This window comes from Anomalospiza imberbis, chromosome 4 (assembly GCF_031753505.1).
Source record: "Anomalospiza imberbis isolate Cuckoo-Finch-1a 21T00152 chromosome 4, ASM3175350v1, whole genome shotgun sequence".
NCBI classification, from domain to species: domain Eukaryota; kingdom Metazoa; phylum Chordata; class Aves; order Passeriformes; family Viduidae; genus Anomalospiza; species Anomalospiza imberbis.
In genome coordinates, this window is record NC_089684.1 from 47,303,997 (window position 1) to 47,438,914 (window position 134,918).

Genomic DNA, 134,918 nt, shown 5'->3' on the forward strand with positions numbered 1-134,918 from the left:
AGTACAGTGATGATACTGATTATGAACAACAGTTTAATATAGGAGAGTTTGTTACAGAAACCTACTAAAAGAGAAGGGCAAAAGGCTATTAATTACCAGATTTTGATACTGTTCTACTTTCCTGAAGGAGTGGGGCAAATGGTACTTGACTGCAGACTAAAAAGTGACAATACCTTTTAGAAGTAGCAGGTCTGAAGCCAGTTCTCCATAAATAAGTCAGTTAACTAGGGGGAAACATTTTAACCTACTGGCTTAATTACAAAATAGGGGACTATGCTGGGATAAATGATTGATTAGAAGTTTTACAGCCTACATTTTGTTAAATTTAATATTAAGTGGCTACCAAATAGAATTAAACCTGCCCTTATTAATACCAAGATAAGACACAGATGGTATTGACATTACTATTGAATCCATTACTTTATATGTGATGCAGATTACAGAAAAATACCAAGTTCAAAACTACTTGCTTGTATGTGAGCCAAAGATGGAGGCATTCATGTAGAAGGTAGATAAAATGTGTACTTATCAGTTCCAAGAGGGCTTAGTAGGTACACTTTTACATGGCTCAATTTTCTGCATAAATTCCAGAATTATTTTGTTTCATGTGGTGGTCTGAAGTGAGTATAAATTCTGAAAAATGGAAAGGCAGGCTTGCATACTTAAAACTGCCCTATACTTCAATCACTCTGGATGAAAATTCAGAATACAGTTTTTCATATAAGTCTGAACTGTGCAGGGTCCTTCCAGAGCAGAGGCACAAGTCCAGCTCTGTCTGTCAATGAAATCACAGATTTCACCCAAATACAGTGTTGTACTCAGTTCATGAATTACAGTGGGCAGAAACCAATACTGGTAACCTCTAGACAAGGGAATACAGCTCCTGCAAAACAACCCAACCAACCAGACAAAAAAAAACCATAAAATAATATCCTCTAAATTTCTAAAAGGTTTTAAAAACACTTTGTAAAAATAAGGATCCAGGAAGTATTTTGTGGTAAGAATATTTTATATATATATTTTTTACACTTTTAACACTTACAAAAACATTCAAACACAAAAAAAATTAAATAACTTTGGGAGCAGAATAAATCCTTCTGCCTACACACATACATCAATTTCAAGCTGTTGGCACAAAAAGTAATCCACATTCAGAAAACCCTTACTACTATATCAAACATAAGTTAAGTAAATCATAGGCACTATTTTATCAAATCCATATTTCCACAATTCTGCATTAAATCTCTAAACACAGAGCCCCATGATTTCCTGATATCAATGAACTGGTAATGCACAAAGACTTTCTAGCAAACAGTCTGTCTTCTCAGGAAGTCATTTGCTGTATTTTGGGGAGAACAGCAGAGAAAAAAATCCCTATAAAACTCAAGCTGAATTTACCCAAGCGATGAATTACTTAACTTAATGAAACGTACACAAGTTTGATGCAGCCATGGTAAAACCCCTAATATTGTTGCCTAAAATGACTTTCAAAATTTGTAGGTCAAGTGAAGTTTGATAAAATCCATCCATTTAAATTCCCCTTTCTTCAGTGAAGACTTCAGCATTGATTTGTACAATGCTGAAATATTAAAATTCAGGCTTTACTGAGAATATGCACATTTGATCTAGTCCTGTTTTCTTCTGAACAGTGCTGTGAGATACATCCATTCCCTGTACCTGCAGGTGACTCAAGGCTAGATTAGTGGTATGTACTGCTCTGTACTGGTGAAAGGTGGCTTCTGCTGAAATCTGACACTTACAGTGTATTTGACACCCCAACTTTGAAGTCTTAGCACAGATCTTGGTCTGGTGTGTGAAGTCACCCATCAATCCAGAGCTTGCTTGAGTAGTTTAAGTTGCAAGTTAGTCTCCACTCCTTCCTATTTGGTTTCTTACAAGTCAAGTAGTATTGCATGGCTTTTCATCCAGGAATATGTTAATGTTGGCCTAAAATTCAAGTACTAGAATTTCAGGATTAGTTATCCTCTTAGTGGTGGGAGCAAAATACACCAGCAGTCCCAAACTCAGTTACTAATGGGGTTGAAGGCTACCTACCATCCAATCCGACTTGTAGTGTTTGTCAGTCATTGCACAAAGGATATACCATTCACATTCTCTTACTTCATCAACTGTACATCCAAAATACTGAAAAACCTTCAAACAAAATCCCCTCCACTTAACTAGTCCCACTCAATACAACTTTAGCTACAGATTTTTGCATGATGTCTTCCAAAACAGAAAACAATGGTTCAATTAAATATATCAGTTGTTCTGAGCAAAATGCGTTATTGTAAGTCAGAGCCACCAGAGGAGTTTAATAGCTTGTAAACAGACATAGCAGGTTTCATACTCTGTTACCAGTAATGTAAGATACACATATGTAAGGCAAAGTACATATTTAAACACACTTACATGGGCAATATCTTCTGTAAAAATATTTACAATTTAAAATAAACCAATTTAAGAAATGGATGAAAGTAAAAAAATAGGATACAGAAAACTCCCTCATACCATGGAACATCACCTAAATGAATATCATTTGGCATCAAGAGTAACTAATTTCCTTAAAATTTGTATGTTACAAGTGCATAGTTGTGTTTCCTTCTCCTCAACTATCAGCATTTACAGTTGCTGCAGGCTGCATGTATCATGGTATGGTATTAGAACATATCAAAATTATCACTTGCTCTTTCTTTTGCAAGGAAACCTGCTATAAAATTTTTTTTCCCAAATAGCAAGCCAATGTGTTAAAAATGTGGCTACAATAGTGAAGGCCATATTTCCTGAGCCAGGAATTTAAAGTTAGAAAGACTGTACAACTAATACTAAGCCCTTCTGGCAATCAAACATAAGAGTAGGTAAAGCCAATAAATCAACATAGGAAAGATGCAATCTATACTATTGCATTGTGTGTGTCTGCTACATTCAAACCTTTTAATGCGACAGAAGTCATGGCTACAACTCCCTGTTCCGCCTAATCCTCCAGGGTAACTGCTGATTCTTCCTGCAGTACTGAAGGACGGATCCAGTCCCAGCTGGGATCTCATACAATTGTTAAAAGCAACATTTCCCTAGCACTGTAGCAGTCTACAATCAGAACATGAGCTCTGATTCATGTAGCCTGGTTTCAATAGTACATATTCACCAATCTTTCTGCTGAGTTAAAACAGGCTGAAAATGAAGATTTGGATAATGTATGTTGGTAGTTATCCTTGCTGTTTTTCAAGATGGGCATTTCTTTGGCATTCATTCATTTTTGCCCCGACATTGGCCACTCTCATAAATGCTCATATTGATAACATTTTTAGCAAGCAATAAAAAAGCCCCCAGAACTGATAGCAATTTAATGTAGAAGTGATTGTATGATCACCAAACATCTGATGTTAGATGTCATTAAAGTGCTGCTTTATAATAATCTCTGCCAGTTTGTGCTAATTAGAGACAGAGAGGTTTGGAATTTTTACAAATTCCAAGAGTCATATCTGAACAGTTTGTTTAATCAAGCTGTCTTTTCGCCTGGTGAGGAAGTATCCATGAGCACTGGAACTCTGCACTGAGCTGTGCAGATCAGTAGCAGCCATCTTTCCAACTCTCATCTTTCACGTTGCCATATGTCTTGGGAGTGGGTAATGATCTAAAATGAAATGAGATGTTTTTCAGTTTCATAAATAACTGTTGAAGTCTCTATCTACAATACATAAGAATTTAAACATTTTATAAATAACTGAAATATACACTTCATTCATTTACTTCTCTGCAAGATAAACTTTTAGTTCTCTTTAAGATAAACCCTAGAGTATTTTCAGTTTTAGGCTTCATGTGTTGTATCTTGGCAACTACCACACCAGGAAAAAGCTTAAATAAATAAATAGACAGAAAACTTATTGCTATTATACTCTGTAAAAATGCAAATTTAATTTGCTTCCACCTAAAATGGGCCATTTTTTTCAGTGATGTATATAAACAGACAAGTCCTCTTTTAGAGTATTGCATTTTGCTTACATCAAAATCTGACATTCACAGAAACTTGATTATTGCACTGCGTACAGAGTCCACATTATAGAACCATGGAATTGTTTAGGCTGGAAAAGACCTGTAAGAACATCAAGTCAACCCATTAACTCAGCACTGCAAAGGCCACCACAAGACCATGTCTCAAAATGCCACATCTACACATCTTTTAGATATGTCCAGGGATGATGACTCCACCACTTCCCTGGCCAGCCTGTTCCAATGTTTGACGAACCTTTTGGTGAAGAGATCTCACCTGTTACCTAATCTAAACCTCCTCTGGTGCAAGCTGGGGCTGTTTCCCTTTGCCCTATACATGCAAACTTAAAAAAAAAAAGAAAAATTAAGTCAGTTTAAAAAAAAGTTTAGTAAGTGAAACACTTTTCTTTAAGACAAGCTGTGATCTGGACAACCACACTTCACTACTATTAGCAAAGTCCTGGCAAAACAACTGCTTTTTATTACACAGAGTTCTGTACTGCTGACCAGTGCAGGCTTTAATCACAAAAGTCAGTGCTGTGACAGTTGCTTATCATTCCCCTGCCTAGCACTCACTTCAGAACAGAACTTTTCCACTGTGCTGTTTACCACCATTTCATCTTTTTTACAGTACTAGAGACTAATTGTTTTTCCCTTCCGTTTAAGGAGATTCTTAATATTTCTCATGGATGACTGCTTCCTTATGTCAGCTTCCACTTAACATCTTCAGTGAAATCTGACATTCACAGTTAATACTCAGTCTCTCTTGCAGTAGTTTTCGAAAAGACACTGACATCAAGCAACTTCTATAGTTGGGTGCTAGCACAGTTATGTTTAAGCTAAAAATTCTGTTTCATCCTGTGGGTTAACTGGAGTGATTTTTACATTAAGTTTAGCAAATGCTACAGATGTCTTGGTGCATCTTCTTTCTAGAATTTTCCAGCTGCCCAAAGAGAGAATCTACTCTTACCATGGTACTGTTGCTTGAGTTATGGAGGCAAGCCGTTCTGACTTCGGAATGTGTCACTCACACAAGTGAATTTTCTCTTGCCAGCTATATTTTGGTAACTTTTTACCACAAACAGACAAATTTTTGCTGTCTTCTCAGCCCAGACTAAGATTTTATTTACTTAGTTCAGTATCTTCCATTACTGATTTCACTTTCACTCATTCACCTTCACTCTCTCATTAAAGAACCTTTATCTCTCACTTTGGATTCAAAACTATTTTGGAAATACTTCACATGGTCTTCACATGGTCTCCACTTCTGTTCTGAAAACCTCAGGATCAAAATAACAATTGCAAGAAGAAGCAGCACAAATACACAGTGAACAAAATTAATTTTGAAACTTCAACCTAAGACTAACTGTCAGAGTCTCACCTGCGAACAGGTTGTGCAAGTTTGCTACGAGGCACTGGGATGCCCCCCGTGGAAGGGGCACTGGGTCTGGGCAAACCACTCCTCATCCCTGCTGGTCTGGTAAGAGTAGTACTGTTAATACTGCTGGCAGGGCTCAGCAAGCCTGAGCTCTGGGCTGCAAGAGGCCCTGGTGAAGAACTACTGTGCGTCAGCTGTGCGGCTTCTGGAGAGGCGACCGAGCCCGGCCCATGGGCACTGAACGCTTTCACTGGCTGTCGGAGAGCTAAGGGAGACGGTGCCACAGGCGAGCGGAATTTACTCGAAGAAGGTACTGGAAAATACAGAAATCACTTTCAGTTTACGTTGCAATATTACTGAAATTAAAATCTGGAAATTACTTTATGTGATTATACAAACAATATGGAATGTATAATGGAATACAGCCAATCAAGCAGCAATGAGAAACAGGAATTCAGATGTCCTCTTTGTCATGTGTTTTTGATATCATAACTCTAATGCCCTCTTTGCTGACTACAAATATTTATCTGGATTTATAAGTAATCCTAATCAGGCTATAACTGTTCTATCAGTTAAGTCAAAACAAACAGAGAAGAGGGCTTAAGAAGAAATTTAACTACTTCGGAAACATGTGACCTTAATTCTGATCCGTGAAAGAACATGTTGAAGAATACAGTATTCTAGTGTGACACAGGCTTTAAACAAATTCAAAGTCTGTGTTAGTCTTCAATGATGAAATTTTGAGCGCAGAGCATCCTGGTGTTTCTTTTATGCTGTTCTTTTTAACCACTGAATTAGAATTCATCTAAAGTTATAGTTACATCCCACATTTTCTGGCAGATGAAAAAAAAAAAAAGATGGGGTTAGCTCTCCTGATTTCAGCTGGGATACTTAATTTTCTTCCTAGTAACTGGTATATTGCTGTAGTTTGGATTAAGGATGACATCAGCCAATGCCCATCACCAAAGAGTTTGAGGTGCTGCTATGAAACTTAAACCAGACAACTCTTAACATTTTGTAGCCTTCCTCTTCTTACAAACATTACCTAAATTATCAGTAAAACGAATACCTGTTTTCTAGTACTTTGTACCTGAGTTAGTATGCAAGGTTTTGTTATCAAGTCCTTTTTGGGATAGGTTAGTAAGACAGAATATTCAATAGTTCTTTGATTATGCCAAACCTTAAGCATAATTCTTCACAACTATGAGGAATATTTATAAATTATGCATAATTTATCACTGAACAGAATAGTTAAACTAATCCATAATCTTAGTAATGGAATGAAATTTCACCAGCTTTTCAAACTTATTAGGGTGCGACAGTAGGAGTCAACACAGGATGATCAAATCAATCACGTAACGAAAACATGCTTACATTTAGTAAATTTGCATTAACTATTCTTTCCTCTACTAAATAAATGTTTTATACTGAGACCAACGTTGCATAGTTTTTGACAGATGTTGTGCATAAAGAAGCTGGTCCTTAACACAGCTTTTATTATCATTTTCAAGGTAGATCCAGTAAGAACACGAGGAGTGAGAAAGGAGACGGGTAATGAAGGAATGTAGCATCCTAAATGGGGTACTGAGGAACTGGTAATTTTGAGATTGTATTCTGAAGCTGTTTCTTATAGGGGATGTCTAGGAAGATTAATATGTACCTCATTACAGATGTGAATTGGATTTGATTCCTTTCTGGATTACCCAAGGGGGCCTTTCCCCTGACAGCAATATCAAACACAGCATGAAGCCACTCATGGGAAAAGCTGACAAGAAAAGGTGACAGAGAGGTCAAAAACACATGACAGTTGCTAAGTGGCAGGGAGATTAAGTAAAAAACCTTAAAATAAAAGCTGGCATCAAGCCAGAGTATGGATTAAGGAAAGCATTACCAACAGAATGACTGGACAAGAAAAGCATCCAAGTGTTCCTAGGACTAAGATAGATTATATAGATTATATATAAGTTTTTAAAACGTGACCTCGCCTGTTAACATCGATGCAATCAAATCTGCAGAACTTCCAAGTGACTCTACAGTGTAAATACTGGGAGCCTTTATCACTGAACTCCTCATTACAGTGCTTGGAACACAAACACAGCACCATGTTAACAGCTACCAACAGAGCAATGCCAGTGTATAAAAACTGAATACAGTTTTGGGCTTCTTACAGGCACAACAGGGAAAAGGTTTTTAGGTACAGAACATAAGCAACAAAAAGTTGCAACAGAAGAAATCTTCTCGCAATTCCCAGCAGAAGTAAGGATCCAGTAAATCAGTGTTCTCCATCCTCTTTAACCTTCTGCTGGCCATATTTTACCATGCTGCAAACTTGAGCTGTCAATTGATAAAACATTTCCTGTCAGCACAGCATTGCAGACATTGCTGAGAGCTACATTCATTCTTGTGCATAAAGGAATGAATTGTCTTCCAGAGCAGCCCACATGATGCAGTCTGGCAAACTGCCTAATAGTTCTGTTCTACAGATAAAGAATTTGGTCTCAGAGCAGTTTTGGATATTCACTGTAGTCAGTTTGGCCTATCTGTAAGACAGGATCACAAAGACTGAGGTACTGCCTCACAGACTATTTGGTAACTATGGTGTAACCACATATAGTATTTAGCTGATCCATGTTTAACAAAAACATGTAAACATGTAAGGGCAGTGCTTAATAGATTTACACAGCTCAATCGCCTTATAAAGTAAACTAGAAACAGCTACAATTAAAACATCTGGCAGCCAAAAAAAAAAAAAAAAAGAAAAAAGGAAAATTAAAAGGCATGGTGCAGTTATGACATTTAGATGTCCTACCCTCTCTCGATTCTGTCCTGGATTGTGGGCACGGAGCACGAGATCTCCATGTGGCAAAGTAGGGTGCTGTGAAGCTGCAAACTTATTTGGCTTGCACTCCAAGGCCAGCTGCTGCACACCAACTTGAAAACAGATTAAATTCTAATGCAGTTGTTAAATCACAACCATTATGATGAGATGAATCAGCCCAACATGAAAGAACAGATGAGGTTTAACTATCAGAATCAATCAACTGATCTGTCATCTGAGTACAGGAAAGATGTGGACCTGTTGGAGCAGGTACAGAGCATGGATGAGTATGTCTCCTCTATCTGGAAAGAGGTGGAGGTCTTCAGCCTGGAGAAGAGAAGGTGCTGGGGAGATGTTACCACAAAGTGGTAAAAAAAAGCCAACACGTGTGTGAAAGGTGTCAAGCTATGTAATGAACAGTATTTTAAGAAGGCAAAATCAATTGTTGCTCAGTTGTTCATTTCTCTGAAAGGAAAGTCTTGCTTCATTACTGTTAAATACCTCTATACTCATGAGGATCTCAGATCAGGAGAAAGAAAACCAACACATTAAGGACTATAAAATAGCAAATAACTGAAAAAGACAAAGCAAGTAAGTGAAAGGATCCTCATTTGCAGTAAGGAATGACAACAGCCATAAACTGGAATATGCAACTGGCAGTGCAATGTGCTCTGTTCCTCATTCTCTAAGGTTTAATAAATTTTTACAAATAATATAAACTCAAAGAAAAACTAATTTTCTGTACATTCCTACAGGTTCAGCCATTGACCTAATAAGTGTTCCAGACATCCTGAGGAGGGCATGGACAACTGGAAAGAAAGCAAAGAAAGCTCAGCAGAGACATAGTGATGGTGGGTGGTCTTATGCAAAGCAGAACATTGTGAGAACTCTATCTGGTATGAAGTATGAAAACTGTTAAGAGACTTCCTCTTAAGACATGTGAATCTGTTTCACAGGCATCATACTTCGCTAAAACTTTCTGCATGGCATGAAGATGACTCTAAGGAGTTGGCATTGTTAAAGCCCCAAGAGAAACACGTACTTTCTGTCAGCCCCTCATGTCTGCACCCATGACTCTCACAACGCTTAAAGGATTCTAGCATCTACAAGCTTATGAATTAGTCTCAAGTGTAACATGATCTTTAAAATGAGATCTTCTTGATTGTAATATACAACAGACCAACTATGCTTAAAACCAGAATCATTGTTTACCTTAACTGTGAAACTGAGGCAGTGTCACATACAAGGCTGCCAGAGCTGATTAAAAATCAGATAAAATTGTCTAATTGTATTAGAGACTCAATATTTCATGGTATTTAAAAAAAAAGTCAAGTTCAGCCATTAGCAAACTGGAATATTATATACAGGAGTCTCTAATTCCTTGAGTCAAAAAACCTTAATTCATCTATGTTGGGATTAACCTTCTGGTTTTGTGAGGAAAAGAGAAAGCCCAAGTACATGCAAAATAAGTTGATAGTCTACAATCATCTTTTCAAGGATAAATTTGTTAGCTTTTGTTCCCAGCACAAAGGATTGTATGAGTATTTTTACAACTTCTTTAACAACTGTATTTTGCTATTTTAAAAATTCCTATACAAATATAGCCCTAGTGAATATGTATTTATGAGTCTACATTTCTAATCCGTATTTCCTGATTAATGTTAGAAAGTCACCATTCCTTGGATTTTTTTATCTCAAAATTCAATCTCCTATATAACACAGAGTTTATTTTCAATATTTAGACCAAGAAGATAACTTTCATACATCAAGGACCACTTGGTTAATTTCTACAGTAATTGCAAGAGCAAGTTTATTAATCTAGAACATGTGAGACTTAATGCAGGTGAACCATTATCTGAGATTTGCTGGAGCTTGATAAGAGGTTGTAAGTTAATTACCTCCTTTTGTAGATGGAGTTTGAAGGAACTGTTTGGTTTTGAAGGCAGCACGAGGCAAATTTTTCTGCCTTTGCAGAGCTGTTGAAAGACAAGAAGTGTTATATTTGTCTAAGAAGATAAGAAAACTAAATTTACTGGGAATTTCAGAATTGTATCCACTTGTGAAGCATCAAGGAACAGTGTGAGTAAAACACTCAAAAGTTGTTATGACTCTGGAAGTGATGGAGTTTTGTAAATGGTGCTTGCTCTTAATGGCAGAGTTGCACAGGAGTGTGTCAGAAATTTTGCAGTGCAAAATGCGCAGATTTGGTAAGAGTAAAGCTTCTTGCAGGGCAAAAAGCCCAGAAATGCAAAACAAAATTAAAACACCAAAGGGAGAACAAGCCACCTAGCAAACATGCTACAGCAATATGAGAGCAAGATTAGACACAGATGAAAATTAAACTGTTGTATTTGAACTAGCAAGACTAAATTTTTCATTTTAAAAGTGTTTTCAAAAAAAATTCTAATACTATACAAAAGCATAAATCTTTGCCTAATATGATCATCATATAAACAAAATGCATTCTTCAGCTATGGAGAATTAAGCCTTCTTGAGAGATGTCTTTTTTCTCCCCGCTTCAAAAGGTATGCAAGAGGACTTAAGCTTAAAATGAAGACTTAACACTAAGATTTATCAACTGCCAGCATGTCCCCAGCATGATGGAAGTTGGTTTTTATTGCTCCTTTTTCTCCCTTGTCCTGCCTTTTGTCTAGTAACATTCAAGGGCTGGTACTGCCTTGAAATGACCTCACTACCTACCAGTTACCAAGAGAGAAGCCAATGTTCCGAGAGCTGCAGAATCTTGGCATGGAGAGAATTACTTACTGCCAGAAGGAATGCATTGACTCAGCCTATTTCCATTGCAGCACATTTAAGGGGGAGAAGGAGGAAAGTAGTCAATGAAATAAAGCTTTGACTACACAGAGACTTCATAAAATGATAATGTATGAATAAACATCTCTGCTTATCTCAATGTATGAAGTTTTATACCAGCATAAAACTGATTGCACTAACAAGGCTTATTTCCATAGTGAGAAGGAAGAAAGATGGGGGAACAGCTGTGCAAAAAGATCCTGACCCTGAGTAAGGAATGATCCCATCACCAATTATTGAATATTGCTATAAAGAAGGTGTGGGGGGGAACAATTTGAATCCTAATATTAGTTAATCCTTTTGTTTGATAGCATATAATGATTACCATCACCTTTCCTATGCTTCAGTCAGTGCAAAATACACAGTATTTTATGAACTATAAAAAATTCATCATGTGTTTTAACATCATGCTGAAATTATGACTAGGCAGTCTATTCAATTTAGTCCTAATAACTAACTATAACTGTTATGTTCAACAAACAGGAAAAAGGAATTAGATTGTTCATAAACACAGTAAAATTCTGCCTGTGCCTACTACTAATAGAAACTTAATTCCTTCTACCAACTAGAATCTAATGCAAAATAGTCTGTGGCAATATGTAATTCTTACTCAACTGGCACATGGTCTTCCTAGAAACTTTTTTAAAAGCATACATATGAACAGCCAATTAAGCAGAGTAAGGTCTCTAAATATGAGTACAATTCCTAGAAATTTACTGAGGCACACCACTGGCCAGACTGCTTCAGTCCTCAAGTATTCCACTTTATTATTTTCTACTGAATCACTGTTTTTGTTATACCACACAAAATGAAGAAAAGCTTCTTCCTTCATATTTTGAATTTGTTCTGTCCTAATCCACTCAGATTTCAATATGCTACTGCGCATGGGACTTTCATCCCCCATCATTATTCACACTTCTTGCAAGTCAGAGAGATGGGATGATATGGAAAAGATTTTAAATATGCATCTATCAAATTCCTTCCTTCTCAATGGAGACTCCAGGAAATAAACACTCAATAGCAAAACATTTCTGTGCACTGAAACACTGAACAGAGCTTAGGCAGTACAATTTGAGCAATGCTGAGCAAACATGCATTTTGAGATAAGTGGCCAGTGCATGTTTATCCACAGTACTTGCTGCTCTTGAAGTGCTCTGTGTGCTGTGACATTCCCTGTCACAACTGCCGCCTGCTGCACACATGTAGTTACATTTACTTCTGATCAACAGAACTGGACTACTTGGTTTCTTAAAAACTTACTCTTCCTCCTTTTACTCTGAACAGGCCAAGCAGTTGGATCTTGGCAAGCAGACCAGTCACTTTACTGACAGTTTGAAGAATCTACAGCTCTTCAAGAAAGTTTTGTATTTAGCTCTTCTTAAAAGCATCCATGTGCTCATAGTGCCACTAAGTACAAAAGCATCACACAGAATCCAAAAGCAGGTAGCTCCTACATGGAAGTCACCCTACAATTTTTAGAGCTTTGTACAATCTATGTGGTATAGGACCCAAACACGGAGATTTCCCATCACTAACACTTTAGACAATACCTGTTCCTTGGGGAACACACACAGTACCATATGTTCTAGTGTTTTAAGGTGAAATATTTACTAGCTTTCATATTTAAAAAAAAGTACTTTCTGCAGAATGGCATGGAGAATCAGATGTAAATTAAGATTCAAATTGTTACAATTGCTTTTTAATTCAATGTCTCTTCAAAACCAATTTAGATTGTTCACCACATTGCAGCTAAAAGTTAAAATGCCAATGTTTTCATGTTTACAGTTGTACCTCTAAACACATTATGTGTGTCTTCCCTCTCTTCTGTAAGCAAGCAAATACAATTTGGCTATAAAACTGTAAGAGGAATTGTCATTTCAGAAACTTACTGGATTCCTAGCTCATTTTTGAATGCCAGCAACCATAGCAAGTTCAGTACTGCAGCCACAGCAAATGTGCAAGTAAATTATGAACTGCAAATCTTTGACAAGGAGCAAAGTAGTGATCTCGGGTGGCAAGCCAGCATCCTCGCAGAGGTAAGCTCATGCAAAACTAGCAGGTGTATGAGGAAGCTTCAAATCCCAAGACCCAGAAATCATTGCCAAGGGAAAACAAAAATTTGCTGCGATTTAACAGTGCTTTGTGCAAAGTGACAAAATATAAAACCAATAAAACAAAAAGTATACAATAAAAAGGACACAATTCTGGAAATCTTTATACAATGTACAGTTTTGCAGAAAATTTTTTAATCCAGACTAAACAAAGATACTTACTCATTGACTTCACACACAAACCGTTTTACGATTGTCAATAGCAAGACTCTGACAAACATCTGTAAGAGCAGGGAAACTGTAAAAGCTAGAAATCTGGCCTTTATTAATGATATTTAACTTACATTTAAATGTAAGTTGGTCTAGAGTGGTTCACATTTGGGGAAACTGTCTATGAAAGAAAAGCAAATTTACCTAGTAATTCTTAGTGCATCCACAAATTGAAAAAAAGAAATATAAACAAAATCAGACCACTTTGGCTCCTTCAATGAAATAATTGACTAAATATTGAATACTGAGACTTCTGTTGTCTCATCCTTCCAGAAAATTTAACCATGAATATATTCTTAATTCTAGAAATAGCCTTCTAGCTAAGTTGCTCTCTATGCTCTTCCCGTCCCAGTTCACTCAATTCTAACCAAATAAATTCTATTCTCACCAAATAAAATCTGTAGATATTTTTACTAAAAATATTTTTTCATTAATTTTCTTTCAGCTCATTTTGGTAATTCTTCCTATCACTGAAATAGCACAGCTGTAGACCAGCTGTCCAACTGCTTTGAGTGCTCTATACTTTGATAAGGCTGTTTAACAGGTAACAGTCGTGCATTTGAACTACACAAACATCCTTTCAGCTGGAAATCCCACCTTCTGAGTGTCTGCAAAAGGTGGAAGAAGAGGGCCAAGGTGCAAGGATGCTGGAGTAACTTACATGAACAATGGTAATGTCACACTAACTTCTATCTACTACAGTATCACACACCTGGAACTGACTGTCCACACAGTCCTTACATCTGCTCTGAGTCTGTACAAAGACAGAAATCTTGGGAGTCTTTGGCTTGATCACTATTCCTTATTCTGTATTTAACTATACTTGGTAGCTTTAACACATTATTTTGAAAGTTTTAATATAACCAACTAGTTATGTCACTATGCCTTCACTGTTCTGTAGGTAAAATACTCCTAAGTTAAATTCACAAGCATTATTTTTACATTTCCTGTCAAATATTTAGATTACTGATGAACCTTTATCACAGAATTTTTACAGTTCAAAGCTCTACACAAAAATATTCATCATGTGTTCTTCCCTTGAAAATGTCGCAAAAGTTTATTAAATTCAGAAACTTGCTTTAAAAGAAATGGTCAGGAAATATTTAAACAACAGGAACTGGCAATACTGACATAGAAAGAAACACTGAAAACACTGAATATTTAATTTTGATTTGCTTTGGCTTCTTTAAGGTCACCATTTTCAAGAGATTTTTGAGAATAGCAGCATTTTCATATCAGCAGTTAACTTTTGGAGAAACTAGGAAAGCAGGAGTCCAGCAATGGGCTAATATGTTTTATGAGACACAGGTTCATCCAAACCTTTTTTAGGAAGTAACTGACACTTAAAGTAAATAAGATTGCCAACTGGATAGATAACCCATGCGCCAGAAAAAAAAAAAAATAAAAAAGGAAAGAAACTGCAGAACTGCAGACATGGGTTAACTTAAAGGGTTGAACTGAAATAAACACTTTCAGGTCATGTTTTACTACTTAAAAAAAAAAAAGTAATAAACATAATCTAGGTGTTTTTTCAGAGCCTATAAAGAAAACAGTTTCAGACATGCCCAAATACTGTATTTATAATTCTTCATATTACTTCTACATATACTTTTAGGAAACTATGAATGATACCTTAATAAGAAACCAGACTTTTTGAGTATTTTGTATACCATAAAAACAGAGTCACAAAAGTCTATTTAAAAATGAAGATTAGCATCTCCAGTGTGGCATGCAATGTTTTGCTTTGCCCTGAGACTTCGGAAGACAGCCGAATACCATTGCTTAATTCTGAAATTTACACTGAAGTAGTACTAAAGGTACTTACTGGCTGAGGCTTGAGGTTGAATGCGAGGTATTCCTCCATTTGGCACTTGGAAGTTTGAGTCACTTCTGCTGTTTTTCACAGACTCAGCTTGGATGTTAGATGTCCTGGACAAGTTTGGAAGACTACGCCTTAGTTTTTCTGTATGAAATAATACAAAGATACCACAACGTGTAGTCTGATGCTGGACAAAGGTCAGGTTGCGAACCCGTAGCTGAACCCCAAATGTAAGTGACACAAAATGTTAGCCATATAAAACTACATTGCAATTTAAAAGTGTATTTTGTTACATTACTTCTTCTCAGATCTATCACATAAAAAATATTTATGTATCGAAAAAAGTAAGAATGTACATTTTTCACTTATGGTGAAAAAAGTCAAGCATATTGTGTTTTGAAATTGAAACATATCTGGATTGTGATTCTCTGGGTTTTATTGTACTATTATCAAAGCTGAACAGACAAACCTAATTTGCAGTTTTGTACAGTTTTCAAATTATTTACCTAGAAAGTTATTTGTAACAAAATGCTTGCCTGAAGTGTAAAACCAACATAGACGTTTGAGTAAATTTTTGAGACTGCCTTGTCCCATATCAGTCCATTATACAACAAATAACAGACACCCACTTGGAAAGGACCTCTTCATACACAGCATTCAAAATTATTGAAGTGTCCAGTTATGCTTCATCTTTCACATATGACTTGACTTATCTACTCAGCTAATGCTGATATTTCGGGGGCTTTCTCATATTTGTACCACTGTTCACAGAATAGGAAAAGATGTCATTAAGTACTTCTCAAGTCTAATGACATTCTGTGTATCTCCAACCCATGCAGAGCTGGGTTGATGACATACTTTGGATAGAAGACTGAAGATGTCTTGACAGGATGAGTGGCCAACCTGATTCTGCAAAGGGATGCAGGGAAAAAGTAGGTTTACCATGCACAAGCACTAAAGTTGAAAACAAAACTAAGTCTTCATTGGCTGAATATTCCAACAAGTGTACTTTTCTTCACTTAGCAGTTTGCATTCCTTTGCACTGCACTTGGTACATTGTTGAACCCTGTCAACCAAATTTCCCTCCAACCATTCTAGACAAATAATATTAAAAAAAAAAAAAAAAAGAGAAAACCTGAATAACTTTTTTTTGGCTGCTGCTGTATTAACTCTGAATATCCAAGCAACACTCAACTGCACAAAAACTACTGCAGGATAACTCCTTGGAAGTATTTCAGAAACACATGCTCACACACTCTATTTTGATCCCTCTGGTATGTGGGATACTAGCTTTTGCTACCATACCTCTCTTAGGATATTTTTATGGCAGCTCATCTAGCACGGATTAAGACTTTCATTTTAAGAAATCAATGGTAAAGGAATTCTCAGTTAAGTTACAATATAATTGATTAGCTTTGTGTTGCACATTTTCCTAGATACCTAAAATTTCCCCAAGCCACTATTACTAGTAAAGGGAAATCTTAATATCTAAATGGATATTCTTTCTAAATTTAAAATCTTACTTGGTGGATAAAAACCACGTTTGTTGAAATGGGGATATGCTTACAAAATTCCATCCCAGTAAAAGAAGTTTCTGCTAGATTGCTACTAGGAAAAAGTACATTCAAGAAGAAAAGTAGTATCAGGATTATATTATTTTGTTCTATGCCAATATAGTATAACTGCATTGAATTTACTCCAAATTTTATTTATTACGCAGCAGTTTTCACAGATTTGAGATATCTAAAATATCCAACAAATGCATGAGTTAAGTACCAATATTTAAGACTATGCTCACGACTGAAAATATTCAGAGTCCTGCGCAACCAGAAGAAAGCATTCAGCTGCCTCACAGGCTATAGGCATGCATAAATCGCCATGTTACTCTAATCTGACCAGAGTTACTTTCCTCTGCATTTTGTTCTGTCATCTGTAAGGCCTAACTCTACTAGTAAATGAGTTTCCCTGCTTTATTTTAGTGCATTTGCCTGCCAAATATAGACCTTGGTCACTATGAAACTCAATTATACTCATTGACTGGATAACATCTAAAATAAATATAAGCCTATCAACTCATCTGACTGTAAGGGTGCCCCAGCAGAACTTCAGCTTTGCTTGCTCTGTGTTTTCTTCAGCAATTCAGAGATTAAACCACAATGTTACACAGGCACACAGTTTTAGGACTACACACTGACAAAACTCCTTTACAGAAACTACACAATTGCTCATGTAATGAATTTCAAACAGTTTTTTACCTTCACTTTTGACATTACTAGTTTGCAAGTCTGTAGGATGGCCTTGAAGCGAAAGACGAGGTTGCTGTAAACGGCTAATCATAGGCTGTGGTGACACTCTACTGTACTCTATGCTTCGAGCCGGTGATCGGGAGCGAGGTGAATTTCTTGGAGATTGTTTTGGTGAAGGCCAGGGAGAACTGCGAGGTGATGGTGAGAACCTGCTAACAGCAGGGTGCACTGTGTGATGTGTACCATCTTCCTCATCTTCTAAGCTCTGTGCATCAAGCTCCTGGTCACTGAACGTGCCTCGCCGAGTGGAATTGCAAGAGGAGCCAGAACTACGCCGAGAAGCTGTGGCTGCGTACTCTTGCCGCAGGCCTGGCAACAAGAATAACGTTGTTTACTTGCTTCCAGCCCACAAATGGTTCAAACTAGAGACAGTGCACACAGATATCCGCACAGCTCTCAAATTTGGCTCACCTTAACTCCTGTTATTGGAGGCATTAAATTAATTCTGATTAGTAACAAAAAGTTATCTACGAGCTAATAATTACTTCAATTAGTTGAGCTCATTCCTTTTCCTAGTAAAGCAATCATCAGTGTAGGTCTGCTGTGGATGTATCTGTTCATCTCCTTTCCCAGGCTGCAACTAGCAACACAGGCTACCTCAAAATTTTGGTATCAAGTAACATCCTATAACAATTATAGCAGCCACAGTGAAATGCTCTTGCAATGTGTTAGTGAATCTAACCAAAAAAGCAACACAATAAGCAACTCCTAGAGAAACTGGAGGTGTTAGATCAGTGGTCTCTGAAGTGTGGTGCCCATACCCCGGGGATAAGGAAACCAATCCACCAGCATACAGCAAGAAAATTCTGAATAACTAGTGTCTTAAAACCAGCATTTATCGTGTCTTTATCTCATGTATTTTGAATTATAATTTTGTGATTATTTGTGTATTTTTGTGTATGTTATATATAAGAGTAATATATGTCTATAATTTATTAAAAAGTACATATATTGGGCATTTGGTTTTGGTTTTTTTCACTGATAAGGATACACAATAAAATAGTCTGGAGACCACCTAGTTAGACAACCAAAATTATTATCACTTTCTGCAAATTCAGAGGGACAAAAAGTCTCAACTAAAGCTATAATTAAAGACAGACATCTATATAGGCACTTTTCTTAACAATTCTTTGCCATATTGACTTTACATTTCTCTGATTTAAATTATGGTTTAATTATTGATGTGAACAAGACGGGATTACATCAGTAAGGCACCAATCTCCTGAGAAGAATGGTGGCAGGTAGTAGTCCATTCTAACAATCATCCTTTTAGCAAGTACTGTACTTACAAATTCATACTCTCCAGCATTGTCTTGTCCATTGTTCCTAAAGAAAACTTCTGCACAGCAAATTCCTTTCCTTAGCTTGGAGGCTGAAGTCCTTAACCAGCTTTCTTGGGCAAATTACATTTGTACATCCACAGTAGAAATCATACTGCTTTCCCATGCTTACTAAACAAGTGCTACTGCAGTTATTTAAAAAAACCCAACGCAACAGCTCTACTTTGATTTCAGGAAAAAAACCCACTTACTTTCCTCCTGCATTCGTGCTAAAATTTGCACATCTGTGACATCATTTAACTTGTAATTAGACCCAATAGAGTCTTCATCCATCTCCGATGCACTTAATTCACTGTCCAGAGAAGACTGTGGACTTAGTGGAGGATTTCTGTCTCCTGAAATTTTAAGATGACCTATGGAAAGAAAATAAAGTAACAGGAATTGTTGTTACTAAAAAAAAAAAAAAATGTAAGCTGCATTTCCTTTCCTAATAAAAACCACCAGTCTGAAGAAATTGCTACTGAGACACTGATCTGACAAACCACTTGAAACATTTGATTATTTTATTGCAAACCTAGGTTGAAAATGTAACTTACAAAAGCAGATGTCAGCATTACCTTCTAAAAATGGGCAACTCTATAAAATCATTGCAATAGTCTCAAAACAAACTAATGGCAAATAATTTGGTCTATCATAGCACGTTCCAATTGCTATGAAGTTTGGACAGCTCTACAAAAAGAGCAAGTGCATACCTGGTTCCATCTGTGCTTTCATTCTCACCTCTTTATAGTACCTTGTAAGAAATAAGTTTGACTGGACCTTTCTTAACAATAATGTTTTGCTGATGCAATGACTATTGATTCAGTTTGGAATGCTTAAAATATACTTTATCTGAAGATACTACCTGTTGCACATACACATCTTTGCTAAACTATAACATGGAAACCGTAACAAGGAAAAACTCTCCCTGTTCGCTGCCTTCTGCCCTCCCATTGCCTGTTACATCTCTGTCCCCCACAGGCAGACATGTCATTGTAGCACCGAACTACCGAGATTTAATCAAAAACTGGATAATGGCTCTCATGTAGTGCAGGCTTCTGTAAAAGTCCACAGTGAACTAGTGATAGCTGGATTGTCAATGCAATGTTTTTTCACCTTTCCTGTAAGCTAACTTAAATGATATGCAATAAGCCAACAGTCTGACTTCAGAGTAGAGATTCGTTCCAGGCATCAATTTTTTTCATGCAAAGACAAGTTTCTACAGTGCAGAATAAAAGCAGAAAACATAACCAGAAGTTAATGTTTACACTGATGGCTACAAAGTCTCATGGAATGCTTAACTGGAATGCATGTTTCTTCCTTCTATTATATTGTTCACATTGCATACCAAATGTTTCAGTTGGTAAACAATAGGATAGTTGAAAAGACTTCACAACTACCAACCCCTAATCTTTGAACACCTACAATGGAACTTACACCCCTGTCAATTACAGGGTCAGCTCCAGAAGCCATTTGGAACTCCACAGAATGAACTCTGCTGTTTTGGTCTAACTGCTAATCACATACATCAGTAATTTTTGGGACACAGACACCCGAAGAAAACATTTTACATGTTTCTCATACCAGAAAGTATGTAAAAAAAGCCCTTCCTAAAAGGCTTAAAACTGTATGATGCACACATCCTACAAAACACTGGAAAGTTCTTGAGTCTTTCTTACTCTAGTTCAATACAAATGTTCTCTGTCTGAGCATATTTGTGAAGGAAGAGGAGGAAGAAAGGAAACGACCAGGAACACAGTGACTTACCTGAGGTACCAGGAGGTATGAGCTGTTTCACTAAAGCAGATTTCACTGGTGTTGAGGAGGGAGAATTGAAGCCACTGCTGTAGGGGCTACCAGTATTTGGACTGTAGGAGCTCGCGTAACTGACTGCACTGAAAGGGCTGCTGTACAAATTCTGTCTCTTGAGAGCTGCAGGAAACAGGGGAAAAGTAATGAATTATACTGAATGAATCGAGGAAAAACAAATACAATACTATATTGTGTCTTCAGTGTGATTTAATTACTATGCAATTCAAGTAGAAAACTTCAGTCACCAGAAAGTTTTTCCACTGCTTTCTTCACTCCTAGATATAACCATAATGTGAAAAGAGTGGGAGAAGAGGACAAGACAAGACAGTGACAAGTTATAGTTTCCTTTTAGATTGTCAGCTGATGTCTTTGAGATGTCCAGTGTAGGTGATGGGAAGCAGGAAGGCAGCAGCAGCTCCGTTACACTAACATACACCCTATACATAACTACATACAAACCAGAGCACGGCATGAAGTCACGTTCTCAGAACTATCAGACCTGTCTGAATCACACAATACTTCAGCAGTAACCTCAAGACAGCACCACACAACTAAGCAGTATCACCTACAAAATTCCCCTAAGCATATGCTAAAATGAAAAAACATTAAGTAAGGCAAATGCCTCTGTATAGATCTGTGGGTACCGTGAACTTACCAGAATAAAGAAAATTGATTATTTCCTACTGTTAACTTTCTGTTCTAATGACTTGGGATTTTTGACCATAGGCTTCAACCTCATACACAATATAAGATCTAAATTGGGTACTTTACTCTGCCATTTATTGTAAATGTTTCAGTGTTGAAGTATTTTCAGATGAATTTTAAACACTGGTGTATATTAACAGTAGTGAACAGTATGATACTGAAATTCTGCTGGTTGTTTGGTATATTATTTGTTTCACTACTTGACTATTTTGTTCAAAAGTTTACATTTAAAATATAACAGAAAATGAAATTTCAGCTACAGGGGTAGTGGGATCCAAAAGATATTTAAGACGCTTTTGCTACAAATCAGTTCCTTCACTGCTGGAAGTATATTAATACAGAAATGTATATAAGGACGAATTACATTGCAAAATGTTAAGATAAAAAAGCTAGAAATGCCAACTTGATGTTATGTAAATCCAGATGAGATTTAGTTGCAGCTCACCCAGCTGCTGAAACTAAGCTTTTAAAAATATTGTGTGACATTTCTCTCAGTGAAAAGGGGCTTCAATGAGTGCAGTAAGAATTAGGCTACTGACAGCAGTAGATAAAAAAAGAAAGGAAATGAACCCATATTTCCTTACTAAAAATCATTGTTGCTTTGACATTAGAAGCCAAAACAGACTACAGATGCATGAAATGCTGCTTTCAGCCTAGCAAAGCTTCAGCTTCTCCCCTTTGCTCTTGGTCACTACATCTTCAGTTGTCCAGTGTAAACATTGGTAGGGCTGCACTATTATCTGACCTACTAAAGTAGATTTAAGTTAAAAAATATCAGGAGAATTTTAACTGACTGCCTCACTTAATCAATTTTTAAGAGTGCCCCAAAAAAAAGTAACATCCAACCTAGCCAATGGCAGAATACAGCACAGAGGCAAAAGCAGCAAAAATTAAAGCTGACTTTGCAGCAAATTCCTAAAATTGCATCTTGTGTAAAGATCCTTTCTAAACCAGTTAATATTACCAGTGTTTTAGTTAGAATGAAATGACAGTTATAGATGAAGGGTGAAAGGTTTATATTCCAGCTTTCACTGCAAGTCTTAAACAATATGCGTTAATTTCAGCAAGTTGTGAATTCACTAAATACTAGCAAGTATTCATGAGGTATCTTCAGTTTACTTTAAGTGTCAGAAGAGAAAACCTCCATTTGATTACAAAGCTCAGTAAACATAACCAGTAATTACAAGTCATTCTGTTCTGGGTGACTATGATGAAGCCTTTGATATCAACTTCTAGCATTCACAAAGGAACCCCAAAGCATCTATTCCAACTGAACCTTTGTTCTCACACACACACACACAAAAAATTATTTTTCATCCCTTGCCAAAAAAGGTCATTAAAAATCCCTAAATTGTAAGTCTGCACAACACTTCTTTTTTTTGTATTTATTACACAGACAAGTATTTAAAAATACTGACCACAAATTAGAAAACAATTCTACTACTATATGGTCTTCAAAACAGGCTCTTTGTCAACATCCATAATGATACAATGTATTTGATCATACACAGATTTTTAAAATGAAACTTAGCATGACTTTGCTACATGTAAAAAGTTTGCTCCCATATGTGGTGAGACTTGACACACACAGTACTTTTCATCCTAGCTAATATGAACCTTCATCAGCACAGTACATTTTCCCAGACAAAAAAAATCTGGATTCAAACCCATTTTCTGGACCAGAATTCCTGAAGGTTTTCCAACAGGGATTTCTGTAACTCAGGAAGACACTGCTATTTTTACACATAGAGATATGGTCTTTATTAGGAGTGCAAGACAAAATTAGCAAGACAGATAATCATTTTAGCATTAAAATGATCCTAATATTAAACACTAACTTACAAAAGATTACGCATTAGCTTTCAAAACAGCAGAAGGGAGGGTCGATAATCAACAAGTTTAGTTTAACGTAAATTTTCTTTTATAACATTCAAAAACCATATGCAGCATTTAAGTCCTTTTAGTTATGATATTGCTGAAATGGTAATGAATGTCTCTTTTGTTGTAGAAAATAGGAAAATTTGAGTGCAGAATACACCTAAAGTCCCCTCTAGTCTGAACACACTTCCAACACTGAGCATGACTCGCTCTGCAATTGTAAACCTGACTGCTGACAAGGCATTGTGCATCAGTAACTGCTAACAGTAGCACGGAGCTAAGAGCTCTTCTTCCCTCCTTTATTGTCATGCAATGAAAAATACAACGAAGAAGAGAATGTCAAATACAAGAGAGCATTTGAGAATGAAAAAGAGGAAAAATATTAAGATTAGAAAGATGTAACAATAGGAACTAACAATGTAAAAAGAGTCAATGCAAAAGAAGCATCAGCAAGGATTCAGAAAAAAGTTATAGAAGTGTGAAAAGACTTATCCATGGAGACTGGAACCAGAATCTATGAACTAAACCCGTAGCTAGTAACAGGTTAAGTGATGGGTCCATGAGGTACAAGTGCTATGCAAAATCCAAGTTACACGATACTCCTGAAGTGCAGAATAGGAAAAACACACAAAGTTACAAGAAACACTTCTTGTCTTCTCCAGTGGAGCTCCCTGCTACCCTTATTCTGTAAAGGAGGCTGGTTGCTCTAAAAGACAATTTTGTGTTTTGTTGAAAATTCATGTTTACATGAATCTGCTCCAACCAGCATGTGCCCATCTTTCTACCGTTAGTATTTCCACCAATTAATACTATAAATGAATTGTGGTATTCTTTCAAGTATCACTGCCAGAAGCAGATTCGCGGGTCTAGGGGAAAACTAAAAAAGAGGTGAAGTTACGTAAACGCATCGTTACAATGTTAAAACTTCCAAATATATTCATTTCATAGAGAAGTTTGCTGCCATTCTGCTTCAGCTATGAATTTCTAAAGATACCCTGTGGGTAACAGAATTAGTGGTACTTCTGGAAGACTTCTACTCAGTTCTGAAAGTAGTTAAACCACAAACAGAATTATGTCAATCAACTGCTATCCATTCATAAATACTCAGCAGTATTCAGATTCCCAAACATGTATCATCATTCATAAATCTCTGTGATGTGAGTGCTTTTTGTTGTTCAGAATCTGTCTTTGCCTGTATGTAGTCATATATCATGTTAACTGTTCAGGTGAATTTTTAATAGACATTTGTCCAGGCAGCATAAAAAAGCACCAGAAAAAGGGAAAGATTGAGGGTGACTCGCACTGAAGGCACTTCCACCACTCTGCTCACAATTTCTATAAGAATAAATAATGGATTTAAATTTTACTAAGAACAGATTCAGTACAAACCAGAATAAAGACTAAATTGCTCCAGGAAACAATACAAGGACAGGAAAGAAGTTACAGTCAAATAAACTCAGCGCAAAGTTTACATATAACTATAGAAAGGAGGTGGCTGTTGGAACTCCTGGAACTGTGTGTTCATACACTCTTAGCTCAAGTCCAACTATTCTGCTAATTCCTGAAGATAACAGTTTAACATGTAGCAGTAGCAGACTACAGAAAGATGGAACAGGAGGAGAATAGCTACTAATAGCAAGAAAAGTAAGTTGTCTCACAACAATTAAAAAAATAGGCTCCAACAAAGAAACAAAACAAAGCAAGAAACCAGAGGGACAGGGAATTCTAATCAGACCTTCAACATTTTGCTGCTGGTTTGACATAAAAAAGTCTGGTAATAGAAGGATGGAGAATGCAGGCTTTAATTTTCACAAGGTCAAACACTCTTCAGTTTTAAATATATCCAACTAATTAGTATTAAGGAAGAATCATAAACTGGGGTTTTTTAAAATCTGACTGTAACTAGATTTTAAGTTATGGGGATAAGGGGAAAAGAAATCATTATCATCTCCCCAAAGTATTGAAAAACTTAAGCCTCCATTTCTTTAGATGAAGTAAAATAGGTAATCTAGCAGAAAATCAAGCTTCATGCTAACATACTGACAAGCATCTAACAATTACGATACCTTAATACAGGCTTCTATTAAAAAAAAGATTGGAAAACTTTCGTGTTAAAAACATTGTTTTTTCCTGAAAACATCAGACCAAACTATGCAGGTATTATAAAACTCTGAAATCATGACTCATGATCTAATGCCTTCTTTCATTTCATTCATATGATCCAGAAAATGAGTAGAATTAATGACTTAGTAAACCATAATGAAAGCTTTAGACACAAGTAATTTATAGATGTTTTATCTCACAACCATTAGCTAATTTTGATGCTGTTTCAGAATAAATATATACAACCCAGTGGTTTCAGTGTGCAGAAACTCACCTGACATTGTTTGTTCCAGCTTGTGGATCAGTGACTTCTTAGCACATTCAACATCAGGACTTGGGTAATCCAGTACCTGTCTGCACCAAACTAATGGACTGACACTTTTTTGCACTGGATTCAGTTTCTTCTTTGGAGATGTATATAACCTGGAAAAGAGAGAGAAAAAATAATTTATGAGGACAGACAAAATGAGCATAAGATCAGACATGCAACAGAATACCACAGTATGCTATTTCTGCTTTTATACTCTATCTTCACTATAGTACAATCCCAAAAGATAAAGAAAGCACAGATTTGACCCTAAAATTAACTATTTTGGAAAAAACATAACAGTGATAACATATGGCTACCAAGGACTTCAGACACATTATGTCTACGGACAATTTCACTGTCACATAAACGTACAAATGAGGATTAATCTTTTCATATTCACCTGAAAGAAATGAAACACTAAGCAATAGAGAACTCTTGTTTTCCTAAGCAAAGGGAGCAATAAACATCTTAATAGCCAAGGACCAGTGCTAAATACACAAAACACAACTACTGTTTCAGTAGACTTGAACAATAAATAATTTATTTTTATTTATTATTTCTATCCTAGCTCCAGATATTTTCATTCTCTCTGAACACAGAACAAAGGAACTATCTCTGCCCTAAGGAGGTATACAAGCGTTAGCAACAAGGAAAAAGAAATAACACACACAGGAGAGTAGAGAGAAACAATGAGATCATATTGTTTTGCCAGATATACTTAAGCCTTTGTCTGTCAGCATTTCCATTCATTTTTTTTTAACATCAACATTCCATGACTGAAGAAAGTAGTAATCCAGTTTAATAACTCTAGAAATTTAGCTGAAAACTTCTCCTCCCTCAACAGACAGATCAAAGAAAAAGTCATAACCAATCACACACTCAAAATAGGGAACTTTAAGCCTTACTTTGGACTAGAACCAAACTTGGAAATGTGGTTCAGCAAAAGACAAAAGTGAATTGCAACACATAACTCTTAACTAGAGATTATGCATGTGTAGAATCAGCTAAACAAACATTTCTTCTAGAGTAATGACAGACTTCATATCCCAAGTGAATGACTGTATGCCACACAGCATCACGTAGGAACATCTGACAGTCTAATCAGGCATGCTTCTGTACAAAACACAGAGCAAAAGGTCTTCTCTTTATGCTAATGACATTAGCAATACAGAAGTTATTTCCCACAACTTTCTCTCTACAAGATTATCTCATCTCTCCTCTGTAATTCTAGAACTTGAACTGTTTGTGTTATAATAGCTTTTAGAGATTTTTTTGTAATTACTACCATTAAATTCACTTCTTACAAAAGCTTATGTTTATAAAACCACCACTCACCCAAAACACTGATCTTTATTCAGGGTGAGCTCCACAATACTCTTCACTCTAACAGTGAAATTAGCAAGCTATGCTTGCAGATCCAGGCAAGAAAATATTTTAGCTGCCAGGTTTTAAAATAAAAATGAAGCTTTTTGTAACAATCCAAATAGTCACTGCCACTTACTGTAGTTCAAGGGGTTTATGCTTTGGCCAATATCATGCTGTCGTCATAAATAGTTTTGTAGAAATGCCTACAATTGGGCACTCAGCCCAAAAGAGAAGCTAAAAGCCCTTCATGTATTTATAGCCCTGAAGATCCTTGAAAAGCATAAGAGTCACTCAATTTTCACAGTTGTGTAAACAATGACACCACTTTCTGTAATTTTTATGACATCTCCATACTGTTAAAAGTAAAATTTAACATTTACTATCTCTCTTAACATTTTGAATTTACTGTCTTTTTAGTACTCGCCTGTACTCCTTTCTGTCCTAAGGTATGTTTATATAATACAAAGAAGCATCAAAGGCAACAAAGGCCAGCTTTTGCCCAGGACAGGCCAGACTCACTCCTGGTTCTCTGGATAGCTGACATGCCTCGCTGTGTTTGAGAAGTTCCATGCACGTTCAGTTTACATTAGCAGCCAGTATAAAAGACAAGAAATTAAAGTGCATGTCCTCTTTGAGAAAGACACAAAAGGGTTACCTTCAACAAACCTCCAAGATTGTTCTAATCAAAACTCTACCTGATATTTTAAGCTTTGACACATTCTTTTCAGGAATTCCCAATTGTTCCGTTTGTTTCACAAGTAGTTTATTTACTGAAGCAATCCAGGCTCATACAGCTCCCTCCCTCTTTTCCACCTCCCTTTCTAACCAAATAAATATTGCATATTCCCCCCACCTCTGCCCAGTCAACCGTTTTCCTTTATCAACCTTTGTTTCATAACTTAACTTCAAGGAAAGACACAACTTGACAACATACATATTTCATGCAACTCCACTACAACACACACATGTACACTGATGCAGTGACTAAACAGCTCTTTCAGGACAGTTTCTTGCACATCATGCAATTATATAAAGTCTCGCTATAAAGCAGTGATCTTAATATTCCACCTGACAAAGAACAGCCAATCTCAAGTCTTGAGACTGACTTAATTTTACCTGCTTTGCCTAATGTGGATTTTACAAAAACCAAAAGGACCAGGGGCAAGGCTAAGAATCAGAGTGATGCCTCTATTACCTCTTCCCTATTTCCCAACATCAGAAAAAGAACAGACACATGAAGCACATACAAGTAACTTCACACAGCTAAGTGGTGTTCTTTGTCAAACTGTTTGACCCAAATGATATAGGTCCTCTTTAGCTGAAGAACCTTCCAGAAGAGATCCCATTTGTACGTGTCAATGCATTCTGCAGCAACACAACAGCAGTGACTGGCAGTACAGCAACTTCAAGAAAGAAGATTACCAGAATAACTTCATACATCTTTAACCACTGAAAATCAACTCCCTCAAAACAGGAAGTTAAAAACTATTGAGGAAGCTGACAACTTACAGTTGCCACCCATACTACAAATGTTAACACAGAAACATATACTCCAATCTCTTCACAACAGAGTAAAGACTTTACAACTCAGTAACATAAGGTAAAGCAGAACAAAACAATATATTAAAAGGTGCTTTGATCTACTTTGAAACAACACTAAGGAGACCAGACACTATGACTCTGCTGCAGCCATTAATATTTCCTTCCTTTGGCTCTTACTAGTCAACCACACCACAGCAGCACCAACCTGAGGCTGAAAGCAGCCAGGGGCTCTACTGATTAGTTCCAGGAAGAGGCAGCACAGAAAAGGGCAGAGCTTCTGCAGGAAGACCGCTGAAACTACAAGCATATATGGTGTCAGCCAAATGGGGCGAGCTGCAGCATGTTGCACTGGGACACAGATGAGTCAGGAAAGGCTTTGAAGAAAGAGGACACACCACTGCAGTAGGAGTGGAATATCTGTGTACAGATTACCTCACCTGAGGAACACCTCCCAGTGCATTAAAATACAAGAGGCTGGTTGCCACAGGCATGAAACAAGAAGCCAAAACTCTAACTGGGAAAAAAAGGAAGTGTCTTTTTGCATCAAAATCCTTCCACTGTTCAGTATAACAAGTGAGGGAAAACATACAGATGAACATGAAGTCACAAATCTGAATCAGAAAGAAGATGGCAAGTGGAAGGAATCTGAAGTTAGAGCTCATTTATTTTAGCTACATTAGCTTTAAGCAAAAACTGGAAGGTACAATAAAGGAAATTAAATGGGAGCACAGAAAATGCATGCAAAAGCAAGATTAAAAACCTGAAGACATGATGAGGAGAAAAAGCTGAAATACAAGGACAAATCAATAAGAAATGCCCCTAAAATACAAGAAGGAAATTTCACAGCGAAAAGCTACTGAAAATATATAAATCAGGAGACGATAATACTGGACCAGTATTGGAAACAGATAATTTAGAACACAACAGTGTCAATCTAAGCTATTTTAAGACAATTTAAAAGTTTCAGGAAACCCTATCTGAAGTGGCTTAAGCATGTTAAAATTTAAGAGGATTTTCAATGGACAGGTAAAGATCTGAAAAGCATCTCTGGTTGAAAGACAAATCAATCAAAAAATTAAGTGACATCCCTGCACTTTTGTGGCACACGGATTTCCCTTCCTTCTCCCCACCCCACACAGTTCCTATGCTACAGCAGTGGCTGACTGAGATATACATTGCTTAGCCTGCAATTATTAGTTTTCAGCTCTACTTCACAGAATATTTCTAGTTCCGAGAGACTGCACAAACTACAGCAAACTCCAGTCTATGAATATAGACTCTAGGATATGAATACTAGAAAAAAGCTTTGACAGTCTCATTAACCTTCATGTTACAGTGGCACATCTCAGTTACATAATGCGATTTTTAAGTCGAATTAAGAATATCCAGGAGGTTGCAAAGTGCAATTTGGAACACAACTGTCTTTCTGTGCCCAACAATTAAAGAATGTTAGCTAGCTGTGCTAGCTGCTGGAAATTATTGCCATTGCTCATTTCCTCATCCAAAAGAACATGTTCGTGTCAGAAAATGGAGAATGGGAAATGGGCCATCAAAACCACCATCGTGTAGCTTCCCTAGAACTATCACACAAATTGTACAACTGTCCACTATTTGAGAAGCTTTTCATAAGAAATTTGTTAGTGCATATGTACTCAAACACAGCATTGTTGATATTTACATTGAAGAGAGAAAAGTTGAGAAGTTCTGTGTCCTAATAAATGTGTTCCAAAATAAAATTCTGTTAATGACTATGCTTGAGAGCTCTACCCACAACTACAAGTAGCAGAAGAGTGAATCATGCCTAAACAAGACATGATTATGTACTAAATTTCAGGAATATCATTAGGACAGTAAAGGAAACCTATATCAAAAACTTTCATTATATCTAAATATCAAGCATGTTTAAAAGCAATAATTATCACAAAAAAGGTCAGAAATGGAAACAGTTCTTCCTCAGGATTCTTCCTCCAGTCCTCAAATATCTGTTTCACAACAAACATGGATATCTCAAGGACAATTATCAAACTGAGTATTATTTAATGTTACCAGTTGTTTTTCATTATAAAACTGGCAACTTCCATAACCCTTGCTTTTTTTACATGCTAATTTTCATATTGTCTTCCTAGCTTGTGAAGACGTTATCTGAATTTGGTTAAACACCAAAAACTTTAAATCAAATTGACTTTTTATCTGCCACAAAATGAAAAGCAGCAATTTCTCTTCTACTTACACCACAAACCAGAAATTGATCAGAATCTGTCTGGGTTCCAAGGAGCCTAAACCACATTAATACAACAATATTTAACAGTTGAACAGGAAATACTGCAATGTAATTTCAGCAATGGGATTTCATTCAGGTGGAGCTCTTTCCTAAAATAGTCACTGTATACTTTACCAGCTCACTATGGCAAACCAGGATTCCAAACCAATGCTAGTTCTCAAGGGACACCAAGCAACACGAAACGGAAGACAGTCATTACAGATGGCAATCATGTACCTCAAACAGGCCCTTGGCCAACTAACAGTAATGGATGGCTAGAATGGAAACTGACACTATTATAAACAGGTGCAAATTAGAAATAGCTGCTGAATGAGAGTGGGTATAATAGTAAAAGTATGTGCCTTCCATTTTAACTAGTCAGGATACACAACCAATCTGAGGTCTTAAAAGCCACTGAAACTATTACTTTTAGCTATTTGGTTAGTAAAAAACCCCCAATAATTTAAATACACAATAACTGCCTTTTGTTTGTAAATGAGGTCAGTCAAATGTCAGCTATTTTAACCCTACCAAGGAGACTTTATGCTGATATGAAAACATGGGTGCTAGGCTAGTTTTTATAGCACTGTCATTTAAAGAGGACACAACTGTTCTGAAGTCTGCTGAGCAATTACATGTACAAAATAGACACACAGCAAGCTCTATACTCCTTTATGCACATGTTGCAAGTAAATTTTGAAGAAAAGCACTGCATACTTTGCTCACATTTGAAACAAAACTTCTCAGAAAGCTTAGCTTGAGTGACCGTGTATAACAAGTTACCATAAAGGAAATTACAGTGGGTTCACAGCACAGTAACTAATCTACAGTAATTGCCCACGTGTGCACACTTATCCTGCAATAAACTCAAGACCCAATAAACTCTTTTTAAAAGCAGTATGGCAAGCCACCCTGCACACTGTTATCCAGATGTCTCCAACGTGCTGCACATCCACACCCAACCTTACCCAGCAAGTCAGGCAAGTTGGTGCACACCACTTCTCTGAAGATTTCTCCACTCCAGTCACCCCTTCTGCCCTACTGCCTTTTCAATTAATTAGTAAGAAAAAACTCATTCAGATTGAACTTGAAAAAAATTAAATTTGATGCAATCTGGTTCAAGAACAGCTAAATAGGAACAGCCACAGAGTAGATTATGGAAGTCACTGATAACTAGAGAAAATAATCAGCAGGCCTAAAGCAAAGTCTCCATGAATCTGTGCAGAGCTCAGCGCAGTGTGCAAATACAGATGTGCCCATCTGCAACCTTCAGGACCTTATCAGGAAGAAAGTTTCAGCACATTAAACATTATTCAGAAGCATATGGACAAAGAAACTCAATCTAAATTCACTGAAATATTTTTAATAATTTACCACATCATTTGAAGATTGTCTCATGCAAAAATGTTTAAAACTTGAAGTGAATCTGGATTTAACTGATCACAGAGAAGAACAACAACCAAGCAAGAATAGAAACAATCCCAAAATTCACTAATACTGTATGGATGTTTTAATAGCTAATGCTGCTACTAAAACAGCAGTGTCAAAGTTCCTTTGCTTGTTTGACAGCTGCACCTTCTCCTTACTTTTTCACTTTACACTTCTCTTCTGTGCACTTATCTAAATGCATTTTAAAAGCTAAAAATAAGTTGATCAACTCTACAATGTCGATCAACAACACTGAAAGAATGTTAAAGAAACATGTCACATTCTAGTATCAATTTCAATCACAGTATCAAGTCTTCTGTCTTAAATTCACAGCCACTAATCTCATGTGAGCATTAAATGTAAAACAATGTAATTTTAACAGTTAAGAAAAATATTTACTCTGCCATGACAAAACTGCAATTTCATAATAGGGTATGAAAATATCTGTATTACACAAAACAGAAAAGAACAGCAATAACCAGCACCCTTTACCACCTATTATTGCCCACAGCAAGATCCTTTTGAAATCAAAAGTAAAGACAAATCTTAACTTCTATGTGTAGACAAGCAAAACAGACAAGATGAATCAATTTTTTATGAACAAACAATGATTTAAATTTAGTTTGGCTCCACAAGAGGTGTCCTAAGCTGCTAAAAGAAATTTGATTTTGACAGTGTATAATCCCATATTTTAAACAGGATTTTGGGTTAAGCAGTAGTGATCCAATCAATTTGAACCTCAAAGAGTTTATATGAGACTTAAATTTCATTGAATACATTCACTCTCTCAGTTGATTAAATTACTTTATGAGTGACCTTGCATAACCAAGGCCTTAGGAGCAGGATCTTTAGGAAACAGTTTAAGGGAAATCCACTTATTCACACCAACCCCTCCTATCTTCACAGGCTTGTTTCTTTTAAATTGCTCCATCAGCCCTCTAAAAATTTCAAACTTCATTAAGAGCAATAACCTCCATTAATCAAATGCATAAATACAAAGGCATCTTACCTTCATAGGAAAATAAAAGGTGTTGGACTATTTACTTTCTCAACAGTTGAATTAGAAGGTGTTTAGAAATTCCAAGAGCTTAATTTCCACTTTTATTAAGCACTTAGGAACAAAAACTCATCAATCTAGCCAAACTATTTTTATCATTAATTGCATATTGAACTACAGCAGGAAAACACTTTTTTTTATTAACTACATATCCATATTTTGTGATATGTATGGCAATTAGCAAATTTTTACAATTGCTTTTTTTTGTTTTATGCATTTGTGTCTCAGTCAGTGTCCCATACCTGAAATTGAATATTAGGTGCTAAACACTTCAGCATTATAGTTTCCAAAATATTAGTAAAGGAATGAAGATGTGCTAAAGACAGCCTGTAAGTTTTGCTGGTTTTTGAGTACTAGAACTTACACAGAAACATGACAGTGCCACAATACCTGGCAGCCAAACACCTGACACCAGCAAGGGCAGTGCTCAGCAAACCATGCAGCTGCCCCGTGAGTGCCCAGAACTGTGTCAACAAAAACATATGCCACTGTCACCTCACACTCCGTCGGGACATTCACTTCCACCTAAGAGACTCATTATGCTACCCATGATTTAGAATGAATGTATAAAACAGTAAGATCTATTGTCACTAGAATTCGTGACATTTACAAATTTGGCCATCCCACTCCAAACTTGCTGTGCAAATTTACCAGATTCTATTTCCATCAAGGGCTGTAGGCCCTTGTAGATTACAAGGCATAAAGTGAGAAATAAAGAGTCGCTGCCTTGCACAGACTCATCTTCTGGGAGATGATGCCTTGTGTTAATTTAGTGTTGGATGAGAATAAACTTATGTTCTCATACTTCTCCAGTGGATCAGGCTGAATGTCAGGCAAATGACTTTGCCAAGGAAGTGCACACACTGTCTCCTCCCTGAGCAACTAAAACATTGCTCATGCATGGAATCATTCCAGCATTTTTAAAGGCGTTTCTAACTCTGAAAGACATTTTTGCTTGTTTTGTAACTTTGTCTCCATGTTTGCTCCCAGAGACCTTTGTAGATGGACCAACAATCAGTTCTGCTGCAAGACAAGTTTGCTTTTTGTCCTTGTACACTGTTCCCTTGCACTCCTCTGTTGACATGGTGTTGACACAGTGCTCCTCCCCACTATTTTTCCTGCACCTCTGAGGTTGCCCCTCAACAACTGTCACAGGAAACTTCAAAACGACAGCTGGAGACAGTGTGATGTTTGGAGAGAGCAAGTCTTCTTGATTCTCAATGGAAGCTCATTCAAGTGAAATAATGACAAGGCAAACAGCCACCTGCAGCTGTTTCTGCTGGAGCAGCAGGGTAAGCAGTCCATTAATATCGAGGAACCACCTAAGGGAAACCGTGATCCTACAACATCATTAGCAATAAATTAGAACACCTAAGGGCAACATGTTTATGAGATGAAAAAGTGTTACCTTTGCCGTCTTTACAGCTGAAAGAAATCGAGGCATAAAAGATGCCTGATGCATGTCTGAAGTCTAACAGTACCTGTGGGCTAATTCTGAACCACCCTATAAATTTCCCACAAGTTTCTCAACGCCTCCCCAGCGCCTGCACTCCCGAAAACACTGATGGCTGGTTCTGCGGCAGCACTGGAGCCCGCTCGGTGTCCGAGTGCCCCGAAGAAACGCTCCCACCGCGGCCGAGCGGCAGCGCAGAGCCGCGACCTCCAGGGAGCTCCAATGCCGTGTGCAGAAAGCGAAACACCCTTCCCCGGCAGGCTTCGGTACGTCTCGCATAGCTCATTAAGCCCTTCACCCAGTCGCGAGGGCGAGTCTGCCTCCGTACACAAAGCCCCGAGACCCCCTCGACATCAGGCACCAGCCTGGAAAGAGCCCCTTCCCCCTAGGCACGGCGAGGGCAGGGGAACGCGGAGCCCTGCCCGCCTCCTCACCAACCCGCCCCCGCCCCATCCCCACCCCGGCCGCCTCCTCACCAGCCGGTCTCGTCCTCATCGCAGCCGGCCAGCCGCTCCAGCTCCTCCGGCCTGAGCACCGCCGCGTCGTCCAGGAGGCCATTGCCGCCGCTGCCCCCATCGCCACCGCCGGGCTCCTCGAGGAGCGAGCGCCGGGCGACGGCCCTGGGGCTGAGAAAGCGGCCGTCGGGCGACGGGGAGGCGGCGGGGGGCGGCGAGGAGGGCCCGGCGCCCGGCAGGCGCTTGGGGCTGGCGGGGGCGGCGGGTAAGGCGCCGTGGCGGCTGCGAAGCTGTTCATTCTGCTTCTCTAGCTTCTTCACCAGCTCCTGAAGCTTCCGCACCTCCGCGTCCGCGTTCACGCCCGAGCCCACATCCTCCATGGCGGCCGCCGGCACAGCGGCGGCTGCGCGGGGAGAGGCGGCCGTGCCGCCCCGTCTACGCGGCCGGGCGGCCGGCGGCGGGGCAGGGCCGGGGCGGGGCGCAGGACGCACATCCGCCGCCGCCATGTCACCGCCTCCCGGCTGTGCCGCCGGAACCGCCGGCCCTCGCGCCGCCTTGTCGCTGGGCGGCACTGCGCGGTACGGAGTGACACGGCACGGCGACACGGCACGGCGGCACGGCACGGCGACACGGCACGGCGGCACGGCACGGCGACACGGCACGGCGTGCCATGGCCGAGCATGGCGGCGGCTCGCGGCCCCGGCAGCGGGAGGCTGTGACTCAGCCCCGCTTGGGGCCGTCCAAGGGGCTCTTGCGGTAGGCTCGCTCCTGAGGGAGCGGTGCGGCCTGGCCTGGCCTGGCCTGGCCTTGCCTTGCCTTGCCTTCCGTGGGCATCACAGGTCCCGGACAGGAGTTGTACGGGATGGCCCGGAATACGTTCCAAAACCGTTCAAAACCTCTAAAGAATACAAGGCGTGCCCATGGTCCAAGGCCTAGGTGATAGTGTTGGGCCTACTATGTATGACGGACGTTTGAACTGAGCATACTTTGAGTCTACATTTTGTATAAATACATGCATATTCATTTAAAGGTTGTGGTGATTTTGCCTTCCATAGCAAAACTTACACCTTTAGGTGTAAGGAATTAGTGGGGCTTGGGGATTTGTCACAGAATCACAGAATGGATAATGTTGGAAGGGACCACAGTTGTTGATCTGGTCTAACCTCCTTGCTCAAGCAGGGTCATTCTAGAGCTCAGGGCACACGATTGTGTTCACGGAGCAATGTGTTCCAGTAAAGAAGTTTTTCATATTCAGGTGGAACTTCCTGTGTATTGCTTTCTGCCCATTTGCCCCCTGTCCTATTTCTTGGGATGTTTTTTGTCTTGTGACAAATTGTCTCCAAATTTCATCAGCTGGCATTGTGGGGATGCTCTGCGTCCCCGTTCCCTGAGCCACTGAGAGACAGTGTCCTTAGTGCCATCCTTCCCAATTTTTTTTTTTCTCTTCTCATGTTCAGTCTACTCACCAGCTTAATTTTGGAGCCTGCTATAGCTGAGGAGAGGAAGAACACCAGCAAGTGGGCCAGAGGATGGCTGGAGTCTGCAAGGGATGATACTGCTGTGAGCAGTTTTTACCAGGCTCAGGAAGGGAAAAAGGAAAATAAGACTGGGTTGCTCAGACCTGCAGGATGTGCTGAGAAGTTGCAAAGTTTAGGGACTGCTGGCGTGTTGAGACTGCCAGGCATGAGTTTACAGCATCCTTACAAGACTGGGTCACTTCCTTGCCTTACACAACACTCTCCCGTTGTACATTCAAAGATTACATTCTCTGTATGTACAGTATTATTTGAGGGTTTATTCTGGGGTGGTTTTGCATTGTTATTGTTAGCTTCTCACCAGAATCCAGGCCTTTGATCCATACATGCAATTTATGTAATTGTTTTCCCAAAACAATTATCACCTTAAGTGTTTAACTGTATCAAAATACATCAGGGCTGGTATCTTTCAACAAAGCAATTTAATTACTCTTATGGCAATGTCTTCATTATCTGCAAGTGAAACAAACTTCTTATCAGCAGCAGATTTTGCCACAGATTTTGTATAATTCTCACAGCTATAAAACTACTAAGCACTTTTGGCCCATGAACTGAGACCTTTGGCACTCTGCTCACTGACACCACGTTAATGACTATCATAACTCCTTAGAGATTGGTCTGTAAGTCAGTTTGTAAATCCAGCTCGTTCTTCATGTCCTTATGATACGGTACAAAGTCAAGTGCCTTAAGGGAATCCAGATACATTCTGTGAGAACAGTTACTTATCAACAGAACTTACAGTCCTCCAAAAGGCCAGGAAAACTATTATATAAAGTTTTTTTACATTAAGGTTCTTTCCATGACTCTGACACTTACAGTGACACTGCTGACAATTCAGTGGTTGGTGGGTCTTAAACTGTGCAGGAAAGTTTATTCCAAATTAGAACATTTATAGCAGGACCACACAATATAACTTCTTTATTCTTCTATAACTACCCTCAGGTCAAACATCAGTGGCACGAGAATCCCTCAGTCACTTGAATTAATTATGTTTTTATGGTAGCAACAGGAGGAGTTTAATCCTTTCTATAGTGCAGCTACTGGGATCAGGATGGGACTGGTGGCTGGAACTGGGAGTGTGACAGAGTGTGAAGTGGGGCTGTGACAAAGGGCTCTGCCAGGAGATGCAGACAGGCAGTGCAGAGAAGGACCAGGACAACAAAGAGACCCAGGCTCCTAGGAGCTGCTGCCAAAACTGCAGCTGTTCCTGGTGATTCTGTCATGTTTAGGGGTCTCCTCTGTTAGGTAATGGGGCAGCTCTGAGAGCTCTTTAGTTGTCAATGCACTGTCTGCATCCTGCTCTACTCTTCCTCCTCATCTCCTCTACTTCCTCTTCCTTCTCTCTTCCTCTTCCCCCAGTTCATTTAATGGTCTGTTTGTCCCCCAGATTTCCTACTCCAACCTTCTGTCCCCTGCTGACACCATTACTTTGCTGCCAGCAGCTGTAGCAATTTTTTCTCCTCACAAGATACACTCCCTGCAGGTGTGTGCGGACAAAGGGGGAGGAAAGTGAGAAAAAAGCTGTAGAAAAAAAGTTTCAGAACTGCTGAATCATCTGCTATTTTTACAAAGAGTAAGAGGAGTAGAAGTGAACGAAGGGAGTCACTGCTTAATAGTCACCATAGACTGTGCTTTGAATAACAACAACCATTATTCTGCTTTCTCATTCATTCTTGTGCTGTGAGTGCCCTTCTCATGTGCTGGCAGGGAGCAGCAAGCCTTGGTCCATAAGCTTCCTATGAAATATCAGCTTAATTATAGGCTTCCACAACCTTCTTGTTCCTCAGATTCCAGGCTTGCACTGGCCAGATGTGAGAGGCAGAGCAGAGGCCCTTGGGTGATTTTACAGAAATAGTATTAATTGATAGTAATGCCACAAAAATGAAACCTTTCCACTGTGTCACAAGAGCAAGAGAAATTCCTCTGTGTGTGAAATTAGATCTGTTGGAGAGTTTTTTGTGAACAGCTGCGATTGCACCCACACTGTGTTTTCCCTTTTCACAGAGAGGGAGGAAAAAAGCAGCCTTTCTACAGCACTATTTTCCAGATCTCAGGATATGCATGGGTGCTTCTCTTGTCTGACTTGGGGCAGGTTCTAAACTCGCGAGATGAAAGGAAATGAGGAGCAGTCTCTCCAAAGGAAAGGAAGTCTGTGCAAGCTGTCGTGTCACTCAAATAATTCAGCACACCTCCTTCTGATGAGTGGCTCCTAGAAAAAGGCCACCAGGAGCCTTGTTTTGCTGACCTTTGAACTCTCTAGTATGGATAGCCCTATGGTTAGTTTCTCACAGCAGTGATTTGCTGAATATTTCTCTTTACATCTGTCAAAACTATTAGAATCTGACTTTGAAACATTGATTTCACTTGTCACCTGGGAGGACAATCCCTCAGGGAGAATAGTTCATGAAGATGGGCAGATGCATGGTGGGAAGTTAACATTTGTTGTAAATATTTAACTTGGTGCCTGGAAAACCAGACTGGTTTTTATGCAGCTTTTTTTATTCTCCTGAAGGAGGGTTGTTGCCTGCCAGACTTCTCAAAGGAGGTGTTCAACAGGCCCACACGTGTTTGTGTTAGTCAGTGTTTAGCTAAACATTTGACAAAATATAAAGTATTGTTTATCATTATAATATATGGCATGTGCAGACATTGAATACAGAATGGAAGAAGCATGTTCCTGTCAATAATATGTTGCTTTCAAAATTAAAGTCAGAACTGTTACCCTGGTTCCACTAAAAGAACCAACATTGTAACTTAAGTTATTTATAAAAGATACCTCTGAGTATATCAGGCTCATCAGTGGTGAGACAACAAGTTTAGCCCTTTAGATTGGAGTTTGGAAACTAAAAAATGCAGTCAGTGTCTCTGCACACATCTTCAGTACCCATCCCCTAAAAACTTTAAACAGCAGTGAGCTGTGCATAAATACACTTAAAAAGTCTTTATAAATATTTTTTTTAAGTGTTTTCTGCTGACAGTATCGCGGATGATAGATCCACAATCAGTACATCGGTCTCCTTACCAAGTTACAAGCCTGCCTGAAGGCCAGGCAAAATTCCAGCCAGATTCTGCTACTGAAAGTACATTTATTTTTGGTATAATCAATTAGAAAATGTAGCTCTTTGGCATGAATTTATATGCCTGTTCTTTTTCTGCACAGAAAAAAAAGATGTTAACATTTTGACCACAACCAGCTTTAAACATGTATTTTGTGCTCTGGAGCCACAGCAATTCTAAAATACTGGACAATCAGATTCCTAAAGAGGCTGATATTCATGGCATACCATGTGGCTAGGAAATGTATGTACTTCAAACTTTTTTATAATTAGGGCACTGATGATCCTTTTCAAGTATTATCATCACAGTTAAGCATTGTATTAAATATTTCATTTCACAAAATTGCAGACTGGCTGAGGTTGGAAGGGACCTGGAGGTCATCTGGTTCAAGCCTCCTGCTCAAGCAAAGCCACCTCTTCGACTGTGTCCAGATGGCTTTTGACTATGTCTAAGCATGGAGACTCCACAACCTTGCTGGGCATCCTGTGCCAGTGCACAGTCACCCTCAGAGTAAAAAAAAAAGTTTCCCGATGTTCAGATGGAGCCTCATGTGTTTCAGTTTGTGCCCAATGCCTCTGGCCCTGTCACTGGAGATAGGCTGTCTCTATCCTCTTGGCACACTCCCTTCAGGCATTTATATGCACTAGTAAGATCCACATTCAGATCCACATTCCCTATTTTTCTTTTCTGCAATAAATAGTCTGAGCTCTCAGTCTTTCCTGGTTTAGAGGAAGGCTCCAGTCCCTTCATTTTTGGAGCTCTTTGCCAGACTGTCTCTGCAATGTCTAGTTCTCCCTTGTACAGGGGAGCCCAGAACTGGACACAGGACTCCGGATGTGGCTTTCTGAATAAGGAGGGAATAGTCATCCCTCAGCCTGCTGGCAATACTTTGTCTGAATCAGACCAGGAACCTTCTTCACAGCAAGGACTTGTTCCTGGCTCATCTCCGACTTGGTGTCCACCAGGACACCCAGTCCTTTTTCTGCCAAGCTGCTTTCCAGCTGGGTGGCCCTCAGCAGATACTGATGCAGGGAGTTGTTCCTCCCCAGCTGCAGGACTTTGCATTTCTCCTGGATGAAGCTCATGAAGTTCTCCAGCCAGCTGAGGACCCTCTGGATGGCAGCATGACCCTCTGGTGTATCTATCAGCTCCTCCTCCCAGGATGGTGTCATCAGTAAACCTGCCGAGGGTACTCCCACCCCCATCATCCAGGTCATTAATGAAGACATTGAACAGGACTGGATCCAGCTCTGACCTGTAGGGTACAATATTAGGCACTGACCCCCAGTTAGACTTTGTGCTACTGACCACAGCCTTTTGGGCTCGGATCACTGCAGACACCTGTTCTGCCCTGCTCTGCTCAGTGGATTTAGGGGAAGGTTGTTTGATTCACACTGGGTGATGTGTGGAAGACATAACAAAAATATCTGCAAGTTCAACAACAAACAAGCTTATTAAGGTAGAGGAAGGACCTTGGCAAATCTTAAAACAACATCCAGACAAAGTAAGGCACATAACAAAATTTAACTGAGTGAACTTAAACTTATCCAAATTGAAATCATTCAGACAGAACAAGGTACTTTCTAAGGCATCGAGTGGACTTTTTTAGTCTGGCATACAACATATTTTGAGAAGAAGTAAGGAGAGAGAGAGGAAGAAAAAGAAGAAAAGGAAGGAAGGAAGTAAAGAAGGGAAGGGAAGGGAAGGGAAGGGAAGGGAAGGGAAGGGAAGGGAAGGGAAGGGAAGGGAAGGGAAGGGAAGGGAAGGGAAGGGAAGGGAAGGGAAGGGAAGGGAAGGGAAGGGAAGGGAAGGGAAAATTCAGTTTTGTTTGTAATGGAGTTAACCACCAGTATTTCATGTTTATCAATAACTTGGAAATAACTTAGTTGCTCTTTTAAAAACTGCTGAGCTCGCCATTGAAATTGAATTGACATTGTGGTGACTCAGAACATTGGGAAAGGATTTTTTGTTGTCAAGAAGATTTTAATCACTCCGGTAACAGTGAGTGAAACCTTGCGTGTCTCCACCCATATGAAGCAACCTTCTGTACTATCATTCAAAAAAAAGTTCCTAAATTTGCTGAACTCTTCCAACATGGCTTTATTAACAGGCCAATGCTGGAAGAAATAAACTTCATTGCACACAAGAAGTTTTTGAAACAGTTTCCCCTCTGCACTTTTTTTAGCATGAAAAAGCTCCAAATTTTCAGAATGCAAAGCAATTGGAAGGTCAGCAATTTTCGAATGTTTTGGAAGTTTGAAATGCTGCATACTGGAAAATCTAATATGTTTTAAATGTCTTTTTGCTTAGATTTGCAGAAAATTTTGTTACTGAATAGGAGAGAGAGGGAATTCACTTTGCAGTTAAATTAGATTTATGCTATATTTATTAATGGCTTGTATTTAACAAGGCTCTGCTTCTGTCTGAAGACAGTATGCTAATGCTGACAAATGTAATTAAGATTTGCAATCAAGAAAGGAAGATATGTGACCATGAGTAACCAAAATACTGTAACCAAAATACTGTATGCAAACAAAAGAACTACCAAAGAAGCCTGGGATACTGTGTTGGTGCTTGAGTCTGGAGAGAAAACGAGAATATGTTATTTGAGATGTAGCATATCACTGTATAATGCAACTTCTGCACAGTATCGAAGGTATCCATCGCCATCTAGTGACACCACGCTGTGCCTGAGTCTCAGCATCACCAGAGCGTTCCCAGGGAGAAGATGGTGCAGCAGGACTCTTGCCACCCTCTTTCAGAGGTCTTGAGGTCAAGAGACCTCAGTCATGGCTTTGGTGGCTCAGGGCTCACACCTGAGGAGCTGGCTCAGACAGGATATAAATGTGTATGGAGAGTTTCTAGTGGGACAGCTCTTGCCATGCCTGTGCAGTGGGGGGACAGCACAGGTGTGTGTGTGCTCTGGCCTCTGCACTGACATTTTCCTGCCCACATTTTGGGAGCACTCGGAGAGGACACCCTGCACACCCTGGAAGAAGTTCCCTGTATTTGGAGGACGCCGTGAAGTAAATCCTATGGTGTAATCAGTCCCAACACTTACTAATCTTCTTTTCTTCAAGACCAGTATTATTTAATGCAGTGTCATGATGCTTTTCTTTTGGATTCTTCTATGGTAATTTTTTAATATATGGAATGAGGGCTGATTTTACCCAGTAGTGGTAAAATAACAAATAATTCATAGGACTGAGTGAAACATTCCCTCTGTAGTCTCCTGCTGCTCAAACAAAGAAGCTAACCTCAATGAGGACCTGAGTTAGTCACTGTGCCCTCTGTCAGCAAGGACAAAAGCAAAAGGAAAGGCCCTTTTAGGGAAACTGAAAATAAATTAAAATTAATTTGTTTCCCAAAACATGTTTTCCAGGGCCTAATTAAGTGCATACCTTTTTGCTGAAGTCCACAAGAAGAACTATCATTAGATTTCCCACTCCAAGAATATTATAGGGTTTGTGAATTAGAAGCAAATTGGGAAAATATTGTTTAGAAATCACACTGGAATACAAGATCAGGCTGCCCAGGAAGGGGGGCAGGAGACCCCTCAGAAGGGCTTGCAGGCAAATGGCCCTCTCATAGTGATTCTCAGCAAAGTCAAAGGAAAATGGTCTGGTCTTGATATGACAGGTCACTCACTGTAAGTCAGTAGGCTTGATACAGAGATTCAGCTGCCCAGTTGCAGGTGGATCTTGATAAACAATTTGATGTAAAAAAATCAGGACAAATGTATTCCAGTATTTCCCTACTGAATTACTTGCTTCCCTTCTAATATTATCACAACATTCATCAAATAGACTGGGATATTTTTATTTTTCAACAACAAGAACAAGCAACAGCAAGATCATCCTTTAAAGTATACAGTATAACTAATCTTACTTATTTTCCTGTGGGTTTACTTTATTTTACAGACATTTTAGAGACTACTAAACATCAGAAAAACCAGCCTGATAAAATATTCTGTGTCATTATTCATGCTCCTGCATGTATAATGTATTTGTCTGTCTTCTGTTTCTGTTATTATCCCCTTTAGATTTTAAGATCCTTGTTTGGAGCAGTTATCAAATTTCTGTTTTTAAGTTCTTCATTTTTCTCTAGTACACCTAATAGAACTACTCAAGGGGAAGTCAAGCTCTGCAGAATATAACCAGCTGAAATATTAATTTTAAAATATTGGTGCTACTCAGCTGATTTGAAGCCAGAATGGATCAGTCAGATAACTGTGGAAGGCTATTGGAATTCCTTTAAGCCTAAGTGCTCCAGAAATTATCTTCAGCGTGTATCCCAAAGGGAAAAAAATATGGAAATAGCTCCATTCACAATTAACTGTGGAATCCTGAACTTTATAAAGTAAAGAGTGAGTCTACAGGGGACAGAAAATGAAAAAAATATCCTGCCAGACTAAAGGCATGTGAAAATGTCAAAAGTCAAGCTTAGGAAGAGGCTGCAAAAGAAATTTAAGCAAATAGTAAAAGGTACCTTGGCCATATAAACAACAAAAAAGGAGTGGATGTCTTATAAATCATAGATGTGGTTGCAATTAAAGGTAATTAAGGTCCCACCCCAAACTACCTGATTATTTGGCTCAGCATGAGTAATGATAATACTGAGGTACACAGAGCTAAACCCAAAGATGTTCATGAGAATGGGTGTGGAAAGAAATTGTTGTGTGTGGGGTGAATATGAAGGGTAAAGAGCTCACCTGTCAAGGAGGCCCAGTAGCAGAAGTAATAAATCCAGCAGTAAAGTTTTTACTAAAACAGACAACAATACCATATGATTAAAAGACTAAAAATTGAGGAAGCAGTATTTAAGGAAAAATGTGATGCACAAAATTGCATTATGATGATTTCAGTTGTCTACAAGGATTCAACATTTTGTGAAAGAATCAGCAGATAAAAAAAAAAAACCAGATATGAAAGCAGATAAAAATTGGAGACATAATTACCAAAGATAGATTGTGACTAATCAACTTGTATTTTTCTTTGCTAAAATACACAATGTTTTTAGAAAATTCAATTGCAATAAAGCAAATCCATATAGATTTCAGTAAAGTGACTGACATGGTGTTATATGGAAATCAGTGTGATGATGTAGGAAAATCAGAGGAAAGAAACCAGCCAAAGAGCAACAGCAATTACTGTACTTCAAGGAAACTGCCCTGGCTATAGAGGATGATATTATGGATTAGGGGCTGACTGCATTTATTATTTCTCTTAATGGTTATGTCCAAAGAAAAGAAATAATTAATGAAATACACTTGTGACCAAAAGAAAATATCTGAACTGAACTGCCATAAAACAAAGTCTTAATTAACATAAATCTAAGGCAACAAGGCAAGGTACTTAAAAGACTAGGAGGAATTTCTTCAGTAACTACAGGTTTATCAGCCGCTGAATAAAAATGAAGAGAAAACCCTGGCTCAAAATATTTTTGAAACTGTTTCAGCTGAGACCTTATGGAGATTACTCAGAACATGTCACAGTGAAGAAAGATTGAAACACACTCTGAGAAGTTTAGGAGAGAGAACCTTAAAATGGCCAAGGAAATCGTGATACCTTAAGTATAAGTCAGGAGGTGTCTTGTTTGGCTCAACCAGATGAAACCAGATGTAGTTTTAGAGAGCAACAAGGGTAAACACTGGGGAGGAAGAACTATGCAAGTCAAAGAACAGTGCCCCATGAGCATGTTTTCCAGCTTCCTCCACATTCAAATTGCAGTTCTACACAGTCTGAATATTCCCAGTGCAAACAATACATTAATAATACATTAATAAGCCATACATTGATGGTTTACTATAACCAAAACTTGATCTTATACTCCCTATTTATTCCTATTATCAGTGGGAATTAAAAGCTTGTAGAATCAGGATCCCTCAGGTGCCTTTGTAATTCAGGTAAGTTGCAAAATTACAAGATTTAGTGTTGGGTTTTGTTAATGCATGTAATAATTATGAGTGTCAGTACACATACCATGTTGCAAGTGTTCACTGACATGTATTTCTCTGTATATATATTTTTTTTTTAATACTTTTAAACAATTATATTTCTCTCCCAAAATTAGAAAGGAGAAATAATATCTGAACATGTAGCTACCATCACATAAAATCTGTTTATTGAGGGTTTGACAATAATAAACACAGCAGAAGATGTACATTTTATTAGAAGTTACCTTCTGTATGTATCCTTTTCTGTAAAAATCCCTGGCTCCTTGCAGTATTGTACTTTGTACACATGCAGTTTAACTGATTTTATCATTTTTATCTTGAAACAATCTTTGGAGTGAGCTGTAACCTTCTAAATGTCTTTGTTGCTTGGTGGAAAGGCTGAGTCACTCGTCATGAGGGATTGATGGAGGATGCAAAATCAAAAGAATATATGGGACAGATTCAGCCCAAGTGTGGCTGAAGTCAGTGGTGCTCTAGGGCTAAATATGAGCCACATTTAGGCTTTCTTCAGGAGAAGAGAGCTGTCTTGGGCTGAGGCAGCTTGCCCCCATCACAACCAAACCTGCACATTAGGGCACAGTAGGATGCTGGTATCTGGTTCAATAAGACACATCTTACATTTCCTTTATTAACGGGTCTAAACCTGTTCCACTGCTGCACAATTCTTTAAGAAGAAAGCCCTACATAAAGGCTAAGCTATATTCAGACCTCAGAAGATGTGCCAAAATGACAAAAGTCAACCCTTAGTGGAAAGTTCAGAGTAGAGGAAAAATTCAAAGGCCTCTTATTTTTATCTGAGAATGTAGCAGTTTGTCTCAATTTCCCAGCTCAAACAATGTGGCAGGCTGGTGAGAGTGAGATATTTTCTATGGGCTCAGTTCCTGGTATTGTTTGCAAGCCAAATGTGAGGGTAGATAGCAATGCGTCAGCCCCCTCATAGTCATGGCACAGGCATCTCCTACTAGTGACAGGCCTGGGTATTAGAACAAAAAAACACACGGAGCAAGAGACTTAAAGACTTCTTCCTTTCTCATAAGCACTCTGGCAAGAAAAATTTGAGAAAAACAGTAAGGTTTGTCCAAGAAATCTAATTATTATTAAAAAAAAAAAAGCTTTTAGTGCTCTTGGCAATTAATTTTTTTTTCCCCTAAGAAATAAGTGATAGCTAAATAGTTCTCTGAAAATATTGGATTAATGACAAAGTCCAATGAAGCGTAGAGGGGTACTGATTTGGGAAGACTATGGTTATGGTCTGTTCATATAGCCATATTTCAAAGTGATGAACCATATTGCATTGTTTTAACTTGTCTTTTGTTATATGTATAACAAATAGTGTGTGTGCAACCACACACGTGTGTGTATCTCTGTGTTTATACGTGCACTTACATACACACATAGACCTATTAAACATATTTGCAGACCATGTTGGACTTGAAAAACTGTTAGAATGTTGGACTGCAGCTTCAGGGGTTGCAAGGAAACAGCAATGAAGTATGAAATGGAAATTCCCTCTTTGTGTCACTTGAGAGTCCCTAACTCTCCCTACACTTCAATATTAAGAACTTTTAGGAACAATGAAGGCAATTTTTTCAGCAAGACCGTAAGGACATGACATTGCGAAGGATGCAACATTCGTCTTCACTCAGCTTTGCCCACAGCAATGCACATTCACAGGGGTTGAATTAGGAAAAAATATATATATTTTTTATGTCCTTACTTTATTTAATCAGTAAATATAACTTGAAAAGTGATCATCAGTTAAATAAAACTTTCTAATATGAAGTTGCAAATTCTTTAATAACAAAACAAATGTTACTTGCTGCAACTGTTTTGAAAGTTTGTGGCGTTATTGTCTGTCAGTGAAGGCTGGAAAATAGGTTTTAGAGTGAGTGTAGGATGTCAAATTCACTCTAAAATAATAGTAAGGTCATGTATGTGATTATCACAGTGGATTTACTCTGAATTGTCATTACTGGGATGCCAGCCTGACAAGGGCAGAAATTAAGATCATGTGGCAAAATGTTTGGACTGATGGCTGCTGCCATACTACTGCTTCCATTTGTTGAAGTGAGCTTATATAGTCAACCAGATGCATGGTATATTTTATTTTGCAATTGTGTTAGGGAATCCCAAATACACTAAAACTCCATAAGCAAAACCACAGTCTGACCTACATGCAGATTCAGAATAATTTAACTAGGAACATATCTACAATAATGTCACAATCAGAATCTGACATTTTCTTGGGGATTTGGTGTGATAGCCTTCTAATCAATGTGGTTCAGCTGCTTCTTATAATTAAATCAGTGTAACATGCTTATATATACAGTAATACAAACTTCTCAGAAATTGAGATAAAATATTCTTTTCTCTTGAGAGAGAAGGTTTTTTTGCATTTTTGCTTTGCTTTCTAACCTTACTCAGTCTTACATAATACTTTACATACAAGCTAAAATTATACATTGACGCCTACTTTTCCATAGTATATTCCAGGTCAACAGACCACATCTTGAGACAAAATTTCCTTTCATCATTTTCCCTGTAAATTTGGTGTAACTCCACTAAAGTCAGATGTGAAATCCCAGTTTTGCTGAGCTCAGATTCTGTTCACTGAGCACCGATATTAATTGGTTAAATCCTGCTTTGCCACCCGTATCTAAAGGCTAAACTTGCTTTTGAAATCTAAGAGTTGGCTCTTCAAGCAGACTTACTGTTTCCTTAGCAGCAGCACGTGCTAAACCACATATGATGCTATCACAGTGTCTGAGGCTGCCCTGCAGTGTTACCTAGACAGAGTTTTTGCCCACAGCTCCATGTAGCTGCATGCTACTGTCCATGTTCACACTGACTACATTAGCTGGTAGGGCAGTAGTTTTCAGATCTGAAGATCCTTATAGTGAATCCTACTGTGGTCCTTCTTGGTTACCTCCTAGGGGTCCTCTGAGAAGTATCTAGAGACTCAGAGCACAAGCTGAAAATCACCAGAGCTGAGCAACCCAACATACTAATCCATATCCTTGTCTTTTTAGATAGCTGTTCTTTGTACCAGGACTGGCAAAGAATTTCACTGTACTTCTTAGCACTACTCTTCATGTTACTTTCCTGTCATGTTATTACATTAGCACATCAAGCCACCACTCAAATCGGGCTGCACTGGCTGAAGACAGGGCCCAGTTTTTAATAACTAACTCCTTTGTTTGGGGCAAGTTGCACTGCAGCAGTAGACCATAGCACAGAGAAAGAGGAAAGAAAGGTTTGACAAATGTGTGTGGTTATAATGATTTTACCAAACATTGTGGTCAAGCAGGCCCACCACTTATTAAAGAAATTTTGCAAACTCATTTGCAAGTTTATGGGTCTAGCAGCTTTAGAGAGGTCTATGGATTCTTGAAGGCTAATTTAGCCTGATACACACTTCTTTTACCTTTTGTTCATTAAATCAGTAACTATGTTATTGTTCTTTGCAAAGTCTTGTGAGTTTTACTTCTGGCCTATCGATAACCTGGCTGTTTGATAAACTATTTCCCCAGTTTCTTTTTCTTACATGGAATTAGCATTCATTTATGACTCCTGCCTAGACTGTGGATATGAAAATCCCTAAATGTCAGGTGACACAGCTGCATGCCAAAGGAAAATCTGGCATCAACTGACAAGAGTTCACACTGAAAGGATAAAAAGTTATCATGGTGGAAATCACCCTGCATCCCCAAGAAGATTAATCCCAGCTAGATTAGCGAAGGTTATCACCACAGTAAATCAGGGCCTGCCCCTTCCCAGCCACCCAGCAGTAGCAGCTACATCCTCCCACTTGGAAACACCAGCTTCCTAGTCCAGAAAGTGAAGTTCCAAAGGGCACTTTTCAGAGAAGATGGTGATCAAGGAAAGGACAAGTGATACATATGGATAATTGCTGCTCCATAAATCTAGATTATAACCACAGCTTGTGCACAAATCTTTCATGTTGTCCTGGGCAATGTTTATAATGAAAAATGCTATAATATCCTAAAGCAGTGGGTAAAAACCCAGATTCCCTGCATTCCAGAGTGCTTTCAAAACTCCTTGGTATTTTGACTGTACCTTCCTGTTGTGACTACGATATCTTGTAAATCAAAGAATCACATAATCATTTAGGTTGGAAAAGGCCTCTGAGATCATCAAGTTGAATCTTTAACTGATCACCACCTTGTCAACTAGACCATAGCATCAAGTGCCACAAACAGTCATTTCTTGAGTGTGCCAAGCACATTTCTCTCTCAGGATTTTTATAAAGGTGCACAGAGGGAAGTGAAAGAGAAAACAATTTCTATTTCTGCTCCTTGTTTTTCTCATGTGGAATGTGTTTGGAGAATTGTTTACCTAGAGCGAATGCCTGGTTGGATCACAGTGGATTGTTTGGGCCTGATGGCCAATCAGATCCACCTGTGTCTGGACTCTGGAGAACAGGGTCACGAGTTGTGAGGGAGTTAGATATGATAGATAGAGTAGCATGTAGTTTTTAGTATCCTCTTTTATATAGTATATTAATGTATCATAGCATAATTATAATAAAGAAATCATTCAGCCTTCTGAAATAAGTCAGACATCATCATTCTTCCTATTGGGTTCGCCGACATCTACAACACTTGAGCGCCTCCAGGGATGGTGACTCCACCTCCTACATGGACAATCCCTTCTGATAACTGACCACTCTTTCAGTGACAGAATTCCTCCTAATGTCCAGCCTGAACCTCCTCTGGCATAACTTGAGGCTATGTCCTCTCATCCTGCCACTTGCTGCCTGGGAGAAAAGACCAGTCCCTACCCAACTACAACCTCCTTCCAGGTAGTTGTAGGGGGCAATAAGGTCCACCCTGAGCCTCCTTTTCTCCAGGCTAAACAGCACCAGCTCCTTCAGACATTCCTCATAGGATTTGTGCTCCAGACCCTTCACCACCATTGCCTTTCTCTGGACTCGCTGCAGCACCTCAATGTCCTTCTTGTACTGAGGAGCCCGAACTGGACACAGGATTTGAGGTGCAGCCTCACCAATGCTGAGTACAGGGGGACAATTCTGACAATGCCCTGATCCTGCTGGCCACACTATTGCTGATACAGGCCAGGATGCCATTGGTCTTCTTGGCTACCTGGGCACAGCTGGCTCATGTTCACCTGCTGTTGACCAGCACTACCAGGTCCTTTTCTGCTGGGCAACTTTCCAGCCACTCTTCCCAGCCTGTAGTACTGCATGGGGTTGTTGTGACCCAAGTGCTCCCCCCACCACTTGGCGTTGTTGAACCTCACACCACTGGTCTTAGCCCATGGATCCAGCCTGTCCAGATTCCTCTGCAGAGCCTTCCTGCCCTTCAGCAGATCAACTGCCGCCTAGTTTGGTGTCATCAATGAGTTTGCTGAGGGTGCACTTGATTCCCTCATCCAGATTACTGATAAAGATATGGAACAGGACTGGGCCCAATACTGAGCCCTGGCAAATACCACTAAGGACTGCCACTAGCTGATGTAAAACCATTCACTCTCTGGGTCCAGCTGTCCATACAGTTTTTGACTCTGCAAAGAGTGCACCCATCCAAGCCGTCAGCTGCCTACTTTTCCTGGAGGATGCTGTGGGATACAGTACCAAAGGCTTTGCTAAAGTCCAGGTAGACTACATCCACAGCCCTTCTCATCCACCCAGTGGGTTGCCTGGTCATAAAAGGGAGATCAGGTTGGCCAGGCAGGACCTGCCCTTCCTAAACCTGTGCTGGCTGGGCCTGATCCCCTGGTTGTCCTGTATGTGCCTTGTGATCACACTCAACATGATCTGTTCCATAATCCCATTGGGCAAGTACCTTTCCCTAGGGTGGCATTTGTCTATAACAGACACCTTTTACCAGAATAGCACAGTTGATAGTACCCTGCACCAGTGTCCCAACCTGTTGCTATGTTGATATGATGGTTTTGCTTCTTGACACAATGTATGTCTCCTCAAAACCGTAGCACAGCTAGGATACATCCTCACATTTACTGCAACAAAACACAACCCAGTGGCTGGCGCTGAACTGGCATACACCTTCAAGACAACAATATTTACTAAAAGAAAGAGTATTTTATGGTAGGTCTCTATTACACTCCACTGTTAAGTTACTTTCAGTGGTACAATGGAATTACCACTCCCAAAATCTCTCAAAACTGGGCCAAAGCTATGGAGAAAGGAAAACCAGCACATTTGCTGATAGGGAAACCAGATAATGAAGAATAACTGCAATTTTTCTCTCATTCACAGGGTTCCCTCTTAAGAGTGTTATCTCTGCCCACAGCAAGTGAGGGAAGAGAAATAAACAAAGAAAATGCTCGGTGACCAAATTGACAGAATCCTCTGAGAAATGAAGGGACAAAGAGGACTTGACAGGCATGTAAAGGAAAAAGAAAGAGCCTCTCTGCGATCAAGGGACTGGTAGAGATGCCTCTCTCTGACTAAAAAATTAATTACAGAGTGGCTTTTTGAACCCAAGAGCACACTCAAAAGAACAACACTGTCTTCAAAGAGAGAATGGGCATGAACCATGAGATGATGAAGCATCAATAGGTGAAAAACTGCTGGAAAAGGTGGTCTATTAAAGTTGCCATCCAGATTGTGTATGTCTTTCTCTCTTTGGTACTTCACACTACATGTGGGCCTGAAATTTCAGAAGTCTCAGTCTTTCCCAAAGTGGAGACTTCCTCCTTGAGACTTTGCCACAAGGACTCTTCACCACTACTTCTTCCTTAGTAGTAGAGCAAAATCCTGAGAAGCAGTGTCATTCTTTAATTGCTTTGATTCTTGCTTTGATGATGTCCTTTGTCTGCCATTGTGGTAGAAAAACATGGGAAGGGAACTGAGAAATGCAAACTCCATAAAGTTTGCAAGAAAATTTGTGATCCACATGTCCACCACAAATGCTGTCAGTTGGCTGATCAACATCAAAGTAGTTAACCCCTGATCAATAGTTGTAAGAAGTACAACTTCAGCATGGCAATGGCCACATGCTTTGAACCACAGAGATGTGCCTTGCTGTCCCTTTGCTTCTGCTACAGCTCTGGAGTGAAGCCTCAGGAGTAAGGGAGCTGCTGCTGGTTAAGTCACAGTGTAGCACAACACATAATCTAGTTCTTTGCTAGATGCCACTTCTTTCTAGAGCTCAAAAAGGGCACCATATGGGGCAAAGCTATTTCAAGTTCCTCCTTTAAGCAACTGTTTGGTTTTATTGCCCTTTCCCTGTGCCACAGCCGCAGAGGGGGTGAGGAAAGCTGTAGCTGCCATTGCTTGAAAAATGAAGTAATAGTTGTCTGTTTGCGAAACTGACCACATCAGTGGCAGTGGGTAAAGATGTCTGAATGGATGCCTGAGTGTGTGCTACCAAAAATACATGGATGTGGAGGGGAGGGGGAGTGGTGACATGGGCTGGTGGTACTAGTCATCATAAAGTGGTTGCAAGGCGACTGCCCATGTATTTAAAACAGAGAGGTCCCACACAATAGGCATTCAGCCCTGTGACTCCCAAGTCTCAGCAGTAGTGTGACAGGCATGGAAGACATGGCCACAGTGCCAAAGTAAGTTGGAGGAAATCCCTCAAGTGAAAACAAAGGCTCTGTAAGTCATTTCCTCTGAGCTGAACAGAAAGACATCTGTGTTGATACAGCTATTACACACTAATCACAACAATTCTCTTGCAAACAGCATAGACCCTGCTTGCTTTCCTCTAGTCTGAAATGTATGTGAGAGATGAATTTCCACTGAACTTTACAAGATCTTTTTCTTTCAATGTGGTTTTGCAGTGACAGTTTCCAAAGGTCAGACTGGGCTAGGAGAAGGAAAGGAGGTAAAGAAAAGAGCCTACACGCCATTTCAGTACAGACCCTGAACTCTGAAGTTCAACACAGGCACCTGAGGGGCACAAAAAGCCACTTCAGTTATTCTGGCTGTAGGTTTGGGGTGGCTGGATGTGACTGTTGCTCATGGTTAATTGTGAGGGAAGGGACTGTAACCCTGGGGGTCACTGGGACATGAGCAGATCTGCGATGGGCATTGAAGAGGAGCAGCCTCGGGGTGCACAGCCCACTCGGGATGGGGGAATGCTGTGCCCACCGCCACACCACGGCCCAGCCCGGAGCCATTCCCACCGTGGTTTGGTAAGAGAAATGCTGTAGTCAAAGCACAGCTGTCACACAGTTTACAGCCAGCTGGGGCCAAGAACCTAGATTTTGAGGGAGCGTTTGCAACCTGCTCTGAGTTATGTAATTTGCCTTTTTCTTGTACTTCTCAGACAGGATTCCAGGCAGCTCCCGACGGATCCAGTGGGTGTGGGACACCTCAGTTCAGCTTCTCGCACTGCCGCACCCGCCCCGAGCGCGGAGGGCGCCCAGACAAGAGCGGCCGCCCGGCGCAGCAGGTCCCCGCTGCTTCCTCCGCGGGGAGCCACGCTCGGCGGGAGGAGGAGGAGGAGGAGGAGGTGGTGCCTTCTCGGGCCGGAGCGAGGCACTGCGGTGTCTCTCTCCCTCCCTCCCTCCTTCCTTCCGCCTCCCTCCACGCCGCCGGCGCCCGGACTCTTCCGCGACGGCTGCCGGGACACCCAGGTAAGGCAGGTAAGGCAAGCCGGGGGTGCCGGCCCGCTGAGGGAACGGGGCGGTTCCGTGCAGCGCGCCGCCGGCCGGGGCTGCCCCAGCGCAGGCAGCCGCAGCCGCGCCCCGCCGCGGGGACCTGCCCGGGGCTGCCGGCGCACGGGGCTCCCCCGCTGCCGCCGTTCCGAGTCCGAGAGTGTGCGGCACCGCCAGAGCGGAGGGGCTGCTGCCTCGGCGCACAGGTGTCACAGCAGCCGTAAGCGGGAGCAGTGACAGAAGCCGGCGTTTAAACCCTTGTTTAAAATTGCTCTAACTGTGTAATATAAAGGTGTTGTGACCCAGGCTGCCAAATCCGTTTGAAAGCCAACACTGATGAGTATTTCTTTGTTTATGTGACTTTCTTCTCTGAGTCTTACTTCCATGTAACCACTGTGCTTTGCTAAGACTGTTTCGCCTGGTCTCAAGGGAAGAATTGCCTTCTGTTGAGTTCAGTTATCCTAATAATTCCTCCTGCTTTCTGTCCCACATCGGATTACCCTTTCTTGGCAGTGCATGCTCTTACATAGCTTTGGGATACAGCGCACCTGCTGCTTGTTCAGTAGGTGACGAGACTCGCATGGTGCTTTTCCACAGGCTTCCTTTCTGCACCCTTAAAAGTTGGAACGTTGGAAAAGTTGGAAACAGAACTTTTAATACAGGTATGGCCATGAGCTCCCTGCTTGAAATGACAGATGCTAATCTGAAATACTTAGGGTTGTTTTATGAGTCAAATACATGCAGCTTTTATAGGTGGAAAAACTGACTGGTAGAAATGCAGGCAAAATGTGTCTTGTGAGTACTTGCTTCTGGAGCATTTGTTTTCATTTTCGAGTATGTGTTTCTGATACTCTGACTGTCTCACCTTTGAAAGAAGATGATGTTTTGTTCAGTTTCTCAGAACTCATCAGAGACTGGAAGATGGGTTATTACTTACTGCTGTTACATAAATGTTTAGAGTATTTTGGGCTATCAGAAAGCACGTGCTTTTCTTTCCTTCTGTCACACCAGCTGTGCTGCTCAGATCATTTCACCTGTGCAGGGGAGGCCTTTTAGGTGTCCTGGTCTTGCTTGCTGGGTACTGCTCTGGTAGGTGGGGAGGTAGCTCCCAGACAGGGGGTTACTCATAGCTATTTGGTGGTTATGGTTTGTAAGGGGACTGCAGCAGGAAGGGGCCCATTTGCTATCAGACTCTCCTCTGGTATGCTTTATGTTTCTCTGGGGTTTATTTTATATTTTATTTGTTGTGAAATACATTTTATCATGAAATAATCTCATTTATCTCTGCACTTAGTTCTTATTGAAAGAGTGCCTTATATATTCCTCTAAATTTCTAAATGAGTATTATGATTGTTTTGAACCAAATGGTTGATTTCTATGTGAGCTTGCCTGCTGAAACCACTGAAAGCAGAGCAGCATGATTATGTTTGGCATGTTGTTTTGATAAGATAATCTCATAGGTGTGCAAATCAAAACCATACTGGCAGTTACACCTCTGTCTTGAAGGAACTCTGGTTATCAACTGCCAGACCTGCTTTTATTGGCTCTTCAAAATTTATAGGAATACCACCTTTTTTAAATGTTAATATAGAGTTTTTAAAGTCTTTGAACTATTTTAAAACTATTTACTGTGAGGCAGTTTGAACTATGTCCTAAGTTAAATCACATTTTAATGCTTGGTTGTAGGCATTGTAGTGTATCCACTAGGCTGTCTACAGTAGATAAAAAGAGAGAAAAATAATAGAGCTGATAAAACAATATTAGCTTCATATTTTTTCATCTTGCCCTGAAACAACATTGTATTCAGAAACACCATGATATGTGATAACCTGTAATGAAGCTAAAAGAACTGGGAAGTGGTTAATTTCATAGAATTACTTGGAAGAATCAAGAAAAGTCTTCCCCCCATCAAATATAGGTGCAATTTGTAGATTTGATTACCTCTCTGTTGTGTTAGCTTATAAACTGGATGCCCAAGATAAGGTGCAGAATAGTGTAAGTTTCATACAAATATTTATACCTCAAATATGCAAAACATTTTCTGTTTCTTAGACAATAGAAGTCTGTGCTGCCTGCTGTCAATGCAAAGGTCATGGAGAACAGTCTTTAGCCTTTGTTAACCATTGATGTCTAAGATGTTTTTCTACTTTTGCTTCGTTTGACTTTTTTCAGTAATGTATTACCTTTTCACTGTTGAACTTGGAACTGTTCTTTGAAAAAGGAAGATTTGTGCATGCCAAAGAATCAATTGTAGCAGTCTACAATGACTCTCCTGCAGAAATAGTATAAGGAACTATAAAAACTGAAAAATATGGAAAACAGTACTCAAACAGAGTGGAGTACAGGTTGGCATGATGAAGAAAGTGTGAGGTAGTGGACCTTTTATATTTCTAATTAAATATGTGCTCTTCAAGGACCTATATCATATATTTTTGTATTTGTGCTACATATATTTTTATTATTATCTAGATGCATCTGTTTGCACAGAATTACTGATACCTTGTCTGGAAAGTCTTGGCAATGGTCAGTCAGTTGCTGCACCATGGAAATTAGAGTGATGAAGTTCATTATGTGACGTGCTGATACCCATAGCTTTCTCCATTATGCAAAATGCAAGGGATAGACTCTCACTACACTGGCTGCATCCTGCTCCTTACTGCAGAGAGATCAGCCCAATTTACCGTAATTCTCCTGGCCAGGACTTCATGCTAGCACTAGGCATTAGAGGTATTACTGATGTAATGGGACACAACTCTCCAGAAACCCATGATATTGCACCAGTGATTTACCAAATGGTCAGTCAGGTCTCAGAAATGTACTTTCGTTAATGGAGCGGTTTACTTCTAGGAGCAAATCAACAGTTTGCTCTGCCAGCCCTCAGGCAGAGGAACATTCTGCTCTCCTGCTTCTGATCTGTTTTCCTAAGTGTATTTTCTAAAGGAAAAAGCATTAGGAAAGAAAGCAAGTGTTTGGGTGGACATGTCTGGTCTTTGTCTGGTGTGGCAGAAGAGGAACTGGGGAACTGAGCACTGCCCCGTGGCCATTATGGCACCGGCAGTTCTCAGTCATCCCCTGCCCTGGCTCAGCCCCATGGGCTATGATTCAGAGTCAGGGAAAACAACATGTGAGATAAAACCTTGAAAAGTAGATAGGCAACTATGTACCGGTGTGACGATAGTCTCATTTTAGAAGGTGCTTTGTGGGGAGGGGAGCAGGTTTTTGCATTTCCTGGGCATGGAGGTGGGATGGAGAGAGAGCCGTTTCTTACAAGTACTGTGAAGTGGCTGCTGTGTTGAGATGGGGTTGTGAAATCTTGGGAAGAATTACAGAAGTCTCCTGAGAGTAGGTCTGTCCATCGTGGGCAGAATTCACCTTTCTTAGGAAGAATGACATCACCTAGAAGTTGTCTTTGGTTTGGACAATACCCAAACATTTAGGAGGAAATGACGTTGCTGAAAAGACTTCTTGATTGCATGACTGTCTTGTGTTCTGGGCAGTTCAGTAAAGCTCATGCTTAGCGTGGTGTGGTCCTGCCTTTGTGTGGTGGGCAGGAGATAGGGTTTTCAGGAGCCTGCTGCAGAGAGAGGAGTTGCTCTGGGAGAGTCTGAGCCTTGCCGACAGCTGATGTACAAGAGCTGTTTCCCATCTGCTGAGGCCAGCTGTGGGACTCAGGTTTTGGTGAGGGGAAGGAGAAAAGTTTGGCCATGTTTGCGGTCACAGCTCCTCTGCTGAAGCAAAGCACCAGGCTGCCAACTGGGTTACTCTCTTTCAGCTCCTAAGGTAAAAATCCTATGCAACATTAAACAAATGCGGGAAAAAAAGAAAAAAAAAAGTAGTGTGCTGAGGCATGTGGGACCTGAGCAAAGGCTTTCTTGGCACTCCTGCTTTTTCTCATTTCCATTTCTCTTATCAGCAGATACGTGAATGGGTACCACTTTGCCACACACAGGGTATAACTTCATGTAGGCTCAAGTAGGTCACAGCTGAGTTTCCTGTGAGGAGGGGTTTTGTTCAGCCTTGTGCCTGTTACAAGCTGTGATCTGATTAACTTATAAGATCTAGGCCTTGTTTTCAATTGAGTGTAGGGCAGAAAAACACTCAAATGGCTTTGGGTAGTAAAGGAAGCAGGATTCTTTCTTCTGAAAGAGGGTCTGGGCAGGACACTGGGACCCTGCCTTTCCAGGGGCACTTCCAGAGTGTGCACTATACACTAGACTGGGATAAACTCCTGACCATTTAAGTTTATGAAACAAAAAAAAAAAGGTTGTCTTAGTTGTTTTTGGGAATTTTTCCCTCCACAGGGTAGCCACATAACTCACCATCAGACCCAGGTGATACCTGCCCTTTCATTTTAGCTGAACATTGTAAATTTGTCCTAGGCAGCCCTGTGAACAAATCTTGTCAGATTCACTGTGCTAGCTTACTGGGTAGGTGAGATAATTATAATATGTATATTAATATATTCAAGGTTGCTACTTGTCCTGTGAATTACAGGATGTCCTATATCACAGGGCAAGCTCCATGTCCTGGCAGAAAAAAAATAACTGTGTGTGTTTTCCCTGCCTCCCCGCCCTTATTCTGAGCATCTCTTCCCAGCTGAATTTGCAGACCACATCAGTGGTCTTCAGTGCCATGGCAGGAGGAGGAGAAGGGTGGGGACTCTCCTGCTTTGAATTGTGTGACCCAGTTCAAGGGATGTGCAAAGTGAGTAAAGCTGAATGGGCCTTTTTCTGTCCCACGGGAGATCCCCTAAACTGATAATCTTACTTACACTTTGGGATAATTTGAAATTAAAATTTCTACCTAATCTGTATCCAGAAAAGATGCTTAAAATAATATTTTTTTATCATGAAGAGATCTAACACTCCAGTATTAAGAGTGGCTGGTTCAAAACTGCTATTGTAACTTGAATACAGCTTGCTTACACATAATCTCTTACATTTTTAGTTATGTAGCCACATGTGATTTTGCTGTTTCATTCAGACCATGGCTGGCTGGAATGTTTCTGTTTGCTTTGTCGTGGTCAGCCATGAGGATCATCTCCTCCTCAGAGCTGCAGGCTGGTAATCAGTCATCCTCAGTGGGCCTTGAATAAAGCAGGTTCACTTGTTGGAAGCAGACATATTTACAGCTTCAATGTGTCAGATGAACTGTGAGGGTCTGTTTTATCAGCAGGGAGTTTGGGAGAATGACACAGTTAAAGGCTGGGGAGTGTGAGAGCAGTGGGAGGAGGGCCATCGCTCAGTGCAGGCAGCCTCTTTGCCACCACAGCAGGTTTCTCTTCCCACCAAGGCACTCTCTCCAAACATGAAGGGGATTACAGCTTTCTGAGGAAAAAGTACAAGTTGTGGGCAAGCAGCAAAATTCCTTCAGTTTGGTTTAGTTACTTTTCTGGATCTCTTTACCTGAAACTAACTGTGAAAGTCAGTGTGATGCAGGCACTCCCCATGAAAAACTGAGACCTAACCATAAAGGACTGTCTTATCTTACCTTTGCAGTGCCTTAACTTTACTTCTTGTAATTTTGACCTCAATGGGACTGGATTACAGTAACCCAAGTTCTGATGACGTTTGGTTTATTCTCCAATATCCTTGTGTCTCACCATAGGTAAGCAGAGTGGAGTAACATACCGTGAAACATTAATGACTGCATTGCATGATGTCTCAAAGAGTTTGAGCTGAATGCTGTTCCTTAAGACCATAAATGTCGTGTGACACCTGACAAGTGCTCTCATTCCCTGTTTAACTTGCAACAGTTGAAACACCTCAGCACATCTGAGATGTGACATCAAGGAGAGCAGAGATAACAAGCTGCTTTGGTAGAGATGCTCACTACCTTGCATTAACCAGAGGAAAGGGAAAACATGAGACCACAGCCATGTGTCAGTTGTGTTTATTTTCAGATTCAGTGAGAAACTTTTCCCCTGAATTAATAACTTATATATTGACATGAATGAAGCTGAAGTCCTTTGGTATTCCTCGTTGCTTAGGATGCACTGTATGTGAAGAAGAAATTCTTCAAGGTTACAGCCTGATTTTTCAGTCCTGTATGGGGAGACTTTATTAGGAAGTAACTGAAATGCAAGTAAAAGCAAGGATTTCTTTCACTACTTCCTGTGGGTAGACAGGTGTTCAGCCATCCCCAGGAAAGCAGGTCTACATCATGCAAAGCAGTTTCTTGGAAAGACAAATGCCATAATTCCAAATGTCTCCACTTCCTCCTTCTTCTCCCCACTTTATATACTGAGGTGACGTCATATGGTCTGGAACATCCCTTTGGCCAGTTTGGGTCACCTGTCCCATTTGTGTCCTCTCCTAATTTCCCGTGCATCCCCAGTCTCCTTGCTAGCGTGGCAGAACAAAAAGCAGAAAAGGTCCTGGCTTTGTGCAAACACTGCCCAGCAATTACAAAGCCATCTCTATATTATCAACACTGTGATCAACAGAGTTTCAAAACACAGCCCCATATTAGCCACTGTGAAGAAAGTTAACTCTACCCCAGCCAAAATAAGCACACCTATCCAACATAACAGGGTAAGAGAGTCTGGAATCACAAGATAAGCATGCTGACCTTGCCAACACCACTGCTTTGCCACGCATGGGAAGGGCAGTACAACATCTCAGCTGAAATGTAAATGGTTGTTCGTTTTGTGTTCAATCTCTTGCACTTGTTTTGTAGCAGAGGGCATGTGTCCTAGTGAAAACAACACGGGAAAATGTGACAAATGCAACTTGGATATTTTCTGTTCCCTCCTCACTGCCTTGGGTTTTTCCTGCACAGAAGGCAGTTCTGACCTGTAGCTTTAGATATATTGTTTAGATATGGTTAAATGTTGCTTTTTTGCACTTACTGAGCCTTGCCAGTTGGGACTAGTCAGTTGCTCAGTAGATGTGAAAAAGCAACATTTATCGAGTGACTTTATAATACTACCTCAAAATAAAGACTTTGAAAGTAAATACATCCATTAGTTGACATGTGAGATGAGGCCAGTAGTTCATCATCTGAGTCAACTTCTCAGCTTTGTCTTCAGTAGAAGTTCTCATGTTTGTCGAAGTATTCCTTACTGTGTAGCTTCCACAGAGTCTAGAAGGTGGAGAGCAAGTAGCTCTTTAGGGAAAAGAGATCTTGTTTGGAAAGAGAAATAACTGAGGAAGTATTAGTCATTCCCTGTGCGTAAAGACAGTCATAATTTCAGTATGTTAGTTAGATCATGTCAAAAGAGTGTCTTGGATACTGAAATAAATTTAGCTTATTTTTGGTCTAAATATCATGTGCTTATCTGAGATTGTATAACATTTGAGAAGACAAGTTCAAATTGTGAAGAAAGTTAATTAAGTTGAATCCTTTATGGTAGTTGAAAAGAAGGATATCCTCAGGCTCTGTTGACCTCTTTTCTTTTTATATTTTTCTTTCCTATAGATTTGATTTGTTTTTCTCATACTTGCAGTTTTGTGTACAGAAGCAATTGTCCTACTTGATAGTGGGCTTCAGGATTCCTTAACAGAGTTAGGTTCAACCTCTGATTTAATAGAGCATTTATTTTTCCAGCCCTCTATATCTTCAACTTCCTGGAGAAGTAGGAAAATCTTTTGCACAAGCATCACCCATTTTGTTTGCCACTCTCATCTTTGCCTGTTTCTTTAGTAAGTGGGTGTTACCATTTCTCTTCCCTTCTTATCGGCAGGGCTGAAAAAGGCTGAGGCAGCGCTCTGCTTTACTAAATGTCCAGCCAGTGGGGTAGTGGTGGAGTAGCCTTGGTCTATGTAGAAGTGAAGCATATGGACTCTGCTCTTTAGGAGCTTCTGCTCCTCCAAACCAATGCCATGCCAGTTTGGAGTTAGCTCTTCCATGTCCCGCTCTAACCTTATTTTGGAAACACTTGCCAGAATAAAGTGGACTGTTTCCTTTCAAAGGTACATAAACATGTGAAAGGGACCAGTACCTCACACAACTCTTCCCAGTTCAGACCCTGTCCTTCCCTTTCTGTTCATACTTTATCTTTTACCTTTTCTCTGTCAGGTGAGGGTCAGTTATATTTGTGCAGGTAAACCAAGCCAATATTCTTCACCAGACCTTTATGCTGCACAAGTGAATTAAGCAAATCTCTTTATGCTCTGCCTCATCTTGCCCGCTACAGTCAAACTTCTTGCAGCATCCTGAAGTCCTGGTGATGGCACCATAGAGGGCAAAACCTGCTGGATGACAACAGAAAATTGTTTGCCATTTTCACTTTGCTTTATACATGGTATTTAGAATAAAAAGAAACCTGAGCTACAAAGTCTGGACCTGGGAAAATCTGCTGTCTTCCTTTTAAGGGTTAATATCAAATACTGAAGTTTCAAAGCCTTTTTTTGTGCCTTGGTTTCCCACGTCCCAAACTAATTTTCAGCTTTATTGTCTTGCAGCAGAGAACATTACAAATGATAGAGGTTTTTGGTCTGAATAAACCGAAGGCAAAATAGTTAATGCAAGTTTATGAATATTGCAAAGTTTTTGTGTGGGAAAAATAAGAGAACCACAAGTACTCAGCTCTAGAGGAATGCATAAAAATATACAAAGTTGTTGAGGATAGTGAAAATTGATTAGTCCATCTTTTGTATGGTATCTCATAGTGTTGCTAACTCAAACTTAGTACTAAATAATTTCAAGTAGAAAATGCCAATGTCACCATATTGCCTTCATCGTGGATGGTAATAATGTAATTTTTGTTTCATAAATTTCCTGAATAATTTAGTTCTGAAGAAGGTGCCTTCTAAAGCTGTGAAATGATAACTTAGTAACTGGAGTGTATGGCTTGCAGGCAATCCCAGTAAGAAGCAACAGCTGAGTTTATAAATTATTTGGAGAGGTGTACATGCCATTCAACTAAATCATTGTTGTAAGGGGAAAAGAAACCCTTTTTTTGCTCTTACCATTTTTCCTGAGCTGTTCTGTGCACTCTCTGGGATGCACTTCCCTTTTGCAATGGTTGATGAGCTGATGCTCCAGTTTGGTGTGATAAACCACCTCAATGCCAACTGACCCTGAGAGGGACCACACTTCTCATCATTGTTTTCTTTGCTTACCCCAACTCCCTAAGTTAGAAAGCCAAAAGGAAACAAATATGTATTTTGTAAAATGTAGTGAGCCTGTTTCCAAGAAATTTTGGAAAACTGGTTCTGACTGTGATAAAATGCTCCTTCTGTGTGTGTACATGAGTACCTTTCAGCTGAATAAAGGATATTTTGCAACATCACATGGTCTCAGAATCTCCAGTCAGTGTTGTCACAGAGTTACCCCTTTGCCTGTTTACTTTTAAACCTAAGTTTCATACAGGCAAATATGAATTTTATTTTCGCAGGATTTGATTGTGTATATAAAATTAGCCATTTATTGTTTGGCTGATTTTCAAAGAAAAACAAAGCTTTTGAAAACCTTTGGCTATAATTTTGAAATCTCTTAGAAAGTAGTCCCCCCAAATTACATTTCTCACAGTTAAAAAAACCCCAAACTTGCATATGATCGAAGTGGTTTCTGAGAGTCTGCTGTTAAAAAAGATGAAAAAAGTAAATCTAAATATTTCTAAATATTTTTTATTTCTCCTTTTTCTGGATATGGTACATTTTGTATTATTACAGTATTTTTCCCTGAACATGAATTTTAAAATTATGACAAATTTTTACTATAGTATATTTCTTTTGTATTTGCATTTCTGTGAAATTTACCTTTTGAACAGGGATTAATAACACTGGTATTTTATTTTTTGGAGTTTGAATTTGCAACCTTAGATGTGGGGCAAAAAGGCAATACAAGAGTATATTTTGCAACCCTTGCTTGCATTGAGTAGTAATTATTCAGATAAGCCTGTGCTGGATACTTATGTAAATAACTGTTCACATGTAACTCAGTTCATGGTTTCATGGTAAAGCAACAGAAGCTTCAGCAGAAAAAACAGGGTGAGGAGTTCCCCTTTCCTTGTTCCTTCTCCACTGTTTCTGCTCTCTACCCAGAGGAGCACTGTGTTGCCTGTTCACTTGCTCCACTGCAGACATTTGCAAGGACACAATATGAGCTTGGTCAGCAAACTGATCTGAACTAATTAAAATGAAGGAGGAAAAATATTCTAAAAAATACAGGTTTGAGGAGGGATTACAAGGTACCACTTGGGTTTTTAAAATCAACATTTTGATTGATATTTTCAAAAACTGAAGTAGTGAATATTCTATATATATTTTTTTAATCTCCTGCCCTAGGAAGTATATTCTGAATGTTAAGTATCCAGATCTGGAGTTGACATGGGTTTGAATTGATGTGTCCCAAATCTGAAAAAGAGCAGTTGTGCAATATGCAGGAAATCTAAGAAAGCTGAGGATGCTTATTAGTTAGAGGGATTGTCTGCCTTGGTTGTCCATCAGCTTTCATTAAGACTTTACACTGAAGGACACAAATTCCTAGGGAAATTTTACCATCACTAAGGAGATGGTGAAACTCAGAAAGCAGTTCCACCTTGCTTTCATTTTTCTTTTCAGCTACAAATATTTCCTCCTAGCATTCCTTTTGCATCATTGTGATAAGTATGTTTTTCAGAATGTTTTTTTTCTTGCAAGCCTTTCCATGACTATGTGTGGTGCAAAGATTTGTGCCTTAAAAAGTGACAATTGCTTGTTACATTTGGCTGAGAGATGCCCTGATCAGACTGGATGCACTTTCTCTTTTCTGCTCACTAGAACTTGCACTGGGAATTTCATACATTTTTTACAACATTTTGAATGTTAAAGGTGCGTACAGTGACTAACTGTTTCAATAAACAGACACAATCTGGGAGGTGGGAGTGGGAACCAGAAGATATGTGGGGTGGGTAGTGTTGCAACACCTGAGTTTACCACATCGCTTAGTGGCTCAATTTTCCCCAGTGAAAACTGGGGAAGGTGGCATGCATAAGAAGCTCTGTCTACAAATGAAAAGGTACCTTGTGCATTTGGACCAATATTGACTTAGAAGGCTTATCTGAACAGTTTTCATTTGTTTTGAGGAAGGTGTACGGTGACTTCATGGCTTACAGATTAATACTTGTATATTGGGAAGATGGGAAACACAAGCTGATGCAGATATTTGCTACTTAAAGTTGAGGATGTTTTCCTGCCCTGAGAAAAGCTGAGAATCTGTAACTCTTTCTGATTTCTGCCGGAATTCTGAGTCTTCAGCATCTCTGCAATTAGATTGTCTTTGTTATTTTGTAACTACAGTTGGCAGGGAGCAGGGCAATTCCTTGGCACCAGTCATATTGTGAAAAATTTATATTGGGTGTCAGCCTGAAACTCCCACAGTTGTTTATAATAAGATAACAATGTGTCATGCAAACAGCTTCATGTTCTGAGGGATGGCCTGGGAACAAAGGAGTGTTTGAGGGGAAGTAGGGACAGGGAAAATTTGCAGAAAATGTCGAATACTGTAATGAAGAAAAGTAGTGATATATAGGTTTGTTAAGAGGCAAGTGTGGCTGTTACAGGGGCTTCTTAATGGAGTATTGCTGTTCTGAAAAAGAACTTTCAGAATAATAGGTAAGGGTTCAATTTTCCTGAGCCAAGCAGAAATGTATCTAGAGCCATAGACTTGGAAATAACCCCAAATAAGGCAGGTTTCTGTGACCAAATGCAGATTCAAAGGCTGATCTTGTGACCTGGGAAACTGGTTCTAATCTGCTGAAATCTTCATAGCAGAGATAATTCAGTGTAGCAACCAAGTGCAGACATTTGCTGATGTTTTTATTTTTTAACCCTGATTTGTCAAAAGGATTTTTTGGTTCTTCTGTCATGTTAATGTAACGTGGTAGAGAACTGAAATATATTAGCATTATCACTATTGAGACTTGAAATCATAGTTAACTTTGAATTCTTCTTGTGCTCTCTAATGCAGCACTCTAGGGATCTAGAGATAAGATGGATAATAATTATGTTTTTCTTAAGTACAAGCAGTACAATTTTTACTATTGAGAACGGTAGAATTGTTTTGAGTGGGAGAGCCTGTGATAGGAACCCTTAAAGTTTTGTGTGCATTAAGCTGGTCTGAAAGTTAATACTGACTTTTAATTTTTTGGACAATGTTTGTATTTTCAGTTTATGGTAGTATTCTTCCTTCTACAATTACCTTTAAGATTGCCAATTTATTTTTAGAGGTGCAATAAATCAGAATTGGTCAGCTTTAGTAGTTAAATAACATATCCAAGACAATTATTGATTAAAAAATATCTGCCTTCTTCCCAGAATTCAATATGACAGATTACCAACAAAATGTATGTGTATGCAATTTCAGAAGAAGAGAAATAACAAAAAGAGATTATTCATAGTAATCACCATTTGCAGTCCAATCATCATCTTCTATTTATGCATCCTAGCCCGGTCTTATTTTGTAGTTCCATTTAAACCAATGAATATGTATTTTTTTTTAACATATGAAGATGTATTCCTAGGAAAAAAAGGATATTTTGAAGCTGTTAACAACTACTTCCAGCTGTTGAGATAGCCGCAGTATGGGCTATGAGAGCTCAGCTGGTCAAACCAGGGAGTGAAAAGTAATATCAACACTAGACTGGAAGGCAAAAGGTGCCATTTCATATATTGTGACAGCCATTAATTGATCACAAAATGAGACACACTGCAGTGAGTTTGTCTACATTTGATTTTATTAAAAGTTAAATCGTGTAAGGCAGTGTTGTGAGGAGGTTTGTGATTTTTCAAGATTCTCTGACACAATTCTGTGAAATGTACTGTTTTGTCCATGCTGAAGTTATGTTGCCTGCAGAGAAAAATGTGCATGCCATTTCCTCAGTGAATTCTGAAATACTCTAAGTAGCAAATAGGTGCATAAAGTAAGCCCTTTGAAGAATGAATTCTTTTTTTTGTTTTATCCTAGGGCTTTGGTTTGGGTTATTCCCCCCACTCCCTCCAAACAGTTGAGAGATTGTTCACAGTCTCTGGTGCTTCAGCAGATGCTGCTGTTCCTTCTTCAAGCCATGGCTTGAGCTCCAGCTGTGCTGCTCTAGCTTGAGTTGCTCTCCAGGTCTGTGCCTGCAACTTCTCCTGGCTTTGGAGCACAGCTTCAGGCAGGGAGGGCCCAAGTGGTGCCATGGGCAGGGCTGGCAGAAAGTGAGCAAAGCAAAAGGGAGTGGGGGAAAAGATTTCTGGAACAGCATCTCCACAACCTCCCCCACACCTTTCATTCCTGCCTCCATGCCACTTCATTTAATGTGTCTGTGCAGGCAGCTGCCTGTGCTGCATGATGAAATGTCTGGTTGGATCCCTTCCCTAACCTGCTTCCCAGCCTGGCAGGAGGAACACCTGCTCAAGGCAGGGTGGCATGACAGGACACTGGTGAGTTGATGAGGGAGGCGGTCAGCTGTGTTTAAGCTGGCATCATTGCAAAGAACAGAGAGATTGCCTACGGCACGACCCTGGAGCCAGATCTGCAAACAAAGTAGCTGTGGGTGCATTGGTTTTTATGTACTCCTAAGACTGTCCTACAGGTATCAGTCATGGTGTAGAACTTAAAGCAGCTTGACATTACTGAGTGACCAAAACTGTCTGAATTCAAATGCTTGATTTTGACAGCATGAAGTCTTTCTAAACAGAAGTTGGAAGGCATATGCTTAGCAGTTTCTGAAAAATAAGCTTAAGTTCTTTGTTCTCAAACTGACATCTTCTAAACAACCATTTGTGTCTGAAAATTTTCTGTAATACAATTGAGATGAATTTTCAAAATTACTTTTACTGATCCATCTTAGGTACAAAGGGTTTTAGTAAATGAGATTACATCAGGCTGATGACTGGTCACTAGTGGAATTCTCCAGGGAGTTCTCCAGTTCTCTTAATTTTAGGTCCAGCATTCTTCAACATCCTCATAAACAACTTGAATGAAGAATCAAAAGAATATTAAATGAGTTTTCCAAGAATACTAAATTGGAGGAGCTGTTGACTTCCTCAAGGGCAGAAAGAGGCCCTGCAGAGAGCCCTTGACAAATTAGAGATATGGGCAATCACCAACCATTTGAAGTTTAACAAGGGCATATTCTGGATTCTGCACCTGGCGTGGGACAGCTGGTTGTGTGTATAGACCAGGGAATGAGAGGCTGGAAAGCAGCACTTTGGAAAGAGATGTGGGAGCTGTGGTTGATGGCAAGTTGACTATTAATCAGCAGTGCCCTGGCAGCCAGGAGGGCCAGCTCTGTCCTGGGGTGCATCAGGCACAGCATCACCCGCTGGGCAAGGGAGGGGATTGTCCTGCTCTGCTCTGCTCTGCACTGCACTGGGGCAGCCTCACCTCGAGTGCTGTGTGCAGTTTTGGGTGCCACAGTGTAAGAAAGACATTAAGCTATTCAGGAGTATCCAAAGGAGGGCAGCAAGGATGGTGAAAGGTCTAGAGGGGAATCCATATGGAGAATGTCTGAGGACACTTGGTCTGTTCAGTCTGGAGGAGACTGAGGGGAGACTTCATTGCAGTTGCAACTTCTTGGGAGGGGAGGAGAAGAGGCAGACACTGATCTCTTCCCTGTGGTGACCAGTGACAGAACCCAAGGGAATGGCCTGAAGTTGCGTCAGGAGAGGTTTAGGTTGGATATTAGAAAAATATTCTTCACTTAGAAGGTGGTTTGGCAATGGAACAGGCTCCCCAGAGAAGTGATCTCAGCACCAAGCCTGACAGTTGAAGGAGCATTTGGACAATGCTCTCAGATAAATGGTGGAATGCTTGGGTCCTGTTCTGGGCCAGGAGTTTGACTTCCATGATCCTTATAGGTGTCTTCCCTGCAGGATATTCTATGATCTTCAATTTTGTATATAGAACTCTTTTGCAAATGACATTTATACATGCACAAACCTTAGCAATTAAAACTTCTGTACAAGTTAGAAACTTCTATACAGGTTTGTGGTGAAGAGCAGTTGTACTCTGCTGCTTGCCTGGAGCACATTTGAGACTTCTCACCTATATCCTCTGTGACATAGGCTGCAGTGTACCTTATTTCATCCCAGTCACGTACAGCTTTTGGCTTCCTGGGAATGTGCCAGTGCAGCCCTCAGCTGAGCAAAGCCTGAACTTTTTAGTCTAATAATTAACTTTTGTAAACTTCCATGTGAGCTCCAGCCTTCTGATATTCAGGCAGTTTCATTTATAAGTAGAAGCTCTGTTTGTTACAGAAGTCTCAAATTCTGTGATCCTCCAAAGATCTGGTAATGTTTTATTCCTCATCTTCACAGGAACTGATGTTCAATGGCTAGAAGAGTGCTGACAAGTGGCTGAAATGAATACAACTACTATCCTACAAGAGATTTTGATTAAAAGATCACAGCAGAAGAAGAGGACTTCTCCCTTAAACTACAAAGAGAGGCTTTTTGTACTTACAAAGTCTATGCTAACATACTACGAAGGTCGAGCGGAGGTAGGAGACACAGATTGCCTTTGTTCCTTTTTGCTTTTGTACCATACTGGCTTTTTTCCCTACTATATGCCATACTATCAAGAGCTGATGGAGGAAATAGTCATTAGTGGTAATGAACATGAGCTAGCATTTCTCTTATTTATAATGCAAGTTGACGGAGGTGTAGATAACTTACCTGGTAGTCAATGTGAATTGCTTCTCAATCAGAGAAGTAATGCATAGCCAGGATGGCAGGAATGACATAAAACACAGGTGGTCATCAAAGCGGATTTCTTTCTCTCTCCAGAGAGATGAAAGATCACTACTGTGATGAACCGGGGAAAAGGTAGAAAAGGTTGCAATTGCAGTTTCTTGTAGCCGTGTGTACTGTGAAGTGTACATTCACATCTGGCAATTAACTGCATTTAAACAGGAGAAAGATCATTTGATAGGAGCAGTGCATTGAAGACCAAGTTCAGCAGAGACAAGATCCATTAGAATGGATCATGCCAACCTGGTGATTGAAATGAAGCTGGAAGCAGTTTATCTTTGACCATCCTGATTACCACTTTCTGTGTAAATTCAGTTACTCAGGAAGTCATTAGTCTGAACTATGCAAATCCTCAGACCAGCATTTCTTCAAATAATCTCCAGACTCAGTTTCATCAAGGTCACCTGCCCCCAGAGTGCCCTGTCATGTCCTCAGTGCTGGGGTGAGATTTTCCACTTAAGTGAGGCTACTTTCCATGTTTGTCACAATGCTGAAGAGGATTAAAATGACTGCAGTAGCTTGTGAAACATGTTGTATACCTTGGCAAGCCATTCAACAAATAAAGCTTAATGGAGGAAACTCTGCAACCTCTTGTGTTGAAGAAGAGGGTAGAGGAGAGCTAAGGCTTGCTAAGCATGTTTCTCTGCCAGACCTTATTGTTGCACCAGAACTGAGCTCACTTACCATGCTACTGGATGCTCATGGCACTTTGTTCTCTGAAAGTAGCTTGGACACAGTCAGGATAACAAGATCACAGACTGAGGTTGGAGAGGGCCTCTGGAGGCTGTCTGATCCAAGCCTCCTACTCAAGCAGGGCCACACAGAGCTGGTTGCCCAAAACCAGCTGGCTATTGAATATCTCTGTCCAATTGGCTGTTGAGTATCTCCACTGATGGAGTCTTCACAGCCTTGCTTGGCTCACTTTTACTGTGAGTCACTCTCACAGTAAAAAATGACCAACATTGTTTCCTGATGTTCAGATGGAGCCTCTTGTCTTTCAGTTTGTGCCCACTGTGTCTGGCTCTGTCACTGGACACTCTTTGCATGCTCCTGTCAGGCATTTTATGTCCCCATTTTAGGATGGCAGAGTGTATCAGTCACTCCTATTTTGGTGACTCTGGCCTCCTCCCAGAGAATAAAGAGGTGGGGGCTGAGAAGCCCTCTGAAATACGTCTTGCATGCTTATCCCATGTCTTACAGTCAGATCAGTTAGAAATGTGACAAACAGGTTTTGCAGGTCTAGTTGTCACCCTTTAAGAAGTTACCATTTCCAGTTTTCCCTATTCCAGTCTTCCCCTTCCAGCTTTTCATTTGCCCTGCAGGTTAATGTCCTCTGGCTAAAATGCTTTTCCAGGAGACTGACTTAAGGATCTCTCTGAGAGAAGGTTTAAACTGTCAGTTGTATTTGCAGCGATATTAAACAGGTCAGCATGTAGTGCCCTCAGTGGAGGATGCAGTGACTTCTTAAAAACTTTCCACGTAGGATACAGCCAGTTGGGTTGAAAATATACATTATGCCTATGCTATGCCATCAGTTTGCTGCTGAAAAAGGCCATTTTATCCCTGTCCTAGCCTTCCTAGACTCCCCTACTCACTGGAATTCATTCTGGCCCTTCTTGGAATCTGTATTGCTCTGAAAAAAATTGCTAATCATGGAATCATAGAACAGCCTGGGTCAGGAGGGACCTTGAAATTTATCTGGTTCAAACCCCTCTGACCCTGGGCAGAGATACTTTCCACTAGCCCAGATTTCTCAGAGCTCCATCCAGCCTGGCCTAGAGCACTTCTAGGGATGGGGCATCCACCACCTCTGTGGGCAACCTGTTCCAGTGCCTCGCCACCCTCACAGTAAAGAATTATTTCCTGAAGTCTGATCTAAACCTACTCTTAGTTGGAAGCTATTCCCCATTGTCCTGTCATTACATGCCCTTGGAAACAGTTTCTCTCTTGCTTGTCATCTCCCTTTGGCTGCTGGAAGGCTGCAATTAGGTCAGCAGAAAGAGATTTGATCTGGTTTTATTTTTGCTGGATTAGTATTCTGCTGGGTTAGCATGCTGCATGAGCTGGGTGCAGGATCTGACAAGTGCCAGAGGCCGTGCCAGGTGGTGGAGAACAGGATGCTCCAACTGTTGACATCAGCAGGTTGTTAGACTAGCTCAGCCATAATGCTTTACTTTCCAGTCTCAAACCATTTTCATTTTCACTGTTCCTCTCATTTTACATTCTTTTAAACATTAATCAGCATTTTATTTTATTAACAGTGTTGTCTGAAAATAGTGAACTCTGAGCTTAAAGGGGCATACTGAATATTTTTGTCTCTTTAAGAAAACACAACTGTAAGACTAAGATCTCTGTGGCACAGTTATTCCTTAATGTCTCTGGATCACTTAAATGGCAAAGATGTTTGTGGGTTTAATTATTTGTTTGGTTATTGTTTGGGTTTTTAAAAGCCAATTGTGGTGGCTATAAATATGTATTTACAGTAAGCTGCATCTTCTGGCTGAGGTAATTTATATGAAGAGAAAAAAGTTATTAACCAGCAAGATGATTCTGCCCCCTCTGAATAATTGGGGGTTTATTGATGAAATAAATGTGGCTACTGTGCATGCTGCTTGAATTTAAAGACATGACAGATGAAAGGATAGGTACAGACTGATTTAATTTTGGGCTTGGCAGTATTCAAAGTCCAGATTGGTAAGATAAGCATGGAAATCCCAAGCCAAGAGTGTCTCACACCCTCATTTTAATCCCATAACTGCAGTGGTAGCAGTCTGCCAAGGGTGGTTGAGTTCTGCTCCTCTAGGCAAGTGTGCAATTCCCAGTTTGATTGTTGGCCAGTCTGAAGTATTTTCTTGTTTTCTTCCATTTTAACTTTTATGGAAGTTCAGTAGAGAGAGTTCAAGAAAAACCCAGGGTTTGTGGGCACATGCATAATCATTCCACTTCTTTTTTAAAACAAAACTAAAGTAAATCTCGTTAACCAGATTAGTCAATATTCAAAGTGTGGGCAGGTTGGGATTATTAATAAAGTGACAGAATTAGACATTTTGTATGTCTGGTGACAGAAGTGGAACATTTATGACAACAAAAAGCAGTCAACCATAGCAAATAGTGTTCATGTAAATGCTGCTGAGAGATTTAATCTGTGCAGCCAGAAGTGGAGCATCACTTGCTCTTTAACCAGACATGGCACATTATAGGCGCCATACTTCTCTGTTTTTTCCTGTCCTATGTATGGAAAAAGTTCCATATACCTTACTTGGAGCAATAAATTATTATCTCCTAAACATGACGACTAGCAACAGGCTAAAATTTTGTTTTAGCTTGCTCATTACTGGTTTAAATCTTTCTATATGTGCTTTCAAGCAGATCAGGCCCCCTGTCATAGTACAATGACAGTGCATGCCCACAGTGAAGCTGGAACTGCACTGCTGCCATGAGAAGGAGAAATACAGTTTTTTCACTTAAAGATATTGCTCTGCTGTAAATCATGGAGCGGGTTTGTGAACTATTGATGGAGCATAGCTACAGAATCAGTGATGAGGCTGCATTTCAAGACTGGTTTCAAAACACACAAGCCTGAGGAAGGAGAATCCTGGTTTGGGTCACCTGTGCAAAGCTCTACAATTACGATTAATATCACAGGAAACTTACTTTGCATAGGAAGCTAATAGGACCTTGGCTTTTACTGATTACGTTCTGGGCATTATGCTGTTGGATAAAAAATGTGGAAGAAGTATCACCTTTAGGTTTGTTAAAAAGATGGACGTAAAGAAGCCTGAAAATAAAAATACATCAGGAACTGATGTGCCTTAAGTATCATGGAGATAGATTTTTAATGTCAGAAAAGAGGAATATTCTGTTTTAAGCTGGGATGTGTTCTAGTTTTGTCTTTTTTTTCTTGGTCATAAATTCTGAGAATTAGTAAGTGTAGCTGTTGGGGAAATGGCATCATTGCACTATTGTGCAGTACTGGACTAACAATGATTATGAGCAAATAAAAAGGCTGAGCTAACGTTGTTTCTTGAAGCTCTTAATGGTTTCTTGGCTGTCATTGTTGGAAAGAGTATTTTCTGTATTTTCTCCTAATGTTGCAAAAGTGACTATTGAAATATGAATGTGATGTGGTCCATTTACAGTGAAGACAAAAATTCACTGTAGTAAGATATAACAGCGTTGGTCTCCAAGCACAGAATGCCGTGGATGGTCATGAATGTATAAAAGTAGGGAAGATGTAAAATATCTTCCTATTCTGAGTATGGAGATGTACTATAAAGTACATTTTGCTGTACAATCAGGAAGACTTAAGATATGTACATACATATGCTACAGTCAGAAAGACTTAAGATATGTACAGTATTCTCAAACATGTATTGTAGACTTACCAAGCCAGCTTTAAACACATTTATATAGATGGTAGTAAGTAGTTTGAAAGTGGGAGGTGATAGGTATTTTTTCACAAACTGGCCCTTGTTCTTGAGGACTGCTGCACTATTCTTACTGGTGTCAGCTGGAGCAATGGATTGTAGTGCGACTTTGCTGGATAATCTGGTTTTATAGCAAAGGCAGTGTTTGTTTGTTTTGAATGAGGAAACATGAGCATGAAACATTTTATTAGGAAATCTCTTTTCAATTTTGTGTGATTTGAAAACTCAGCATAATACTTCAGGTGTGCTTGTGGTCATTTTCCTGAACTATTTTCTTCCAAGAAATCAAAACATACTAGTCAGTATCAAATTGATAAGCAAATTTAAGCAATTTTGAAATTAACTGACTTGTTTAAAAATCAAATATTTCATGCAGTGATTAAAATAATATCTCATTTGGAATGGCTTTCTGTGTTTTTGACCAGCAAAAGTTTTGCTGAAGTTTTAGTATGACAAATTGCTAATTTCATCTTGAATGGAGTATAGGTTTAAATTCCAAGGAGGCATTTGTGGAAATAACACCACATATGTGTGGCCCTAGGTACGTTTAGCCATTTTCTGTCAAAAGTGAGCTCATATCTTGAATACTCAACTTAAAATTCCCTGGAGTTTATTTTCAAAGGATCAGTGCATTCACACTTTCATTTGTGTCTGGAAAATCAAACCTTAAGTGTTTATCTAGGAGTCCACTGAAATTTTAGACACTTCAGTAAATATCAGCTGGACAATGGAAAGGAGGACTCATTTTACCAGCATGCCTGATGGCTGGTGTTGCCCAGTTCAAGTGCCCTCCACACTCCTTTGCAGGATGGCTGCAAAGAGCAGCATCATTTATTCCTCTTGAGTTAGCCAACAGGCCAGACCACACAAAAATAGCATCCAAGCTGCTGTGTCCTTCAGGATTGGCCACCACGTACTCGTGGTTTGTCTTTCTCCTTGTGTGCCAATGAGTTTGGCTGCTGTGAATCCTTTCTCAGTGCACGGTGAGGTGTCTCTGAACTGGGCAGTTGGATGGTCTCAGCTGAAGCAGGCTTGCTGCTGCATTACAGAACAGCCGTGACAGTAAGTAACACCTGCTTCACACAAGTTTTAGTTAGCTAATACTGGCAGGGCATCTTACTTGAACTTAGAAGTGCCACCAGACTACAGGTTTTTGCTGCAGATGGCATTTTAGGCAAGGGAAATTCGTCATGATGAAGGAAAGAGAGTAAGTGTAGGTGTTAAAGTACTTTTCACCAGTAAAATAGTTGAAAAGAGCTGGTCTGTGCAAGTGAGACGTCCTGCTAGTTTGTTGGTTTGAAAACGTTCACATTGATGTTCCTCATGAGTGTGGTGCTTCCAAAAGGCGACACAGATTTGGTCATAATTTTATTAATCCTTGTCAATATGTAGACTGTTAGTATCCTCATATATATCGAACCTGTGCTATGTTCCCTTTCACCATGATATTTCTCTCTCTCTTTGTTGCTCAGCTTGCTTATCAGTGATACTCTTTAGTTTGAAAGTGTGCTGCTGTGTGTGGTTTGGTTACTGTCCTCCCACACAGGGCACAGCATGCTTGAATTAATCTTTCCATCCCACTGCTGCTTGCACTGACCATGAATATGAAGTTGATTATGAGCTTTTGAACATTAAATTTCTTTATGCTTTGGCATCTTTGCTCACGTTTGCTGTATGAATGACAGTTCAGAGCAACAAGTAGTGTACATAGGATTCTTAATTTTCAAAAGGCATAGGCTAAATCCTGGTTCCTGTGGTTACCCTGCATGTGTTTGGGTACATAGGAGTCTGCAGTGTTAGAAGGGGAGACAAGAAGGTGGCAGAGTTTGGGCCGCAATGCTCATTAGCTCTGGAACTGCTGCACAGAAGATATTGGAGTAGGCACATCACTTACCTGTTTGTCAGTGTGCAGAAACCATTTGCTTCTACAGAGAAGGCAAATGATAGTTCCCTGAGTGAAAACATTCAAGAGTCTGAACTTAGGAGGTGCAGAATGCTCTTGTCTTCAGTGGCAGTAGTGGTATTTGCCATTAGGATCAGACTTGTGTGAAAACTTTCTTGTGGAAACAGGACTGTTACAGCTGACAAAAAACATCCAGGATATAAATGAAAAAAGCAGAATGCAAACTTGAATATTCTGGGGGGTTGCTCATTTTGAAAGTCTCTTCCTAAGGAAAAAAGGTCCTTCTGTAAGGGTTATATTTGGTTCTTGTAATTTGAATATAGAGGAGACAGAAGCTGCTGAAATTACAATGGTGATATTTTAAGGAAGGAAAAATAAAAGCTCTGGGGCCCACCCTGAAGCTGTAGGTTTCAGGGTAAATTTGTGTAGCTTCATTGCAACACTAATATTGTGCAAATACTTCATTTGGAGCACAACAACATTATAGAGTTCCAAAAAGCTATGCTTCTTACTTTTCTTTTTTAACAGATTAATTCATTCTACTGTTGTTTATTCCTACAGTGCTTATCCTTTATTTGTATTATTTTTAAAAGAATGACCCTGATTTATGGGATTTCCATAGTCATTGCATAGGTGATTTAATTATTTTATATAAATGAAAGCTCAATTCAGTATTGCAATGCTTCTGAAACCAGTAGGTTTACAGAGAATTTTTTAGTTCCAAGTCACAGGTCGTAATGATAGAGCTTTCTTAAAGTACATGTGAGTGAAAAGTGTTCAAGTTGGAGACAAAATGTGAAGCTATTCATGTGAATGGGAGCAGCTTAACAGATGCATGTTTATTAATGCTCTAAAGGGCAATTAATAAAGAAACCTAAGTTGTATAAAAAAAAGTTGGTTATGTTGTAGTAGTGATTTCCTGTTTTCTATAACATCCACTGAAAGAAAAGTCAGCTATAAAACAAGAATCTGCAGTAACTATCTTTCTACAAGAATTTTAATTTTTATGAGATGGAACAAATGAAATGTAGATGAAGTTGAGAAGCATAGATTGTAGTTGCTGAGATATGGAAAAGGCATGGATGAGAATATTTACCTTAGGACGTGACAAGAGTGGATGAGTCTTAAAGATCTTAAGAAGGAAGAACTGGAAAATAGATAAGGCTAGAGAAGGCCTAGGTTTTTTAAAAGTGTGCAGAAGAGAAACTGAGAAACTTTGATCTATGGAGATAATTTAGAGGAAAATGCAAGAAAAAACAGGCTTGTTGAAAAGGTACCTGGAAGCTGCAGAAATTGCACATCAGCCAACAAAGAAACAAAACAAAATAAAGAAAAAGAACAAAATAATCTCAGACTTATCTATGCTTTGTGTGCTATGAGGTAACAAGTCTTGTTGATAGCAGAGAGCAGCAGATATCCTGTGTTTTCATCCCAGTAAGGGTTCTTTGACACTGCTGAATGAGACATTTTCATATGTCAGCATTAGAAATTACCCAAGTAAACTTGGTGTAAATCTGATTGCAGAGCACATGGGAAGCTGGTACTGTGTTGAATAGGCATCAGTGGCTTGTTTCCAGATTGAGAGACTGTCTTGAATGGAATGTCCTATTCTGCATTTTAGGATTTTCTCTGCTGATACTGTTGTTGGAATAGAAGCTTGTTGAGTTCTCAGGTGAAATAAAACTTGAAGGAGCTGCAAGTATTCTGACAAACAATTCTAGAAATCCATGTGGTATATTTGGATTAGGTGTGTGGTGGGTTTAATCGTTTGCCTTTTTAAATTTTTTAAAATGTATTTTGTAGAATGCAATTCGGTGTGGACAAGTAGAAAAGGCAGGAATGCCGAAGTGTTCAGATACAGAACAGCAATAAGTACCCAAGTGTCAGGCTGTCCCCAGCAGGACCTGGGGCCTGTCGTTGTGGAGCCCATCATCTGAACCTTGAGAAAGGAGTTAAAGCAGCAAGTGCCTTGGCAGAGTGACCTCTTGGATCCTGTTTTGGGCTCTGGTTGCTTGCCTGTGATGCCTGTGGACTTGGGCTCTCCTCTCTGCATGGCTCAGGCTGTCTGGTGCTCAGACAGCCTGGAGGCTGAGTTAGGGCTGAATGCAGGGTGTCACTCGCCCAGCAGCCAGAGGGTGGTCCTGGGCAGGGGAAAATGGGGCAGGAATGCAGCAGCTGGGCTGGGCAGACTGAGAGCTCTGTGTATGTAGACTTCACAAAAAAAAAAAAAAAAACAAGAAAAGAAGACTTGTCTGAAAGAACCTGAAGAGGTATAGCAGTTACTTTGACAGCTGAAGGGTTGTAGGTTATTTAAGGCCTGATATGGATAGAGACCTGGCTGATGTGTTGTGTGTCCTTTACTTTTATGAGGTTGCAGCAATGTGTCATAACTGTAGAGGTGCACATTTTACTGGCTGCCTCTCCATTGCAGAAGAGTAAGTTACGGATAATGCACTGTAGTCATGGTTAGGAAGTTGTATAAGTGCTATGACAGAGAATTTGTTTTTGTGCTTTTCAGTCTCTCCAGTGCTGGTCATTGACATCTGCTGAGCAGCCAGGCCATGGTAATGGATTCTCAATTTCTTAATCTGCAAGACAGGGTTTAAGACTTTCTTCTTCTTAATTATGTTTGTATTGTTTTCCCTTTTAAATTCTTCCTTGCAGACAGATATTGGATCAGGTCAGACTAGATCAGAATAGTAATTAACTTTTGCTTTTCATATCAATTCTAGCCACTTTCAAAAGGTAAATAAAAATACTTGATACTTGCTTTTCTTAATAATTTAAAAAAAAATATTGAAAGGAGAAGGGCATTCTTCAATGTATTTGACACACTGGAAAATATAGGAATAGAAAATGTGGCCACCTAACACCTAGCTACAGTAATTATATTTGCATAATCTGTAATTGCTGGCTTCAAGAGGGAACTGCAGAAGTATCTAGTCAGTGCATTTATTAATAAATGGCAATGCTATTAAAAGAAACAAACCCCCAAAACTCGAAAGCCCAACCTCCCTCTCTACATAGAACCCAAAAATGAAAATACCCATACATTTGGTTCTGGAGCATATTCTATCAGAGCAGCTGTCTGTAGGCAGCGTTGGCTTAGCCAGGCTTTTTGTGGTTTTGCAAAGTTGAAAAGCCACTCCATAAAAGGAGATAAAAGTAGTGCTGTGATGTGCTACACTTGTGAGAACACAAGCTCCATGGGTCACATGCTGATGACCTCAGGATTTCCTATATGGGGGTAGGCTTGGAAGAAAGAAATAATATGTATATCAAGGAAAGAGAGGAAGAGAGAGCATGGGGGAGACAAAAATCTAGATATTTCCTGCAAGCTGGGCTGACTTATGCATGTTTTCATTGAGACTCTTTTCTTACAAATCTAATGCCCTTTGTATTATTCAACTCCCCCACATACACACATACTTATGTGGAGGTAAACAGTGCAATATGTTCATCAGGAAAGAGGAAATACACTGAAGAAATATTTTCATCTGATAGTGAGGATATAGGCTTCTGTAGCTGTAAAGCTTCTGTATTTAGCAGAGGAGTAATTTCAAGTGTAGAGATGATCAGCTGTTTGACTGTACGCTTATCTAACACTTGGGTATCTCTTGTCTTACTGTATTCTAAGATTTTTTTTTTTAAGGAATTGCCTAATCCTAGATTTGTTCCATATTTGACAACATAGGTCTAGTCTTATGACTTCTTCATATTAGTGTTTAATATGCTAAAATAAAGAGGAATAGCTTATTCTTTGTGGATCATATGGTAACAAGACTTGGCCATACCCATTGTGAGCAAGGAGCGGGACTTCTAAAACTGTAAATCAATATTTTGAAACATAGGTAAATATGAAACATATATGGCATTTTGAAAAGCTTTGTATAATAGTTTCTGTAAAGTCACTTCCCTTTTGTTATTTTCAACAAGAAGATACATTAAAAAAAAAAAAAAACAAACACCAAAACACCAGCCTTTAGTGTGACTTTGAAGTACATATTTTACCTATTTTAGATTTTCCTTATTGGGATTTAGTATTTTTATACCTTTATTACTGTTCTAACCTTATTTCCTTCTATAGGCCTCCCTCTAGAGGCATGTGTCTATCTTTAGTAAAGGAGTGGACCAGGTGTGATAGGTCCCTTTGTTTCACTGACCTGTGATTCTTCCAAATCCTCTGTGAATACTTGTATCCCATTCAGAGAGCATGCATGAATGTTCCGGTAAAATACTGCTACTTCTACAATAAATCTAACGTTTTTCTACTCTGTTAGCCATCTTCCACCTCAAAAAAAAAAAAGAATCTTTAGAAATGTCCCTCTGCTTCCTACACTTTGGCATTGCATGATCAGCCATTGTATTAATTTTGTCTCTTTTTAGCTTTTCTTGTTGGAAAGAGTGGTTATGGTTGAATTTCTCAGGGCTGGCTCATACCTGCATCTCTACTTCCCAGCTGCTTCAGGGCTTGAGCTCTGCCTTGATTCTGCATTTCATGTCTGCTGTACAGCTGGGTGTAGAGCTCATAGAACCCTGTCTGTCGAATGAATGCAACACAGTTAGGGTATGCAAGATGTCCAACTATTATAAATGGAAATCATTTAGGTAGGGAGGAGAGAGGAATTGCAGTGGTCCTTTTAGCATTTTTCTTGAGTCATTCTTTCCTGCTTCTGTGCACCATAGTTTATTAATGAGTAATGGTCAGTTAAAACAGATCTGCACACTTGGCATTAATACTGCACACTTAGCACTTGCTTCTGATGTGATCTGAATATGTCTTGAGCTGTCGGTTTGTTTTTAATTTCACATATGCGAGGGTTTTTTTAAAATCTATAAAATATGCAAAACCAGAAGAATCTTCCCTGACATTAAGTTTAATAAGGTGGATTGCCTTGTGAGGTGGGTCAGCTTTCTGTTAGCTTAATTTAGCATCTTGTGATGAAGCAAACTGAGCCACCCTAAATCAAGAAAGCATACAAAGGTATGACTTAGGAAATACAATTACTAGAATGATGTGCTGTACATCAGGGGATTTCCTTTATGTTTTTCCCCCAAATGGTTATCTAGTTGGATTCCTGTTCTTTGTCCTTCTGTCAGTGTCCTTTGAATGAGCTCCCTGAATGCCAGAATTGGCATGAAAATCTCTGAGCCCAGGAGGAGGGTGATTCAAGATAAAATAATAGTGTGTTCCTCTAAGGGATTTCTGTGATTCTGGGTACAAGGTGTATTGTCTGTCTGTCCTGCAACCACAGTTAACCAGCAGGTGCGATCCAAGCAGTATGAGCACCCCTCTGGATGCAGAAAGCAGGGTAGATATGTTAGGGGAGTGGTAAGTGTTTCTTCTTCTTTGCCTGTTGTTGTGCAAGAAAGACGTTTGGAGAAGTGTCTTCAGCACAGTTGTGTGGGGTGTTGAATTCTGGGGCTCATGAAAAGGCTGATCTCCTTTGGACCCTGCTGTTCTGCCTTGGCTAACCTGGCAGCCCTGAAACTGCCAGTTCAGTCACACAGTGACAAAGGGAGGGAGAGGCAGTACTGCCTGCTCTGCCAAGTGGTGTAGATTTTCAGTAACAACTTTTGGCTTTTGTGTGAATGTATGTTTTAGTTTAGGGAGTCAATGTTCAAGTAAGGGGATATGATAGAATATCTTGAGTTTGGAAGTTACCAAAATAAAATAAACAGAAAACTTCAAATGATTTTTTGGTAAAAAAATCCAGGGTTGCATACTTAGTACAAAATTATTTTTCAGCGTTACTTGATAAATCTTTGTAGTACAACTCATGGTAATGTTTACGATTTACTTTTTTTCTTTATGGTTGGTTAAAGTGCCTAATTCCCCTTAAAAAAACCCACCTCTCTTGTGTGTGTTGGTTTTTCTGGTAAAAAATAGCAGTTGCAGCTTTATCTGAACTTATCTCTTGTCATTCTTGCTGATGCTGACCACGATGTACATGAATTCTTTATGCATGTTTTCTCTGCACTAATCTATGTAAGACTCAGAGTGCTAAATGCATTTTAAGTGCTGATGAAACTTCATGGGTAATTACCTGTAGTGTTTCTGGGATGATGGAATCCTAACTGCTGTATTTGAATTTATTCTTTGCTTCTGTTTACAAGACTGTGTTTTCAGTTGCTTGTGATGGTACCAGACTTCTGCTATTTGGACTAAAATTTCCATCCCCAAGAGAGGAGCTGAGTAAGGATGGCATATCTCAAACAATTCAGTAATTGCTAATTATTTCCACATTGTGTGAACAGTGTCAGTGTTTCATAAGATGCACTCTGGACTGGATGTTCTGGATGTGCTTGGCAAATCAATTTCTTTAATGTGTTTTTATTCAGTACCAGCCATGAGCTGCTACTGCTTTTGTTTTCCTGGATTCCAGTAGAAACTTTCTCTCCTATTAGAGATATGGTTGTCCCAAAAACAATCAAAGAGAGAGGTGGCACTATACTGTCTTTCTGTGGATTTCATTGTAGACTAAAGCCCAGTACACCTGCCTCTCATTATCAGCTGTTCTTCCAAGGGGCTGCCTCTCCAGAGTGTTGAACTACACTGTCATTCCATGCACTGTGCAGCACCTGCTGAGCACCTATGGCTTCTTTAAAATGCTCATTATCAGTGTTGGTGACTAAATCTCAGATTTAGTCTGTGCTTTTGACTTTGCTTCTCTGGGCTTCTGCTAGCCTTGTTCAAAGAAGTTCCTTCAATACAGAGCCCACTTTGGTCCAGGGTTACACTTGTATCTTCAGTTTTCTGTCTCATCAGGGACTTGTGTTGCCTGTGTAGCATCCAAATTTCTCTGGAACCTTAGTGGAACACAGCAGAAGCCTCCAAATGGTGGGAGCACTTCTGCAACAGAACAAGGAAGCAGATGAGATGAGACCAGTTTTAATCATAAACTCAGCAAGGGGGAAGCACTTCTTTTTTCTCAAGTTTTTTTTTGTAAAGAGTATATTAAACCTACAATCACATCTGATTGGAAACTTTCTATTATAAAGAATTGGTACTTTTCACTAAGCAAATTTACTGTACTCAGTGCATTTTCACAAGTGCAGCTCTTTCTACTCTCAGTTTTCAGACAACTTCTCAGGTTAAAGTCACATAAAGTGAAATCACTATTATAAGTGGGGAAAAAATCAAGATGTGTCTGCTGAAAAAAAAAAGAGAATTAGATAAATTTGTTATCTTTTTACATTTTTTTTCTTTTCTCTTATAGAAAAAGTACAGAAAAGGATCTGTGGATATTTCAAGGATTAAATGTGTAGAAGTTGTAAAAAGTGATGGTATTATTCCATGTCAAAATAAATATCCTTTTCAGGTATGTTTTTTAAATACAAAATATATAAATTACAGTGCTCTTTTCAACAGCACCATGTCATTTGGACATAACTGCCCTTAAAATTAATGTAAGTTCCAAATAATGACTCCATTCTCTGTCTCTTTTGGGCTGGTGGGAGGTAATTCAGGATCAGTGGTTACAGCACATCCCCTGCAAGCCCTTGCAGTCCCTTCCCTTGGGAGTTGGGCCACAGACACTTGGTCATTTTCTTTTCCTCACCCTCTCAGCTTGAATTTTGGCTGGAAATTTCCCTGCCCTGTTCTGCTGGAACAAGTGAGCTGACAGCCCAATTTCCCTGTCTTCATTCTTTCACATTAAATTTAATCTAATTAGCATGAAATTATATAGGAATAAGAAAATAAAAATAAAAGTTGTTGCTTTTTTTTTTCCTGTTTCATTGTGAATTGAATGGAAATGAAAACAGGAAAAAAGTGCTTAGAGGGGAAAAAGAAAAATATGGAGGTTGGATGCTGTGCCTCCTTACTGTAGAGGGAATGGTTGGAGTGAGGAGGAATTCCACTGCTGGAGAGGGACAGCAGTGACTCTGATCCATTTTTGCCAGAGCAATACTCTTTTTCTGCCAAGACAAGAAGTGGAGAAATAAAGCAGAGTCACCCGAGAGCAATACTGACTCAGATGGGAGAATGTCTAATTACAAAATAGCTTTTAATCATTAAGTTGAACTGTTTTTAGAGAAAACACAGCGAGGAATGAACAAAGCAAAGTGTGAAGCAAGCATTTTAAGGAATGCTGACAAGATAATATACCGTTACAAAATTCTTCCTAATTTTCCTGAAAACATCATATTGGAATAATACATCTTAATAACCTTTCCCAGTTTGTGCCTGAATACACTAATTTTGCCAAATGTAACAGTCATTTGTCTTATTCTGTTTCTTTAGAAAGGAATGAATTAACATTATGAGGTGAATGTATTGTGATGATTTCTTTTCTCCCCTCCAGGTTGTATATGATGCTAATACACTTTATATTTTTGCACCGAGTGCACAAAGCCGTGATCAGTGGGTGAGGAACCTGAAAGAAGGTAATGGGGGTTGCTTATGCTTAAACTCTAACATAGGGATATACCTGTGCTTGAGCTGTCTGCATGGATTGGAATTAACTTGGTACTGTGTTTTGGATTTGTTGCCAAAACAGTGTTAAAAACATACCAGTAGTTGCTGCTGAGCAGCGCTTGCACAGCATGGAGGATTTGCCTTTTTCCTCCTCTGCCCCACAGACTGGGGGTGGACAAGAGGCTGGGAGATGACACAGCCAGAACAGCAGGCCTGGACTGGCCAAAGGGATATATTCCATATAAAGTTGTGCTCAGCAATAAAAACTGGGGTAGAGGTAGACAGGGATTAGGGTTTTTTCCTTCCCTACTGGCTGCTGCACAGGGGCTGGCTGAGCATTGGTCTGCTTGTGGGAGATGGTGAGTGATTTACTTTACATTACTTCTGGGTTCTTTTTTTCTCTCTTTTGGTTATTAAACTGGTTTTATCTCAAGCCAAAAGTTTTTATCTCTGGTTCTTTCTATTCCTTCCCCCATCCCACTAGGTTGTGGGAGTGGGTGAGTGCCTGCATGGGTGCATAGCTGCTGACTAGCATCAACCCACAACAAATTACAAAGATGAAATGGTAGAGTTTCTGCTGCTTATTTCTACCAATTTTAATTTTTTATTGGGCCAGCTCATCACTTGCATACACAGGGTGTGGTAACAGGTACTGAGAGCCTCAAATACTCAGACTGATCTATTTTGTGAAATACAGCCGCAATCAGAATTTGACTCTGCTTTTGCATAATGAGTTAAAAAAAGTTTATCCAAGGTAATTGATGGCATCACTGAAAAGTTTTGTTTGGCTGTAGCTAGACAACATTGTGGGCCTTAAGCTGATGTAAAATGATAGGAAGTATCTCTGCTGAGATGTGATCAGATAGTTGCTTTCACAGTGAATAAAGTTTGTTTTTTTTTTTTATTTGCCTCTTAATGCCCTCTCTCACCATCAGATGCTCACATTAATTACAGGTAAAGTAATAAGAAATTATTTCTGGGCTGGGGTCAGAGGGCAAGGAGTGACCTCTGAAGCTCAGCAAGCCCATAGCACAGGTTAAGGAGCCTTCCAGGCCAAAATGATGAATTGTGCCACAGAACAGAGATAAATATCAGCTGTCTTTCCCTCCAGAACACTGTTTGTAGATGAATTTGAGTCACTTGCAACAGCAATGAAGCGGGAGGCAGAGCTCCCAAAGCCTACACAGCTGCCTGACTGATCCCAGTGGATCAGGGTCTCCTTTCATTGATGCACCAAACCCCTGCTAGGATGGTTGGTGTAGGGGGGGAGTATGGCACACTCTTCTGGAATAAAGTTATTACCTTTTATATATATATATATATATATATATATATATATATATATATATATATATATATATATATATCCTCTATGATTGTTGTATCACCTCCATGTAAACTTGCAAGAAGAGAAGCTGTGTGCTAAAGTAAGGGCAAGCAAAGATTACGCCTCATGTCAAAGATATTGTAACATGTATTAAAAATTACCCTCTTGCAGACCTTTATTTTTTATCTTTCAAAATATGCTCTTTTTCTTCTTGTAGAAATAAAGAACAACAGCAATATAATGGTAAAATATCATCCTAAATTCTGGACAGAGGGAATTTATCAATGCTGCAGACAGACAGAAAAATTAGCCCCCGGCTGTGAAAAATATTGTCTTTTTGAAAACAGTAAGTACATATGTTTTATTACAAAGTTCTTCTGGCATACTTTCCTGCTTTTTTATGTGATTCTGTCATCACATCTGAATAACTTGGGTATTAGGCAAATTTATAGAGCAGAGTCAATCATTGATACTGTGCCTAAAGTAATTACCAAGCATTCTGTAAAAAATAGAAAAGCCAGCAAAATATCCTTGCCAAAAAAAAAAAAAGCTTTAGATTAATCTGAAAGGAATTATTGAAGTTGCTGAATTTCACTTGGTTTTTTCTCCCATTTGAGACTTGACCCATTTGACCAAGTGTTTACCTCAGACTGAGGATGAAACCTTATGGTGAAAAAGATTCAGCTACAAATCTTGCCAGCTCTTCAGTTATTTATTAAAACCTCTGCATATCCAGGGAATAATAACTGCATTGCATTGCATTCAGTGTTCCTACACCAAGCTGAAAATGATACAAGCAAGTTTAATATATTTACAGACACTGGACTGAATTTCCTCAGAGGTTTGTAAATGTCCCTGTGTTGAACCTGGATGAGCTGTGACTTGTGCAGGCACTGCATCTTCCAGCCTCCAGACTGGAGGTTCTGCTGATTCAGCAGTGGATGCTGTAGTGTGCCTTGCTGTGGCACTGCAATATTGTCCAACAAAGGAGCTAGTAATTATTCAGTCCTTGATTTAAAGACAATTCCATAATACGGAAAGAAATTGAGCCATTGCTTCTCTCCCAGTTAAATCTGTGGCACCCAATGATTTCTTATGTCTGCACAGGCAATCAGGGGGACCTGGGGATTTAGTAGCATTAGAAGACTTGCAGAATTAACAGGGGCTCATGGCTGATTCAGAAAAATGAAAAGCATGACCTATAGCTCAACCTTTTAAATGTGTGAAAAAAGTAGTGCAGGAGAAAAATAATTTTGGATCTGAGAGATGTAATAGGAAAATACATACAACTGTTATGCATTATGTAGCAAGGCAGGGTTCAGGGGCTTATGTTTTTTAAAAGGGCAGATGTTAATACTAACAGACTTTTAGATCATCATGCTGACAAGAACACAGCTTCATTTTCTTATGCCTTACTTATCTCAATCCATTTTTATTTCTCATAAATTTTTGCATCTGAGGGCTGGTTCAGAGCTCTCTGTGGCATGGTCTGGTGTGGCATAGATGTTGCCAAATCTGTGGTCAATGTAACCTGCTGGCTGATTTAGGATGTTTTGGCAAGAATATGTAATCATTTTTCCTATAGCTTAATTGGAGTTGTCTTTGCTTTCTGAATTTCTAAACCATACTGAAGGCTTGTTCAAGCCTAATCTGAAATTTAAACCTTTTATTTAGTTTAAAAATTTATAGCTAAAAGAATAGGTATAAATCCTCTCCTGTGCTTTGCTTCTAGATGTAATGAGATTGTCTTCTTCAATGCCAGAAAAAAGTGCGGTAGGTAGAATCTTTAAAATACTGAATAAATAATTACTGCTTTTTGAAAAAGTGCTCACATTTCTCAAAATACTTGCTGTATCCTGGAGCAAAGGTCTATTTCTGGATGTATCAATGGGAATCATGCTCTATCTCAGGGTGAAAAAAATCCCACTGAAATTTAGTTGCATCTATTAGCTGTATCTGTACTGCTGGTGGAAAATGTGGGCAAAAAGCAAATGCCAGCTAGCTTTGCTGTCTACTGGCAGCTGCAAGGCTGCAGCAAAAACTAACCCCATGGATGGCACCTGTGTGGTTTGCTGCCACAGAGCCCAGCTGCCCCCCAGGCCACCGCAGGACTAGCCCAGCTTCTGCCTCCAGGATGCAGTGGGGTGATGGTAAGGGTAAATGGGGCAGGAAGATGGAGCAGCGTGGAATAATAATTTAATTACGTTGTGTTGTTTTCAGCGAAGACCTCCACCACCTGTTCCTCCAGCTGAAGAAAATGGGAATGAAGAGGAGGAGATAGTGGTAGCAATGTATGACTTCGAACCTACAGAACACCATGATTTAAAACTAGAGAAAGGTGAAGAATATACAGTAATTGAGAAGAATGACATTCATTGGTGGAAGGCAAGAGACAAATACGGGTAAAAATGAGTTCCTTGTTATTCTTATTTTTTGTTATGAAGTTCATAAGTCTATTTTTATATTGTTGAAGTTCATATTTACTATGGGTCAACAAATAACTGCATTAGAACCTACATTAGGCCCAGGCTCTGAAATCTCATCCGTATATTCTCACACAGAATCCAATTTTTGAAAGTGCAGTACTCGATAGACAGATTGTGGGACCCAAGTGCAAAGACAGTTGCAGAACTCGAAGCCTTTCCAATTATGTTTACTTTCTAATTTTATAGTTCCCCAATTAAAGCACCAGCCATCCTTTAAAACCTCACTAGACTGGTAAAGTATTCCCACTTCCCTGGGGAGCATCTCATTAGGGAGCAATATGGTTAACATTTAGCTCAGCAGGCTCTGACTTCCAGACTTGAATAATCATCATTTTACTTAATAGCTGGAGCATTAGGGACAATCTTTGAATAAGTTGAGAGAGAATTGCAGTGAGATGCTGTAATGACTACAACTTCACATTCCCTGTATTAGAATTTTCCCTGTGGTTTCAAAGATGAAAGTTTTCATATTTCAATATTTATCAGGTTCCTGTTGTCATATGTTATGGGTAATTGTGAGTTATCAGGCTCTGTCAGGCTCCACACATATTTCCCCTGACTGAGACTTCTGAGTGCAGGAGAGTGACAGAGCAGCAGAGGGTTACTCTCCTTCACCCTTTCTGCTGGTTTTCTTGGACATTTCTGCTGCCTGTGACACTTTTCTAGGGACACTGAAAATTAATGTGGAAATGCTGATGTGGAAAATTAGTTTCTGAATAACCAGTAGTAGAGTAAGGGGGTCAGTAATTTATTAATTACATTGAGAGACCTCTGGTAATTAGCAGAAATAAGCAACTGTCTTCTAGGTGTGCAATTTTACATGTTTTCACTCAGATTATATATTCTGTATTTTTTTAGAAAACAAGGATATATTCCAAGCAACTATGTAACAGGAAAGAAGTCCAACAACCTTGATCAGTATGAGTAAGTGAATGCTTGAATTAAAATCTGGAATATCATGAAATGAAACCTATGCTTCAAGAATGACAATGTATTTTTAGCATTTTGAAAGCAACTGTTCACATACAGTAGCACCTAGAGGTTAAACTTAAACAACTGAAATAGGCATACCTTTTTTCAGATTCTCCTCACTGATTATGTTGGGAATTATAATGTAGAGTCAAGTCAGCGAGACAGCCATCAGGCATGTAGTATTTAGGCTATCATGGTTAAAGCAAAAAAACCCCTTTTAATTCTCTGGTAGACAGAGGGAATCTTTGAAGGAAATTTACCCATTTTAAGTGTCCTAAATGTTATTTTATTAGTGAAGTGACATGTCTGTCCAAAGTTTGTAGCACTAAACAGCAGAGGAGAAAACAGTTGAAATCACTCCAAATAAACATAAAAGATTGGATATTTTGGAAGCTCTAGTTTTCAAGAAAATATGTATTTTGATGCATTTCAGGTTTCAGTGTACACATGTAACTTAACAGCTATAAATGTCTAGCTTTTTTTTTTTTTAAATGCTTTTTCCAGTTGATGTTTAATTAGGGAGTACTTATTTAAGAACATCAGGGTAAAATTTACCATGATAACCTGTTCTTGATACTCAAATATCATTATGGGATCAGCTGTTGTGCCTGAGAATATAGGACATACTTCATGACTTTTAGATAAAATGAAGTTGTAAGAAAATAATAAATAAAACCAAATTTCAAAGCTACATTAGTAGCTCCAAAACTTTACTCTTAGCTACATATGGCTCCTACTTGCCGTGGTTTGTCAGAAGGCAGAATTTCATCAGGGATTTTGCCCTTAGCTTGACTAGAGGGAATTCTTTGTTGCTTTCTCCTCTTAGAAACTCTTGCTAAGAGCTCTGCTCAGCTCTGGGCTGGGCTGCAGGGCTGTCAGAAAGGGAAGGAAGGAACTGGACTGCCTTATCTGGTCCAGCCACTTTGTGCTTTTACCACCTTGGGGCCAAACTTCTGAGTCTCTGTGTAGTCCAGGGAGCATTACTCCAGGTCATGTACCAACTGCAAGAAACCACTGTCTCCTGAACAGGCAGAATCTGATTAAAGGCTGCTGTGGCACTTCCCTGCTTGGTTACTGAAGTAACAGCATAGCTCAAAACAACTGCACTACGCCATTTGCAAACTGCCTGGTTTTCCTTTTATTATTATTCTCTGTGACTGGCTGACATGGTGGTACTTCTGTAGCTGCTTTAACCTGCCCATGCAGCACAGAGCTCAGAGATGTGCAGCCATGACACTTAATTGAGAGTTTCAGCCTCCCCTTTGCTAGCTGGGTCCTCCCTGGGAGCCTGAGGTTTGGAGATACTGAATGACAGAGCAGTCTGACAGCCAGCTCCACGGGTGGTTTGACTGGTGTGCAGGCAGCTGCTTCCCCAGGGCTGTCAGCCTTCCCCTTGGGCTGCTCTTCACAGCAACTACTGCCATCAGCCTGGATGTGTTTGCAAGTGTTTTTTCCGAAAACTTACATCAGTTCCCTGAGTTTTGTGGGATCTCCATGGATTTATTTCAGGGCTTTTTTATGGGACAGCTGCACAGTGTAGTAGAGACTTATTTTTGCATGTTAAAATTGTTCAATTCTTGATCTTCATTTATCATGAAATTATTTAATCTCTAGTTTCATAATACTTTGCTTAAAGCATTTTAGGTAAATCATGCACCTTGGGGAAGTTTTATTTACTGATGTTGTCTTGCAGGTGGTACAGCCGAAACCTGAACAGAAGCAAGGCAGAGCAGCTCCTCAGAAATGAGGTGAGCACATCAGCCTTACACTATCTACTGTGAAGTTCACTTTAAATAGCTTTTTGAGTTAAAGCACAGGCATATTTTGACAAGTGAATCCTGGAACCAAGTGAAAGAATCATGTAACTTAAAACCAGTTGCTCAAAACTGTCACTGTGCTTGTGTTTTAGGATAAAGAAGGTGGTTTTGTGGTGAGAGACTCCAGTCAGCCTGGCCTGTATACTGTTTCCCTTTACACAAAATTTGGAGGGTGAGTTTCTATGGTTTCTCTGCACACCTCGTCTCATCAGAATCCATTTGTATCTGTATCCAAATTCATTGGCTGGGGGAAAGCCAGGAGAAGGCTCAATAAGGAAACAAGAGCTGTTGATAGAAAAAGCAGCTTCTCAACTCCATGGTTAGCAACCATTTGGTTTAATCCAGCGTAGACCTTAAGCCCCACCCAATAGAGGAGGATTTGCTCTCCCACTCCATTTGGTCTCGTCTCTCCTGCCAGCCTGCATTTGTGTCTGCATGTGTGAGCTGGACTGGGGAGCTCACTGGACTGAAAATTAACCTTTTCTGGGTTAATCTTCAGCTTGATTTCATCACTGAGATGAGGGCGAGTTGCCAGTGCTTAGGCTATTTGATATTCAAGCTATTCCCAGAGCATGTGGTACTCTGCATCTGTGCTGGCCCTTTCAGTTTACTTTTTCTTGTCAATGTGCTCCTCTTAAAAATTCACCACAAATGACATGATATTATTACTAATTGTAATTGTTGTTATTTTTTTTCCAGGGAAGGTTCATCAGGAATAAGACACTATCATATAAAAGAAACAGTGACATCACCAAAACAGTACTATCTTGCGGAAAAGCATCTCTTTAACTCCATTCCAGAAATAATTGAGTATCACAGCCATAATGCAGCAGGTAGATGGATTGGATTCTTTCTATCACTTAAAGTTGATTTGAAAAGGAGTTTGAGACATTTTATTGTTTTAATGAAATTTTGGGGGGTTTTGTGGATCCTTCCTTTTCAGGGAAGTCATGAAACACTGCAGTTCCAAATTATTTCAATTATGACAGTAATTTGAAAGGTTTTGTGTGTATATAAATATATATATGATGTATAAAATGTTACTTCCCCAGAGTAACAGAAGAATAGTTGTATCAAGTCAGGAAAAATTGTCCCCTTAGCTCCACATAGTGCTTCTATCACCTGCCTGTAACCCACAGTTGATGGATAGGGATTGTACTTCCACAGAACATTCTCCAGGCCCTACCTTTTTACCTGCTGGTCGCTGCCACTTGAAATAATCTAACCTTCCCATACAGCAAACAGTTGAGGAGAACAATAAGGTGTTGTTTAGAAAATCCCTACTCCAGATCCATAGCTGGTGGCTGATGCTGGTCTCTGCCCTCTCTATGATGGAATGGGGAGAGTATAGGAATTGGGTTCAAGGCACAGATAGTAATACTTCTTTTTTCCAAGTCTGGTCTGTGCATAAATCTCACTCAAGAGCTATAATTTCCAGATCTTTACATCAAACTCAGATGGCCCAGCATTTCCTGATGATATTCTGGGAAATATACCCCAAAAACATACTCCCGCTTTTCATTTATTGCAACTGATTTTTCTACATATTCTTAATTGGAGTCTGCAGTGAGAAAGAGGCTGAGTTGCTGCCTGGTGCTGTTTCAGAAGTAAACTGTCTCTTGAATTATCATTGAACCTCAGGTCTCGTTACCAGGCTGCGTTACCCAGTGACCCCAAAGAGGACGACGGCACCAACAACGGCAGGATTCAGCTATGGTGATTGCCTGTTATGTTCATCTACACTTATTCTAATAATTTTATGTATGCTGAGATGCTACAATACTTTCTAGAAGTTTTGAAAAGATCTGATTCTGTGCTGTGATTGGCTATATGAATACACGCCAGTCCAAGCTGTATTTTCAAGACCCTTGCACAGAGTATCAGCATGCAGAGGCACCACGTGCCACTGGTGCTCCAGCAAAATTTGGTATTTTCTTCCATGCTTTCTGCCACGGATATCTTGAGCTCTGCCTTATTAGAGAGCTGTGCCTTTGTTTCCTTCATTAGTCTCCAGACTTCTGACTCAAATTTGACCCTTTGATCTTTGTTGAGGGGTTACTGTTTTAAAATATAAATCTGGAATAGCCATTTTTCAGGCGTGGTGATGTGAGCAACTTCTATGCATTGGCACAACTTTGTGGTGACATTTTGTTGAAATCAAATCTGATAGTATCAGTATGTAATTACTGGCCACAGGAAAGTTTGAATTTTGATTTCTGTGTTAGTCAGGAGTTGCTTAAAGGTCACGTCCACCTAAAAGTTTTTTTTGTGATGTACAGAAGTGTTCAGTTTTCAAGTTAATTCTCAAACATTTTCTACCTAAATTCCTTAATTTGTCACTAGTCCAGTTTCGCTTTCCTCTTCCTTATCCTCTACCAGCTCAGTAGGTCCCTTAACTGTTGTTAATTTGTTCTGTTTTATAGAGAAATGGGAGATTAATCCCTCAGAACTGACATTCATGAGAGAGCTGGGGAGCGGTCTGTTTGGCGTGGTGCGCCTTGGGAAGTGGCGGGCACAGTACAAAGTGGCCATCAAGGCAATTCGGGAAGGTGCCATGTATGAGGAGGACTTCATTGAAGAAGCTAAAGTAATGATGTGAGTTGTGTGGTTGGCACTTTGATTTCCAGTCCTAGGCCTCTGATGCTGTATACTGATTATAAATAAACTCTGGGGGAGGTGGTATTTCTGCATTTTGTGTGCTGAGAACTTGCACTGGGTGGAGGAAGTAATAACGACGTGATCTCAATCTTTTCAGGAAGCTAACACATCCTAAACTAGTTCAGCTGTATGGTGTGTGCACACAACAGAGGCCCATTTACATCGTGACAGAGTTCATGGAGCATGGCTGCCTTCTCAATTACCTGAGACAAAAACGGGGAGTTTTGAGTAGAGACACTCTGCTTACTATGTGCCAAGATGTATGTGAGGGAATGGAGTACCTGGAAAGGAACAGCTTTATCCACAGAGACCTGGTAACATCCCCTTAGGCAATACACTCCTCTTCTGAAATTTTTATTTTTGAATATACTTATTCCTTTTTGAAATGGCCTGTTTGTTTACAGCTGCTTCTGTTCTTGCAGAAAATTGAGTGGATGAAGTTGACTCTTTATGGTCTAGTCAAGTCTCTAAAACTGCTCTGTACCGAAAATCATGAGATTTTTCTCTCCCAAGAAAATGGAATAAAATCTCTCTGAAATGTTTATAAATAGTAGCCATTTGTGCTGATATAATAGCCTATCTCCTTTCTATGTTTTTGCCATTTTCACCACACATTAATCCCTTGAGATGATAATTTTTTCCTGGTGATCTTTTACACAATAGTGGGGTTGTGGAAATGGTACTATCAAGAGGAGATGCACATGTACTTTTTATAATGAGAATACACCACTGAGCATGGTAAATGGCTTAACTTGCTAAGCAATGAATACAAAGACATGATTAGATTGCTGTAATTTATCTGCAAGGGACTCCAAGTTTTCATCCATCTTTAACCATTCCCACTGCAGGCTGCCAGGAACTGCTTGGTGAGTGACTCAGGAGTGGTCAAAGTCTCGGATTTTGGAATGACAAGGTACGTGGAAGTGTGCAAAACATTTACGGAGATTTAGAAAAATTCATCTAAGCCTTGTACTTAGCCCAAAGGCGGCACAGACCAAGCAAAATTGCATACAAAAATGTTCTTTTTTGACCTCTCTATGAAACAGCCTTTGATGGGGTTTGTTTTGCCTTTTCTTTTCTAATGCATTTAATGCTTACTTGTTCCGTGTTGATTTCCTTACTCATTTTAAAAAAGACAGATCTTGTGTTTCAGAGAGCAGAGCTGCTTCAGAGATAATAGTTAAACTGTATTTTGATAAAAAGATGTTAGAAAGAGGCTGTTCAGTGAGTTTGGGATTCTCTTGGGATAGATGGTTCAGAGTTGTGCTAGCTGAAGGGCTGGGAGATGCTGAGATCTGGAGGGGGGTTAATTTCCTGCACTTGTTAGCACCTGCGTGGGTGATGTGTTGGTGAGGCAGTGGTGGGAGCAGCTCTTCCAAGAAAGGTGTTAAAGCACCGTGGTTTGACTTTTGCCACATCTCTGTGTTGCTGCGTTTCTATGTCCCCTGTCAACTGAACTCAGAAAAGCTGGTGAAAAACAGAACAGAAAATTTCTGTTTTTCCTTCATTTTATCTCATATTAGAGATGTTTAACTTGCAGGAGGCCTAGACATGTATTGTATAGCTAATAAATCACAAGAAAGGACTCTGGGGTAATATGAAAAATGAACAGAGTCGTGGCTGAAGCCATAGCAGTGCCCCAGGGAAGCTATTTTTATCTTGTGATGCCAATGCCCATGGCCATTAGGTGGCAATATGAGCTTCTAATATTCCAATCCAAAGCTAAATGAAAATTTGCAGGTTTGGACGCTGACAGAAGTGTATCATGTCTCTCATGTCTCTCTCTCTCTCTCCTTTTTTTTTTTTTTTTTTAATGTGGTGTTTTCTGTGGGTTTTTTTCTTTTTTTTTTTTTTGTGGTTTTTTTTTAGGTATGTCCTTGATGACCAGTACACAAGTTCTTCAGGGGCTAAATTTCCTGTGAAATGGTGCCCCCCAGAAGTTTTTAATTACAGCCGATTCAGCAGCAAGTCAGATGTCTGGTCATTTGGTAAGATATTAATCATGGAAAGAAAGTGTATTTTTTATATTTTATCTATAGCAGTTAAGCTCCGGTTATTGGGAAGGATTCAGACATCTGAGAAGAAGCTCAGAGAAACCATTTGCCATGGTTTTATTAGTGGTAAGGTTCCACAGACACATGTAGTTCTGTTATTAATTAAAACCCATGCTACTAGAACAACACATTTTCAGTGATGACACATGTGAAAAGTGTCTAGAATATGGATCTCAAACTATTTATCAGAAAACCTGAGTCCAGGGCTCAAAATAAACACATATGTTAAAGAAGTTAGTTATTTTCTTTTTTTTCCCCAGGTGTTTTAATGTGGGAAGTATATACAGAAGGGAAAATGCCATTTGAAAAAAGCTCCAACTATGAAGTGGTAACAATGGTTAGCCAAGGACATCGCTTGTATCGGCCCAAACTAGCCTGTAAGCAGATGTATGAAATGATGATGATGTGCTGGCAGGAGGTATATATAATTTTTATTTATTTATTTACTTTGGTCTTTGAATTGAAATAAAGGTTGATCTAGAAACAGCAGTTATCTTCTCTAGAGCAGTGTTGCAGTGTTCTGAGTGCATCCAGGTCTCTCAGCTATTCATGTGCAACTGAACTAGAGCTCTGATAAGATAAAACATTGAAGAAATTTCTGTGAAATAAATGAACTGTCAGATAAAGTATGTGAGGGCATTTAGTAACAAAATTAAATCATTTCTCATTTCAGAGTCAGAGAATAAGTTGATTTAAAAGAGGTATCAGAGATTGACATCCAAAATTCTTAGGAGCATGAACAACTTGCATTAAGAAAGATTGGAGCAGTTCATTGGGGAAGGGTGGGGATGGGGAGGAAAAATAAAAAAGGTGTAAAACTATGCAAATAATAAGTTATATAAAAAGTGTAGTCCAGAAACACCTATTTATGCCTTTTTCAAAGCATAAAGAAAAGGTGTTGCTTACTGAGATTGTGACACATCCCAAAATCCAGACAAGGAAATATTTTTACATTTAATACCTAATGAAGTGTTAAATTCCTCACCAAAGAATGATGATATGTATAGCAATTTATCAAAATCAACACAACTTTATTGATTTCTGATCATAGCTGTGCTTGTGTTTTATTTCTAGAAACCAGAAGAACGCCCGACTTTTGAAGAGTTGCTTCATGCAATCATTGACATTGCAGAGGGTGAAGATGCTTTTTGAAAAAAGGCAACAGCAGCACAAGCAGAGAAAATAAGGCACTTACCAGAGATATGTGGCTTCATAGTTTCTTTTTGAGATCTTGATCCTGTAAACTGTTAGGTGCTGCTAAATAAACAACGTGGGGAACCTGTAATATCTGATGCACTCCAGAACAAGGAGAGTTTTCCATGATGGGAAATGAGCACAGTATCTTCAGCAATATTAGTAATCTCTATATTTTCTCTGAAAAGTCAGCATGGCTGTAAAGTTCATCATTTTATGGAGGGAGAAAATGTGGCCAGAGGCTAGGAGCCTTGTTTGTATTTAGTGGGTTGGGTTCATGTACATGCAGTCTATGTTTTTGGGATTCTCTTTACGAGGGCAGTAGTATTAGTAGTGATTTGCATGCTTAAAAATGGAAGGTGTCTATAAATGGCTTTTTACTGACACTGAAATGTTTCCAGAGATTCTCCAGAAACATTATTTTTCTTGGTTGATGAGTGTTTATCAAGAAGACAAAATGCGCCTCTTTCATTTGCACACAGTAAGTTGTTACCAGCTCAGTTTAGCATAACACTCTGAAAGCTGTGCTTCATGAGCCATGATATGCCTGGAGTCATTGGTTTAGCAGAGACCTCCCATGCTTAGTCTTCATGTTACTAATGAAAAATAAGTCCAAGATTCAGCACAACTGGCTGTCAGTGAACCATAGTACCATGTTTTGGATTAATTATAAAATAATTTATATGCTGTATGTACTGTAAATATAGAAATTGAATGCATTTATTTATATAAAGTGGGGGGTTCTTGTCTTGAAATGTTCAAGCACCAATTTGTCCTCCCTTCACTTAAACACACAATTCTATACAGGGGGCTGTAAATGAAAGAAATTCTCAAGTGTGTTTAAGAAGGGCTCATGTTTCTGTCTGTTGTCTGTACATACTATGATCTAACCTTTCTGTTCATAACAGAAGATATCATACTGCATGTGTGTGTAAATAAACTGAATGTTAACTATTGTTTGGAACCAACTAATTTGTAGCCTATAATTTACTGTCAATGCATCGTAAGTCAAACTAATTAGTTACATGAATATGGCTTTTTGTTAGTGCATGTATATATATGGATATATAGATACTTTGGTGTGTATATATGCATCCTTTCTCTTTTTATATATATATATATGTATATATATGTGTATATATATATATATATGTATATGTATATATATATATATATATGTATATATATATATATATGTGGTAGAATGAATACATATTTAAATGAATTTGGCCATGATGAAATGTTCAGCATTACCTGAACTCTCCTTGGAAATTACATGCCCTTCCCCTCTCTGGAGGCTAGCATCTCCACAATCTTACTGAAGCCTACTTCAGTTAACCTAACTTGGTAGCAGTGCATAGGAGGACTATTTGTACTCCTGTTTCACTGTAGTCACCTTCTGAGGAGCTCTCTTAAATGTTTTCGTTTTCTGTTGTTACTTGTGCTGTTGTGCCATGTATAATAGCAAATAGATTGCACCAAAAGTTTTTTTTTTTGCAAGTAGTCAGGGAGAAGTATGGTGAATTTTATTTCCAATGAAATTATTAAGAGTAACCATAGTTAACTTAATACATTCCATTGTTCTGGCATCAGAGTATTTCAGTAATCAATTTTAGAGATGTTTAGATTCCTACACTGCTTTGCTTAATGTTTGCCTTTATGTTCAAAACGAGGAGGCCTCCTCTTTCTTGGAAGAACTGCTTTCCTTTTCTCATGCTATTCTATTGAAAAGCTGCAGATTGCCAGAAAAGGTTCAAATGCCTCTTTCCTTCACGGCAAAGTCTCAGAAGATTATTCCAACCGTGCAAATCAACCTGTCAAATTGCTGAGTCCAAAACCACTCTCCAATCAATCCCAACAGCAAGTATTGTTGAAAGGGAAAAATCTAGGGGTTTCTGCTCTACCTACTAGAAAAAGTAGTGGAAAAAGCAATGTGGAACATTTAAGGTAAGCCAAGCACATATTTCCTTCCTTAACTGCCTCTTTTGAACCCCACATTCCCTGAAGATCCTCCAAAGTATGGTGTTGCTAACTCTTTCAACAACACATCATGTCATGAATAATGTTTCCCTTAAAACCCAAACAAAGCTTAGGAAAATCAGAAGATTAATTGCTTGCAATGAACCTTAAGCCTATTTCTTTGCAATTATTAAATATTTATCATTAATTTATATAATAAATATTTATAATTAATTTGTATGATAAAAGACACCCTAACTGTGTGAACTTTTGGCAGCAGTTTTCTCTGTGGGTGGGTACTTTGAATCTGATCCTTTCAGCTGCCTCTTCCCAATACCTGAAGATAATTTCTGCCTACTTGGTATTGGGCTTGATACTTAGGATGTCAGGAGTTCTGAGGCACCAGGTTTCTAGATGAATTATTTTTTTTTTTAGTTGAATGTAGCCTTAGGTGGCTAATTTTAGAAAGCATCAGAACACCTCTCAAGGCAGCTGTGTTGCTGACTCTCCTGGTGTCTTCAAAGGCAGGTTGAAATGCTGTACCATCCTGTCTTCTGGATGAGCTCACTTATCCTTAAACAGCTTTAGCCCTTGCTCCCATTTTTATTATAACTGAATTCTATCAAATGTTGGGTTCAAAAATCCATTTGAACAAAACCATTCTGTGATATACATCTGCTGTGGCTTTTTTACTTTTTAAAAAAGAAATACTTAGACCTACTAAGTTTAATAGTTATAACAGTTAACAGTTAGTTAACAGACCTGTAACAGTTTAATACCTTTTTTTTTTCCTATAAAATGTTTGATACTAGAAAGCAGACCATTTTTTCTTCTTCTACTCTGTGTCTTTTTTTTTGTTTTTAATAAAAGATAAGTAGGCGTGGTCAAGCAATATTTGTGGTTTACCATGCTTCATATCAGCAAAGAGCTTGGTTTGGGCTGTTTTACTGGCACAGCTGATGAAGAGAAGTTTGCATTTTCATTTTAATATAAACAGATAACCAGACATGATTCTTTCTACCTGTAAGTAAACTGGGCTGCATATTTTTATCTTGTAGTTTTGTTTTGTGCAACAGCAGTGTACTTAGCAAATGAAGTATTTAAATATTGCCATAAAGAGATGAATCTGCTTTCTCTTGCACTTCTAAGGCAATCTGTGTTAACACTGCTTATCTTGACTTTCAAAATTAATGCACAAATATTAATCCATTGTACGACAGATTTAGCAAAGCAACTAATTTTACATATAGATAGGGAGATATTTCCACATACTGTTCTTAAACTTGTAAACTGCATAGACATGGATAGAAAGTTTGGTAGAACTAAACCTGTCTATCCTCCGGAGTAGAGTTAACTCACAGGAAAGACAGGAAGCCTCAGCTTGCACACACCTAAAGCTGAAAGCTTGTATTTTAAAGTGATTTTAGAAGTAAACTATACTGTGACTTTCTACCAGGTTATTGTTTTTTTTGTAGTAATGTTGAAAACGGACAGATCAGACCAGGAGGCACACTGTGTTACAGCAAAGGTCTGGGTTTGACAGGTGAAGCTGAGTTTGTAGTGTTGAACACAGTTAACCTTCTGCTTCATTGCAAAAGCAAGAGCCTCTAGCAAAAAATGGTAGAAGAGGGCAAACCTTAGACATGGACTAGAGTGTCTTCGGTGTTGGTAGTGCTTTGGGAGACTGATTCAGAAAGAATCAGTTCAGAAAGAAACTTAAGCGAAGAAAACAGTGAAATAGCAAAATCATGAAATACAAATGATAAAAATTCATTTCTAACTTGTTTCTTTTGTCTTTGATGTTACTTTCCTAAAGCTGTCATTTATAGTGAGTAATAACTGAGGATGAGAGGCAGATTGCACATATATGTGGAAATTGCAACATATACATTATACACTATGACATTATCAGCCCAAAGTGTACTCTGGGTGTTGTGGCACTGTATCAGGCCACGATGTGTTTACACTCTACCTTCTCCGTTCTGATGGGACTCTCTTTAAGCTGCTTAACCAAATGGTTGTTCCTGACAGCTGACCCATCTCTTTCTTCTTCCTCTGACATCTCCTCTGCTTTGTTGTGCACAGATAAATTTATTTCGAGGACTCAAAAATTGGTTATCAAAATGTCAGCTGCACATTTTTAGGCTGAGTATTTGTCAGATTAGTTTCAACACTGGTTTCCTAGTGTTTTTACTTTAGCTACATCCTTCTCATGCCATGGTTATTTCTTGTTTTGAAATGGAGCATCCTAATAAGTCTGATGTACAGCACTGTCCTGGCTCTGCGCTAGTGTTGAGAATCATATTTGCTTGCCTGTCATCAGGGAGATAATGTGACACTGCTTTATAAACAAGTGTCTTCTTCCTAAACTACTAATTTCCAGAAGGAAAAAGACATTAGCAGTGAAATGCACTATATTTGTTTGTTCCTGTGTTAAATAACTTTGTCTAAGGTGGCAAGATTTCATCAAAAATGGGAGAAATGAAAAATTCTCTATACAACTGAAGAAGGAAGATGGCAAGTTCTAGATTCAACACCTCAAATACTCTTCTTGTTTAATTTAAACTTAGGTTTTAAACTACTGAATTTAGTTGTTCCATCATGACGTACCCTGTGGATCAAAGCAACGTGTTTGTGTAGCTTGTGTTTTGATAGAACTCAAGGGAATGTGAGCTGAAAGATTTAATGGGGCTGTGGGTGCTGGAGAACTCTTCCTTGGTATGGATTTAAAAGAAGCAAGATTTGATAACTTTTTTTTTTTTTTAATTTATGGGAAGCTCTTTGGTTAAGTAGGAAACCGAGAAGTGGAATCTAAAATTAATGGTAGCTCCATAAGTACTTTATTTTAACAGCCTTCAAAATTCCTTTACTGTTGAAAGTTATGGAATATTTCTTCCTCTTAGACTGTATTTCTTTCCTGCGTCCTGTCCAAGCAGTCTCTAATTCATTACATGGCAAATCTAACTGGTCTCTCTGTTATCTTCCAAATATGGAATCCAAAATGTGATTTCCTTGCTGAAGCACAACTCTCAGTGATACCATCAGTGACTAATCTTTAATTTATGAATTCTTCATTGTGGTTACTTGAGTTAGGGACCAGGGGATCAAGGCCAGCTAATGTGACTCTTAACACTCCTTGACAAATCCAGTGTTTTGCTTAGGAAAATGTCCTTGGTGAAAAATCAGAGGAAATCAGATAGAATAGTTCCACTGATTTCAGTGATCTAGCAGAAAGGATAATCAAGAAGAAATATTTTAAATTGGTAAATTCTAAGAATCTATTTTCAATTAATTTGTATTTTAAATTATAGCCTTTAAAAAATTTTAAATACAGGAGTTTAAGTATTATAATTCTTTCTTAGTTTTTCTGATGGATGTTGAGTAAAGAGAAAGGAAGGAAGAGCACAAGACATGAGAGAGTGCATGTGGGAGTGAGAAGTGTCAGGCAGGAAATGCCATCTTCCTGCTGCGTGACAGCACACACTGCTGTGCAGCCCTCAGTGTCAGCATCTTCCTTGGCCACGAGAAGAGCAAGTTAAATCAAATTATTCACTCCGTGTATCAAAGCCTTCCCCATCTGTAGTGTTGGCCAAGTATTTCTGAAACAACATCGCAGTTTGAGCAGTTATTAAGTTATGAACTTAATAAATATAAATTTAATTGGGAGGGAAAAGTGTAGTTCAAGAAGCTTACCAATGACCAGGGAGGATGTAAAACGCATAGATCAGTACATGAGTCTTTGCTTGAGAACTGAAATTCCAAGCCATCAGGTCAAAGCTTCCAGCCTTAAGTCAATTTAACTAAAGCAGGACTTAGCTCTGCAGAGCTGAAGGCCTTTTTCTATGGGCTTTGATAATGTTTCCTAGCAGCCTTGGTAAATTTCCAAACAGAAGTGTACAGTTTGCACTGCATTAATTTACACTTGTATTAATTTCTACTGAGTTAATTCCGCAAATACTCTAGGAGTAATGCAGGGATAAAAGAATTTCAGAAGTGACTGAGGTTGCTGAGAAAAGATGTATAAAGACAAATTAATTCTCAAAGAACTGGAAATTATCTGCTTTAGGATGATATCTGCTAGATTGATAGGCTGTGGTTTCACACTTAAAATACTCCAATAGAGTGGATGAGGACAACTAAACTCTGGCAGAACTGTGCAGAGTTTGTGCTATTCCTCCAGATCCTGCTATTCAGTTCAGCGTGGTCTTGTATGATCCATGGCCTTAGTCTAATCTGAGCCTTAATTTACAGTCTGCAGAATTTATCATCTCCTATTTTGTCATCTTTATTAGGTTACACGATCCACCCTTGGAAAAATTGCTCACCAAATGAAGCACATGTCCTAGGAAGAAACATCACTATTACAGCTTCAACCTATACTTTTTCTGTGCTTTTATGGACAGGACAAGAGGATAAATATTCAATATCATAGATACTTAGGGTGTTTTTTAAAATGTCACATACAGTCATTTATTACTAATAGCTTTTAGCATAGTAAAAGGAGGGGGTCAGACATAAAAATCATCCATTAACAAAACAAGTATGAGATTCACTGAAGGCAAAAAGTATTCCTGACCTTACACTACAAATATACTCAAATTACTGGGCTCATAAAGAAAACAAGTCAGAAATACACATCCATAGCATCTGTCTAAACCCCTTGTTTTCATGCTAACAGCCAAATCTTTAAAATCTAATTAGAAGATTATTCTAGTGTTACAGAGAAAGTCTGCAGTGCTGTTTCTAACTATTTCTTGTAAATGTTTTATATGGAGAGCAAATAAACTGATGAGAAATAATGTACTTAATTAGACTAGATGGCTCAATGAGAAGAAACAGATTTTCAAATATCATGTTCCTATTTGCAAATAATAACATACTTTATAGACATTGATTATACTTCATGTCACTGGCTGAAATAAAAGAAACCCAAGCATTTTTTCACCCACAGTGCTCACTATTTATGAGGCAGGTTTAAATGGCCAAGGGACAATTCAATGTACACTGGACAATTAAACAGCAAATAAACTTCATTAACAATATCTTTTTAGGCTGGCTTCTTTGAAGAGAACTGTTGCTGTCAGCTGGCTTGGGTATTTTTAATTGCTGCATTTTTCACAGCTGTCACTGGAAACTTTTATCAAACAATTGATGGTGTCTTCTGATTACTGTTGGCTCATCCATTTCCCACACAATAGATTCTTAGATTCTTCACAGGATTCAACAGTCTAAGGGAAACTTCACCATGACTTAAAAGACAGTCTAAACAAACCACTTATGAGGCAACTAAGAACTAGATTTGGTCATATCATTTGGACATCCAACATTCTCACTTCTTTTATTAGCACAAGATTTGCTATGTTATGTATCTTCATAGGGAAAATAATTACATTTTCATAATGTGATGAGGTTGCTTAATGGTTTAAATGCTAAGATTCATACTCTTAGCACATTTGGCTTTCAGTTGGTAATGGGCAGTGGCAAAAAGTCTCACAGGACACCAGAAGAGACATCCTATTTATCCCAGCCTGGATTAGGTCATTAGGATCAACAATGCAAAAGTGCCACGAGGGCAAAACAAATAATGTGGGTAAGGAACTGGTGAGACTGCACAAAAAAAATACTGTATGAAATACAAAGCAGCAACATTCTGAGACCTTGGGAAGTCTATTTCAACTAAAATTCTGAGGCCTCTTTGCAAACTATGACCTCTGTGGCTGAGAAAAATATGACACATTATAGTGGGATACAAAATCTATTTTGTGTTAGTGCTGCTGAGTATCAGGGGAAGCTTGTCTCTCCATCCCTGACTTTCATGCTTCTTAAAAGACTGTACATTGCACCTGAGAACCTGTGCCTGTCCTGCAGGTGCTGCTGCTTCATTCCCACCTGCCCAGTAGTGATGCATGGGGGTGACACACTTCAGGGAACTGACCCAGAAGAAGGGGATTACCTGCCCTTTTAGCATCCTGTCTTGCCTGATTTGAGATGAGATGAGGTGGAAAGAGTACAGAACCATAACTGCTGCAGCTTAGCTCAAACTGCTCTGGGAACACAAACTGGGGAAAATACATCTCAGCCTGTGTGGGAGTGGACCAAGTGTCAACCATTTATTTGCCTCATTCAAATCTTAATGCCTTTCAACTTATTTAATATCATATCCTCTGTGCTGCACATACAGGATAGATTCCCTCTAAATTATAGGTTTATAATTATAAATTATAGGTTTATAATTATAAATTATAGGTTTATAATTATAAATTATAAACCTCTAATTTAGAGGTTTCCCTCTAAATTTTTGTTGTCTGTGATGATGTATTCAATGTATTTTGGATTTTAGAAACAATTTTATAAACAATGATTATCATTGATTCCCTTGACTTGGAAGTGTAAAGCACATACTGTCTCTGCACTTCAAACCTAGGCTAGCGCATTTATTATATTAATGACTGCAACAGAAACAGGAAAATCAGTATTAACTCAAAGTAGTTAATATAGTGTAGCTCCTTTAATAAACCTCAAAATCAAGAAAAGCTTGTCATGCAAGTGTGGTTTTGTATTTGGCTTGAATAATCTAAAAATTATGTCAGTGCTGAAGGGAACAGTTCTCTGCCTTCTGTCCCTGACAAGATTCTCATCCCCCTCGTTGCACTAGGTAGAGCTTGCGCAGCGTGGCGTAATGAGTCAAATCACTATGAATTTGGCTGATAATGCATCTTTTTTTATTATTTATTTTTGCTGAATTAGTGAGCTGATTTAGCTCATACATATAGCCTCATAATTGCCAAAACATTATAAATGAGACTGTTTTTGGTGGCTGCAAATTCAGCCGTAATGATTTGCTAGATCTCTCACAGCAAGACAGAGCTAACAGTGGTTGTAAGCACGTAGGATCATCCTTAAGTCTGTAAGTTTTGTGAACAAACAAACAAGAACACTGAAAATGTGGAAAATGTTCTTGTTCACAGATCACACCATCCGGTCTGTTTTCTGCTGCTGCTGCTGCTCAGTGCAAGAAAGGTATGTGAAATGCCTAAGCTTTTCAGTAATTAAATATCTATACATAAAGGACTTCTTAAAATCCCTCCATTTGCAGTAGAAGCGCAAATGTGTGGAGGTTTAAAGACACTGTACTCTGCATATCCCTAATGAAGAAAGGCACGGATGGCCATACATATTTTTATGTTGATGTTTACAGATACGCATTCACACAAATGCTTCATGTTTTTCAAAATCAGAGAAATGAGTACAAAAGTGAACCTGGGCCCTGATGCTGTCCTGGCGACCCAGTACTCTGCCTCACAACCGGACGTTTCCTATGAATCTATTTGGAAGTGTGGGGTAAGTAACATTTTGGCAGGTGAAAAGAGAGAATTGAGGTAATTTGACATACAGTGGCTCAGTAGCAGAATAAGCAGGGGCTAACTAGCTCTTGAGCATATAAAGTTCTTTGCTGTATAAAAATTACAGAGTAAGGGTAACTAAGCAATCTATAGTAGAAAGAAAAGACCAGTTATGAAAAATACTTTGATTTTTCAGCAGCACAAGAGACAATTACAGTTTAAGGACAAGCCATTACCTCCTCTGCCTCCTGAGGCCTTCGAAGACTACACGAACAAACCCAGAGTTATTGCACTCCATGACTTCTTTGCTAGAGGGCCTTTAGATTTACCTCTTAAGAAATCAGAAGAGTACATTATCCTCGATAAGTATGATCCCCTCTGGTGGAAGGCAAGAGACCGACATGGGTAAGAGAGAGAGCATCTATTTCAATCTCCCTACACAGAAAGAAAAAAGCAAAAGCCTAAAGCAACCTGTGCAAAAGTGGGCAGATAGAATGAGACTTATGAGACTATTTAGAAACAGGCTTTAAAATGTTCAAGTATATATGAGATTGACTGGGCAGACTTTCCGCAGGGTTTGGCACCCCAGAAATGGACAGGGAATCCAGAATTTGTTGGGAATTCAGAGTTAAGCCCTACACTCAGTAAGTTCCTGAGTAACACAAGGGTGTTTGAAGACCATGTGAATCACTGAGCTCTGAGCCATGTGCAAATCCAGCTTTCCATATTTCAAGTGCTTTACAATGGAGCATGTGCATGTAAAAACTTTATGAAACCATAGAGATTATGAAGACATACCTGAAACATAATCTCTTACCCAAAATACCCAAACATAACCTCTTACCAAAATACCAAAATTTTAGAGAACTAGATAACTTCAATTAGGATCCTTTTTGCACTTATGTTTGTTTTGTGTTGCTCCCCTTTCTCCTTTGCATTTTCTTCAGTGTATCCTGTACTCTGATGTTGGGAATGATTGTATGTTATATTATAATCACCTCCTTTCCCTTCAGATTTCTCCTTTAAATATTTTAAATGCTTTTTCTCAACTCATGTTTTCAGCAAAAGTATACTGACAACTATTTTGTATGTACAAGCAAGCACACACTTTGTATTTCTTAATACAGGAGGTTTGTATAGGCCAGAAATAAGGATGGTGGCTTCCGGTTCAGAAGAAAAATATTTTTTTCCTAAATCTTAGCCTATACAATCTGGCTTTTTCATTTGATTAGCCATCCACAGTCGTGGGACAAAAAGGTTGTGCCTGGGATGAAAGAACTCAAATTTTCATTCAGTTCTAATGCTGGAATTCAGTATCTAGCAACATAGCCCCTAGTATAAGAAACCTTTGTAATTCAACAAAAGGGTAATGAATATCTTAATCCTACTAATTTTTATACCATACTATAATATTATCTCCAATATGTTGTTTCAGGAATGAAGGTCTAATTCCCAGAAACTATGTTACTGAGAACAAGAAAAGCAATTTAGAAACCTACAAGTAAGTACCTTTGAAAATTGTAATTGTGCTTTAATTTCTGAAAATGGATTGCAGAGATACATTTTAATGTTTGATCATTCAATTTTTTATTAGACATGAACATGTTGATCAAAAGCTTTCTTTTTTTGTTACAAATCATTACTCTTAAAATGTTTTAAGATTCATGTGCATGAATCAGTGTCAGAATCCAGATTTTTCCTGTTTCTTTAGACCCAATGCATAATGTTTCTGTATTCTGATCTTTGCCTGTTGTGATCATGTAGCTATTTACAATTACTATAATTTTAAATTACTGGAGAGAAGATTAAAATTCAGAAAAATTGTAGAGGAGTGAGGCTTGACGCATCATCCAGGACTGTAAATTTTATCTCAGTTTGGCATAACTTTTTTTTTTTCCTGGGGTTACTTTTATTTGCGTTAATATTTAGTCACAGTAAATTGGGGCCAAAAAGTTCTAAAAAAAAGGTCTAATAAAATCATTCCAAATTAAGACATGTTCATATACAATGATAGTTCTAAACATGTTTTTGACTTGGAATGATGCAGCTACTAAACTGTGAAACAAAGCACACATTCATTTTTACTGGCTGAAATTAAGGATAGGTTATCTCCTTGTTGCAGGTGGTACTGCAGAAACATAAACAGAAGCCAGGCAGAACTTCTTTTGCGCCAGAAGGTAACTCAGCTTACACACAGAGCTAACAGTACTGAAAAATATCTATCAGTAGAGGCATCAAGAGCATTATCACAGTCAAATCAAAATCTGTTTGGTATTCTGTAAGAGAGAAAGTACATTTTAAGATATCTACCTTAAAATGAAAAGGCTTTGTAGTGTACGAGTAAAGTGCAGACTATCCAGACTTTGCAAAGCTTTAAGTTGTAGCCCCAGCAAATTCTACGTAGATTTTCCATGCCAGATAAATAAAATTATATGGCTTGCTGTGCTTGTCTGTTACATTAGATATTGAAAACTGAAATCCATGTAGTAAGCTAATTAGTTCTGAGTTTTGCAGAACTTAACAAATGATTGCGTCTTCCTTAAATACAGAGCAAACAATCCACATTGCATTCTACCCCCTGTCAGTTGCCAAAGTGCCTAACTCAGTGAAACTCATTGGGTCTTTGCTCAGGCCTGGGACAAGAAAGACCAAGGAAGAACATGTCAGACAGAATTGTTTTAACTGGATTTTTTTTCCTCATGATATGTACAATTTGATGTTTTAGTAAATCAAAGCATCTTCACTGCTTCACACTGAAGAGTATAATTCAGCTAAATTACTTATCTCTAAAAAGTTGGCACTTACTATTTTCTTTTGGTTTATTTAGCTCTACTATGTATCTGGCTATCCATTCCTGTTCTCCACTTCTTTATCTTCCTCCCAAATAGTCATAGGTATTCCCCAGAATTTGGTAATCAGCTGCAAGTGCTGTCTCAAGAGAGCATTACTGAAGCTCAAAAACATAAATAACTTTACTTGGATTTCTTTTCAGCCCAAAGAAGGTGCGTTTGTTGTCAGAGATTCAAGCCGACAGGGTCTTCTTACGCTGTCCGTGTATTCGCGGGCTAAGGGGTGAGTTCCTCTGAATGGCTAGGGTCTGGATCAAGTGGTGATGGAAAAGCTGCCTCCAGACTCCTCAGAATAATTGGGTAGGTTGGACATGCAGTGCACAAGAGCAGGGAGCATTGGGATGCTGTTCATGCAGAGTTAATCACCCTGTGTTCAGAAAAGATCGTGGTGGGCAGTGGATCTGGGAGTCAGTGTGCAAACGTCCTGGCAAGACAAGATTACCTGCACTCACTGAAATTCTCAAATGATCTGCTGTGGAAACGGTGCCACAGCCTTTGGCCACTGCACTAAACTGTTTCCTTTCTCCACAGGCTCTGTGCACTGTAAATCCATCCCAGACTCTGCTGTCCTCAAACTTCACCTGTTTGTCTCCTAAAATCACCTCACCCCTACTGTGCAGTCTTACTCTTGCCGGACAACAGCCACAGGACTCACACTTGCCTGTATCAGTAGCAATCACCTACAGCGCTGACTTAACCTGTTTCAAGCTGTCTTACACCCTCATCACCAGCCCTCCTACATCCCCCTGTATCAACGGTGTCTGCTTTTGTTCTCTCCCTCTTACAGCAAGCTAGAGGTGAAAGCAGCAAAGGCATTGCTGTTACCTCCACCCTCTTCCTCCCTCCCTCCATTCCCTCCTTGGAAACCTGGTGCCAGCCCTCTCCACCATCCCTGTGCTGGGGACAGGCTCACAATTTCTGTAGGCTCAGTAGTATTTCTGACGATGACTCAGTAATGCAGACTGTAAAATGTTTCTGTATTCTGATCTCTGCTTGTTGTGACCAGGTGTCCACAATTTAGAGTACTAACCTTCAGCAACCACCAGCCTGAAATGCAAACTTAACTGCTTCATTTTGAGTGTCACAGAAAGCAGGGATAAGCAGACAGCAAAATATACAGAGAGCAAAAAAGACAGATAATGCAAATAAATACAGAAAAGCAAAGGTGTCAAATAAAAGCTCCAGTGAAGACTCTTTGAAGAAGTAGAACTGAAAATTTAATCTCATTATATACATGAGTATGTGTTTAAGTTTTTGGGAGAAAATGCCGGTAATTCATAACATTTTAATTTTAAGAGGTTATATTCAAATAAATGCTAAATGAGGAGGAGCACTTCTTAAACACTGTGGCTATTTCTTATGAATGCAATGATACAGGGGTAAAAAATACTTGGGCAACAAAAGATATCGTGTAACTATCTCCCAGAGTTGGGAGAAAGAGCCAGTCAAGGAATCTTTTTTTTTTCTCCTGAAACAGTAGCTATTGCTACAAACAGCCGTTTTAAGCTGAGAACGGTGTCCCAAGTTTTCAGATTTTTCTGTTTCCGTAGTGAAATTTAGGCAGATTTATAGTATAAATTATTTTTATAAAATTAAAAACTGAAAATTATAATGCTTTGTTGATTTCAGAAGTCATAATGGAGATATTCTACACTATCAAATTAAACAAAATCACTCGGGACAATATTATGTAGCAGAAAACTATCTCTTTTCATCCATTCCTGAACTCATCGAGTATCATCAACACAATGCTGCAGGTAATGCACGTGAGCTATAATGGTTTTACATCTTTTTCTAATACTTTCCTTATAAAAAGAGACACAAGTGTTTCTATTGCTAATGCATTCAAATATGCCTTGATTCTTTCTGCCAAAGTCATAGCTGTCGTGTGCGTATACCATGGGGGAAGTGAAACTACCAAAATTGTCTACATGTATTAATTGAGTTCAGCAAAGATAAAAGCCTGCTTTGTATTCTCTTGAATCACATTTGACCGAATGGGACTTGGGTGAAATTTGATCATAATTCTTTTTTTGTCTGTGACATGGACCTGCATGCATGCAATCTAATAAAAGCAGGAGCTATGCTGTGCATCAGTAGGCAGCATTCTACTGATTTTGGAAAAAAAAAAAACACCAACCCATATACCACAAACAATCAAGGGCAGGATTAGGGAGCACAAGGACTCTCTAACACCAGCTTTCAGCTTACCAGGGTTAGACACCTCTAACTGTAGGCTGATGGCAGATTTTTATAATTTTTAGCATGTAAAATTTCCTTCACCTTTGTTCTGCCCATCATTTTATTACAATATAAAATGGTTTTACTCTGAATGAGGGAAGATGGGAAAACACACAGAGATCCCTTGCACTAGAGAGGAAGATATGGGAATGGACAGAGCCTTTTGCTGGAGGGAGGAGAATTGTAGAAAACATTTGTAGCAGAATTGGCCATAAAAGTAAAAGTTGGAAGAATCAATGAACTCAGGGAGCCCTTGGTGAAGGATGTATTCACTAGTACTGTTGGCTTATGAATGCAAAGAAAATAAATGACAGGCACAAAAATATTTCAAACCTGGAAGTCATGCTGGCAGACCCTGCTTAGGTTGGTGATACAGTATTTTAGAGTTCATTTAAAATCACTGACATGGTACAAAAAAGCAAGAGTTTTACTGTTGGCTTTATGAAAGTAGAAGTGCTTTTGTAGTCAGGGCCCTATTAAATAGTCTTTTTCCATTTCTTCTCACTGTAGTGTTTTATCTGAGCAAACTGTAACTTCAGGAAATAAGAAATTTACATCAGATTTCAAGTAGTTTTGTTTGAGAAGAGGTATGATATAGTGTATTTTAAAATGAAATCATTTTTCAGCGGAATATTGTGGCTTTGTCCTCTACAGGTCTTATCACACGTCTCCGACATCCAGTCGGATCAGATGGATGTACTTCACCGGAAATCGCAGGATTGAGTTACGGTAAATTTTTTATCTTCTTTTGAAGGAGATTTTTCTGTCTGCCCAGGCAAGAATTTACCCAGCTCAATAATTAAGTTGTATCTGTGAAATTTCTTGGTAATAATAAATACATAAACAGTGTAAGGTGTCAGTACCAAATGAGACACCTTACTCAGCTGCTTCCGTGCAGTGACTGTTGTAATTGTGTTACAATCACCAATGCATTCAGAGCTATTTGGACTTCTCTAAGCAAACCTAAGATTCAAATAGACATTTAATAGCTTTTGAAAGGCTATTTGATTTATGTAAATGCTTAGGAAACCAAAACTGAAACCTGAAATTAATACTATTTATGGAGAAGATTTTCTTTGTCAGTCCTGCAGATTTTTGAAATAAGAATGGGATCTTATGTGGTATTAAAACAAACAAGCAGTAAATGCCAGTTTTGTGTATATAGATCAGGAATCTCTTACCATCTATTGGACAATACAAACCTCCAAAACAGTATCTTTCATGTTCCCATGAATCTCAATCTTAATATTTCTGAAGGGTTAAACTGTTGTAGTTATTACAACACAGGTAGCCAGTGACTATTTCTGTAGCTATACTATCCATCTGGAACTGGTTGGGAGCTAAAATCATCACATATCATAGTGCCAAAAAAGTTCTCATGTGTAATCAAAGCTAAACACTTGCCTTATCTTCAAGCCTCAGACATTCCTATATTAAGCAAAATTACTAATCACATTCCTTAAGCTGTAAAATAGCATTTATATTTAAACATATATGAGCCAGTGAAAATTTTCAGATATTTAAAACTCATGCTATAGCTGATGAACAAGTGCAATGCTTTGCAGTGTTCATTAACTGCCATCAGCAAGGCCTCTCCTGGAGCATGGCTCAGGAAAGCTGGCCTGACTCTCCTGACATATTGGATTCCTTTTGCAGAGGAGTGGGGATTAAACCCATCTGAACTGTTGTTACTGAAAGAACTTGGGCGTGGGCAGTTTGGAGTTGTTTATCTTGGTAAATGGAAAAAGACTATCAAGGTTGCCATCAAAACAATCAATGAAGGTGCAATGTCTGAAGATGATTTCATAGAGGAGGCCAAACTGATGATGTAAGTACAAAAGCTATTATGTCAGTTTACCAAGAGATAAATATAACCTAATTCCATTTCAAACAAACAAAGCAGTTTGATGGAATGGTGGATGTGTGGGACAGAAAGGCTGGTATAAAGGTCTGAACCGAGCTGATGCAGATGCTTCCTATGCCCAGACTCTTTCTTTAGAGTGTGCCTTGCTTTGTACTGTGGAGCTCAATGGGGAATAAATGTTCTGGTAAAATGTAAATGTGCTCCTACAACTATTCTTTAATCCATAACTCAGTATCTCTAGGAACACTGGAAGAGCTTCTATCCAACTAAAGCTTTTAAGAAACCACACTACCATACCTGTAAATTTTGCAAATTAGGGAAGCATCCACATGAGGTCTTGGCAAAGCCCAGAAGAGATGAACCCTTGCGGGGATCAAGGCCCCTGCCTGAAAGCCAAGTGTAACTACACCTTTCCATTTTGCATCAACCAAATCAAGCTTTGCATTCACTGCATTTATATAACTGATGAACAATTATGAGTTCACAGAGTGATCTTTTTGGAGGAAGTTGTAGAGAGAAATGTAAGCATTGGAAGAACTCTGAAGACAGCTGAATAGGATACTGTTTATCAAGTAATGAAAATATTTTTCAAAACCATCATGAGAATCAAAGGTTTAGTTACTTGCCAAGAACAAATATTACCCTGTCTAAAGTGTGATTTTAAACAGGAAACTTTCCCATCCAAAGCTGGTCCAGCTTTATGGAGTGTGCACACATCACAAACCCCTCCACGTTGTGACTGAATTAATGGAAAATGGTTGCCTGCTCAATTACCTTCGGCAAAGGCGAGGGAAACTCAGCAGAGATGTTCTCCTGAGCATGTGCCAGGATGTTTGTGAAGGGATGGAATATCTGGAAAGAAATAGCTTTATTCACCGTGATTTGGTAAGTACAACAGGTTTTCTGAGGTTCTTATCAAATATTTGCAGTAAAGAATGTGCTGTTGCATTTAATGGGACACTATCCTGGAGGACTTCAGCCCTGCAGGATCTAATAAGACAAACCCAAACTTTCAGCTGTTATTTTGCCCATGGACAGCTCAAAAAACTACTTGAGAGAAGTTTTTTGGAAAAACCCCTTGAAAAGTCAGAGAAAATTAGGATATTGACATGGAACTATCTGTTATTAGGACATCTCAATACAAAAGTGATTAGAACACAACCAAAATCACAGCATAACAAAGGGTCAGCAACAACGAGAATTTTTAAAAATGGAAATATTTTCCTATCTGTATTTTTTTTTGCTCCCTACAGCCATTCATTAATGCTGGGATATATGAGTGGCTTTTCTGCCCATAGGCAGGGAATTAGTGGAAAGAAGTTTATTTCTTTACTCCCTGATACTTTTTCAATGCTCACATTTGGATGTAGAGAGGAAATCTTCCTCCTCTCCTACCTAGCTGCATGAAGAAATGTAAAATCTTGAAAATTACGAGGAGGTTCCTGATTTCTGTAATGAAAACATCACAAAACAAATTTAAAAAATTACACTAATTGTCCCTAGTGTTGATGTTCAGGAAAATATCTGGTTGGAACATTAGACTCTGCAGCCTAAAAATCTTTCACAGTTCAAGAATATGTAAACATATTGCAACTCATACTACAGGCATTTAAGTTGCTATGTGCTATGTATGTGTAACTACACAGTAGTGAAATATGTTCACTGACTCAGAGCCAAAAATTCACTAATATAAAAATTCACTAATATTTTTGACCAATACACTAATCTCAGATATGAACAGCTTGAGCTGAAGCAAATATAATCAGCTGCTGTATTTCTCTTAAAATTCTTTAGCACAGATTTCAGATGTGTTTCTCCCATTTTCCCCAGGCTGCCAGAAACTGCTTAGTCGATGTGGAGCACGTTGTTAAAGTATCTGACTTTGGCATGGCAAGGTACGAGGCCGTTGAGAAAAGTTTTGTGAGCACCTATTCTCAGACAGCTGCAGCATGAATTTTAGTTAACCTCACTGCTTGCTTCACTGGCTTGGGGAATCCCACTGTGGGTAATTTTTGAATCCTGATGAAAATTGTAATGATGTTTAAGCACTGTACCATGAGCTGGATGTTGTGTCCTCCTCTTGCTCTTGGTGAGTGCAAGATAGGTAAACAAAGTGCCAGGTAAACTTCAGAGGTGTTTATGGACAGAGAAATGCCCAGAGTGCACAGGGCAGCCAGAAGCTTGAAGAAAGAATGTTGGGGTGCATTTGGGGGGACCCCCCAGGGTGTCCCGGGGGGCCCCACACGGCTTCTGAGGGTGCTCATTAGATGAGGGTTTACTGGGGGTCCTACCCCCGGGAGGCAGCATGGTTTCTGAGGGAGAGGGGGGAGGGGAGAGGGAGGGGGAGAGAGGGAGAAGCTAGGGAGAGCAGGGCCAAGAGAGAGAGCCTGGTCTCCCCGGCACACTTAACAGGGAGATTCAAAGTGGGCGCGGAACAGATTGGGCCAATGATACAGACACAGGATGCTGCAGGGGAGGATCACAGGCTTGGAATAAACCATACATTTCCGAGGGGTGAGACAGAGCATACCATTTAACTAAAATGTCACACCACAAAAGAAGTTCCCCAACTTTCCTGAGCAGGATGGAGGTCAGAAAGTCGCTGGAGACAGACTGGGAGCTGGTGCTGACCTCTGGAGGCAGCGGTAGCTGCGTGCGTGAGGCAGGATGCTGGGAGGACCAGCTGGGTGGAAGTGTGATACGTGCTGCTCTAGCAGGGAAGTGGTTTTCCTGCTTAGTGATAGAACCTGCCAAAGTGAGGAAAGAGAGCACTCTCAACTCTGACAGGCACCAGCCTGAGGAACATAGCTCTAGCCTCACAGACTTTCCTCAGGGGACACAGCTGAGCTGGCCAAATGACTGAATGCTACCCAAAGGGGTTGTCTTCTTTCTTCTTTCCTCTTGCATGCCCAGCACAAAGCTCTCCACTTCTGTGTTTTACTGGCTGGTTTTTCCATGGGTTAGCAGACTGAATTAGCTCACTTAGGAGGCAGATGAGCTTGTAGGACAGTCAGTAACTCTGAGCAGAAGGTTGTGGTGACACTTGCGGTTGCGAGTCGTTAGGTCAGCACAGCCATGCTCCTTCGGTTTTGCCTCCTATTTCTAACCTCAGGTTTACAACACCCTAGCAGTTTGTAGCTAAGGACTTGTTCTTCAAAGGGCTATCCTATACCATGGTTATACTGCTTCCCAAAAGGGTAAGGTCAGTATCAGGGCTCTAGACTTATCCAAATGGTTCACAAAATAGAGTAAGACCAAGGTGACTGCCAGGGTCCAGCCTAAGAATAATGGGTCTGAATGGCTTACTGTGGCCACAAAGTGGAGATCAGTGGTGTGGCTCTAGGACTCACTCCACTGGGGAAGCTGTGGAGAAATGATGGGAGCACAACCTAATTGTTCAGAGCTCACACAACTGCTACTATAGGTTATTTTGTACTGCTATTTCATATGTTCCTTATTCAATAGCCTCCCATGTTTCTGTGTGTGCACCAAAATGAGAAAGAGTGACAAAAAGATTATTTATTTCAATATGACCTCCTTTAAAAGGTGCTTTAAAAAATCACCTTTATGTTTTCCCTGAGAATAAATGTGTACTGCACATCTGTGGTTTGCTCAGGAACATTAACACTTGGAAAATGAGCCCAGAGTTTGTACGTATGTTGGGGTCAGCCTAGTATCATTTAAAGTGTTGCCTTATGAATGCCTGCATTAGGCACATAATTTCATTTTATCTGGGAGGTCAGCTCCTATAAGCTTGAGGAAAAACAATTACTTTAGTGCACCTACAAGAATTGTTGCCTCAAATGTGATAAATATTTCTTTGTGTGTTGCTTTGGTAACAATGTCCCTGATATGGCGTCTCTGAAGATTAACAGCAAGAGTCTTATTTGGGTAGAACAAGCAGTTGAAAAGGTGGATCCTTTTAAAAAAAGACTAATTATTTATTGCTGCTGATTTTGCTGCCCATGATGAAGTGATGTGTCGCACTAATATACACCCAAAATATGACAATAATAACCATGCTGTCAGTCTTATGCTCATATCAAAATATTTTCTTCTGACATATTTCTGATGAATAATCCAAATAATTCATTTAAACAGAAATGTCTTTAAGGGCATGGCTTCCTGTGTGGTTTTTTTTGTGTGCATTTTATACTAAAATAGTAATGTAATTTTGTTTTTTCCAAATTGACACTATTTTTCTGGAATTCTAAACCATTTGTGGAAATGTCCCTCATTCAAATATATGTGGTTTCCTCTTATTCTTCAGGTATGTCATTGATGATGAATATATCAGCTCTTCAGGTGCCAAGTTTCCAGTCAAATGGTCATCTCCTGAAGTCTTTCATTTCAAAAAATATAGCAGCAAATCAGATGTCTGGTCATTTGGTGAGTTGATTAGGTGAAATACATATTGAAATACATCCTACATATTGAAGCAGCTTCCCTAAAACTACTCATGTGATTTAGGAAAGTGTAAATTTTTACCCATGCTACCTACCTATCTTAAGCTTCAGTCCTTTCCATTTTTTTTCTGCACCTAAAAAGTAGATTTTCACTGAAATGTGCATTTCTGATGAGTCCCCATTAGCCAAACATATTCATCTGAGTTTCACGGACCATCACCTTAGCTGACTTAAAAGAGAGCAGAATTATATTAGTTGAAAATTGTTTGGGTTGTATCCTTCATTCAGCTCAGGCTGCCTGTATTTTCATTCATTTTTCAACACACAGAAGAATCAGGAGTGGTTTTTATTCTCCTAATTTTGTTAAAAGCTTGTGTGTTTGGCATCCTTTGTTTTGTCCTAAACCTATTTTGGTTCACTTCTAGGTGTACTGATGTGGGAAGTTTTCACAGAAGGCAAAATGCCTTTTGAAACCAAGTCAAATGCTGAAGTTGTCCATGAGATTTCTCAGGGTAACCGACTTTATCGACCACATTTGGCATCACTTCCTGTGTACAAAGTCATGTACAGCTGCTGGCATGAGGTTTGTTACCTTTTTTTCCCCTGAGGTATTACTTTGTTCTTAATTTTTAACATGGATATAAAAGCAATCTTAAAAGCTCAAGGCATTAAATCCTTATTTCACATCTGTGGCATTCTCAGCATTTCCAACTATGTTTTTCACAAATCACACCAAAGTTTACAAGCCTCTGCTTCTTTTGACTGTTGCAGCCAAGAAATATAGAGCACACTATCAGTACAATATAGGCCTAGACCATCCCTGGGCTGGAATATGCCACTGTTGTCATGCTTCTCTGCTGGGTCCAATGTGATACCTTTTTTGTGCCTTTGTATCATGCATGTCTTTCTCTAGATCTGCTCTGAATGATAACGCATTCATATACCAAGTGGATATGCCCACTAAATGTAGATTTTGAAACTCCTTTTTCAGGTGTATATCAGTATCCCTGTACATCAGTACAGCTCCTAGGCTGCACTTCTTTCACCCTCTCCAAGCTGATTTAGTACTTCATGTTCTTTCACCATTTGTCCAGCACCTATTATGTCCTATATTGGTAACAAAACACTGATTTCATCAACTTCTCCATCTGATTAATCCCTTAAGGGCTCTCTCTCTCTAGTCTCTAGAAGAAATGAATATTTATTTTAGGTTAGAAGTCCTTTTGGACGAGCTTTGTGTGCATTTTTTTCATGTGAATGTGCAGGCATACACAGTGAGTAGCTGAACAACCTTCTTGCTACCACTGTCTCCTTTATCTCCCACCTTACTACTCTGAATAAAATTTTAAAATCCTGAGTTAAAAAAAAATAAAGCTTAAGAGATGGAAATCTAAATTGCATCCAGCTTGCCTGCTTACTGCAAACATCCATTGGGGTGCCAGCCAGCAGAGAGATCATGGAGAAGAAGTTCTCTTTCCTGTCTGCCACCGGACAGGAGTTTGTTCCATACTGATCTGCAGCACTGCAAATTATACAGCAGTGAAGATAGATCCTTTTTCAAAAGCACAGGAAGCATTCCTGAGTACTGTTTACCTGACAGGTAGGGCTTTCCATAGACCTACTGCAGGGAGAAATTTCATAGGAATTCTGATCCAGCATTGAAATAAATATGAAGAAATTTCAGGAATTTTTTACAAGTGTCTGTGCTCATGCTGCTGGTGTCATGAATAACAGATTTTTTTTTCCTTTAAAATGACAAACTGGATCTTTTCTTCTGTATTAATAAAATGAAATATAATTTTTAAGTGGTATCTCATATGTACTTGTATCCAATTTCTGAAGTCTGGTACTGTAATCAACCAAGCTGCTAACACAAGTTTATCCTCTGCTTTTCTTTCCAGAAACCTGAAGGACGTCCTACTTTTGCAGAGTTAACAGTGACCCTCACAGATCTAACAAAGATGACATAATCACAGATTTTATACCAATATATTTCCTGAAAGGTTAGCATTAAGCATGCCACTAATGTAGCTGGTACAGAAAACCTCAACTTTTTAGAGAGGTCTCTACCTAAATCACAGTACCAGCATCCTACATACTGAAGCAGCTGTTTGGTCTTGGCACAGTTTTTCTTACTTGAGAAAGATACTCCAGGACACTGGTTTGGGCCTCTCAAGGCTTTGTTTTCATGGTTAGAGAGAAAAATCTGTCTGAAAAGCAGTAACCAAGCCTACTCAACCTCATAGATCTTTTTATTCATTGTTTTGTTCAGAGCTACACTAATTCTTGCATCAATATTATTACATTATTTATATTTAGTATGACTCATGCACTGGGGAATACTGATTGGCAGCAGCAAAGATGATGGAAGAACCTCTGATAAGCTCTGGCTAGGTCACTTTTAAAGGCAGGTCCTTGTGCACTGCAAAGCATCCAGCCCTGGAGAAGCAGAGCAGGGTTCTGTCCAAAGGACAGCAAGCTAAGTGACTGTCTGCTGCTGCAGTGCCCACACGTGTGCCTGGACCCACTACTTGGACAAAGTAGTGCCTTAGCCCTCCCCTTGCAAATGCCCAGAATGGTTAATGGGCAAGTTAAAACTGGAACCTGACAGTAAAACTCAGATGGATCCTATGATACCTTACATGGACACATCTGTGACCCTACTTCTTATGTTATTATTCACTTTTAATTTTAAATCTTAACTATGGTCAACACAAATATGTTGTAGAGAAGGAAAGGTAGATGGAATTCATAATTATTTAAAACAAAATAGTTAGATCATTACAGATAAATATGTTCTTGGAAATATGTGATTGCATTGTGAATTATTTATAGGTAAATATGTCACAATATTTAGTTTTATAGGACTTTATAGAAAAAATATGTAAAACATGCTAGATAAAGAATGATTGACTTCAATTTAATTTTGGTCACAAATTGAGTCACAGTTTAATTATTTATTTCCATATTTAAAAAATAACTGTAACGTTAAAATTAAATATAGAAAACCCCACAAAGTTATGAATTTCTAAAGGATGATGGCATCTCATAATCAAATATAGTCCTGGCAGTAAACAGTCATCTTTACTGCAATAGCAATTTGATAGTCATCAACCCTTGGGAAAGGAAATTGTTAGTCCCATTGTTTGGACATTTGGGAGTACCTTCAAACACACTTCTAAGGCATTTCTGCATCAAGTAAACCATGATATTCTCATTATTTCATGTAATTGTAATTTCCCAGAATAATTGCCAGTAACTGATGTCACTGTTTACTTTCATAATCAATTTATTTATGAGCACTCAACCCTTTATCAGACCTATGACTGAATGCAGAGCTATAACTGTTGTGGTTTAACCCCAGCTGGCAGCAGTACCACACAGCTGCTTTCTCACTGCCTCTGCCCTGGTGGGATAGTGAAGCAGAAGGTAAAACTTGTGGGTTGAGATAAGAACACGTTGTTAACTGAAACAAAGTAAGATGTAACAATAGCAATAGTGATTAAAAGGAGAAAGAGAGAAGAATAGAACCCAAGAGAAACAAGTGATGCACAGTACCAGTGCTCACCCCCAGCTGACTGATGCCCAGCCCATCCACAGGGAGTAACCAGCAGCCCCCAGCCTCTCCCCCCCCAGTTTATCCATTGATCATGACGTTCTGTGGTGTGAAATATCCCCTTGGCCACTTCAGGTCAGCTGTCCTGGCTCTGCTCCCTCTCAGCCAAAACTGAGACGACGACACAGTACACAATGGAGCTCACCACAGTTTATGCCCAGGCCACAGAAGCACAAAGCTTTTCAGGAGATGATGGACTACAAATGTGAAATTCAAACTCTTTCCACAATATAAAATACATGGGGACTTTAAATAATATATGAGACATCTTTTTAAGCAGCTCTTGTAAAACTGGTTTTGCCATATTACTGCAAGTTAATGTGTAATACGTTACAGCACCATGCAGTAAAAACCAGCTCCATTAGGTTTATGTACTCAAAACACCTTGCTCCTCCTGCCTGTCTCACTGAGCTGTCCCATGGTGAATATGCACCCATCCTGGAAACATGCTGGTCTAATAACTGGAGCCAATAATGCTTGCATACCACGCTTCCATTTCCCAATATAATCTTTCTGTAGGGTGCTTGGGGAAAAATTTAAAGATGTTATTAACATTCTGACACAGAATAAATTTAACAGCTGCTATCATCAAGCTGACAGTAAATAAATGAAAAAGCATGAGAACTTGCTTCAGAGTCAGTGAAACTGGTGCTTAATTGGCAGCAAGAAATGGTCTGCAGTACAAAGGTCGGGTATCTACAGTGTATTTATCTACCAGAACACCTACACCCTTACATAAAGACTGAGTAGGCCACCTTAGACCTCATGGTGACTGTGAGCTTAGTCTACATTCCAACCATATTCTAACAGGCAAAAAATGGATGAATAGTGAGTGACATCCTTGTCACTGACCATAAAGAGATGTCTGCTGATTTTTTTAAACTTCCATGTGTTGAAAATGAGATCTGGAAAGAGCAGTAAAGGAGACACCTCCATACAGGGAAGCTTCCATCAAATGCTGTGGGATTGTTCAGCATTTATAAAAATTTAGCTACTGTTCACTGATCAAAAATCAGAAAATTTGGAACAAGTCCGTATTATAGATGGGAGGAAAAAAAGGCAGAACTCACAGCTTTTGTGAGCCAGCCACTTAGGATACATCTTTTTTCTATTAAAAGATGCATTATTGACAAAATGGAATTTATTTTCAGAAAGTGAAATTAATTCACTTGTCAAAAGTACTCCTGAGAAGCAATGCAGACCAATTACTGGTGTGTACAGGGCTGGTGACACTTGTTTCCAGAGCCATTTGGTTTTCAGACCAATTTCTGCCTCCTCCCCCTCTCCCCCCAGAAGATTTCACAGACAGGAGGCCCTACAGGCACACCAAAGCTCATCACCATTCCTCCTCCCTCATGCACCACCAGTCTGGCTCCTGCTCAGCCTCCCAGCCATGTTCTGAACCATGGCACCATTTTAAAACCTGCCCAAAAGGAGTCAGCTACTGCAAACACGCCGTGCTGGAAGGATATTTTCCAGCACAGTTGCCAGTTATATTTTGCTGGATTTTAAAGAATGAGAGAACAGCATTTTCTAGAAGCATGCAATTCCCCATATAGCTCCAGGATGCAACCCTGATGAGTAGAGTTTGAAGTTTTGAATACGTACCCTTTGGGATGAAGATTTTTTTGTAGCATGGTTCTTTCAAGTGTGGCTGGAAAATGAAGATGGTAAAACAGATTTCTATAGAAACTGGTAACTGATGTATTTCATTCCAGAATCATACAGATTTTTTAACCTATCCAAGTCTTCTTCACCTACCTAAATTTAGTTGGTGCAGCTATGTAAGGAACTTAATTGCCCATTAATTTGTCCTGAGATATGGTAATGAAGAGTAGCTGCCAAGATTTGTTTAGTATTGGCATTTAAAAGCTGTAATTTGGTTAGCAATATATTGAGGATTGCTTTATTCTCCCTCTTAACCATTTGCCCTACATACCAAAACACATCTAATTACTTTATATAGTGTTCTTCATTTCACTGCCTGGAAAACCTGACAACTCACTGAAATACTCTCCACTGAGACTGGTTGTGAGACAGACATGCCTAATACATTAGCTTTGGGTTTTCTCCTCTAGTTTAGAAATATGAATTATACTCTTTTTTATCCCTTGTTTAAAAAACACAGATAATTTAGTACATAACCATGAATAATTTATTACAAGAGAAATATTAGCATAATTTCAATTAAAAAATCAAAGTTATTCCAAACTAGTAACTAAATATAAACATTAAAAAAATAGCATCTCTTACAACAAATGTTTTTATAAAAAAAATTAATCACTAAGTAATTTCTAAGAAGATGGATTTCTTGTACACCATGAAAATAACCATTACCTTTGGTTTTTTGACATTGTTAGAAAATAACATTCTTTTATTATTAGTTGCTATTTTTAGTATTAGTATTATTTATGTACAAATAATATATTATATATATACATTATTCATGTATATTTTATATATTTATATCTAAATATATAAAAATATATAAATTATATATATATAATTGATGTATAAATTACTATTATTTAGGTATAACAGCAGATACACAGGTCCGTTAGAAAATACAGGAATTTTGCTTTGTATAAGTTAATTATTGCCAGCAGTTGGTATATAAGGAGTCCACACCCTTCTCAAAGAAAGTATTATGACATATCTTTAAAAAATGCCAATGCACATCCATTCAAGAACTGGACTGGTTGCTATTTCTTACAAAAAACTCATTTGGTCACACCACAGTGATGACTCTATAAGCAAATAAAGGGGCCACAAACTATGCGAAAGCATTTCTTTTTCCCTTTTTTACAGTCAGTATTTTCTTCAGTTATTCTTTGAATTGTGTAACTCAGAGTGAAAAGCAATTCAAGTTTTTCTTAAACAACAAACTACAAAACCCCCTCCATCTTTAGTCTTTTTATTATTTGTATTACTTGTTTTTAACTAAAAATATTTTGACGCTTGAATCTGGTCAATAAAACCAAAGTACTCTCTACATTAACTAAGAAGTAATGAAATCCTGTTAGATTTTCTTCTCTGAAGCTTTTTTAACACAAGCATTTTAACATCAAAGAATTGCTATGAATTTCATCCCTCAAGCTCAAACTGATAATGTATACAATGTCATTATATTTTGAAGGCAAATACATTTTTGGTGAAAATGTCCCTTTTGCTGGGTAACAGTGATGCCATACAAATATATGAAATATATCCTTTTGCAAAGGATGACCTTTCTTTGGCAGAACAATTTTCTATCCATCCAAACCATCCTGTTCTACTAAACCTTTTGAACATTAGAAAACATAGCCTGCTTCATGAGGAAGTTCTGCTTGGCATATAAATTTCAGCTGATTAAAACCAGTTCTTAACTGCTGAAGTGCTGGCATCCTCTGGCAAACTTCTGGACTCACACTTAAAAATCCAAAGATTGGAAATGCTGCTTTCTGATGAGCTTGTCAGCAACCACACATGTGATTGCTGAAGTTACTTACAAAGTGGAAAACAAAGAGGATTGTAATGAGTAAACCATGGGCTGTGCAAGCTTTTTTGTGACAGGAAGATCAGTGACCACAACTGAGGAACTACAGTACTACAGTGCAGTTACCAATCTTCAAGGCCTCTGGTAGGTTAACATATTGTAAAACATCTAATAGGGGTGAATACTCCTTTTTAGAAAAGTCCAAACTAAAAAAAAAGACATTCTGACGTTTTTCACCCCTTGCCTACAGCCCATCCTCTACCTAGTATTTTTAGAAGTAGTGCATGGATTGTAAAATGGATTTTGCATTTATAAAAGAATAAAAATTAACAGGACTGCTTTAATATTAATAAAGAACAATACTTTCCCAGAAAATGAGGAAAAAAAATTGAAAAGCTTAAATGGGTTCTAATTAATAGATGTATTAGGAAGAAGTATGGAAATAAGTAAAGCCCCTTCTTAATCCTCAAAATATAAAACAAAGTGGAAATTTTTCATTGCATGTTCTGGTTTTCTCCTACCTTTGAATACTTAATTCTATAACCTCATGTAACTTTTTAAGCCAGTAGCAACTGTTTTCAGGCCTCTAATGAATTTTCTTTTTCTTAAACTTGGTCTTAGTTTAGAAATAAAAAAGTACAGGCACATTCAGGGATTCACAATCCATTCAGGATTCCTTGGGTAGAAGAGCTGAGATGTATTAAGAATTGTATTTGCTAAAATTTTTTTGTGACATCTAATCAATGTTCATTAAAAACATCAAAAAAGAAAAAATCTTGCATAAAATTTTATATTAAAACTAAAGGGGTTAAACACTGTTTTCTTCATATTATGTCTCCAATGAATATCCTTCATGTAGAGTATCTGCAAGCTCACTTGGCAATAAATTATAAAAATATAAAGAAAGCCAGAAATATTAAGGCCATCACCAAGATAATAGCAGAGTACCTGCCACTTCAGCAAGGATTTTCTTTTATCATTAAAAGAAAATTGCATTTTTTAAACATGGCTTACAAAGACCATTCTTCTCTGCTAAAATTTCCCAAGAAGAGATGCTGCATAAAAAAAGGATCATGTTTTTCATTGCCTAACATATAATCACCCCCAAGTTTCTGTCATGCTAATTACTGAACATTTTCACTCATTACTGCCAATAGCTGACATAAAGAGGAGTGGTCCACACTTAACAGGCCTCACAGACAAATTTCAATAGGACTGCAGAAAAGTAGAGCATTCTAGTAAAAATGGGTGGGCTGAGTTTGCAATTCCTGATACTTTGATGATGAACTTACTGCTTGAGTGTTTCACTGACTGAATAAAACGTTGTCCTCCTCATATGCCAAAGCTGGGTCTTCCATGCTCTCCAGCAAAGTGTGGCTGGTTTCAAATTCACACTGTGGAAGTGATGGTTCTTTAGCAACAGTGGACATCAATTGACTCCAGGTGATGTTAGTGTTTTTGAAAGCATGCAGTAGGAAAATGCCAATAATGATGCTGCAGAATCCACTCAGGGTTCCAATGATATCACCCAGTTCCATACTACTCCACTCCTTGAACAAGATGATGGAGCATGTCACCACTGTCGTAGTGAAGCACACGTAATAAATGGGTGTCACAAGGGATGTGTTGAACACGTCCAGTGCTTTGTTGAGATAGCTGATCTGAGTGCTGACTGAGAGCACCAAGATGCCCACCAAAATGTAAACCAATGGATGGCGATAGGCTGGCTTCCTCTGCAGCATTTGTTTAATGGCAATGCCCAGGCCTTTCACGGACGAGACAGAGAAGGCACCGATGAGTGAGCAAATTAAAATGTAGATCAGTATATTTGTCTGACCTCTCTTTGGAGCCACAACAACGATCAGGACAAGGGCAACGACTGTTAGGAGAACAGCAAATGTAACAAACACTGTAAAAAAGAAGAAAGAAGAGTAATGCTTATGAGATAGAACACCAGACTATGCCCACAAACATGCTCAGAGTTGTTCAGTGTCCTAGACACTTCCCCATGTGTGCAGCATGTGTTCACTGCAATCGCATACGGACCTGGATCTTGCAGCTTTCTTTCCATCTCGTCTAGTGAGGTGACCTCCTCCTCCTCTGGAGCATGAATAACCATGACTGTTGACCCCAAAATGCTCAGTACACAGCCCAGCTTTCCATGAATATTCAGCTTCTCATTTAAAAAATAGGATGACAATATAGCACTGTTCAGCAAAATAGAAATAAAATGTTCAGCTCTACCAGTCACAGAAGACATTCAAAATCTCTCTGTGTAGTATAACAGAAAACCTCTTTTGAATTTGGATATATGGTAAACCAGCCTGAAATAATCAAATTGTAAGAAGTTTTTCCAAGAAAGTTGGTCATGACCAGAAAGGCAAGGTGAGGTTTTAGGGAGTTTAGCAGCCTTCATTGCTTCCCTCCAGGTTGTAAAAGGGTCCAAATTGCTAAGGAGCTTCTCATTCCTGATTGCCTGGGTCAGGGTATGCACTCTCACTGTAGATTAACCACAAGAGCTGTTTCTTTCTTCAAAAAATGGTTTGAAGCACTTCATTTGCCATTACAACCAATGCACATGAGTTTTGAAAACTGTTCCTCATCCCTCCCCAGGCTCTCCCACCCAGGCACACTTTCTACCTGGCTTGCCAGGACTGCCCCCAAAACACAGAGAAGGCATGTCTCCCCCTTCAGAGATCAACCCCAGGATCTCCACGGGGTTGATTATTTAACTTAAGGACAATAATACGGCCTAAATAAAACCACTCACAGGGCATAATCAGCCTGTTGGAGAACAACCTTGGGCACAGACACAGGCTTAATGGTGTGTGAACACACTCACAAATAGTTATTCAACCCACGGATCAAAATACAGATATTTTTTTTCACACAAGGGTAATGAGTTCACTGACATGAAGTTCTAACAACCTCTCTGTCTCATGAAAATTTGAATGATTGCTATCCCCATCAAAGAAGGGGGCAATAAAACTCAGGCTGTTTTTGCACAGCAGCAGCCAGGCAGACAGTTAATCTGCATCTACCAAGACGCTGACCCCAGCACCACTGCAGGGACACAGTTACATTCGTTTTGCTATGATAGAACAGCTGCAGTTTGGGCAGGTAGATTATTGCAAGCTTCCTAGGGGTTTGTTTGTTTGTTTGTTTGTTTGTTTTTTGTTCAGGTTATTTTTTTGTTTTGTTTTTAATATGTGGTGCATGTTGTTTTAAACACAGTGTCTCATATAATATACTCAGTTCTTAAAAATCAGAGTTTTACATTTAAAATACTATAATTTCATTTTGCTAAAATGTTATTTCCTGTAAATTTTTAGTGTGCACGGTCCATGTCTTTTCTGCTGCTATGATAGCCACATTACTGTATGTGCTTAAGAACTTGGAAATAATTTTTTCTTCATACATAGGAAACAATAAGTCTGTGAAGGATATTTATGTTTCAAAAGAACCACAAATTTAAATTGTGGATACAGAAAAAAGCTTAGATTTTCTTTGCCTTCTTTCCAGAAAGATTTCAAAAAGACAAAACAAAACCAAAAGGTTTACTAAGTGTGTCTTAATATGAAATTATGCTCCTATAAATTGAAATTATTTTGAAAATATTCTGTGAAGGAATGCTGTATTTTTATTTAAAGTTTAGTCACAGCCAAAGAACAGGATAACAGTTTTTTTAAAAAGCTCCAGTTCTCTAGGAATAGATTAATTACTTTCTATCAGCAGTATACCTTGTTTATGCTGATAAGAATTACTTTGTGATCTAGGTGGAAAGCTACTGGGAAGGCATTCAGAGGCCTTTGCAACAAGACTTTTGATTCTATCTACCCAGAGAACTCAGTTCTAAATAACGAAAAATATCTTTCCATCAAGCAACAAAAAGCAATTTTTGCCCATAAATTGCTTTTCAGCTTTCTTATTAAAAATCTCTACTTTCAGCCAAAGACAGTATTTTTGCCCTCATGTAGTGAGCGGTTCATTTGCCAAGGCTTGCTCCCAATTGGTACTGACCTTATGAGAACACTCAGTGCACCCAAGGGGGTAACTAAGGTTGCAGGTGCAAAGGCATAGGCAGCAAAGTTTGCAGCTTCTCCTAATCCCACTGCAGAAGAAAGAATATTTGGATCAGCTTGGAGGAGGATATTAAAAGGCACACTATTGTAAACATTTCATATGACAACTATGTTAGCAAATACAAACAAAAATCTTTTTTTCTGCACTATATATGCACATTTTCATTTCAGAATTAGCTGCATAACCTCTTCTGGAAGTTACAAATGCTGAAGAAAGTTAAATGCTCTTCTCCTAAGTACTCCTAGAAACTGGACAGATGCAATTCCACAGCATTTGACCAGATATTAAAGAAAAGATGGTTACTCTGCAAAGAGTTCTCAAGACCAAATGTAGTATTTGAAAGATGGCATATGAGAACAGCTTCTCATGAATGTGATTGCAAGGACATTTCTTTTAAGTGAAGGGAATGAAAAATCAGATAATAAATCTCTTTAAAACAATCTGCTTTTTTGTAGATTTACATATAGGCTGAGAGGAAAGAGCTGACTTACTTGATAGCAGTCCAGCCCACCAAAGCCATTCCTTCAAATAAGAATATCCACCTTGTCCTGAAAGAGAAAAATAACCTTATCTTAGAATAAGCAGATCGCCTTATTGTAAGAAACAAAAAGTACAGCTTCACGTTTGTACTTACAAAGTACCAAAAGAGCATGTTACCTGGGTGCAAGAGGAAGAATATTTGATTTTGACTGACATTTTATTAACCACTCTACTGCTTTGTCACTTGGACTTCTAAAAAATGTTATTTGAGTAAATATACACAGAAGGGAAGTTTCAAGCAAAAGTAAAATGTTTATAAAGATTGTTGGTGAGTTTAAGAAATGTTTCAAAATGCTCCTCCGGGACAGACCCAATATATTCATACAGTCAACTGCAGTTTGACTCTCCTTTTATTTTAGGTTGGAAGAAATTAGGAAGAAAAATGCCCCTGTGTACATGATTTTTTTTTTTTTTTTTGCATAAAACATAAGTATATATAATATTCAGTACCAGAGTTTTTCAAATAACCAAATTCTCTGGAATAATATTTTGCAATAAACACAACAAACAAAATAAAAACTGCTAATGCTATTTAAATCCATGCAAAAGAAATTATGACAGTGCAACTGTTCTTTTTCTAGCTGTTCATCTGTTGACTTTGATGAAGGGATAGTTGTACTAACTGTAGAAACTTGTGTAATAAATGTCATTTCTACAACTCACTGCACTCACTTTAAAAAAGCAGAGCAAAACCAAAAAACTAAACCTAGTTACCAGCTTAAGACCTTCCATCTCAAATGAGGGGGAAAAAGATTGAAAAAAGAGGGAGAAGGGCATTTTGAAGGGTAAGACAAATGGAGAATTTTATTTGGGTAACAAATTGCTCTCAGTAAAGGAAATAGCACCAGCTCACTAGATTTAATACCCCCTGCACCTCCCATAGTCCTACGAGTTCTGAAATCCCAGTCCCCGTAATCACACACAGGGAAATAATACCATGTCTCCCACCCTCACCAAGACAGGACTTCTGACCACCATTAAAGCAGTTTTAAATATGTGATCTGTGACTTGAACCTAGATTTTGTCAAGTTATAAGAGGTGTCTGTGTCCCCAGCAGGAGCAAGGAGGGCACCATCACTTACCAGCTCGGGTGACTCCTCTGTCTGCCAGTTTCAAAAGTCCTTTCTTCTTCAGTATGAAACTAGAACCAATAAAGATACTGGAGCCTATAGCCAAAGCCAAGCCAATGTAGAGGTGGTATTTGCTTCCAGAAGGCATGGAAATGCTCCAGTTTGTTTCATTGCCTGTCCCCTCCATAGAGGTGAGGAGAGGAGAGCGTGACTCAGACACGTTGATGATCTGGCACCATGCCTGGCAGGAGTCACAGCAAGAAAAAGAGAGCACAGCACCTGGGAGCAGAAAAAGAAAGACAAACGATTCACAACACAGGCCCAGCTCTGGAAGAGCCCTGTCCTCACTCTGCTCACTCCTTTTCACGTCTTTGCAGAGCACCTGTAATTTCTGACTGTGCAAATAACACACAAAACCCATACAATGTACACAATGCTGCCCTGGGTCATTACCCACTCTTGTAGTTCATAGATGATTATATTATTTTACATCCGTATTTTGCACTTCATTGGCTCAGACAAGCACTAAGGGAAATACCAAGGAATGGACAAAAAAATTATTAGCTTCAGTTTAAAATTCAACTAAAAAAAAAATCTTAAAAGCTAACCTGAAACCTCAAGATGAAAGGGCTCCTTTTTGTTGTGCAGAGACCACAAACATATAGCCAAACCCATGATTTTGGACTTTGCCTGTTAAAGTAAGCCTGCTGCTATTCAAGGCTTCTTTTTTTACACTGGTAGCTGAGATTGGAAAAAAAATTGAAAAAGAGGAAGGAAAATCAAACATGGAGCAAACTCTCACTGCATATGGGCACTAAGACATTTTATGAAAACTGTTCAGTGAATACTGTGTGAGCAAAGTCTTATTTAACCAATCACAAAATTTTCAGGTGAAGGCCTCATTACACCTCACAGCAAATTTAATCTAACCTCAAAAAGCCCTGGGTGGAGGTAGATCACAGGCCACAGAGGATAGTTCCCCCAGCCATCCCTGCAACACTGCTGGAGAGCTGGGTGATCCCGAGCAGAGACCAAAGCTTCACACTCAGCCAGCCAAGCATTATCAGTATTGCTATGATGACAGTCTGTGGGAATGGTAATGTTATCGGCCTAGATTTGTTGCTAAAGGAAGAAGAGATACTGCATTTCCAAGAACAAAAAGAGTTGCTTTTTCACATGGGGAAGCAGGAGTCAGGCAGCAAAGCTGCCACAGGGCTTAGGCAGTCTAGGCTGACATCTCAGTTTGTCACAGACTGCATCAGGCAACCAGTGTGGATTACAGAATCTAGACTGGAAAACTTTTAAGAACAACCTTTTTTGAAAAGAAGGCTTATGGTGAAGACATGTTAAAATATGAAACAATTTGCAGAAGTACAAAAGCTCAGTCCACTGTGATACATAGGAAGCTGGGGATGCAACAGTTTTGTTTTCCATGTTTTCCCTGTAATTAAAATAACACATGAACAATTCATCCTGAAGAGTGACAGCATCAGTAATACACTCCCTTTTTCTCTCTTTTTTTTTTTTTCCTTCTCCCCTTTCCCAACAGAAGAAATGCCACTTGGGGACTTGGTAGAAAAGGATGTGCCTCTGTGCCACACTCAAGCTCTGGAAATAAAAATGTTAAATCAAAAGTACTTCGCTGAACAATTAACAAGAAGGAGACTCGGATAATTAATTTAATAAAGTTTAACAAAGAATTGTTAAAATACGTAAGGTCATAAAAATATCATATTTGCAGTTGGCAATGCTGGTATTAGCTCTGGGAGACTGCACCCTTTACAAGTAAGGAACAAGAGTGAGTACCTGCTCCCTGTTTTCTCATTTCATACTATACAACAAACATACTACAGGAAGTTATAATTTTATTTGAAGGCTGTGCAAACACATTTCCTTGTTTGCCAAGAGTGTTTCCATATAACAGGAGTTGTTTTGTATTGCTAAGTCAGACTCAATAAAAATGTTCCCACTAGATAGGTATGTTCATATTCCACAGCTGAAGATTAAAATCTTAGAGAACTTAGATCAACATGCAGTTACTATTGCATAGTATGTAGGATAGATAATATTCTATACTCTTATCATTACTAGAAATTACATTCGGATAATGTAAAAATACAGAATTAGCATTTGCACCTGAAAATATTTTAAAATCCCAAACTATTAGCATAGTCTTAGAAGAAGAAAAATTTGCATATACTTGTTTTGACATAATTAGTGAAGAATAAATCACAAAACAAAATTACGGAAAAGTCCTTTAAGCATAAATACATTTTCTCTTAGTAAACACATACCAGGGCAAGAAAAAAATGCCCCTGCCCATGGCATGGGGGTTGGTTTAAATAGCCTTCAAAGGTCCCTTCCAATCCAAACTATTCAATTATTCTGTGAAAAAAAACAATGGAGAGATGACTGAAATCCCTTAGCTCCCAGTACCTATGCTGATGCTAAAAACCAGGATGGTGTGAGAAGAAATAACATTCTTTACCTTCAATTAAATGGAAACATGAAGATAAACACTCCTGGTAAGTACAGTTCTTCAGCTCCCTGCAGCAGTAAAGGCAGCTTTCTATCAGTGCATTGAGTTTCTACAGTGAAGAAAATAACAATTTTCTTCCCCCTTTTTGGTGACTGGTGTACTTTCATTTAGCTGGAGATGAATGGCAGGCTTATTTTATTTCATGTGGCACTATTGCTACTTCTTCTGTGTTCTGAAGTTTTTCATTCCTCAGCATACATTACGACATCAAATAAGGAAAATGTAATCATGCCATTTGTACTAAGTCACCCAGTGACTGCCACAGGTTGTTTCTCTCCTTTCTGAATTACAATCTTTGCTCATATTCACAAAGAAGCATTGGATTTGTCCCTGAGAAGAGTAATTTTGAATGCTTATGATCTCTGTTTATTGCGCTGAGCAGCTTCTCATAGTTAAAGAAAAAAAAGGTAATTTGTTCCACTTGCATGAAAAGTGGCACGTAACTGCACTGATCAAAGAGCCACCTGAGAGATGGGAAGAGGAGGCTCATCCAGGAATTACCGTTATTTTATTACCCCTGTGACAGTCTGAGGGTCACTTGGAAAGGCTGAGGAAGATGGCAAACCACTGAGGCTGCCTGGCTTGCTCAGCACAGAGTTTCTGTAGCTAAGCAAGTTTCACCTCCTACTTCCAAATGTCAACAAACACGAACCTGTCAGCAGAACTCCTCCTTGCAGAAATAATCTCTCCCAGCTCTGACTCAAGGCTGGCAGCAACAGGAAACCAGTCTGAGCCAAGGCAGCTGCAGGTGTAACTTCTAAACTTTTTTTATGATTCAGCTATTTTTTTTCCCGTTTTTTACCCTCAGACACCTGTATATTCTCTATCTGAATTGGGTAGACCAGCCACCCTGGTGCTAACACATCTAACTTGCTGTCATTCTGCAGTCCAGGGCTGATTTGCCCTGGTTAGTGACAGCCAACTTGGTTCTTAACCTGCCACTGAAGTTACTGGTCCTAAGTCATCTCGAAAACTAATTGCTTTGATTAGACAATAATTTAACCATCTTTAATGAGCTCACGACTCAGCTCACCCCCGGCAGAAACATGAAACGTCTTTCTCGGTCACCCAGGAAATACCAAGGCCACCTTTGCCAGGGCACAGCTCGTGGGGCCAAAAGTGGGTGTATCGAGAAGCCGCAAGGAATTCTTCCCTGGCACACCTGGAGTGGAGACTCACCAAAAATCACAAAGCAAAGCTGAAAAGATGTTTAACCCGAGGCAGCCGCGGGAGAAGCACAGGAGTCTCCCCGGCCCCGGACACACGCCACTCCTCGGGAAACAACTGGGTGACGCCAGGGCGGAGGAAAATCTTACGTGGGGCTCCGGGCATCGGGGGCTGCTGGGGCGCACGGCCGCGCCCCGAGCCCCGCGAACCCTCCGCGCCCCGAGCCCCGCGAACCCTCCGCGCAGACCGAGCCACCCCCGCGCCCTCCCGCGGTGCCCCGGCCCCCGCGGCCGCGCAGACACTGACCCGCACGGCAGGACGGGCTGGCGGGCAGCGCCTCTCCGGGCCCCATGGCTGCGAGGCTCCGCGCCGGCGGCTCCGCCCGCCCGGGCGCGGCCCGGCGCACCTGGGCGCGCCCGCTCTCCCGTGGAGACGGAGGTGGCATCCCCGCCGCCTCTCTGGACCCAGCCTGGGCGGGGAAAGGGCACGCAGGGCTCCAGGAGTGACCCCCAGTGGGCTTTCTAGATCGTTATCAAGTCCCAGACCTGGGGAGTTCTAT

At 39.3% G+C, this 134,918-nt stretch overlaps 4 protein-coding genes and 2 long non-coding RNA genes across 18 annotated transcripts in view; 4 read left to right on the forward strand and 2 right to left on the reverse strand.

Moving 5' to 3' along the window:
• LOC137472884 (uncharacterized) overlaps window positions 1-1,773 on the forward strand; it is a 16,187-nt gene extending 14,414 nt beyond the window's left edge. Inside the window, exon 2 of the long non-coding RNA XR_010998466.1 lies at window positions 1-1,773. This exon is cut by the window's left edge and continues 1,153 nt beyond it. This is a non-coding gene — a long non-coding RNA (uncharacterized lncRNA).
• A 522-nt stretch (window positions 1,774-2,295) lies between these two features.
• On the reverse strand, window positions 2,296-35,689 carry SLAIN2 (SLAIN motif family member 2). Of its 6 annotated transcripts, none has more exons than XM_068188378.1 (9): window positions 35,155-35,689; window positions 25,538-25,686; window positions 20,533-20,697; window positions 18,978-19,139; window positions 17,396-17,755; window positions 15,147-15,284; window positions 10,085-10,162; window positions 5,372-5,681; window positions 2,296-3,634 (listed from the first exon to the last, which is right to left on the reverse strand). In XM_068188378.1, the coding sequence occupies exons 1-9, from the start codon at window positions 35,637-35,639 to the stop codon at window positions 3,568-3,570; spliced, it is 1,914 nt and encodes a 637-aa protein (XP_068044479.1). In that variant the 5' UTR covers window positions 35,640-35,689; the 3' UTR covers window positions 2,296-3,567. The 6 variants fall into 6 exon arrangements, with proteins under 6 accessions (XP_068044479.1, XP_068044481.1, XP_068044482.1 ...); XM_068188381.1 differs by lacking the exon at window positions 2,296-3,634 and adding an exon at window positions 8,178-8,299 and having other exon boundaries at window positions 5,496-5,681; XM_068188383.1 differs by lacking the exon at window positions 2,296-3,634 and adding an exon at window positions 7,029-7,133 and having other exon boundaries at window positions 5,544-5,681.
• LOC137472883 (uncharacterized) lies at window positions 8,299-17,624 on the forward strand. Its single transcript, XR_010998465.1, has 4 exons — window positions 8,299-10,263; window positions 10,712-13,036; window positions 13,767-13,992; window positions 15,980-17,624. It is a non-coding gene; the product is annotated as an uncharacterized lncRNA (long non-coding RNA).
• Window positions 35,690-42,384: 6,695 nt separating the features above from the next.
• Window positions 42,385-98,175, forward strand: TEC (tec protein tyrosine kinase). Of its 4 annotated transcripts, none has more exons than XM_068188388.1 (18): window positions 42,385-42,489; window positions 69,519-69,700; window positions 83,501-83,602; window positions 84,587-84,668; window positions 86,244-86,372; window positions 87,759-87,799; window positions 88,247-88,428; window positions 89,371-89,436; window positions 91,178-91,232; window positions 91,394-91,473; window positions 92,001-92,134; window positions 92,943-93,017; window positions 93,725-93,896; window positions 94,057-94,273; window positions 94,808-94,872; window positions 95,829-95,947; window positions 96,274-96,431; window positions 97,088-98,175. In XM_068188388.1, exons 2-18 carry the CDS (start codon window positions 69,563-69,565, stop codon window positions 97,163-97,165), a joined length of 1,893 nt encoding a protein of 630 aa, XP_068044489.1. In that variant the 5' UTR covers window positions 42,385-42,489; window positions 69,519-69,562; the 3' UTR covers window positions 97,166-98,175. The 4 variants fall into 4 exon arrangements, with proteins under 4 accessions (XP_068044489.1, XP_068044486.1, XP_068044488.1 ...); XM_068188385.1 differs by lacking the exon at window positions 42,385-42,489 and adding an exon at window positions 54,133-54,279; XM_068188387.1 differs by lacking the exon at window positions 42,385-42,489 and adding an exon at window positions 58,599-58,718.
• A 1,811-nt stretch (window positions 98,176-99,986) lies between these two features.
• On the forward strand, window positions 99,987-119,876 carry TXK (TXK tyrosine kinase). Of its 3 annotated transcripts, XM_068188391.1 has the most exons (15): window positions 99,987-100,189; window positions 106,135-106,186; window positions 106,405-106,507; window positions 106,706-106,914; window positions 107,945-108,010; window positions 108,632-108,686; window positions 109,502-109,581; window positions 110,988-111,115; window positions 112,254-112,328; window positions 113,256-113,427; window positions 114,132-114,348; window positions 115,294-115,358; window positions 117,734-117,852; window positions 118,295-118,452; window positions 119,771-119,876. In XM_068188391.1, exons 1-15 carry the CDS (start codon window positions 100,174-100,176, stop codon window positions 119,837-119,839), a joined length of 1,584 nt encoding a protein of 527 aa, XP_068044492.1. In that variant the 5' UTR covers window positions 99,987-100,173; the 3' UTR covers window positions 119,840-119,876. The 3 variants fall into 3 exon arrangements, with proteins under 3 accessions (XP_068044492.1, XP_068044491.1, XP_068044490.1); XM_068188390.1 differs by lacking the exon at window positions 99,987-100,189 and having other exon boundaries at window positions 105,477-106,186; window positions 106,709-106,914; XM_068188389.1 differs by lacking the exon at window positions 99,987-100,189 and having other exon boundaries at window positions 105,479-106,186.
• A 4,115-nt stretch (window positions 119,877-123,991) lies between these two features.
• NIPAL1 (NIPA like domain containing 1) lies at window positions 123,992-134,429 on the reverse strand. Of its 3 annotated transcripts, none has more exons than XM_068188395.1 (6): window positions 134,281-134,429; window positions 130,666-130,932; window positions 129,535-129,591; window positions 128,981-129,071; window positions 127,007-127,167; window positions 123,992-126,869 (listed from the first exon to the last, which is right to left on the reverse strand). In XM_068188395.1, the coding sequence occupies exons 2-6, from the start codon at window positions 130,838-130,840 to the stop codon at window positions 126,265-126,267; spliced, it is 1,089 nt and encodes a 362-aa protein (XP_068044496.1). In that variant the 5' UTR covers window positions 130,841-130,932; window positions 134,281-134,429; the 3' UTR covers window positions 123,992-126,264. The 3 variants fall into 3 exon arrangements, with proteins under 3 accessions (XP_068044496.1, XP_068044495.1, XP_068044494.1); XM_068188394.1 differs by lacking the exon at window positions 134,281-134,429 and adding an exon at window positions 131,262-131,622; XM_068188393.1 differs by lacking the exon at window positions 134,281-134,429 and having other exon boundaries at window positions 130,666-131,236.
• Window positions 134,430-134,918: the final 489 nt, after the last annotated feature.

Coding starts and splice junctions, on each gene's coding strand:
- SLAIN2 (XM_068188378.1), bottom strand. CDS start 35,639: ATGGCGGCGGCGGATGTGCGTCCTGCGCCCCGCCCCGGCCCTGCCCCG. Junction 10,163..15,146: donor TCAACCTCAAGCCTCAGCCA/GTAAGTACCTTT, acceptor GTCTTTCAACAG/CTCTGCAAAGGCAGAAAAAT. Junction 5,682..10,084: donor AACTCCATCTACAAAAGGAG/GTAATTAACTTA, acceptor TGTATTTTCCAG/TACCTTCTTCGAGTAAATTC.
- TEC (XM_068188388.1), top strand. CDS start 69,563: ATGAATACAACTACTATCCTACAAGAGATTTTGATTAAAAGATCACAG. Junction 93,897..94,056: donor GAAGAAGCTAAAGTAATGAT/GTGAGTTGTGTG, acceptor CAATCTTTTCAG/GAAGCTAACACATCCTAAAC. Junction 94,274..94,807: donor GCTTTATCCACAGAGACCTG/GTAACATCCCCT, acceptor TTCCCACTGCAG/GCTGCCAGGAACTGCTTGGT.
- TXK (XM_068188389.1), top strand. CDS start 106,110: ATGTGGAAAATGTTCTTGTTCACAGATCACACCATCCGGTCTGTTTTC. Junction 115,359..117,733: donor TCTGACTTTGGCATGGCAAG/GTACGAGGCCGT, acceptor CTTATTCTTCAG/GTATGTCATTGATGATGAAT. Junction 117,853..118,294: donor ATCAGATGTCTGGTCATTTG/GTGAGTTGATTA, acceptor GTTCACTTCTAG/GTGTACTGATGTGGGAAGTT.
- NIPAL1 (XM_068188393.1), bottom strand. CDS start 131,074: ATGGGTTTTGTGTGTTATTTGCACAGTCAGAAATTACAGGTGCTCTGC. Junction 129,072..129,534: donor GTGGGCTGGACTGCTATCAA/GTAAGTCAGCTC, acceptor TTTCTTCTGCAG/TGGGATTAGGAGAAGCTGCA. Junction 127,168..128,980: donor GCACTGAGTGTTCTCATAAG/GTCAGTACCAAT, acceptor TTTGCTGAACAG/TGCTATATTGTCATCCTATT.